The 132,379-nt window shown below is 47.9% G+C and overlaps 7 protein-coding genes, 1 long non-coding RNA gene and 1 pseudogene across 40 annotated transcripts in view, besides 26 other annotated features; 7 read left to right on the top strand and 2 right to left on the bottom strand.

Moving 5' to 3' along the window:
* Positions 1-10,555, top strand: part of STAT6 (signal transducer and activator of transcription 6) — a 15,955-nt gene extending 5,400 nt beyond the window's left edge. For 9 of the 11 annotated variants that reach the window (NR_033659.2, NM_001178081.2, NM_001178080.2 and 6 more), the window contains 15 exons: positions 364-495; positions 624-812; positions 1,150-1,237; positions 1,377-1,499; positions 3,042-3,134; positions 3,467-3,673; positions 5,873-5,967; positions 6,060-6,196; positions 6,523-6,669; positions 6,885-6,948; positions 7,061-7,171; positions 7,366-7,458; positions 8,830-8,895; positions 8,985-9,113; positions 9,202-10,555. Coding sequence is in view for 10 of the 11 variants with exons in the window: in NM_001178081.2 (NP_001171552.1) it covers positions 364-495; positions 624-812; positions 1,150-1,237; positions 1,377-1,499; positions 3,042-3,134; positions 3,467-3,673; positions 5,873-5,967; positions 6,060-6,196; positions 6,523-6,669; positions 6,885-6,948; positions 7,061-7,171; positions 7,366-7,458; positions 8,830-8,895; positions 8,985-9,113; positions 9,202-9,391 (1,864 nt within the window). In the remaining variant the exon portion in view is untranslated. Of the gene's footprint in view, positions 1-363; positions 496-623; positions 813-1,149; positions 1,238-1,371; positions 1,637-3,041; positions 3,135-3,466; positions 3,674-5,063; positions 5,968-6,059; positions 6,197-6,522; positions 6,670-6,884; positions 6,949-7,060; positions 7,172-7,365; positions 7,459-8,829; positions 8,896-8,984; positions 9,114-9,201 lie in introns of those variants that run through there. The other 2 variants (XM_047429477.1, XM_047429476.1) reach the window with 2 other exon arrangements.
* Positions 3,137-3,637: an enhancer, noted in NCBI's record as "H3K4me1 hESC enhancer chr12:57496109-57496609 (GRCh37/hg19 assembly coordinates)". NCBI's record gives its function as "activates a minimal SCP1, AML or CMV promoter by ChIP-STARR-seq in primed H9 embryonic stem cells {active_cell/tissue: H9 hESC(primed)}" and the evidence as "EXISTENCE:reporter gene assay evidence [ECO:0000049][PMID:30033119]".
* Positions 3,638-4,138: an enhancer, noted in NCBI's record as "H3K4me1 hESC enhancer chr12:57495608-57496108 (GRCh37/hg19 assembly coordinates)". NCBI's record gives its function as "activates a minimal SCP1, AML or CMV promoter by ChIP-STARR-seq in naive H9 embryonic stem cells {active_cell/tissue: H9 hESC(naive)}" and the evidence as "EXISTENCE:reporter gene assay evidence [ECO:0000049][PMID:30033119]".
* Positions 5,421-5,943: an enhancer, noted in NCBI's record as "H3K4me1 hESC enhancer chr12:57493803-57494325 (GRCh37/hg19 assembly coordinates)". NCBI's record gives its function as "activates a minimal SCP1, AML or CMV promoter by ChIP-STARR-seq in naive H9 embryonic stem cells {active_cell/tissue: H9 hESC(naive)}" and the evidence as "EXISTENCE:reporter gene assay evidence [ECO:0000049][PMID:30033119]".
* Positions 9,320-10,156: an enhancer, noted in NCBI's record as "H3K4me1 hESC enhancer chr12:57489590-57490426 (GRCh37/hg19 assembly coordinates)". NCBI's record gives its function as "activates a minimal SCP1, AML or CMV promoter by ChIP-STARR-seq in naive H9 embryonic stem cells {active_cell/tissue: H9 hESC(naive)}" and the evidence as "EXISTENCE:reporter gene assay evidence [ECO:0000049][PMID:30033119]".
* Positions 9,523-9,642: an enhancer, noted in NCBI's record as "active region_6526". NCBI's record gives its function as "activates an Ori minimal core promoter by ATAC-STARR-seq in GM12878 lymphoblastoid cells {active_cell/tissue: GM12878}" and the evidence as "EXISTENCE:reporter gene assay evidence [ECO:0000049][PMID:35858748]".
* On the bottom strand, positions 10,487-16,849 carry NAB2 (NGFI-A binding protein 2). Of its 2 annotated transcripts, NM_005967.4 has the most exons (7): positions 16,609-16,849; positions 13,965-14,838; positions 13,382-13,515; positions 12,995-13,046; positions 12,768-12,900; positions 12,365-12,556; positions 10,487-11,351 (listed from the first exon to the last, which is right to left on the bottom strand). In NM_005967.4, the coding sequence occupies exons 1-7, from the start codon at positions 16,689-16,691 to the stop codon at positions 11,242-11,244; spliced, it is 1,578 nt and encodes a 525-aa protein (NP_005958.1). In that variant the 5' UTR covers positions 16,692-16,849; the 3' UTR covers positions 10,487-11,241. The 2 variants fall into 2 exon arrangements, with proteins under 2 accessions (NP_005958.1, NP_001317234.1); NM_001330305.2 differs by lacking the exon at positions 12,365-12,556.
* Positions 10,701-11,231: an enhancer, noted in NCBI's record as "H3K27ac-H3K4me1 hESC enhancer chr12:57488515-57489045 (GRCh37/hg19 assembly coordinates)". NCBI's record gives its function as "activates a minimal SCP1, AML or CMV promoter by ChIP-STARR-seq in primed H9 embryonic stem cells {active_cell/tissue: H9 hESC(primed)}" and the evidence as "EXISTENCE:reporter gene assay evidence [ECO:0000049][PMID:30033119]".
* Positions 11,658-11,727: a silencer, noted in NCBI's record as "silent region_4573". NCBI's record gives its function as "represses an Ori minimal core promoter by ATAC-STARR-seq in GM12878 lymphoblastoid cells {active_cell/tissue: GM12878}" and the evidence as "EXISTENCE:reporter gene assay evidence [ECO:0000049][PMID:35858748]".
* Positions 11,723-12,017: an enhancer, noted in NCBI's record as "tiled region #4597; HepG2 Activating non-DNase unmatched - State 17:Gen3', and K562 Activating DNase matched - State 5:Enh". NCBI's record gives its function as "activates a minimal TATA promoter and a strong SV40 promoter by Sharpr-MPRA in HepG2 and K562 cells {active_cell/tissue: HepG2 | K562}" and the evidence as "EXISTENCE:reporter gene assay evidence [ECO:0000049][PMID:27701403]".
* Positions 11,723-12,295: a biological region, named in NCBI's record as "Sharpr-MPRA regulatory region 4597".
* Positions 11,764-12,295: an enhancer, noted in NCBI's record as "H3K4me1 hESC enhancer chr12:57487451-57487982 (GRCh37/hg19 assembly coordinates)". NCBI's record gives its function as "activates a minimal SCP1, AML or CMV promoter by ChIP-STARR-seq in naive H9 embryonic stem cells {active_cell/tissue: H9 hESC(naive)}" and the evidence as "EXISTENCE:reporter gene assay evidence [ECO:0000049][PMID:30033119]".
* Positions 12,568-12,617: a silencer, noted in NCBI's record as "silent region_4572". NCBI's record gives its function as "represses an Ori minimal core promoter by ATAC-STARR-seq in GM12878 lymphoblastoid cells {active_cell/tissue: GM12878}" and the evidence as "EXISTENCE:reporter gene assay evidence [ECO:0000049][PMID:35858748]".
* Positions 13,965-14,245: a silencer, noted in NCBI's record as "fragment chr12:57485501-57485781 (GRCh37/hg19 assembly coordinates)". NCBI's record gives its function as "represses an EF-1alpha promoter that drives an FKBP-Casp9 reporter gene in an ReSE screen in HepG2 liver carcinoma cells {active_cell/tissue: HepG2}" and the evidence as "EXISTENCE:reporter gene assay evidence [ECO:0000049][PMID:32094911]".
* Positions 16,638-17,257: a silencer, noted in NCBI's record as "silent region_4571". NCBI's record gives its function as "represses an Ori minimal core promoter by ATAC-STARR-seq in GM12878 lymphoblastoid cells {active_cell/tissue: GM12878}" and the evidence as "EXISTENCE:reporter gene assay evidence [ECO:0000049][PMID:35858748]".
* Positions 17,336-50,320, top strand: NEMP1 (nuclear envelope integral membrane protein 1). Of its 9 annotated transcripts, XM_024448900.1 has the most exons (10): positions 18,651-18,741; positions 19,169-19,414; positions 33,051-33,175; positions 35,070-35,289; positions 36,657-36,729; positions 41,224-41,317; positions 41,778-41,892; positions 42,619-42,844; positions 45,018-45,191; positions 45,904-50,320. In XM_024448900.1, exons 2-10 carry the CDS (start codon positions 19,264-19,266, stop codon positions 46,082-46,084), a joined length of 1,359 nt encoding a protein of 452 aa, XP_024304668.1. In that variant the 5' UTR covers positions 18,651-18,741; positions 19,169-19,263; the 3' UTR covers positions 46,085-50,320. The 9 variants fall into 9 exon arrangements, with proteins under 9 accessions (XP_011536358.1, XP_011536360.1, XP_011536362.1 ...); XM_011538056.3 differs by lacking the exons at positions 18,651-18,741; positions 19,169-19,414 and adding an exon at positions 17,336-18,149; XM_047428587.1 differs by having other exon boundaries at positions 18,718-19,414.
* Positions 17,528-17,577: an enhancer, noted in NCBI's record as "active region_6525". NCBI's record gives its function as "activates an Ori minimal core promoter by ATAC-STARR-seq in GM12878 lymphoblastoid cells {active_cell/tissue: GM12878}" and the evidence as "EXISTENCE:reporter gene assay evidence [ECO:0000049][PMID:35858748]".
* Positions 18,258-18,317: a silencer, noted in NCBI's record as "silent region_4570". NCBI's record gives its function as "represses an Ori minimal core promoter by ATAC-STARR-seq in GM12878 lymphoblastoid cells {active_cell/tissue: GM12878}" and the evidence as "EXISTENCE:reporter gene assay evidence [ECO:0000049][PMID:35858748]".
* Positions 18,498-18,647: a silencer, noted in NCBI's record as "silent region_4569". NCBI's record gives its function as "represses an Ori minimal core promoter by ATAC-STARR-seq in GM12878 lymphoblastoid cells {active_cell/tissue: GM12878}" and the evidence as "EXISTENCE:reporter gene assay evidence [ECO:0000049][PMID:35858748]".
* Positions 27,198-27,247: an enhancer, noted in NCBI's record as "active region_6524". NCBI's record gives its function as "activates an Ori minimal core promoter by ATAC-STARR-seq in GM12878 lymphoblastoid cells {active_cell/tissue: GM12878}" and the evidence as "EXISTENCE:reporter gene assay evidence [ECO:0000049][PMID:35858748]".
* Positions 27,368-27,617: an enhancer, noted in NCBI's record as "active region_6523". NCBI's record gives its function as "activates an Ori minimal core promoter by ATAC-STARR-seq in GM12878 lymphoblastoid cells {active_cell/tissue: GM12878}" and the evidence as "EXISTENCE:reporter gene assay evidence [ECO:0000049][PMID:35858748]".
* Positions 36,013-36,082: an enhancer, noted in NCBI's record as "active region_6522". NCBI's record gives its function as "activates an Ori minimal core promoter by ATAC-STARR-seq in GM12878 lymphoblastoid cells {active_cell/tissue: GM12878}" and the evidence as "EXISTENCE:reporter gene assay evidence [ECO:0000049][PMID:35858748]".
* Positions 54,765-77,446, top strand: MYO1A (myosin IA). 4 transcript variants are annotated; one of them, XM_047428876.1, is made up of 29 exons: positions 54,765-54,818; positions 55,857-56,076; positions 57,620-57,753; positions 57,859-57,974; positions 58,242-58,336; positions 58,556-58,660; positions 58,856-58,902; positions 59,037-59,100; positions 59,313-59,411; positions 61,754-61,857; positions 61,960-62,107; positions 62,605-62,723; positions 62,805-62,891; positions 64,466-64,531; positions 64,675-64,779; positions 66,689-66,751; positions 66,954-67,154; positions 67,325-67,551; positions 67,894-68,094; positions 68,322-68,415; positions 68,872-69,021; positions 69,123-69,191; positions 69,582-69,656; positions 74,789-74,923; positions 75,647-75,753; positions 76,091-76,223; positions 76,376-76,528; positions 76,704-76,831; positions 77,082-77,446. In XM_047428876.1, the coding sequence occupies exons 3-29, from the start codon at positions 57,640-57,642 to the stop codon at positions 77,206-77,208; spliced, it is 3,132 nt and encodes a 1,043-aa protein (XP_047284832.1). In that variant the 5' UTR covers positions 54,765-54,818; positions 55,857-56,076; positions 57,620-57,639; the 3' UTR covers positions 77,209-77,446. The 4 variants fall into 4 exon arrangements, with proteins under 4 accessions (XP_047284832.1, NP_001242970.1, NP_005370.1 ...); NM_001256041.2 differs by having other exon boundaries at positions 54,765-55,245; NM_005379.4 differs by lacking the exon at positions 54,765-54,818 and having other exon boundaries at positions 55,834-56,076.
* Positions 57,913-59,112: an enhancer, noted in NCBI's record as "BRD4-independent group 4 enhancer chr12:57440635-57441834 (GRCh37/hg19 assembly coordinates)". NCBI's record gives its function as "activates an origin of replication core promoter dependent on BRD2, P300/CBP, MED14 and CDK7 cofactors, and independent of BRD4, by STARR-seq in HCT116 cells {active_cell/tissue: HCT116}" and the evidence as "EXISTENCE:reporter gene assay evidence [ECO:0000049][PMID:35650434]".
* Positions 74,317-74,496: an enhancer, noted in NCBI's record as "active region_6521". NCBI's record gives its function as "activates an Ori minimal core promoter by ATAC-STARR-seq in GM12878 lymphoblastoid cells {active_cell/tissue: GM12878}" and the evidence as "EXISTENCE:reporter gene assay evidence [ECO:0000049][PMID:35858748]".
* Positions 74,557-74,646: an enhancer, noted in NCBI's record as "active region_6520". NCBI's record gives its function as "activates an Ori minimal core promoter by ATAC-STARR-seq in GM12878 lymphoblastoid cells {active_cell/tissue: GM12878}" and the evidence as "EXISTENCE:reporter gene assay evidence [ECO:0000049][PMID:35858748]".
* Positions 75,688-76,525: an enhancer, noted in NCBI's record as "H3K4me1 hESC enhancer chr12:57423222-57424059 (GRCh37/hg19 assembly coordinates)". NCBI's record gives its function as "activates a minimal SCP1, AML or CMV promoter by ChIP-STARR-seq in naive H9 embryonic stem cells {active_cell/tissue: H9 hESC(naive)}" and the evidence as "EXISTENCE:reporter gene assay evidence [ECO:0000049][PMID:30033119]".
* Positions 89,434-95,963, top strand: TAC3 (tachykinin precursor 3). Of its 6 annotated transcripts, NR_135164.2 has the most exons (9): positions 89,434-89,576; positions 90,161-90,279; positions 92,292-92,385; positions 92,575-92,604; positions 93,088-93,141; positions 93,226-93,342; positions 93,511-93,585; positions 93,672-93,829; positions 95,675-95,963. NR_135164.2 is itself a non-coding variant. In NM_013251.4 (7 exons), exons 2-6 carry the CDS (start codon positions 90,166-90,168, stop codon positions 93,582-93,584), a joined length of 366 nt encoding a protein of 121 aa, NP_037383.1. In that variant the 5' UTR covers positions 89,434-89,576; positions 90,161-90,165; the 3' UTR covers position 93,585; positions 95,675-95,963. The 6 variants fall into 6 exon arrangements, 2 of the variants coding, with proteins under 2 accessions (NP_037383.1, NP_001171525.1); NR_135165.2 differs by lacking the exon at positions 93,226-93,342; NR_033654.2 differs by lacking the exon at positions 93,672-93,829.
* Positions 99,219-99,578: a silencer, noted in NCBI's record as "silent region_4568". NCBI's record gives its function as "represses an Ori minimal core promoter by ATAC-STARR-seq in GM12878 lymphoblastoid cells {active_cell/tissue: GM12878}" and the evidence as "EXISTENCE:reporter gene assay evidence [ECO:0000049][PMID:35858748]".
* ZBTB39 (zinc finger and BTB domain containing 39) lies at positions 99,417-107,127 on the top strand. The gene is made up of 2 exons (NM_014830.3): positions 99,417-99,558; positions 101,002-107,127. Exon 2 carries the CDS (start codon positions 101,046-101,048, stop codon positions 103,182-103,184), a length of 2,139 nt encoding a protein of 712 aa, NP_055645.1. The 5' UTR covers positions 99,417-99,558; positions 101,002-101,045; the 3' UTR covers positions 103,185-107,127.
* Positions 99,599-99,748: a silencer, noted in NCBI's record as "silent region_4567". NCBI's record gives its function as "represses an Ori minimal core promoter by ATAC-STARR-seq in GM12878 lymphoblastoid cells {active_cell/tissue: GM12878}" and the evidence as "EXISTENCE:reporter gene assay evidence [ECO:0000049][PMID:35858748]".
* On the bottom strand, positions 107,086-111,471 carry ACKR5 (atypical chemokine receptor 5). Of its 5 annotated transcripts, none has more exons than XM_047428198.1 (3): positions 111,315-111,471; positions 109,497-110,769; positions 107,086-107,295 (listed from the first exon to the last, which is right to left on the bottom strand). In XM_047428198.1, the coding sequence occupies exon 2, from the start codon at positions 110,751-110,753 to the stop codon at positions 109,539-109,541; it is 1,215 nt and encodes a 404-aa protein (XP_047284154.1). In that variant the 5' UTR covers positions 110,754-110,769; positions 111,315-111,471; the 3' UTR covers positions 107,086-107,295; positions 109,497-109,538. The 5 variants fall into 5 exon arrangements, with proteins under 5 accessions (XP_047284154.1, XP_011536129.1, XP_011536126.1 ...); XM_011537827.4 differs by lacking the exon at positions 107,086-107,295 and adding an exon at positions 107,516-108,689; XM_011537824.4 differs by lacking the exon at positions 107,086-107,295 and adding an exon at positions 107,516-108,466.
* On the top strand, positions 110,569-128,878 carry LOC124902945 (uncharacterized). 2 transcript variants are annotated; one of them, XR_007063333.1, is made up of 4 exons: positions 110,569-110,694; positions 112,409-112,574; positions 124,536-124,768; positions 125,831-128,878. It is a non-coding gene; the product is annotated as an uncharacterized LOC124902945 (long non-coding RNA). The 2 variants fall into 2 exon arrangements; XR_007063332.1 differs by lacking the exons at positions 110,569-110,694; positions 112,409-112,574 and adding an exon at positions 116,107-117,441 and having other exon boundaries at positions 124,536-128,878.
* Positions 113,995-114,809: a transcriptional cis regulatory region, noted in NCBI's record as "candidate enhancer chr12.2240 targeted for multiplex CRISPR interference". NCBI's record gives its function as "positively regulates TAC3 gene expression in K562 cells {active_cell/tissue: K562}" and the evidence as "EXISTENCE:mutant phenotype evidence [ECO:0000015][PMID:30612741]".
* Positions 119,805-124,830, top strand: LOC390332 (retinol dehydrogenase 16 (all-trans) pseudogene; annotated as a pseudogene).
* Positions 128,879-132,379: the final 3,501 nt, after the last annotated feature.

Below are 132,379 nucleotides of genomic sequence, written 5' to 3'. Positions count from 1 at the left end.
CTCCTCAAGCCCCATGCCTAGAGGAATAGGAGGGCTTTTCCATTTGGTTTATTGGGTGGGAACACTTTCCAATTTGCCACAAAGCACTGTAAGTGGTGGCAGTTGTCCTGGGTGCAAGAGCCGTCGGGGGAGAGGCAGCTGGGTTTCCACAGGGGGTGTAGGCACTGAGAATGAACCTCCCACCCAGACCCTAGGCCAACAGATCACAGAACCCCCTTCAGCCCAGGTGCCTTGCAGCCACACCCACTACCCACCCCACTTCTCCACACATGATAGCCTTTCTCCCTGGGTATAGGGGAAGGGGGTCTGGGCCGGAGCAAGCAGCCTTAATCCTGTGCCCCCTGACCACTGTCCTGGCCCCAGGTGTGAAAGCCTGGTGGACATTTATTCCCAGCTACAGCAGGAGGTAGGGGCGGCTGGTGGGGAGCTTGAGCCCAAGACCCGGGCATCGCTGACTGGCCGGCTGGATGAAGTCCTGAGAACCCTCGTCACCAGGTATTCCCCGGGAGCTCCCAGTCTGGCCTAGAACAGACCTCGGGAAGAAAAGAAGGGGGCTAGAGCTGTGGGGAGGGCACCAGCAGGGACCTAGCCCCCAACTCCCCTTGTGTCCTCCTCACTCCCAGTTGCTTCCTGGTGGAGAAGCAGCCCCCCCAGGTACTGAAGACTCAGACCAAGTTCCAGGCTGGAGTTCGATTCCTGTTGGGCTTGAGGTTCCTGGGGGCCCCAGCCAAGCCTCCGCTGGTCAGGGCCGACATGGTGACAGAGAAGCAGGCGCGGGAGCTGAGTGTGCCTCAGGGTCCTGGGGCTGGAGCGTAAGCTGGGATTGGACCTGGGGTTGGAGAAGGGCTGTTAGGGTGATGGAGGCAGCCTGGAGGGCTGGCACTGAAAAGAGCAAGGGATGGGGAGGGAGGGCCATGGGATGTGGAGACCCTGAATGGTCAAGGCAGAGGAAAGGGAGGGACCCATTTAGGGCTGGAATGGGGTGGGGGCATCATGATTTGGCCAAGATGGGGACTCCTCCCTTAAGAACCCAAACAGAGACATGGAGATTTAGGGCTGGTGACAGTGGGTAGTCTACACTCACCCATGCACTCGCCACACCTGACGACAGTGAGATGAGCTCGTTCACACTCTGACCTCCCCTGGCAGAGAAAGCACTGGAGAAATCATCAACAACACTGTGCCCTTGGAGAACAGCATTCCTGGGAACTGCTGCTCTGCCCTGTTCAAGAACCTGGTGAGGGGCTTTGGGGTGCAGTGAGGGGGGCACCACTAGGAGACTGTGGGACTCTCCTTGGAGAGGATGTCAGGAAGCCCAGGAGGAGCGGTCTCTGTCCTCATGACCTCGCCCTTGCTCTCCCTCACCCCACCCACAGCTTCTCAAGAAGATCAAGCGGTGTGAGCGGAAGGGCACTGAGTCTGTCACAGAGGAGAAGTGCGCTGTGCTCTTCTCTGCCAGCTTCACACTTGGCCCCGGCAAACTCCCCATCCAGCTCCAGGTGAACCGTGGCCCAGCCCTGCCCCAATCTGGGACCCCGAGTCCTCCTCCAATGCCACACACAAGGGCCCTGGACCCTCACCTCTTGTGACTGCCCCATACCCCATGTGTCTGGGATTCATGCACACTGGGGCCCGGGTGAGTGGGGGTGAGCAAGAGCATGGAGTGCACAGGGCAGGGAATGGTAGTGGATAGCAGCAAACACTTCGGAAGCACTTCCTATAGACCAGGGCACTCTATTAAATGATACATACGCACATGCGTGCCAGCACACACACGTCTGGTTTTCACAATAACATTATGAGGTAGGCAGTATTATCAGCCTCATTTTATAGATAAGGACATTGAGACAGAGAGTTTAAGTAGTTTGTCCCAGTCACACAGCTAAGTGTTGGAGCTGGTATTTGAAACCTGGAGGTCTGGTTCCATAGCGATGACTAATAACCACTTCTCTACGGTGAGGCCCTGATTGAGCTTCAGAACGCATTTAATAACATGGCATGAGCTTTTTGATTATGATGTGTGAGTCCAATAACTTCTCTGAGTGCTCAGAGCCAGTCCCCTGAGGAAACTTCTTGCTTCACTAAGAAACCCCTGTCCGGCTGGGCATGGTGGCTCAAGCCTGTAATCCCAGCACTTTGGGAGGCCGAGGTGGGTAGATCACAAGGTCAGGAGTTCAAGACCAGCCTGGCCAATATGGTGAAACCCCGTCTCCACTAAAAATACAAAAATTAGCTGGGCGTGGTGGTGCAGGCCTGTAGTCCCAGCTGCTCGGGAGGCTAAGCAGGAGAATCGCTTGAACCCAGGAGGCGGAGGTTGCAGTGAGCCAAGATTGCGCCACTGCCCTTCAGCCTGGGCGACAGAGCAAGACTATGTCTCAAAAACAAAACAAAACAACTCAGCACTTTGGGAGGCCAAGGTAGGAGGATCGCTTGAGCCTGCAAGTTTAAGACCAGCCTGGGCTACATAGGGAGATCCAATCTCTACAAAAAATAAAAAATTGGCCGGGCATGGTGGCTCACGCCTGTAATCCCAGCACTTTGGGAGGCCAAGGCGGGCGGATCATGAGGTCAGGAAATCGAGACCATCCTGGCTAACACGGTGAAACCTCGTATCTACTAAAAATACAAAAAATTAGCCAGGCATGGTGGCGGGCGCCTGAGTCCCAGCTACTCGGGAGGCTGAAGCAGGAGAATGGCGTGAACCTGGGAGGGAGAGCTTGCAGTGAGCCAAGATCGCGCCACTGCACTCCAGCCTGAGTGACAGAGCGAGACTCTGTCTCAAAAATAAATAAATAAATAATTAGCTGGATTAGGTGGTACATTTCTGTAGTTCCAGCTATTCAGGAGGCTGAGGTGGAAGGATCACTTGAGCCCTGAAGGCTGAGGCTGCAGTGAGCTGAGATTGCACTACTGCACTCCAGCCTGGGCAACAGAGTGAGATACTATCTAAAAAAAAAAAAAAAAAAAAAAAAAAAAAAAAAAAAAAAAAAAAAAAAAGGAAAGAAAGAAAGAAAAGAAACCCCTGTCCTCACCCTCTTCAGGCCCTGTCTCTGCCCCTGGTGGTCATCGTCCATGGCAACCAAGACAACAATGCCAAAGCCACTATCCTGTGGGACAATGCCTTCTCTGAGATGGTGAGGAAAGTCCTGGAGTTGGAGGGAACAGGGGCAGGGTGGGTTCTAACATGGGCAGTGGTGCAGGCCTGCTGATGGGGTGGTGGGCATGTTTAAATGGGTGTGACCTTAACACTTTCTCATGGGCCTGCTTTCGTGCTTCTGACCTCTTTTCACCCCAGTCTTAACAACTATCAGGCCACAGCACTGTAACCTAGAAAAAACAGCATGTTTGTGAGCGATATCAGGGGCTGTGGAGGGGTAGGCCACAGGCAGGTGGGAGGGATGAAGGCCGGCCCGAGGAATAACAAGACGGTAGCCTGCAGTGCTCTCTTCTTCCCCCTTCTCCCCAGGACCGCGTGCCCTTTGTGGTGGCTGAGCGGGTGCCCTGGGAGAAGATGTGTGAAACTCTGAACCTGAAGTTCATGGCTGAGGTGGGGACCAACCGGGGGCTGCTCCCAGAGCACTTCCTCTTCCTGGCCCAGAAGATCTTCAATGACAACAGCCTCAGTATGGAGGCCTTCCAGCACCGTTCTGTGTCCTGGTCGCAGTTCAACAAGGTCATTCTCCTGCCCTTTGGACCTCCCACCCCCAAGCTCTTCATCCCTGGGGCACTCAGGGCCTGCTCAGCCTCCATGCAGGGACCTTCCACTGGATTCTCCACAGTGCCCCCTCAGGTCCTTTAGGAAGGCCTGTCATGGACCAGGGAGGAAAAACCCCAGGCCTGGGGGTTGGCTCTGGAGATGCGTTCTCTGACATCCCTGAGGTTTTGGTCTGGGGGCCATCTGTCCTTCCTCTTTACCAGTGACTTGCATGACTCACCCAGGTTGTGTGTAAACAGAGCTCTGATTCAAAGTGACTTTGACCTGTTGGAAAAATAGTTCCTGGCCGGGCACAGCGGCTCATGCCTGTAATCCCAGTCTTTGACATGCCGGGGTGGGTGGATCACCTGAGGTCAGGAGTTTGAGACCAGCCTGGCCAACATGGTGAAACTCCATCTCTACTAAAAATACAAAAATTAGCCAGTTGCGGTGGCACATGCCTGTAATCCCAGCTACATGGGAGGCTGACGCAGGAGAATTGCTTGAACCCAGGAGGTGGAGGTTGCAGTGAGCTGAGATCATACCACTGCACTCAAGCCTGGGTGACAGAGCAAGACTCTGTCTCAAAAAAAAAAAAAAAAAAAGGCCAGGCATGGTGGTTCATGCCTGTAATCCCAGCACTTTGGGAGGCCGAGACGGATAGATCACCTGAGGTCAGGAGTTCGAGACCAGCCTGGCCAACATGGCAAAACCCCGTCTCTACTAAAAACAAAAAAATAGCCAGGAGTGGTCGTTTGCGTCTGTAATCCCAGCTACTCGGCTGAGGCAGGAGGTGAACCCAGGAGGTAGAGGCTGCAGGGAAGATGAAACCATTGCACTCCAGCCTGGGCAAGACTCTGTATCAAAAAAAAAAAAAAAAAAGGCTAGGTGTGGTGGCTCACACCTGTAATCCCAGCACTTTGGGAGGCTGAGGCGGGCGGATCACAAGGTCAAGAGATCGAGACCATCCTGACCAACATGGTGAAACCCCGTCTCTACTAAAAATACAAAAATTACCTGGGCATGGTGGCGCATGCCTGTAGTCCCAACTACTCGGGAGGCTGAGGCAGGAGAATCACTTGAACCTGGGAGGCAGAGGTTGCAGCGAGCCAAGATTGTGCCACTGCACTCCAGCCTGCCAACAGAATGAGATTCTGTCTAAAAAAAAAAAGAAAGAAAGAAAGAAAGAAAAAGAATTCCTGTTGCAAAAACTGAACAAAATCCCACAGGGACATGTGCAGTAATACCAGCTACCACGTGTTGACAGCTTATATGCCAGGCGCTGTGCTTAACACCTTATGTATGTTATCTCACTTAATCCTCCCAACATCTCTTTGAGGTAGATACTATTATTATCCCCATTTTACAGATGAGGAATCTGATGCTCAGAGGGTTATGTAGTTTGTTCAAGTTCCCAAAGCAGGTGAGTGCCATGGCTAGGAGAGAACCACATATTTCTGACTCTTGCTCTTTTATTTTATGTTATATTATGTTATTTTATGTTTTGGTTTTTTTTTCTTTTCTTTCTTTCTTTCTTTCTTTCTTTCTTTCTTTCTTTCTTTCTTTCTCTTTCTTTCTTTCTTTCTTTCTTTCTTTCTTTCTTTCTTTCTTTCTTTCTTTCTTTCTTTCTCTTTCTCTTTCTCTCTTTTTCTTTCTTTTGTGTGAGACAGAATCTTTAAAGAGAAGAAAGAAATGCTCATGTGACCAGAGGGTGTGTTAGCTAAAGGGAGCAAGACAGTCACACCCAGCAGGTTACCTTCCTTTGGGCGTCACCTCTGCCACACCTCCTTAGGGAGAGGGTGTAGCATAGTAGTTAAGAGGGGCTCCAGGGCCAGAATGCCTGGGTTTAAATCCTAGCTCTGCCTCTTACCAGCTATGTAGACCTGGGCAAGTCATTCGACGTTTTTGGACTTCCATTTCTTCATCTGTAAGATGGAATTATTATAATCCCTACTTCCATAGCCTGGTAAAGAGCAAATAAATATATGGAAAGGCTTGAAATAGTGGCTGGCACGTGTAAGCATTAGGATTGGTCGTTGTCATTGATGGAGTCTCAGGTTCGGTCTGATCCTCAGCCCTGTGATTCTGTCGTGAGGGCACTCACAGCTCACTGCCTGCCCTAAACAGGCTCCAGCTCTGGCCCTCCCTCGGCTCACACCTTTCCCCCTCTCCCCCTAGGAGATCCTGCTGGGCCGTGGCTTCACCTTTTGGCAGTGGTTTGATGGTGTCCTGGACCTCACCAAACGCTGTCTCCGGAGCTACTGGTCTGACCGGTGAGTCCCCACCCTGGGTAGTCTGAGCAGCCATACACCAGTCACCTCCATACTCACTGCCCATGCCCCATCCTCTCCTTCATCCCGGCCAGGCTGATCATTGGCTTCATCAGCAAACAGTACGTTACTAGCCTTCTTCTCAATGAGCCCGACGGAACCTTTCTCCTCCGCTTCAGCGACTCAGAGATTGGGGGCATCACCATTGCCCATGTCATCCGGGGCCAGGATGGTGAGGCCACCCCAGCCAGTCCTCTGTCTCTGTGCCTGTGCCCTCTGGGGTTTCTTCTGGGAATGAAATGTCCTGACCTTCCTGATGCCGATCCTGATCTTCAGGAAGTTCTTCCAGCTTCTCTTCTTCCTTCTGTGGTCTAAATGTTCACCTTCTCACTGTGAGCTCTGTGGGAACGGAGACTAGTGGGTCTCTCTCCCTCAGGAGCCCCACCCTAGGTCCTCTCTCCCTTGCCTTGGTGGAGTGAGAACAGGTCTTATGGTAGGGGTTGGGGAAGGGGAAGAAAGTCCGGACAGAGGGATCTCAGGGTCTCCTTCCTACCATAGGCTCTCCACAGATAGAGAACATCCAGCCATTCTCTGCCAAAGACCTGTCCATTCGCTCACTGGGGGACCGAATCCGGGATCTTGCTCAGCTCAAAAATCTCTATCCCAAGAAGCCCAAGGATGAGGCTTTCCGGAGCCACTACAAGCGTGAGCTGGAACTGGCAGCTCTGATTCCTTCCTGTCACCCACTTCCTCCCTGCTCCCCGCTGCCCTCCTCTCCCTGCCCGCGTGTCATCCTGATGTCACTCCCTATTTCATAGCTGTGCTTCTCTTACTTCCCCATGATCCATGCCCACCTTTTCCACCTCCCTTCCTCCCTAACCCCAGAGCACTCCATGGCTGTCTTTTCCTTCTCACAACAGCTGAACAGATGGGTAAGGATGGCAGGGGTTATGTCCCAGCTACCATCAAGATGACCGTGGAAAGGTGAGTGTGGTGGTATGGACAGTGGGTAGGTCAGGGGCTTAGTGCTTATCTGCAGGAAGGAGGGGTGGCATCAACCCTTGGTCAGTCACATGTACCTCCTTCCCTCCTCCAGGGACCAACCACTTCCTACCCCAGAGCTCCAGATGCCTACCATGGTGCCTTCTTATGACCTTGGAATGGCCCCTGATTCCTCCATGAGCATGCAGCTTGGCCCAGATATGGTGTAAGGAGCTGGAAAGACAGGAATGGGAGTGGTCTGTGCAGATGGGCTAATCTTAGCATGGGCAGCTGGGAGAGCTGGCACTGGGGGCTGAACAGGGAATCTTCCTTTCCATGAGAGGGACACCTGTTCAAAAGCAGGGTGTGGTGGTGTCCAGGAGAAGGGCTGGCATCAGGGGGTCTGTTTTCTTTCCCCAGGCCCCAGGTGTACCCACCACACTCTCACTCCATCCCCCCGTATCAAGGCCTCTCCCCAGAAGAATCAGTCAACGTGTTGTCAGCCTTCCAGGAGTAAGTGAAAAACCTCATGGGGATACCATCCCACTCTAAGGGGGTGGGCATTTGAATTGTTAGAAGAGGCTCTTCTGTGAGAAAGGAGCAGCAAATGCTAACAGCCTGTCTTCTTCTCTTCTGTCCACTCTAATGAGGGGGTAGTAGTTAAGATCTGGACTGCCTAGGTTTGAATTCTAGCTCCACCACTTACTGGTTTGGGGCAAATTACTTAGCCTTTGGTGCCTTATCTGCACAATGGGGGATAATAATGCTAATAATAATAACCTACCTCACTGCATTATTGTGGAGATTAAATGAGTTCATAACACTTAAAAAGCTGAGCATAGTGCATGGCTCATAGCAAAAGCTGTGTAAGTCCAGTCGTGGATCACTTAATGAAGGAGCATTTTCTGTCTTTGGCAGTTTCATAATTATGCGAATACCATTGAGTATAATTACACAAACCTAGATGGTATAGACTACTATACACTGAGGCTATATTGTGTAGCCTATTGATCCTAGCTTTAAACCCGAGCAGCATGATACTGTTCTGAATAGTATAAGGAAATAGTAACATAATGGTAAATATTTGTGTGATAGGAATTTTCAGCTTGATTATAATTTTTTTTTTTTGAGACAGGGTCTCACTCACTGGAGTGCAGTGGTGCGATCTTAGCTCCCTGCAACCTCCGCCTCTTGGGCTCGAGCAATCCTCCTGCTGTAGTGCACCACGACACTCGGCTAATTCTTTTTTAAGATTTTTCTGCAGACAAGGTCTCACTTACTGCCCAAGCTGGTCTCAAACTCCTGGGCTTAAGTGATCCTCCCACCTCGGCCTCCCAAAGCGTTAGGATTACAGGCGTGAGTCACTCTGCCTGGCCTTGATTATAATCTTATGGGACCACTGTGGTCTGTAGTTGACAGAAATGTCGTTAATGTGGTGCATGACTGTTATTATTATTTTCTGTCCTGCCCCTGAGAGCCACTGTCACTTCTCTGCTGTATTGGTTTTTGTTTACTCATCTGTTTTGGCCTTGAAATGGCCTAGACATTTTTCTTCCCGAAGTATGACACTCGGGTGCTTATTAACTTAGTCAAGACACAACATCTCCCTTCCCAGAAGGTGAGGCGGGAGTGAGGACTTGGGGACTTAAGAACTACCAAAGTTCAGAGTCCAAAGAAACATTAGAAATTGGCTAATCCACCCCCATAACACGCACATTTTACAGATGAGAAGACTGAGCTCAGAGCATAGAAATAGCTTGCCCAGGCCATGACTAAGTCAGGATAAGGAGCTGGAGCTTGTTTCCTCACTCAGTGGTCCTGACTTTGCACCACTCTGCATTTGCCTAGCCTGCCTTCCTCTAACTGTGCTCTCCCTACTTCCAGGCCTCACCTGCAGATGCCCCCCAGCCTGGGCCAGATGAGCCTGCCCTTTGACCAGCCTCACCCCCAGTGAGTGACAAAGCCCCTCCTGACCCCATGTGCCTCTTCTTTCCTGGCCTTGCCCCGCTCTCCTTATTTCCATTGCTGGTTCCTGGCAGGGGCCTGCTGCCGTGCCAGCCTCAGGAGCATGCTGTGTCCAGCCCTGACCCCCTGCTCTGCTCAGATGTGACCATGGTGGAAGACAGCTGCCTGAGCCAGCCAGTGACAGCGTTTCCTCAGGGCACTTGGTGAGTGGCAGCTTGGGAGTGGAGGCTGGGTGGCATCTAGGGGAGTGGGCGCCATGCCTACTCCACTGCTTCTCCCATCTCCTTGCAGGATTGGTGAAGACATATTCCCTCCTCTGCTGCCTCCCACTGAACAGGACCTCACTAAGCTTCTCCTGGAGGGGCAAGGGGAGTCGGGGGGAGGGTCCTTGGGGGCACAGCCCCTCCTGCAGCCCTCCCACTATGGGCAATCTGGGATCTCAATGTCCCACATGGACCTAAGGGCCAACCCCAGTTGGTGATCCCAGCTGGAGGGAGAACCCAAAGAGACAGCTCTTCTACTACCCCCACAGACCTGCTCTGGACACTTGCTCATGCCCTGCCAAGCAGCAGATGGGGAGGGTGCCCTCCTATCCCCACCTACTCCTGGGTCAGGAGGAAAAGACTAACAGGAGAATGCACAGTGGGTGGAGCCAATCCACTCCTTCCTTTCTATCATTCCCCTGCCCACCTCCTTCCAGCACTGACTGGAAGGGAAGTTCAGGCTCTGAGACACACCCCAACATGCCTGCACCTGCAGCGCGCACACGCACGCACACACACATACAGAGCTCTCTGAGGGTGATGGGGCTGAGCAGGAGGGGGGCTGGGTAAGAGCACAGGTTAGGGCATGGAAGGCTTCTCCGCCCATTCTGACCCAGGGCCTAGGACGGATAGGCAGGAACATACAGACACATTTACACTAGAGGCCAGGGATAGAGGATATTGGGTCTCAGCCCTAGGGGAATGGGAAGCAGCTCAAGGGACCCTGGGTGGGAGCATAGGAGGGGTCTGGACATGTGGTTACTAGTACAGGTTTTGCCCTGATTAAAAAATCTCCCAAAGCCCCAAATTCCTGTTAGCCAGGTGGAGGCTTCTGATACGTGTATGAGACTATGCAAAAGTACAAGGGCTGAGATTCTTCGTGTATAGCTGTGTGAACGTGTATGTACCTAGGATATGTTAAATGTATAGCTGGCACCTTAGTTGCATGACCACATAGAACATGTGTCTATCTGCTTTTGCCTACGTGACAACACAAATTTGGGAGGGTGAGACACTGCACAGAAGACAGCAGCAAGTGTGCTGGCCTCTCTGACATATGCTAACCCCCAAATACTCTGAATTTGGAGTCTGACTGTGCCCAAGTGGGTCCAAGTGGCTGTGACATCTACGTATGGCTCCACACCTCCAATGCTGCCTGGGAGCCAGGGTGAGAGTCTGGGTCCAGGCCTGGCCATGTGGCCCTCCAGTGTATGAGAGGGCCCTGCCTGCTGCATCTTTTCTGTTGCCCCATCCACCGCCAGCTTCCCTTCACTCCCCTATCCCATTCTCCCTCTCAAGGCAGGGGTCATAGATCCTAAGCCATAAAATAAATTTTATTCCAAAATAACAAAATAAATAATCTACTGTACACAATCTGAAAAGAAAGACGCTCTAACTGCTCAGATAGGTGCTGCGGTCCAGCCCCCAGCTGGAGGAGACCCTGAGTCCAACCCAGGCCTCCCGAGGGGGCCAGTGAAGGGATCCCACACCCACCGCCCCTATGTAGGGCAGGGAAGAAATTGCAAAGGACTTGGGGGATAGATGGGAATGGGAGGGCAAACTGCAGCACTTGTTAAATTAATTAAAGAAACAAACCAGAAGCACAAAAACGGGGAAGGAGAGGGGAGAAGGAGCAGGTCCAGTGTTCCCAGGCCCCCAATTCTGGGGGCAAATGTTGCCACTTTTAGCTGGACCTTCCCAGGGAAGTCCCCCTTTCCCCCTTGTCCAAACTGAGTCCAACTGCTCACACCACTGGTGCAAACCTAAAGAGAATGGGAGTGTGTTGTGTGAGGGAGGGGAAAACCCCAGATGCCCTGGAGGCAGAGTCCTTGCCCCCTCGCTCTGGGCAGGGGTGAGGGCACCACGCACCCTCCTTGTGTCCTCTCTCCAGGCCTCTGCTTGTTATTGCTTGAAGCCCCACAGTCTTATGCCCATGGAGCAGGTGGGGAGGCAGGAGAAGGGCAGAGGAAGGATCCAGGGTTGTGACTAGATTCCGGGGATGGAGAGCGTGGGGGTCTGTGTGAGCCAGAAGTCTGAGGTCCTGGGTCTGAAGACACCAGTCCAACCCTCACTGCCGGCTGGCCTCAGCCTCCACTTTCACGCTGCTCCTGCGACCCTCCACCAGCGCGGGATGGGGTCCTGGGGCAGGACATCTGTCCAGCAGCCCTTCCTCGAACTCTGCAGGGAAAAGGGGGCAGTTAGGAGACTGCAGGGTGACTGGCTGCAGACAGAGGTGGTTGGGAACAGAAGCAGGGGCAAAGAAAGCTGTGAAGATGGGCTCAGTTTAGGTTTATTGAATTACTGCCTCCTGCCCACTGCATGTGTATGGGGGGTTCCATTCCCATGTGTGTGAGCCCCCTCCCCTCCCTGGCTGTGCGTAGCTCTGTCTCTGTCTGTCTCTCTCTCTTTCTCTCCCGCCTCCTCGGTTGCGCTGGAATTTCTGGTTCTGTCAGGAGCTGCGGGGGTGGTTTGGCTCTGACCTCTCCCCTCCCCCCTTCCCAAGCTCTGCCACCCCCACTCATCCCTGGCCCCCTCCCAGGCCCCTCCCAGGCCACTCTACCATGGCCCCCCAAGTTTTTTGGTAGCCAAATCAGAGGGAGAACAGGAAGCCAGCCTCCGAGCTCCTCCCTCAAGAAGAGCCCCCCTTCCAGTCCCCGCCCCCACTTCCCACCCACGCACAGTTTAAAAATACCAAGCCAGGGTTGGTGGCTTTGTCTGCTGCGTCACTCTCAGCCCAGCGGCTGCCCGGCCCTCCGCCTGCCCACTCCCTCTTCCCCCTTCCACACACAAAGCATCACTGCTTTGGGCTCCTCTGCTTCCAAGCTGGGCATCCCCATCCCCATACCCACAACTCCTAGCCTGCTCCCCACTCCTGGGTTGGTGGAAGTGCCATCTGAGCTTCCCTTATTGATGCTCCTCCTTCCTGCTCCTTCATCCTCTTTTCTCTGTCCCCCCATTCCCCAGTTCCCCTTTCACAGATCTACACTAGGACCAGACTTTCCATGGTGGGAGCAGCTCGGCAGGGTCTGCCTCTCTGCACCCCAAGGCCTGGCTGGCTGGAGCCCAGCCATCCTACTGCCCTCTCTGACGACTATATCCCTCTTCCTCCCACCTGGCCCCAGGACACCAGAATTGCTGTGTGGGGCCTGAGTGGCCGGGGTGCTTGGGGACAGCACTGCTGGCTGCCTCACCTGCGAGAGGTGGCTTCGCAGGCACACAGGGGCTGAGGCGGCCCACGCGGTCGTGGGAGACGAGGCGGGCGAGCCGCAGCCCCTCGTCCATCAGTGTCTGCTGCAGGATGTGTCGGCTCCATAGCCCATGGGCTGGCAATGCCAGAGGCAGGTCAGCAGGGGGCGGCGTCAGCCTTGGACATGACCCCACAGCTGTGGGCATGGGCACTGGTCAGGTAAGGGGCTGCAGCCAATGGAACCCCCACCCTCAACCACATAGCCAGCCCACAGGCCCTTCTGCCCCCCCTCCAGCCAGGTCTCCCAACCCTGTTTCAGGCACTGCCTCCTGGCTCACTCCTCCCCCAACCCCCTCCCCTACTCCCCCACCCTCAATGAAGAGAAAAGTGTTCTGAGGCACACTCACCCTGCAAATGTCCATCCAGACTCTCCCCAGACAGGCTGGCGCTGTCCTCCTCCAGGCTGGGGCGGTATGGGGGTACATAGGACTCAGGGCCTGGGGGAGGCTGCTGGATTTCAGGGTGACTCTGTTCTCCAACCTGTGGATGCCCAACATGGGGAAATGAAGACCTGCCAAGGGAGGGGATTGGGGAAGGCTGCCCAGTGCCCCTATATGCACCCCGGAAAACATACCTCTTGTTTCAGCTTCTTCAGTGGAGGGCCTCCCAGTTCTTCAGGGTGAAGCCTGAAAAGATGGGTAAGAATAAAGTGGATGAGGCTGACGAGGGCCACTCGACTGGCAGAGCACAGAACCCAGCCAGAGGCATGTGTTATTTAAAACCTTTGCCAAGAAGCTGGCCGAGAAAGAGTCTCTAGTTCAAGCACTATTGTTGTAGGGGGTTGGGGGGACCCGACATGGATGGGAGGAGAGACCAGACCTGAGACAAGCTGACTTGGCCAAAAGCAGGACATCCAGGTGGGCGGGAAGCAGGCCTAGAGCTGCCTGAGCTGAAGGTTAGGACATGATCTAACTCCATAGCAGGATTCCAGTCCAGGAAGGACCTGGGGAAGGGGTCTCACCTGGAGCCCTTCAAGGAGGACAAGTAGGTGCTCTCTCGGGCTACTTGGCGGGACAAAGAGAAGAGCTCCACTCTCCGTAATAAGAGCGTGTTGTCCCTCATGCAGAACTGGGCAGCAGCCTCGTTGATGGTGAGCTGTGGAGGGAGGGCAGCCAGGAGAGTCAGAATTCGAACTTCCCCGCTGCCTCACCAGACCTCCTCACACCCCTTCACCATTGGACAAATGAGGCCCATCCATCAGACGCTTGCTTTGGTTTTGACACTACATGGGAGCTTTCTGAGGTGGGAAGACAGAGGTCAGCACCCACAGCTTCCTAGGAATGCCCGGGGCCTCCTCCTCTCCTGTGGGGTCCTGAGTGACAAGGAGCTGAACAGCTCGGTGCTGCCTGTATCTCTGCTTCCCCCTCAGCTGAGGATGGAAGCACTGCGGCCGCTGGGGTAGGGGCCTGTTGGGGAGGGGATCAGGGCCTGGGGTCCTGGTCAAGAGATAATGAAAGATAGTCGGAGACTGTAGAAACTCGCAGAGGTAAGCGGCTGGAGACCTGGAAGTCAAGGGCAATCCTAGGAGGCCTGGGGGTTCTCACCTCGTGCAGGCTGAGCTGCTTGCCCTCCCGCCGCTTAGAGTCGAAACGGCCATAGATGATGCTGTATTTGCGGATCTCCTCTTCCTTCTGGCTGTCATTATCATCCATCTCAAAGATGTGCCCAACGCTCCGTGCCAGCTTCTTATTCAGCTTTAGCAGGGATGTGACCTCCCCAGCATCCCCCCTTGGGAAGCTCCGGAAGATCCTCTCCACACTTTCCACCACCATGCGTACCATCTCTGGCTCCAGTCGGTCTGGACCACCCCCAGTCCCACCTGCTGCCAGCCCCCCAGCCCCAGTCCCCTCAGGGACTCCTCCCCCTGCAGGGGGGGAGAAGGGGGGCGAGCCAGCCTCCTCTTCTCCTCCTGCCCCAACGTCCGACTCTGGAGTGCTCCGGCCTGGCCAGATCCGGGGGTCCCCTGCCCCAGGTCCCCCAGGCAGTGGTGATAGCTTCTCTCCAAGTTCAAGGGGGCTCTTGGGGCTAAAACTGCGGGCACTGCCTGCCTTTTCCCCTGGGCTGCCATGCCCATTGCTCATGCTCCCTTTCCGGGTACCCGCAGTCTCAGAGATCTTGAAGAGCGGGATGCTGGAGACGGGAACAGCAGGCACTGGTTGACTGAAGAGCCCTGGATTGGTGGCCCACTCTCTCAGTGCCTTCTGCAGGCGCCGGACATGGAGGGGCTTGGTGGCCATGCCCACAAGTGCCATGATCTCCAGAAACTCCTCCTCACCCGCCTCACACAGCTGCTGCACGTCGTCCCCTCCCTGCTGGATGAAGGTCTCATAGTAGGAAAGGAGGTTGGCGCGCTGCAGGACCCGGTACAGCTGCAGCTCCCCCAGCGTCCGAGGCAGTGCCATGGCTCGGGCACTGGGCCTGAGAAGGAGGGGCACAAGAGAGAGGCAGTCGGTGCAAGTCCCCCTACTGGGTACCAACCCACACTAACAATTGTTCCCTCTTTCCTGCCTGCTTTTCTTCCCCTCCCTCATTTGGATGCTATCCTGCCCAGTGCCCAGGTCTGAGTACAGACTCTCAGAATCAGGCACTGCTCAGAGGCATGGACAAGCCAGTGCCGTCCTAGACTGGCCCGAAGCCCCAAAAGTCAGTGGCCTGTGTCTGTAGGAGTCGAAGCGTCTTACAACCTTATCTTCAGCTTTTATCTTTTTGGTCTGGGGCAAGAAGAACTTGAGCGCTGAGGCTGACCAGCACCGACCTGGGATGGCTGGACCTCCCTCTCCCCCAAAACACAATCCTCACCTTCCCCTCTAAACACTCAGCAGTCTCAACACTGAAGTGAAGTCACCCATACTAAAGTGAATGTAGGAGCCCAGTCTCCCCCACAGTGGACGCTGCTGGCCAGCTTCATTCCCTGTGAAGGGGCCACAGCCCCAGGTGGCTAAAAGGGAGGGTGTGGCACCTTCCCTGGCTTTCCCACTCAGTGAGCCAGGTGGTGCCTTACTCTTCTCCGCTCAGCTTTTCCCAGGGGTTAAGCATTTATTTATTTATTTATTTATTTATTTATTTGAGACGGAGTCTCGCTCTGTCACCCAGGCTGGAGTGCAGTGGCGCTGTCACTGCAACCTCCGCCTCCCGGGTTCAAGCGATTCTCCTGCCTCAGCCTCCTGAGTAGCTGAGATTACAGGCGCCCGCCACCATGCCCGGCTAATTTTTGTATTTTTAGTAGAAACGGGGTTTCACCATGTTGGTCAGGCTGGGCTCGAATTCCTGACCTCGTGATCCACCCGCCTCAGCCTCCCAAAGTGCTGGGATTACAGGCCTGAGCCACCGGGCCCGCCCGGCCTGGTTAAGCATTCTTAACGCACGCTTCCTCTCTCCCCTCAGAACCTCTCCACCCTTCCAGGCTGCCCAGTGCTCCTCAGTGGCCCCTCTCCTAGCAGTGACACTCCCCACTTCCTCGGTCAGCCTTTTCCTTCAGCTCAGGGGCCGTGGCAGGGGGAGGGGCGCAATTGTTCTGCTCCGGGGCCGTTCCGCCCACACACACTCCCACAGTGGTAGCGTCTGTAGGCGAAAACCGCCCAGGGGCTCCCGCCTACTCTCCTCTCCCATATTTTCCACCCGCATCTTCAAGTGGAGTGGGGGAGCGGCTCAAGGCCTCTTGATGAAGGGGCTGCACACTGAAACTCCCCTCCCCGCTCTGTGAATAAAGGGACAGATATGGGAAGGAACGCCTAAGGCCTCCCTGCCTCCCTCGTCACCCCCCCTTTCCCCCGCTGATGCTCCTTTAACTCAAAGGCACCGGGGGCCCGCGCGCTCCGTGCCAACGAGGGACTGAGGCAACTGAGCGTCCCCCCACCTTCCGCACTGATGCCAGCTCGAGCTCCAGGGCATCCCCTGGTGCTTGGAGGCTCCCACATTCTTTGCAGGGGGCTCTTAGGCCAGATGGAGCCCACAGAGTAAACCAGGAATGGAGATTTGGGTACTACTCTTTCATATCCAGCTTCATCAGATGCTTGCCTGCTCCCAGGGCCCCCTAATTCGAAGACGCACCCCCTTTTCCATCAGTCTCCACCCCCCACCCCCGTCCTGCTTCCCCACGTCCTCCCCTCGACCTCCGCCCTCTGGACCCCATTCCCAAGTCCAGCTCCACCCATCTCCACTCCCCGCTGCCTCCCTTTGCCCACTAACTTGAGTCTGGGCTGCAGGGTCCGGCGGGCGCTGTCCCCTCCGCCCGGCGGCTGCTCGGCTGTGGGGGAAGGCGCTCTGTGCATGGACGGCCGGAGATCACCCGGGCTGCCCTTCTCGGTGCCCGGCGCTCGGCGCCTGCTGCGTGCTGCCCTCTTCCCCGCGCACGATGCCGTGTCCACCGCTGTCCAGGCTCTGTCCCTCCCTCCACGTCTTCTCTCTCCGAGCCTCCGCGCCTCTGTCTGTGCCTCTGCCCCCCCACCCTCCCCGGCTGCGCTTGCCGCCTCTCCGCGCCTCCGCCCCCGCAGGACGCACAGGGAGCGAGGCCCGGAGCTGCGCTGGCTGCCGGGCTGGCGGGCGGAGGGCGTGGGCAGAGCCGGGGGCGGGGGTGGGGGCGGGGGCCGGGGAGGCGGGCGCTGGGGCCTCTCGGCCGCGGAGACGCCGCGGCTTAGAGACTGGGAGAGGCGGAGACGGGGGGGGAGGGGGTGTGGAGCAGGAGGCGGGGGCGGGGATTCAGAGCCGGGGCGCCGAATTGGGGACCGAGGTGACCGAGGCCCGGCTGTGCAGGGCGGGCTTGGGGACCCAGCGGGCGGGGCGAGGTCGTTCTGTGCCGCCCACGCCGGATGCACAGCCGGCCCTCTTGGCGCCCACGTACCCACGTGAGCGCCCCGCCGGCGACATTCCTTCTCTCCCCCACCCCTCCGAGCTGAGAGAGGAGTTTCACAACCACGCACAAGTACACAAAGACACAGAAGCGCACGGACGTGCACACGCGCCTAAACAACTACGGGGACGCCCGTTGCCCATACTCAGGCCTTGTGGTGCTGGACGTGTGAATGTTAGCAGTGAGCCGGGAAAAGTTAGCGAAGGCTGGGCTGTGCGGCTTCTCCTGTGCGTGCATCTGACTCCCGTATAGTGTGCACTTAAGGCGGGCCTGAGAGCGTGGGGCTCTGCAGGGATCTCCTAGATATCCCCGCGCCCCTCCTCAGCCCCAATGGAATAATCTGAGGGGGTCGCTCTCAGAAACCCAGGCCTCCATGCTAGCCTGGAAAGTTTGGGAAACAGGAATGGGAGGGTTATGCTGCACGCCACCACTTAGGTGCGCGTGTTGATTAGACGCGTCGGCTTTTGTCAGCGCGTAGGTCAGGCAGGGATTCCTCCACTTGTCCTCTGTTTGCTGAGGATGAGGCCCTGCCTGGGAATTTTGTGTGACAAAGACGATACCCTTCCTGGGGCCGTCTATTAGGGACCTCGCCCGAGAGTCTAGTGGAAGATGAGTAAGAGGTCGGGAGCCTACGACGTGACTTCCTGCGGCGGAGCTGGAAGGAGGAGCGCCTTGAAGGAGCTTAGCCCCCGCCTCTGCAACCCACCACCGTCTCCCCCTTTGGTTTCTCCTAGCCCCATCTGGTTCGCATTGCACTCCCGCCCACGGCTGGGAGGGCTGTTGGGGGAGGCGGGGGCTCTAAGGGCCCGGCCCATAGACTCTAAGCCCCAGGGAAAGGAGGGGGGGTGGGGGCCGGGGAAAGCGAGCGGACTGGCCACAGGTGAGGTTTCCCCTAGTCCGGAATCTCAGCCCCGCCCCGCCTCTCTGTCCGCACTTCTGAGGGGCTGGGGTGGGGCATGGCGGGGCGTGGAGGCCGTGGACCGGGGCTGGTTTTACAATGTGGCCTAGCGAGGAGACCTTTCCGCCTTGTGGGGTCCGGGGAGAAGGAGCGCGTTGTTGGTGGGAGGATTTCAGTTGCTCAGGTCCTCTTCTCCAACCTATTAAGCGCCAAACACAGTGGGGGTGGTGGGAACGAGCAGAGTCCCGTCTCCCAGTCCCCCGCCCCGCAACTGGAGGGTGCGGCTAGACGGGCTCCCCTGGGGACGCTCCCGACCCCGTACGGGGTGTGGGCGACCCCTCCCCCCCCACCTCAGGTTATTTTGGATCCCGGGCTGCCAGCCGCTGGCCCCGGGTTTCCACGTGCCCCCTCCCTCCCCCAGCCCACGCTCCCCGTGACGCACATCCTCCGCCCACGCAGCCTCTGCTCGAGGCGCCCCCCTCCCTCCCACCCCGGCCCCCTTGGGGCGGCGCTGAGCCTTAGGATCTGGAGGGAGACGCCCGCCCAAGGAGGAGGCGGAGTAGGGCGTGAGCAAGTGAGCGGCAACCTACTGGGCGCGGGGCGCCCGGGTCCCGGTCCTGATCCGGGAAAGAGGGGGAGGGAGGAGCCGATTTTGAGCTCTCCGCTCCCGGGTCCTGGGAGAGGGGGTGCTCGGCCAGAGAGGGACGAGGGAAGAGAAATTCCGCAGAAGGGGCCTGCCCACTCCCCTAGGGGAGCCAGCGGGGGTCCGGGTGCGAACCCGTGTGTGAGAGTGAAACTACCGGGTGTTTGTGTCTTTGTGCCCTTGTTTCTCAAGATTGTCGTGAGATTCGGATGAGAGAATGTACGGGAAAACTCTCTAAATTGTAGAATGCTAAGCATATTTAAGACGCTACTGCCAGTTTGTGTCTCTGTACCCGAGATTATGTATTTATATGTTTCTTTATATCCACTTGTATATCTGTGTTCCTCTCTCTCTCTAGGTTTGTGTATGAGCCCCTATTTAAAAAATCATTGACTTGTCAGGGCCCGCCAGAGGCCCAGAGCGCCCCCGCAGCCCGCAGCCAGAGCTGCCGAGATGTCTGTTCTTCCCGCCCACTCCTGCCACCCCCAACTCCCCTCCTACTCCCTTCCGTTGAGAACAAGGAATTTCCAGCCTGTAGCAAAGGGAAAGAGGCAAAGACAAAGACGGAGACCATGGGAAACTATAGAAAAACATAAAGAGACAGGTGTGTGTGTGGGGGGGGGGGAGTGGTGACAAAAAGGGAGTGGGGACAAATACAAAAATTTTCATTTGTTTCCTGCATGGGACCTGTTCTCCCCTGTGTCCCCTTGGCTCACTCAAAGAAGGACCACTTCTGTGCCTGACTCACCTGCTCTCCCCATCCCCAGTGCTCTCAAAGACAGACCAGAGGAACTGATCTCGTGATAAAAAGGATTAATATTCTTTTATCTGTGCTGGTCTCCTCCGTGAAGGGAAACAGTATCCTCAGTCCTAGTTTTCCAAGAAAAGGGGAAACGATTGCGAGGAAAGGGAGGAAAGTGGGCGGAAGAGGAGTGCAGAGACTGTCGTCCCTACGCGCACGTGTAGATTTTCATCTAGCAGATTGCTCTGCTCACTCCTCCCCCAACGTCTCCACTGGGCCAGATCCGACTCACTCAGCAAGGTTTGGCTCACCCTCTCCTTCCTGGACCCCTTCCACTCCTCCAGGCAGAATTAATTCCTCCCACCCCTCGGTGGCCTCCTCATTGCTCTTTGTACACATTTCCAATTATAGTTGCTTGTTTCAGCCGAAATCCAGGACCTCTCCAGGATAGGCCTGTTATCTGGTGGACCCTCTGAAATGAATAAATTGATCCTATTCACAGGCCTGTGCAACTTTGAAAGGGCACATGACACAGATTTTACTCCCAAAGGGGCTGAGCCTGGGCAAAACTGTTTAAGTGAAGACATTTGTTTTCCATATCTCTTTCCCTTGTAAAGTTTCCAGTGAGTCCCACAAATCTGGCTCCTTGGCCTTCTAAAATGTCCACCATTCTGGTAAATTAATTCACACTCAGATGCTAAAGGTAGTAGGCCGAAGTCCTGGCTGGTAATAGAAAAGTATAAAGTAATGATCCCTTTTTTCTCTTTCAGTAACATGGCAGAATTTATCATCTAAGGAATGTTGTCCTTCAAGTTAGTTATTTTACAAGAAATGTTTCACTCCTGAAAGACAGATAATCCTAACCACTGCCTTTAAGGAGCTCACAGACTAATAGGGGAAATAGACCTATAAACGAATAATTACAACATAGTGCAATAATATGGGTACAACAATGACAGAAGTATAAGAGGGTGAGTGATCTGTTCTGCTTGGAGTTGTGAGGGGCCTTGGTTTAGACAGGCATCCAAAGGAGGTGATGATGCAGTCAGTATGAGATTTCCAGGAGTGGCCAGGGCGGTGGCTCACACCTGTAATCATAGCACTTCAGGAGGCTGAGGTGGGAGGAACATTTGAGCCCAGAAGTTGAAGGCTGCAGTGAGCCTTGATGGCGCCACTGCATCCCTGCACCACAGAGCAAAAAGTGAGTCTCAAAAACAAAAAACAAAAACAAAAACAAAAATTCTAGGAGGAAGGGAAGTCAAGTCAGAGAGGCCAGAAAGTGCATTTCCATGGAGGTGGAGGTATGAAACAGAGTGATATGTTTCAGAAACTATAAAAGGTTGTTCATTATTGCTGGGTGGTGGGTGGAGCTGGTTAGAAACGAGCCTAGGGAGGTGTACAGGTACATTACATTAAAAATATTTTGGACCAGTGCTTTTCAAAGTATGGTTAAGGACCAATTTTTAAAACATTTCCAATCTATTATTGTCCACTACTTTTGTAGAATGCACTAAAAATGAATTATTCAAAAAACAAAATAAACTACCATTTTGTTAGATTCAATAAATATAAAATTTCTCTGTCAAATTCCTATAAAACTTTCTAAATGCTTACACTTAATTTCTGAAATTGTTTCATTACAGATTGGTGACAAACATTGAATAACATTATTATAGTTATTTGTGTCTTTGCCTCTGAGTTTTAGATCATACTAAGGATGTTGGACTTCATCCTGTGGTGTTACTGGAACCATAAAGACTCTGGAAACAAAGACTCATGGCATGGTCAGATCTGCACTTAGGAGCAGAGTGGAGGAAGGATTTATGGCTGCAAAAACAGTAGGAAGGTCAGCTTGAAAAATACTGAAGGACCCTCTCAGTTGAAAGATGGCAAGGCACTGGCATGGGGGGAAAGAACAGATTCAAAATATAGAAAATAAGATCGACAGGACTTGATTGATTGGCTGAGGGGTTGAGAGGAGAGAATGAGGGTTTAGGGTGACTCTCAGGCTCCTAGCTTGGGTGACTGAGTATGTGGAATGGAGTGTTCCTTCTCAAAACTCTGGAATAGCCTTCATCAAATATTCGTGGCCTGCAAATCCTTTATCCACAATTCCTAAATTTAAAAAAATTATGAAAACCAAAAGCTTGACCGGGTACTGTGGTTTATGCCCTTAATCTCAGCACTTTGGGAGGCTGAGGTGGGTGGATCACCTGAGGTCAGGAGTCCAAGACAAGCCGGCCAACATAGCGAAACCCCGTCTCTACTAAAAATACAAAAATTACCTGGGCGTGGTGGCGCATGCCTGTAATCCCAGCTACTCGGGAGGTGGAGGCACGAGAATCGCTTGAACCTGGGAAGCAGAAGTTGCAGTGAGCCGAGATCGCGCCATCGCACTCCAGCCTGGGTGACAGAGTGAGACTCGGTCTCAAAACAAAACAAAACAAAACAAAACAGAAGAAAACAAAAATTAACTGGGCGTGGTGGCGGGCGCCTGTAATCCCAGCTACTCGGGAGGTGGAGGCATGAGAATCGCTTGAACCTGGGAAGCAGAAGTTGCAGCAAGCTGAGATCACGCCATTGCACTCTGGCCTGGGCGATAAAAGCAAAACTCCGTCTCAAAAACAAAAACAAAATCTTTTTCATAACATATTTGACAATAAAACCTAATCTGAACTGAATTTATTTTGTGGCAGAACCTGACCTAAACTTACATAAGGTTATTTATAGTTTTCACTTTTCCATCTTTCACTTACCACAGTATGAAGTCATATGTGTCATTCCAGAAATATTAATTTGTTTGATTACTGGGTGCTGTCCTGATGCATTGGGATTGTTGCTTTATATTTTGTATATGCACCATACTATCTTTCAAAAATCCAAAAAATTTTGAAACACATTAACCATCCAGATTTCCCACCCCATTTACTCATCAGTGTTGGCCTGAGTTCTTTTGGCTATTTGCATAAATCCAATCCACCTGCAGATAATGAATATTCATTGCATTGTGTGTTATAGACTCTGAAGGAGATTCTTGTTGTTTTGAGCAGTGTCCTCATTAAAACAAAGCTAAAAGCTTCTTGAATGACTATCTTGAAATGACAGCACTCATTTGGATGATAAGTTGTAATGTGTTTATGGACAGCCAGTCTCATTACCATACACTTCATTTATATATTTTAATAGTCAGTGGTCAGTGATCTTCTGAAATTAGTTCCCCTGGATTTGCTTTAGTGAAAACCAAAGAGCAAGCTCTGAATGATGAGAATGGGGCCTGATAAAAAAAAATGAAGTATGTGTATATATATGTGTATATATACCTACACATAAAAAAATACATATACATATCTATACATATATATTAGCCTTTATTTTATTTTATTTATTTATTTTGAGACAGGGTCTCACTCTGTCACCTAGGCTGCACAGTGGTGCAATCACAGCTCATTGCAGTCTTGACTTCCCAGGCTCAGGTGATTCTCCCACGTCAACCTCCCAAGTAGCTGGGACCACAGGTGCATGCCACCACACCTGGCTAATTTTTTTTTTTTTTGTATTCTTTGTAGAGACGGGGTTTCACTATGTTGCCCAGGCTGGTCTCAAACTCCTAGGCTCAAGTGATCCACCTGCCTCGGCCTCCCAAGACATTGGGATTACAGGCATGAGCCACTGCACCTGCCCAATTTATTCATTTTTTTAGCAACAAGGTCTTACTCTGTCACCCAGGGTGGAGTGCAGAGGCATGATCATGGCTCACTGCAGGCTCAACCTCCCAGACTCAAGTGATCGTCCCATCTCAGCCTCCTGAGCAGCTGGGACTACAGGCACGTGCCAACACACTTGGCTAATTTTTGTATTTTTGTAAAGACAGAGTCCTACTATGTTGCCCAGGCTGGTCTTGAATTCCTGGGCTCAAGCCATCCTCAGACCCGGTCTCCTAAAGTGCTGGGATCACAGGTGTGAACCACTGAGGCTAGCCAACTTTATTTTTAGAAACATTACATGTACAGAAAAATTGAAAAGATAATATGGTGAATTCCTATATACCCTACATTCAATTTCCTCAATTATTATCTGACATTAGTATGGTACATTTAGCACCATTAATGAAACAGTATTGAAACATTATTATTAACTAAAGTCTACAGTTTATTCAGATTTCCTTTGAGTTTTTGTTGTTGTTGTTGTTGTTTAGACTGAGTCTTACTCTGTCACCGGGCTGGAGTGCAGTGGCACTGATCTTGGCTCACTGCTGCAACCTCCGCCTCCCAGGTTCAAGTGATTCTCCTGCCTCAGCCTCCTGAGTAGCTGGGTTTACAGGTGCCCGCCATACGCCCAGCTAATTTTTGTATTTTTAGTAGAGACGGGGTTTCACTATGGTGGCCAGGCTGGTCTTGAACTCCTGATCTCGTGATTCGCCCGCCTTGGCCTCCCAAAGTGCTGGGATTACAGGCGTGAGCCACCATGCTCAGCCTCCGTGTTTTTTTTTGTTTTCTTATTTTTTGAGACGGAGTCTTGCTCTGTCGCCCAGGCTGGAGTGCAGTGGAGCGATCTCAGCTCACTGCAAGTTCCGCCTCCCAGGTTCACACCACTCTCCTGCCTCAGCCTCCTGAGTAGCTGGGACTACAGGTACCTGCCACCACGCCCGACTAATTTTTTTTATTTTTAGTAGAGACGGGGTTTCACCATGTTAGCCAGGATGGTCTCCATCTCCTGACCTCATGATCCGCCCGCCTCAGCCTCCCAAAGTGCTGGGATTACAGGCATGAGCCACCGTGCCCAGCCTCGTTTTTTTAAACTAATGTGTTTTTCTGTTCCAGGATCCCATCTAGACCACCACATTATGTTTAGTTCTCAAAAACATAATGGGCTGGGCATGGTGGCTCATGCCTGTAATCCCAGCACTTCGGGAGGCCGAGGCGGGCAAATCACCTGAGGTCGGGAGTTCAAGACCAGCTTGACCAACATGGAGAAACCCCATCTCTACTAAAAATATGAAATTAGCTGGGCGGGGTGGCACACACCTGTAATCCCAGCTACTTGGGAGGCTGAGGCAGGAGAATCGCTTGAACCTGGGAGGGGGAGGTTGCGGTGAGCCAAGTTTGTGCCATTGCACTCCAGCCTGCTCAACAAGAGTGAAACTCTGTCTCAAAAAACAAAAACAAAAAAGCCCATAATGATGTTTGGATGACTTTGACAGCTTTGAGGAGTACTGGTCAGGTATTTTGTAGGATGCCTCTATTGGAATTTGTCTAATGTTTTTCTCAAGATTAGAGTGGTGTTATGGGTTTTGGGAAGGAAAACCACAGAGTTAAAATGCCATTTTCATCTCATGTTATCAAGGGTACATAGTATCAACATGATTGATGCTGACTTCCCTAGGTCAGCTGAGGGAGTGTGTGTGTGAAATACAGGATGACCATATCAGCACTGTTGGCCTAGACTTTTCCTTCTGAGAATGAAATCTCTTCTCTTGCCCATAGCTCAGCCCCATTTTGACTTTTTTTTTTTTTTTTTGAGACAAGAGAGGCTCGCTCTGTCACCCAGGCTGGAGTGAAGTGGCATGATCTCGGCTCACTGCAACCTCTGCCTCCTGGGCTCAAGCAATTCTTCTGTCTCAGACTCCTAAGTAGCTGGGATTACAGGAACCTGCCACCATGCTGGGCTAATTTTTGTATTTTTATTAGAGATAGGGTTTTGCTGTGTTGGCCAGGCTGGTCTCGAACTTCTGGCCTCAAGTGATCCTCCCACCTCAACCTCCCAAAAGTGCTGGGATTACAGGCATGAGCCACCATGCCCAGCCCATTTTGACTTTTTTTTTTTTTCTCTTTTGAGACAGAGTCTTGCTCTGTCACCCAGTCTGGAGTGCAATGGGGCGATCTTGGCTCACTGCAGCCTCCGCCTCCTGGGTTCAAGGGATTCTCCTGCCTCAGCCTCCTGAGTAGCTGGGCTTACAGCCACCTACCACCATGCCTGGCTAATTTTTGTATTTTTAGTAGAGACGGGGTTTTGCCATGTTGGCCAGGCTGGTCTCGAACTCCTGACCTCAGTTGATCCACCCGCCTCGGACTCCCAAAGTGTTAGGATTACAGACCTGAGCCACCATGCCCGGCCCATTTTGACTTTTAAAAAGGTCCTTGTTTTAGACCAGGTGCAGTAGCTTACTCCTGTAATTTCAGTAATTTGGGAGGCCAAGGTGGGATAATCACTTGAGGCCAGGAGTTTGAGGTCAGCCTGGGCAACATAGCAAGATATTGTCTCTACAAAAAGTAATTAAAAAAAATTAAGCCAGACATAGTGGCTCATGCCTGTAGTCCCAGCTACTTGGGAGATTGAAGTGGGAGGATCATTTGATCCTGGGAGTTCGAGGCTGCAGTGAGCTGTGGTTACACCACTGCATTCCAGAAGGGTTACAGAAGGAGACCTTGTCTCAATAACAACAACAACAACAACAACAACAATGAAACAAACAAATAGCTGGGCATGGTGGTGCATCCCTGTAGCCCAACCTATCTAGGAAGCTGAGGTGGGAAGATGGTTTAAGTCCAGGAATTCAAGGTTACACTGAGCTGTGATGGTGCTGTTGCACTCCAGCTTGGGTGTCAGAGAATGACCCTGTCTCTAAAAACATTAAAAAAAAAAATTCTTGTTTTGAAAGCTTGAACCTTCCCCAGGAGATGCCCCCTTCCTTGAATTCCTCAATTCATTTGGCTCTATCATCTGTAGTTTTCCTACCCATCACCATCAGATCCTCTTAAAAAAAAAGTTTCAATTTCTACTAACAGTTTCTGAACACCTGGATCTCTGCTGGGCCCTGTGTTAAATCATTGAATGGGAAGCAGCTAATCCATATAAATAACTCCGGCTTTGGAGTCAGTAGGATTTAGGTTGGGATCACAGACCAGATGAACTATGAAATCTTGGGCAGGTTCCTGTGGCTGTCTTGGCTTTGGCTTCTTAAATGGAGAGAATTATATTTGTCTCACAAGATGATAAGAGGAATAAATGAATCTTTCTTAATCCTAACATTAATTTTACTTCCAAAAATAAAAATCCTATGAATACATTTTTAAAAGCTAATGTTTATGCTTATAAAATATTGACACACACTTTTTTGTGACTTCTATTTTAAATCCTTTAGGACTTTGGAGAACCACACTTTTGTCAGTCGACTTTAAAAATCGTCCTATCAGGGTCCTACTCATAAAGCGATCTCAATTGTAGGCGTCTCATAACAGAAAGGTCGTGATAAAAAGTAACCGAAAGAAAACGGAAGGAACTTCAGACAGCTTCTATGGAAATACCGAGTTTGGTCAAGGAGGCCTCTCCCATTCCGATTTTCTATTGGTTAAACTTACCATCAATCACACCAGTTGTAAATAAACTGAAGACGGAAGCATGTTGTTAGCGGGGTGGGATCTTCCTGTCGCCACTGCTAGGGTGAGAACCCATTTTCCAATAGGCTGAAAGCTGCTTTTCCCGCCCTCTCTCTTCAGTTGCTAAGGGGCGGGACTCATAGGGCCCTTGGAGGGCTGGGTGCTCGAAGCCCTGCCCATCCCATTGGTTGATAGGGGCGGGTTTCGTAGAGGATAGGCTGCTGTCGTTGCCCGTTCGGAGTTAGTTGCTGGGGTAAGGCACGTGAGGAGGAGGTGGCTTGAGGCAACCATGGCGGGAGGAATGAAAGTGGCGGTCTCGCCGGCAGTTGGTCCCGGGCCCTGGGGCTCGGGAGTCGGGGGCGGTGGGACAGTGCGGCTACTCTTGATCCTCTCCGGCTGCTTGGTCTACGGCACAGGTACCGCCCGGGCAGCAGCTGCCAAGGGGGCAGGTGCCGAGGGGGTTATTTTTGGAAAAGGGATTGTCCCGAGGGCGCGGGCCGTTACTCTGCAGAAGGGCGGTGGCTCTACCGAGGGCCGCCGGCGTAGTGTGGTGGAAGAAACTTGGCAGGCTAGTGGGCGTCGGGACTGAGGGTCTGGGCCCTGAAGCGGGCTGGGGCAGCTTCCAGAGTGGGGAGGAGCCTGAAGCCTTTTGGCGGAGACAGGAAGGGAGGCCTAGACTGGTTGAGAAGCAGTCCTGGGGGCTGTGTCTCGTTGCAGAAGCCTTGAGTTTCTTGGTTAAAAGCGAGAAAACCTGGGGACCATTCTGGGCAGGCAGAGCAGCCGCGGGAAAGGGACCATCTCATTCATTCGGCAAATCAGCAAACACCATCTGAGCGTATGCTCTGTCAGGACGCAGGGCACGGGTGGCAGAACGGATGTAGTTGACAGAAATGCAGTGATCTCTACTATCTTCTGCTCTTGTAAAACCTTGATTCCTTACCGCCCCCGGCCCGCGAGATGGAGTCTAGCTCTGTCACTCAGGCTGGAGTGCAGTGGTGCGATCTCGCTCACTGCAACCTCCGCCTCCTGGGTTCAAGCAATTCTCCTGCTTCAGCCTCCGGAGTAGCTGGGATTACAGGCACCCGCCACCGCGCCCGGCTAATTTTTGTATTTTTAGTAGAAATGGGGTTTCACTATGTTGGCCAGGGTGGTCTCGAACTCCTGACCTCGTGATCCATCCGCCTTGGCCCTCCCAAAGTGCTGGGATTACAGGTGTGAGCCACCGTGACCGGCCAAATAATGCATGTTTATTTTAGATGATTTGGCAAGGTACAATTAAGTATAAAGAAGCAGGCAGAAACCACACTGTTAATCCATTCAGAAGCAATCTATTTTAGCACACTTTCTTCTGATCTTTTTCCACATATTTTTAATTTTTTATGAATTGATAATTTGTATCCAGTTAGTACTCTAGTTCTCTTCCCTGGAGGCTGCCAGTCGTTACCAGAGATAGTTTTCTCGTTTGATTTTGTAGTACAATAATTTTCCCAAGTAATTTAAAATTCTTTTTTTGTTTTTTTGTTTGTTTGTTTGTTTGAGATGGAGTTTTGCTCTTGTTGCCCAGGCTGGAGTGCAGTGGTGCAATCTCAGCTCACTGCAACCTCCGCCTCCTGGGTTTAAATGATTCTCCTGCCTCAGCCTCCTGAGTAGCTGGGATTACACTTGCCCGCCACCACGCCCGGCTAATTTTTTTTTTTTTTTTTTAAACAGAGTCTCCCTCTTTCGCGCAGGCTGGAGTGCAGTGGCCAGATCTCGGCTCACTGCAAGCTCCGCCTCCCAGGTTCACGCCATTCTCCTGCCTCAGCCTCCCGAGTAGCTGGGACTACAGGCGCCCACCACCACGCCCGGCTAATTTTTTGTATTTTTAGTAGAGAGGGGGTTTCACCGTGTTAGCCAGGATGGTCTTGATCTCCTGACCTCGTGATCCGCCCGCCTCGGCCTCCCAAAGTGCTGGGATTACAGGCATGAGCCTCCACACCCGGCCTTAAAATTCTTTGTAAATGTTGTCTTACTTGTATTACATTCCAATGTATGTGCAGATGTTCATTTAATTTTTTTTCTCCACCCCCCGCCCGCCCCGCCCCGCAGAATGTAGTCTTGCTGTCTGGCCCAGGCTGGAGTGCAGTGGTGCAATCTCGGTTCCTGTTTCAAGCCATTCTCCCATCTCAGCCTCCCAAGTAGCTGGGACTACAGGCATGTGCCACCACACTCGGCTAATTTTTTTTTTTTTGAGACAGAGTTTCGCCCTCGTTGCCTAGGCTGGAGTGCAATGGCACTATCTAGGCTCACTGCAACCTCAGCCTCCAGAGTTCAAGCACTTCTCCCTCTGCCTCCCGAGTAGCTGGGATTATAGGCGCATGCCACCATGCCTGGCTAACTTTTTGTATTTTTTGTACAGACGGGGTTTCACCAGGCTGGCCAGGCTGGTCTCAAACTCCTGACCTCGTGATCTGCCCACCTCAGCCTCCCAAAGTGCTGGGATTACAGGCGTGAGCCACCACGCCCAGCCACACTCAGCTAATTTTGTATTTTTAGTAGAGATGGGGTTTCACCATGTTGGCTAGGTTGGTCTCGAACTCCTGACCTCAGGTGTTCCGCCCGCCTCAGCCTACCAAAGTACTGGGATTACAGGCGTGAGCCACCATGCCTGGCCTTCATTTATTATTTTTTAGTGACGTGGTTTTGCTGTGACACCCAGGCTAGAGTGCAGTGCACAATCATAGCTCACTGTAACTTCCCACCTCGGTCTCCCCAAGTAGCTGGGACTACAGGCACGTGCCATCTGCCTGGTAAAAATCATTATTAATGTTGTGGATTAAACATTTGGTTGGATATTGGTGGTTTGTACTGTTGGTTGGATATTTGTGGTATTTCTAGTTTTTCATTGTTGTAAGTTTGTGAACATCTTTGTGTATACATTTTTATTTATTTATTTATTTATTTTTTTGAGATGGAGTCTTGCTCTGTTGCCCAGGCTGGAGTGCAGTGGTGCCATCTCGGCCACCTAGGTTCAAGCGATTCTCCTACCTCACCCTCCCGAGTAGCTGGGATTACAGGTGTGTGCCACCATGCCCGGGTAATTTTTTTGTATTTTTAGTAGAGTGGGATTTCGCCATGTTGGCCAGGCTGGTCTCAAACTCCTGACCTCAAGTGATCTGCCCGCCTCAGCCTCCCAAAGTGCTGGGATTACAGGTGTGTGCCACCATGCCCGGGTAATTTTTTTGTATTTTTAGTAGAGTGGGATTTCGCCATGTTGGCCAGGCTGGTCTCAAACTCCTGACCTCAAATGATCTGCCCGCCTCAGCCTCCCAAAGTGCTGGGATTACAGGTGTGAGCCACCGTGCCTGGCCTTATTTTTTTTTCTTTTTTTTTTTGTAGAGATGGGGTTTCATCATGTTGGCCAGGCTGGTCTCAAACTCCTGAGGTCAGGCAATCCCCTCACCTTGGCTTCCCAAAGTCCTGGGACTACAGGCGTGAGCCACCACGCCTGGGCCCAACTATTTATTTATTTATTTATTTATTTATTTATTTATTGATATTGAGATGGAGTCTTGCTCTGTCGCCCAGGCCGGAGTGCAGTGGTGTGATCTTGGCTCCCAACTATTTATTTATTTATTTATTTATTTATTTATTTATTTATTTATATTGAAATGGAGTCTTGCTCTGTCGCCCAGGCTGGAGTGCAGTGGTGTGATCTTGGCTCACTGCAAGCTCCACTTCCCGGGTTCATGCCATTCTCCTGCCTCAGCCTCCCAAGTAGCTGGGACTACAGGCGCCCGCCACCGTACCCAGCTAATTTTTTTTGTGCTTTTAGTAGAGATGGGGTTTCACCTTGTTAGCCAGGATGGTTTCAATCTGCTGACCTGGTGATCCACCTGCCTCGGCCTCCCAAAGTGGTGGGATTACAGGTGTGAGCCACGGCGCCCAGCCCCTTATTTATTTTTTTGAGACGTAGTCTTGCTCTGTCACCCAGGCTGGAGTGCAGAGGCGCGATCTCGGCTCACTGCAGTCTCCCCTCCCAGGTTCAAGCGATTCTTCTGCCTCAGCCTCCCAAGAAGCTGCGATTACAGGTGCCCGCCACCATGCCCAGCTGATTTTTTTGTATTTGTAGTAGAGACGGGGTTTCACCATGTTGGCCAGGCTGGTTTTGAACTCCTGACCTCAAGTGATCCGTCTGCCTTGGCCTCCCCAAGTGCTGGGATTTCAGGTGTGAGCCACCATGCCCGGCTGGACAGTGGTCACTTTTAAATCTTGAATTAGCTGATATTAAATACAAATTGAGAGGAGAATCTTCTGTTTTGGTAAATCAGAGGGACTGCATGTAATCATTGCCTGCTGTTAAAATTTGAAGTGACACAAAACAGCTGGAAGGAAACAACCTTGAAATCTTTTAGTATCCTCCAAAAGTACTATATATTAAAAATATTGCTGGCTGGGCGTGGTGGCTTACGCCTGTAATCCCAGCACTTTGGGAGGCTGAGGTGGGTGGATCAGTTGAGGCCAGGAGTTCTAGATCAGTCTGGCCAACATGGTGAAACCCCATCTCTACTACAAAAATACACACACACAAAAAAAGTTAGCCAATTGAGTTGGCTCATGCCTGTAATGCCAGCTACTCAGGAGGCTGAGGTGGGAGAATCGCTGGAACCTGGGAGGCAGAGGTTGCAGTGAGCCAAGATCGCACCACTGTATTCCAGCCTGGGTGACAGAGTGAGACCCTGTCTGAAAAAAAAAAAAAAAAATGCTGGCTGGGCATGGTGGCAGATCTGTAATCCCAGTGCTTTGGGAGGTCAGCGTGGGTGCTTTGGGAGGCCAATGTGGGAGGATTGCTTTAGGCCAGGAGTTCAAGACCAGCCTGGGCAACATAGTAAGACCTTGTCTCTTTAAAAAAAAAAAAAACTAGCTGGGTGTGGTGGTGTATACCTGTAGTCCTGGCTACTTGGGAGGCTGAAGTGGGAGGATTGTTTGAGCCCAAGAGTTTGAGGCTGCAATGAGCTATGATCACATTACTGTACTCCAGCCTGAGCAGCAGAGCCAGACCCTGTCTCAAAAAAAAAATAAAAAAATAAAATAAAAAACCTGCCAATTCTGTTCTACTCAGGAAAGGGATAGAGAAAATCAACAGATGGAGTAGTTTAGCTTACTTTATTCCTTTATAGGACAGGAAGTATATCTAGTGTTTAAGACCATAGTCAGACCTGGGGGTGAATCTCAGATAGGCTATTTACTATTTGTGTGATTTTGGAGCAAATTACTTAATCTTTCTTAAACATCAGTTCCTCATTTATAAAATAGGGATTATGAGAGTGCTTACCTCATAGCATTGTTGGGAGCATTAAATGAGACAGCATACTGTCTCTTTTATTTATGTATTTATTTTTTATTTTTTTGAGACAGAGTTTTGCTCTTTTTGCCCAGGCTGGGGTGCAATGGCGTGATCTCGGCTCACCTCAACCTCCGCCTCCCAAGTTCAAGTGATTCTCCTGCCTCAGCCTCTCGAGTAGCTGGGATTACAGGCATGTGCCACCACGCCTGGCTAATGTTTTTGTATTTTAGTAGAGACGGGGGGGTTTCTCCATATTGGTCAGGCTGATCTCAAACTTCTGACCTCAGGTCATCCGCCCACCTCAGCCTCCCAAAGTGCTGGGATTACAGGCATGAGCCACCGCGCCTGGCAGCATACTGTCTTAATAGATACTTAATACAAAAAAAAAAATTAGCCGGGCACGGTGGCGGGCGCCTGTAGTCCCAGCTACAGGCTGAGGCAGGAGAATGGCGTGAACCCAGGGGGCGGAGCTTGCAGTGAACCAAGATAGCCCCACTGCAGTCCGGCCTGGGCAAAAGAGCGAGACTGTCTCAAAAAAAAAAAAAAATAGATACTTAATAGTAGTTTTTATTATTACTTTTCTGACTGAATGACTGTGTAATATTTAAATAATTAAACGACAGAAATAAGATTCTGCCTTAGTTCTTCCTTCTTCTCAGTTTTTTTTCTTATTTCTCAGTCTGGCTAATGTTTTAACCCAAAGTTTAGGAAAATGGTTAGTTTAATCTTTTTCATGAAATGAGTTATAGTTATTAGCTTGTTATGTTTAATTCTTGTTTCCTTTCTTTGCATAAAGCTGAAACTGATGTAAATGTGGTCATGCTTCAGGAATCCCAAGTTTGTGAAAAGCGTGCCAGCCAACAATTCTGTTACACAAATGTGCTTATCCCAAAATGGCATGATATATGGACACGGATACAGGTAATAACTTGGAATCCTCTGGCAGTGGCAGCTTCTGTAAATTTCTGTTGGTGATTAGTGAGTATTTTGACACTTTCTTCCCCTTCACATGCTTAAAAAAAATGTTGTTAACAATCTTGTTAGGGTTGAGATTATCCTGAGTTGTGTTTTCATCAATAAGCATTTATGCCTACTTTGTATTCCTCTCTGCTCCCTCAAGTAGATTACGGTATTCTAAGGTAAACTTCTTTCCTCCTCCCTCCTTTTCCCAAAGAAACTGCTTTGTTTTCTTGTCCTTCATTTTGCAGTATGTGTGTGTGCACGCACACATACCCCTCTTTCTTTTTTTATTTTTATTTTTTATTTTTTGAGGCAGAGTCTCCCTCTGTCGCCCAGGCTGGAGTGCAGTGGCACCATCTTGGCTCACTGCAATCTCTGCCTCCCGGGTTCAAGCGATTCTCCTGCCTCAGCCTCCCAAGTAGCTGGGATTACAGGCATACGCCACCACACCTGACCAATTTTTTTGTATTTTTTGTAGAGATGGGGTTTCATCATGTTGGCCAGGCTGGTCTGAAACTCCTGCCCTCAGGTGATCTGCCCACCTTGGCCTCCCAAGGTGTTGGGATTATAGGCATGAGCTATCGCACCCAGCCCCCTTCTTTCTTTTTAAAGGCCTTATGCCTTCTTTGGGCTGGAAACTGTTATGTGCCTGTGAGGATGTAAACTCTTTTGCCCCACTGTTCCTATTCTGATTCTATATGAGATATTTCATAAACCCCCGAGCTGAAGAATTACTTTGGTCTCATTTATTTCATAACACTGTTAAGTCACCTGGCAAACAGGAATGTCTGGCTGTAACAGTGATTGTACAAAATAGGTCCTTTCAGAAATGTCGTAGTTGTTATAAGCATAGTTACTGATAAGGACATTTGTTGTTCACATCAAAAACATAAGGGTGGACTTGTGGATTTGTTTTTTTTTTTTGAGACGGAGTCTCGCTCAGTCACCCAGGCTGGAGTGCAGTGGCACGACCTCGGCTCCCTGCAACCTCTGCCTCTTGAGTAGCTGGGGGCCATGCCCAGCCAACTTGTGGATTTTTAAAAAAAATTCTTTAAAAAAAATGTCTGACAAGCCGGGCGCAGTGGCTCATGCCTGTAATCTCAGCACTTTGGGAGGCTGAGGCGGGCAAATCACTTGAGGTCAGGAGTTCGAGACCAGCCTGGCCAATATGGTGAAACCCCGTCTCTACTAAAAATACAAAAATTAACTGGGCATGGTGGCGCACACCCTGTAGTCCCAGCTACTCAGGAGGCTGAGGCAGAAGAATCGCTTGAATCCAGGAGGTGGCGGTTGCAGTGAGCTGAAGTCATGTCACTGCACTCCAGCTTGGGCGACAGAGCGAGACTCCATCTCAAAAAAAAAAATTATCTGATAAAAAAGTGATACTCCATCTGGGGCACATTATAACCAACATTTACTCATAATCAGTGGCTTGTGACAATGGATTGAACTCAGCCTGTCATTACGGAAAACATTTTTAGTTTTCTGGGGCAGTTTATGCCTGGCAATTTTCTTAATATTATAGACCTTTGCTTTGTGTGATCTCTAATAAATAGCTGTATTGATAACTCTTTCAGTTTGGAAGTCTTTTTTCCCTCTATGTTCTGCCCTAATAGTAGATTCAGATCATGTTAACAAGAAGGTATTCTAACAGCTGTCTCTCTGTAACATGTGCAGTGTTATTTGCCCAATTATGTTTTAGCCACTGTATTTCTATATTTCTGATAAGCTTTGTGGAAAACTGGCACCATTACTGATTTGGTTGTTAGTCTGAGGGTTTTTTAAAAAATTGTATTTGTGAAAAATTAAAATTCCTACTTCCTTTTTTCTCATCCTGATTTTATTTGTGTTACAGATCCGAGTAAATAGTTCCAGATTGGTTCGAGTCACCCAGGTGGAGAATGAGGAGAAACTGAAGGAGCTAGAGCAGTTTAGTATCTGGAACTTTTTTTCCTCCTTTTTAAAAGAGAAATTGAATGACACCTATGTTAACGTGGGTCTATACAGCACAAAAACCTGCCTCAAAGTTGAGATTATAGAGAAGGACACCAAGTACAGTGTCATTGTGATCCGGAGTAAGTCTCACCTCTGTTTTTCTGATGGATTCTGTAGTGATAAGGACTGAGTTCTGAAGGGTATAATTAGTGAGACTGAGAAGTCAGCCTAAGACAGCTCCAGTTGGGTTCTGATTATAACCCTGAGTATACCACTGCTCTAAACAGTTCATGGAGACTTCACCCCTATCAGACAGGCCTAGAATTGAAACTCCACCTCAGGAAATTCTGAGTACCTCCTTACCTGGAACTGTGAAGACTTTTATTCTTTTATTCCCAATTACATTGTGCTGCTAATGTCCCTGAGCATATATGCCAAATACTCTTAGAGTAAATCAGATAGACGTGTTCTACCTTCTGGACACTTCTAGACAAAGGTAACTGTCTGATGTGTACATGCCTACATTTAAAGACGTGAATGGTTAATAAAAATTGAAGAAAGGTAAAATTGAAAATCATTCACAAGTAAAAAGAGTATTCATGGAACCATAAATAAAGATGAAGACCACTGCAGTTTAAAACTTATTCAGTGGAACTGGGAGAAGTTTTCTCTTTTCTGAAGATGACTGAGAAAGTTTCAGGGGAGATGGATCCTGTTGAATTCTCTCTGACTTTGTTTCCCCTTGGTTACTACACAGGGTCCTGGGATGTTGTAAGTAGTAGAAATGTTTCTAGGTTTAGTATGAAATAGGTTGTGCCCTTCCATTTGTCCTAGGGTTCTTTGGTTACGTAGGGTTGGCTTGTTTTTTGACGTTCCTTCTACAGTTACTGATTCCTTCTGCTCCTGTTCTGTTTGTGGGCCTCCCGTAGAACTCTTGAATGTGAAAGCTGTGGGAGTATCTGGTATGCCACTAAGGGGCCTTTGCTAGGGCCCCCTGGTCCTGAGTGAGAGGTATTTGCGTGTAGGCTTTTCCAGCACAGTGTTCTGTAGCAAAGGGAAGTAGGTGGTATTGTTGGGCAAGAAAAGCAGCCAGTTAGAGAACAACACAAGGCCCTGACCCACAGTTCTGGGCAAATCTGCTGAGTTCCATGACTGTGAGTGACTTAAAGCTTGAAAGCCAGAGTGATAGAGACCCCTTGTGGGTGATTGCATGAATTGCTGATGGTACTGTGTCTAGCTTTGTCCAAAACGAAGCTTGAGTTTCTTTTAACCTTAGCATAGGTAGCCTAAGTAAAAGTAAGATCTTCAGGCAAATACAGGTTAGACAGAGACCTAATTATACATTGGAAGGGTGCCCAGGCTTTAGGTGAAATTTAAATGCTTTTTAGGTGGGCTGTTTGCATTTATTTTTACTGTAGCTGACCAATAGTGCCAACGTTGTCTTTTATTCTATAATACCTTAAGCAGTTTTGTTCCCTTATTAAGCAAAAATCTTTATTTATTTCAGGATTTGATCCCAAACTCTTTCTTGTTTTCCTTCTTGGACTTATGCTATTTTTTTGTGGAGACTTGCTGAGCAGGTAGGTTCCAAGGCTAGTGTGCAGAATGAAACGGCTCATACCTATCCTGCCTGCGTTTTATAGTAACTATTAAGTACTGCCATTCCCATTTCCAGGACCTTTATGGCTTGGCCGTTGCCTGCTTGGATATTTAAAAAAATACTTTAATGTGTATTATGATTTTTGTTTTTTCTTATTTGAACAATGTTGACAATAGTGAAATTCCCACATTAGGTTGGCCCATCATTAGGTTGATAGGAGTTAGCCAATACAATGAAATGGAACATCATCACCCTTTCTATTGCTAGAAGTAATGTGTTAAGGTGTCATCTTTACAGGTCCATGGGTTGATGAGTTTCATTTTGTTCAGACGTAAAGAAACAAATAGCTTCTGGGTACGGTGGCTCACGCCTGTAATCACAGCACTTTGGGAGGCCAAGGCTGGCGGATCATGAGGTCAGGAGATCGAGACCATCCTGGCTAACACGGTGAAACCCCATCTCTACTGAAAATGCAAAAAAATTAGCCAGGCGTGGTGGCGGGCGCCTGTAGTCCCAGCTACTTGTGAGGCTGAGGCAGGAGAATGGCGTGAACCCAGGAGGTGGAGCTTGCAGTGAGCCGAGATCGTGCCACTGTGCTCCAGCCTGGGCAACAGAGCAAGACTCCATCTCAAAAAAAAGGAAACAAATATCACAGCTCAGCCTGGGCAACATGGCAAAACCCTGTCTATACAAAAATTAGCTGGACGTGGTGGTATGTGCCTGTGATCCCAGTTACTCGAGAGGCTAAGGCACGAGAACCGCTTGAGCCTGGAGGCGGAGGTTGCGGTGAGCCAAGATCACACCACTGTACTTCAACCTGGGCCACAGAGGGAGACCCTGTTTAAAAAAAAAAAAAAAAATCAAGTGTTTATTCATTTTTTCCTTTAGGAACCTACTAGTTAAGACAGGTGAGACTGACATGTACAAATATGAAGAAAATATATAGGTAACTAAATAAACATTGAATGAAGGTAAAATCAACATTAAGTTTGTATACAAGTAAAAAGTATTTGTGGAGTAGTGAATGCAAGATTAACAATTGGAGTTTGAAGTTGGGCTGGAGTGGGGTTGCTGGAAGTTGTTATTTTGGTGATGCTGAGAGAAACAGGGAGGAATAACTGGTAGAAAAAATCTGGAATGGGGGGCTGGTTGTGGTGGCTCACCCCTGTAATCCTAGCACTTTGGGAGGCTGAAGGGGGAGGATAACTTGAGCCCAAGAGTTTGAGACCAGCCTAGGTAACATAGTGAGACCCTGCCTCTACAAAAAAATACAAAAATTAGCCAGGCATGGTTGTGCATGCCAGTAGTCCCAGCTACTTGGGAGTCTGAGGTAGGAGGATCACTTGAGCCCAGGAGGTTGAGGCTGCAGTGATCCGTGATTGCACCACTGCACTCCAGCCTGGGTGACAAAATAATAATATTCAGGTCGGGAGAGATGATGGGGATGTGAATAGGACATTACGTAAAGGCTGATTATTGGGAAATACATGAGGGAAGACCTTTAATCCTAATCTTCATAATCTGGCAGTAACTACATAGCATCAGTCTCTACAGTTCTCTGACCTCAAGTTTTGGGCAAATATAGTCACACATCACTTTATTGTACTTCACTTTTTTGTGGTTCACAGATAGTGCATTTCTTTCCAAATTGAAGGTTCGTGGCAACCCTGGGTCAAGCAAATCTATCACACCGTTTTCCCAACAGCATGTGCTCACTTGGGGTCTGTGTGTCACATTTTAGTAATTATAATATTTCAAACTTTTTCATATGATTATAACTGTTATGGTGATCCATAATCAGTGATCTTTGATGCTGCTGTTGCAATTATTTTGGGGCACCACATGTCCATGTAAGACAGTATATTAGTTCATTTTCTTTTTTTTTTTTTTGAGACAGAGTCTCGCTCTGTCGCCCAGGCTGGAGTGTAGTGACGCGATCTCGGCTCACTGCAAGCTCCACCTTCCGGGTTCATGCCATTCTCCTGCCTCAGCCTCCCGAGTAGCTGGGACTACAGGCACCTGCCACCACGTGCAGCTAATTTTTTGTATTTTTAGTAGAGACGGGTTTCACCGTGTTAGCCAGGATGGTCTCGATCTCCTGACCTCATGATCTGCCTGCCTCAGCCTCCCAAAGTGCTGGGATTACAGGCGTGAGCCACTGCGCCCAGCCTATTAGTTCATTTTCATACTGTTGATAAAGATACCCAAGACTGGATAATTTATAAAGAAAAAGAAGTTTAATGGACTCACAGTTCCTGGTGGCTGGGGAGGCCTCATAATCATGGCAGAATGCAAAAGGCACATCTTACATGGCAGCAGGCAAGAGAGAATGAGAACCAAGTGAAAGTGGAAACCCCTTATAAAACCATCAGATCTCATGAGACTTATTCACTACCATGAGAACAGTATGAGGGCAACTGCCCCCATGATTCAATTATCTCCCACCAGTTCCCTCCTACAACACGTGGGAATGATGGGAGCTACAATTCAAGATGAGATTTGGGTGGGGACACAGCCAAACCATATTAGACAGTGAACTTCATCGATAAATGTCATGGGTGTTCTAACAACTCAACCAATTGGTTATTCCCGTCTCCCTTCTTCTTGGGCCTCCCTATTCCCTGAGAAACAGCAATATTGAAACTAGGCCAATTAATAACCCTAGAGTAGATTGTGAGTCTTCAACTGAAAGGAAGAGTCATACATCTCTCTGATTATGCTTAGTGAGAACAGCAAAAGCCAAGACAGACCGAAAGCTAGACCTCTTGTCCTGAGCAGTTAGCCAAGTTGTGAGTGCAAAGGGAAAGTTCTTGAAGGAAATTAAAAGTGCTACTCCAGGGAACACACAAGTGATAAGAAAGTGAAACAGCCTTATTGCTGATATGGAGAGAGTTTTAGTTGGCTGTTGAGAAGATTAAACCAGATACAACTCTTTTTTTGTTTGTTTGTTTGTTTTTTTGAGACAGAGTCTTGCTCTCTTGCCCAGGCTGGAGTGCAGTGGCGTGATCTCGGCTCACTGCAAGCTCCGCCTCCCAGGTTCATGCCATTCTCCTGCCTCAGCCTCCCTAGTAGCTGGGACTATAGGCGCCTGCCACCACACCCAGCTAATTTTTTTGTATTTTTAGTAGAGACAGGGTTTCACCGTGTTAACCAGGATGGTCTCGATCTCCGGACCTCGTGATCCTCCCATCTCAGCCTCCCAAAGTGCTGGGATTACAGGCTTGAGCCACCATGCCCGGCCAGATACAACTTTTTTAAAGCTAAAGGCTGATCCAGAGCAAGACCCTAACTGTCTTCAATTCTGTGAAGGGTGAGAGGTGAGGAAGCCTCAGAAGAAAAGTTTACAGCTAGTGAAGGTTCTTGGTTCATGAGATTTAAGGAAAGAAGCTGTCTTATTACATAAGTGCAAGGTAGGCTAGGCGTGGTGGCTCAGGCCTGTAGTCCCAGCACTTTGGGAGGCTGAGGCGGGCAGATCACTTGAGCCCAGGGAGTTCGAGACCAGCCTGAGCAACATGGTGAAACCCTGCCTTTACAAAAAATACAAAAAAGTCATGGTACCAGCTACTCGGGAGGCTGAGGTGGGAGAATCACCTGGGCCCAGTAGATCAAGGCTGCAGTGAGCCATGATGACGCCATCGCACCCCAGCTTGGGCAACAGAGTGAGACTTTGTCTCAAAAAAAAAAAAAAAAAAGATGAACCAAGCACTGATATAGAAGCTGTAGCAAGTTATTCAGAAGATCTAGCTAACATCATTGTTGAAAGTGGCTACAATTAAAGAGCTCCTCAGTGTAGACAAAATAGCCTTATACTAGAAGAAGATGCCATTGAGGACTTTGATAGCGAGAGAGAAGTCAGTGCCTAGCTTCAAAGGAGGGGTGATCCTCTTGTTAAGGGTTAATGCTGTTGGAGGATTGACTCCAGTTTTGAAAGAAGTTGTGGTAAAATGCTATCAGACAGTATTGCATGCTTTAGAGAAATCTTCATTGAAAGGATGAGTCAATGCAGCAAACTTCATTATATTTTAAGAAATTGCCACAGCCACTCCAGCCTTCAGAAACCACTGCCTTCATCAGTCAACAGCCATCAACATGGAAGTGAGACCCTCCACCAGCAAAAAAAATGATGACTCACTGAAGGCGTAGATGATCTTTAGCAGGTTTTAGCAAAGTATTTTTAATTAAGGAATATATATTTTTAAGACATAATGCTGTTGTACACTTAATATACTATAATATAGTGTAAACAATTTTTATATGCAGTGGGAAACCAAAAAATTTGTGTGACTTACTTACTGCAATTGCAATATTTGGTTTATTGCAGTGGTCTGGAACCAAATTTGAAATGTCTCTGATGCTTGTACTGCTCTAATCTTGTACCTTTTAAAATCTTTCGGCTGGGTTAGTTGTCCTAGTTTCAACAGTGCTATGTATGAAATATATACATATGGTCATGAAATACATTTTTTTCCTGCAGAAGTCAAATTTTCTACTACTCTACTGGGATGACTGTGGGAATTGTGGCCTCTCTGCTAATCATCATTTTTATACTATCTAAGTTTATGCCTAAGGTAAGTATCAGAATCTTCATGTGCAGCTAGAATGAATTTGGATAGCTGAAGGACTGTTTTCCTGGGTAATCTTAGAAAACTGAAAATGTGTATTGATGGCTGATGAGTCAATATCCTACTCTCCTTGATTCAGAAAGGTACTTTCCACGATGAAACTTGGAGCCTGATTACAAATTCTTTCTTTTTATATAAAATCCTGTGCTCAGAGGGGGATTAAAGTCTGCTTCCTGTTTTTTAATTATATAGCCAGGCTTTTAAGTTATTTAGCATTTCATCTTCCCAGTGTTCGTTGCAGACTGTACCATTTTAAGTATAAAGGACATCTTTTTAAGAGAAGTGTTTTTTGTGCATTTTGAGTAGGTTGAATTTTTTAAAAAAAAAATCATAGTTCCATTTTGCTTCTTTTATGTATGGAAAGCCTGTTGTAACTTTTTGCTTTCACTTCTACTCTCTGTCTTAGAAAAGTCCCATTTACGTCATCCTGGTGGGAGGCTGGTCTTTTTCTCTGTACCTCATTCAACTAGTTTTTAAAAATTTACAAGAGATCTGGAGGTGTTACTGGCAGTATCTTTTAAGTAAGTGTTGTCGGTTTTGCTTTCCTTTTGTACGTTTATAGGCTGTTTCAGTTAATTTGATCATGAAAAGATTTTGCCTGCTTATGGGATTTAATAGTTCATGTCATTTTTTTAAACTTTTAAAAATCATAGTTTTTCACTTATTTCTAATCCCTCTACAATTATCACCTTCTCTTAAATTAGAATGGTGCTGTTAAGGCGAAGATGTTCATTTATTGGTATTTATAAATATACCTTTCTTTACACAATAAACATCTTTCTGAAAAGCTGTAAGTTGACTTTATTAATGGAATCATATTTTAAATATACTTGGGGACCTTAAGTAAAAGACTCCGCAGTTAATTTTTTTCTCCTTCATTTCTGAATGAACTGCTGTAGATTTTATTTACAAAGTAAAAATCCTTGGTCATATAGATAGTAACCTTTGAGTTATCCTTTGAAGGGTGATTAATCTGGATTTCTGTATATTGGTTTTTTAAAATAGTCTATTTCAGGGTTGTTCAACATGTACCTTTAATGTTCTGTTTGAACCAAATAAATTTGGGACAGCAGAAAGGATAGAAACTTAGAGAAATATATTCTAAGAAAAAAGTGTGAAAAATTAAGTAAAAATCTGATTTCCTAGTTCAATTGGTGCTATATAGTAAATTAACTACTGCTTCCCACACAAATTATTTTTACCAAGTATAGATGAAAAAGAATGTCTTCTGATAACTCTTCTCATAGGTTATGTCCTCACAGTTGGATTCATGAGTTTTGCAGTATGTTACAAGTATGGGCCCTTGGAGAATGAACGAAGTATCAACCTGCTGACCTGGACCTTGCAGCTGATGGGCCTGTGTTTCATGTATTCTGGCATCCAGATACCACATATTGCCCTTGCCATTATCATCATTGCTCTTTGTACTAAGAACCTGGAACACCCTATTCAGTGGCTGTACATCACCTGCAGGTGACTGAAAGGCAATGTAACTTAATATTGACAGGTACATTGTGGGATGCAGTTGCAGCAAGAGGATACAGAGGTGTTGACCTGGGAGCTTCTTTGTTAATGAAAAGTCATTGTATTGTACTTCCACTTTTGTTCCTTCCCGAGTCTATTTTTTTTTTTTTACTTTCTATAGGAATTTTTATATTTTTATTCTAGTCATTTTATATAAAATGTCTAGTAAAATGTCATGTGTTCCTGTTACCACAAGGTGGTGCAAATTCTATCACTGTTTTTTTGAGATGGAGTCTCGCTCTGTCGCCCAGGCTGGAGTGCAGTGGCGTGATCTCGGCTCACTGCAACCTCCACCTCCCGGGTTCAAACGATTCTTCTGCCTCAGCCTCCTGAGTAGCTGGGATTACAGGCATGCGCCACCACATTCAGCTAATTTTTATATTTTTAGTAGGGTTCCCCATGTTGACCAGGCTGGTCTTGAACTCCTGACCTCAAATGTCAGGAGTTCATAAAGTGCTGAGGAGCTCCCAAAGTGCTTGGATTACAAAGTGCTGGGATTACAGACATGAGCCACTGCGCCCCGCCACAAATTGTATCGCTTTTATACCGTATGCTCATTGAGGTCTCCTGGGTTCAGATTTTTTTTTTGAGACAGAGTCTCTCTCTGTCACCCAGGCTGGAGCACAATGGCGTGATCTCGGCTCACTGCAGCCTCCACCTCCCGGGTTCAAGTGATTCTTCTGCCTCAGCCTCCCGAATAGTTGGGACTACGGGTGGGCGCCACTATGCCTGGCTAATTTTTGTATTTTTAATAGAGATGTGGTTTCACCATGTTGGCCAGGGTGGTCTCAAACTCCTGACCTCAGGTGATTTGCCCACCTCAGCCCCACAAAGTGCTAGGATTATAGGCGTGAGCCACCTCACCCAGCCCATTTCAGACTATTTCTCAGTGGCTTTCAGATTGCTCTGGAGGTCTTAGTCTTATTTTAAGATGTAATTCATAGCATGTTTTGTCACCTTGCATAATAAATATGGAATGTTACTAGGTCCTGAAGTTGTCTATTATAGATAGTCAAGGTGATGCTTTCAGTTTGGGAAACCAAGTTACTGGACCACAATCTTTTTTTTTTGAGATGGAGTCTTGCTCTGTCACCAGGCTGGAGTGCAGTGGTGCTATCTCAGCTCACCGCAACCTCTGCCTCCTGGGTTTAAGCGATTCTCCTGCCTCAGCCTCCTGAGTAGCTGGGGTTACAGGTACATGCCACCATGCCCAGCTAATTTTTGCATTTTTATAGTAGAGATGGCGTTTCACTATGTTGGCCAGGATAGTCTCAATCTTGACCTTGTGATCTGCCCACCTTGGCCTCCCAAAGTGCTGGGATTACAGGTGTGAGCCACCTTGCCCGGCGTTTTTTTTTGTTTTTTTTTTTTTTTGAGATGGAGTTTTGCTCTTGTTGCCCAGGCTGGAGTGCAATGGCATGATCTCGGCTCACTGCAACCTCCGCCTCCCTGGTTCAAGCGATTGTCCTGCCTCAGCCTCCCGAATAGCTGGGATTACAGGTATGCACCACCATGCCTGGCTAATTTTGTATTTTTAGTAGAGATGGGGTTCCTCTGTGTTGGTCAGGTTGATCTCCAACTCCTGACCTCAGGTGATCTGCCTGCCTTGGCCTCCCAAAGTGCTGGGATTATAGGCGTGAGCCACTGTGCCTGGCTAGAACCACAGTCTTATACCATGATTTTCTGTTATTTTCCCATCTACTAGAAAATAAGTAAGTATTTTATCATTTATTGGAAAATAAAGTGAGTTTGTTCACATTAGTGAATAATATTGACTATAATTTTTTACTTTCTATAGGCATTTTTATATTTTTATTCTAGTCATTTTATATAAAATAAAAAGGTCTAGTAAAATGTCATGTGTTCCTGTTACCACAAGGTGGTGCAAATTATATCACTTTTTTTTTGAGATGGAGTCTCGCTCTGTCGCCTATGAATTGTCACTCATAGTCTAATGTATCAGGAGTTCATTATAACTAAAGATGTCCATGGAATTTTTAGGAGTGATGACTCTTAATGTTCAGGCTGTCTGCTGTATTCTTGGCCCACTGAAGGGAGCTAGAAGTAAGGATGGATATAGATTACTGATTAATGATTCATAATGTTATTTTGGTGAGCACAGAAAGGTGTGTAAGGGAGCAGAAAAGCCTGTTCCCCCTCGTCTCCTGACAGAAGAAGAATATCGGATACAAGGAGAGGTAGAAACCCGAAAGGCTTTAGAGGAGCTCCGAGAATTTTGTAACAGTCCAGACTGCTCTGCTTGGAAGACTGTTTCTCGAATCCAGTCTCCAAAAAGGTAAACTCGGCCAGATATACCAAGCATCTATCAGGGTAATTGTGACCTTGAGTTCTACCAGAGATCATACTTCTAGAGAATCGTGCACTTGTGACCTTTGTTTTCCTGTTAATCTTCAAGTAGTCAAGAGAAGGGTGGATATATAATCACACATTAAGCAGTAACCTGTTTCCTCAGGGAACTATCTACTCTAGCTTTGATTGTAGCATTAAGATGGGAAGACTCCAGTACCATATTAAGTTTCCCTTCTGAAAGTTTTGCATTGCTGTCTGAGTTGGTAGGGTTCCCCCCTACCCACTTTTTAGTTGGGGGCAAATGTACCAATGAGTATGTGAAGCTTCAATTTGGAATCATGATGGCATAAAGTTTACAGGGCCATAAACGTGAATAACTGTAATGCCCCTTAATCTTCTCTTATCAGGATTACAGATGACTAAAGGAACCTTGGCACTTTCATAATTAGAAAGGATAGGCAAGTGCTTATTAAGCAGGATGGAGTTGCAGGGGTATTAGCCTATGATCCCAGCTTTCCTTTTCTCCTTAACTTCATGCTTTAGTCTACTTACCTGCCAGAGTAAGGACAAGGATGTTGGCTAGACTTAATATAATTTGAGTTGCGAGCATATCGAGGGCTTTAATTTGTTCTTATTTTGAAAGAAGACCAGAAAGGACAGAAGGATATTTCTAACGAGTATTATCTTCTCTTTTCCAGATTTGCTGACTTTGTGGAAGGCTCTTCCCACCTCACGCCAAATGAAGTTTCTGTCCATGAGCAGGAGTATGGATTAGGGAGCATTATTGCCCAGGATGAAATCTATGAGGAAGCATCCTCTGAGGAGGAGGACTCATATTCTCGGTGTCCTGCTATCACACAGAACAACTTTCTAACCTAGGTAGTGGTCAGTTATCTTTACGTGGACTGGCTTGGTGCCTTGGTCCATGTTGCATGTGTTGTGCAATTGCTTTCAACCCTTTGAAACAGAGTGAGATAGATAGGGTAGAAATTCTCCTACTGAAATAAGAGGCCTAAAAAGGCCTCCCTTTGGAAATGGGAGGTCTCTATGGGATCCCTGAGGAAGGAGAGTGGATAAAGTAGTGAATGCTGGGTAGTTCACTTCCCATTGGTTAAGCTAACAGCCCACTTTTATGTTTCCAGAGAAATTGGATGGCCACAGCTAGCATGGCATTCTAGCTCCTTCTTGAAAGTTGATTCAATCATGGCATTTCTGTCACTGGCTGGCTCTCCAAAGTAAGAACTGTTGTTAAGTGCAGGAATGCTTTTAGACTATAGGCTGCAACTTCCAGAGAGAAATCCACAAATCTGAGCCTCCTTCACTCCAGCTTTTATTTCAGTGACTTTAGAATAATTATTGATTTAACTGTTTTGGGAGGAAAATAGATTTTTATTGTTTTGTTTTTTAAATGAATGTCTTTTAAAAAACATAACAAACTCATGTTCCAGAACCAGCAAGTGCTCCAGAGTGACACACCCCCTAGGCCCCTACATATTTATTAATATGGATTATCCATTAAAGCCCCAGGAGCTGTTGTTTTAAGCTTTGATTTAGTTCTCATACATATGATAGAAAGTCCTATTTGCCTTTAGGAACATGCCTGTAGGCTCTTCTGCAGGTGAGATGTACTGGGCTTTTTATTATATTCAACTTTCAATTCCATCTTAAAAAACATTTGTATTCTTCTCTTCCCATTCTTCCTTACCCTGCCTTTGCCCTTTCAGGAAGGGTCAGTTCCCTTACCTGTGAACTATGTATGTTCAGAGTAGCATTATTCCTGCTAGCTAGGAGAAGTCATCTTGTTTAGGGGATTTGGATGCTTTTTATACGTTCTCCATTTTCCTGTCATTGGGTCATGTTATCTTTGAGTTGCTATGAAATCAGGAAACTGTCTCCTTTTCCTTTCCCTTCCTTTGTCTACATGCTCTGTCCATTCCTTTCAGCCTTTTCTCACCACCCATACTCCCCCAAATCTGGGTAATTTTTAAGCCTTGAAACTATGTAGTTTCTTGATACACAATTTGTAGTTATGCAGCAGCCACAATTTGCATTGCCAGGAAATAGGCTCCAGGTTATCTTCATGCCTCTGGGTGCTCATTCAGCTGTCAAGTTTCCATGAACTTACACTTATTTATGATTGCGTTTCTGACCTGAGATGTATGCTGCCTGTTATTGCAGTAGCATTAGTTTCAGATTCTTTTGCCATTGCAAAGTACCCCTTATAAACCAGCAATGTCATCTGTGAGGAAGCAAATTCTCAAGTGTCTGTCATTTACTTGGTTCTTTTTCTTTGTGGTCTTCACCCTTATACCCTGGAAAAGTCTGTAATTACCTTAGCCAGGAAGATAGATGGTCATGGCAAGCGCACAGCACCAGACTTACTGGCTCACCAAGATGATGGAAAAAGGCAGATGATTTTTTAAAAAGCCGTAATGACTCCTTTAGACCAGCCATTTAGCGTGGTAATTTTGAAAGGCCTAGCTCCATTGCAGACTTCCAAAGGGTCAGCTCTGAGACTGCCCTCCAGGTGGGCAGTTGATTATTTCCACCAGTGTTTTCCAGAGCCTTAAACTGTCCTAAGTGACAACTACCTCAGTTGGCAGGAAAGAGACATATAGTAGAAAGTGAAAAATGAGCAGTATTTGGGCAGATGCTATGGGTTACAGTTGAAGGGTAAAAGGAACTTTACATTGGGAAACCTTTATACCCTTGTGAATTATGTACATGGTAAAATGTTCTCTCTCTACAAAGAACTATTAAAACTTCTGAAATATACTATTTTTTACCTTATTTATAGAAATTGAGACCTAGCATATTTAAGCATAAGTTTATTTTAAAAAATAATTCAACTCGTGCAAGTGGTCTCAGGATTCTCTGGAGATTTTGGTGCCTCCCCTACTTAGGGAGGTGATAGCTTGCCTATAAGGGTGACTTTTCCTGATCATGTCTTTATTTCAATGAGAAAGCACTGTGAAATTGTGAAAGATTCTCCTCTTTCTCTGTTTAATAAACCCCCATGAAATATAGTTTCCATCTCTAGACCAGTTTTTTTTCCACCGTGTTTAGACTTGAGGTGAATAAAATCAAACTGTTTTTTACTCCCTATCTGGTAGTTGGAGACCTGAGCTGTAGGCAGTGGAGATGGCAATTGGTTCTGCAGCCTGAGAGTTGCTCTCACACAGTGAAGGACGGTGCTGCTCTGGTGTGCTGTGTGTCCTTGCCCTGCCTGCCTGTGGCTCTGCCCAGATGCTTCAGATCCTCTGTGTTCCGGAGATTGCTTGACTTCAACCTTCTTTAGGAGCTGCTCTTGTCTCCCTCTTGGCCACTTAGTTTGCTGGCTCAGTCACTACTTGAAGACCCCATTTAATTTTTCTCTGGCAGTTATAGCTCTTGTGATTTCAGTACAGTCTCATCTCTCAGACCAATCTCATCAAGAAGGATTGAAGGGATAACTATGAGGTAAGCTGGACATTGGAGCCGTGTTTGCTGCCACGTCAGCGTCTTGCTGGGTGAATGTCAAGCCATAAATGGGCTCCAGGGCTCTGGATCTCATCAGCATTGGAAATCTATTGCCTCTCATCAGTCTGACCAAATTATGTAGAGCATTAATGTAGAGACTCCCATTAATGGGAATACAAGAGGCAGCTGGCATAAAACATTTCTTTCACTTTCCTTTCCCACTCAGATTGCTTCAAGAGACCAACAGAACACAGGGATCAAAAACAAGGAAAATTTAGCAACTTCATTACCTTCTAATAAGTAATTCCTGTTAGCCACTGCATCCCACCAAAACTAGTTTATTTTTCCCCTCAAATTCATGATTTTTACGTCTGTTACAAAGGGAATTTTGCTGATAGCTCTTTGGGTCCCACTGTTCCATTTTATGCTAATAGATTCCATTCTAGGGCCCAGCCGTCTCTTGACTGATGGTGTTCCCTTTAACCCTTGGCATGTATAATAGAATTTTGGTGAATGAAAGAACCCAAATAGGCCAGATAGTCCCCCCAGGCCCTGATATCCATAAAAGGCTTGGGAATGCATTATGTAATTGTCCTTAGTCTTTTTGTTGTTTTAGAAAAAAAAAACAAGATGGGCTCAGATGGATGCCTACGTAAAAATGGTTCCTAGCTGTGTACTCATAACTTTTCTTTGAATTGAGTAGTGAAAGGAAGGAGGAGGAAAGGAAATTAAATGTCCTTCTAGTATTCTCTGGACTCAAGTCTGACATATGAGATAATAACCTATATTGAAATGCCAAGAATTGTATCTGAAACAAGAGAACAGTTTGACACATTTATCATGCCTTCATATTACATATTAACTGAAACCAATTAATAAACATATGAAATATCCATTGCACAAGGCAAAGGCACCTAAACCTTTTGTTTCTTTTTCTACATAGCAGAAATTGATTTTTTTTTTATTTTTTTAGGGGAACCTATATAATTATGACCCAGTGATGTCTTTTGGTGACTTAAGCTTATGAATTCAGGTTACAATTGAGTTGATTCTAGATGGTTACTACCTTGAAAAGGATGTTGGTGCCTTATGTGACACGAGCCAGAGCCTGCTGGGAATAAACAAAGCAGATTCATGCCAACACCAACTCGTAGCTTTAGTGGCAGATGGGAGTGGTCACAGACTCCCAAAATGTGGGGCTTTGGATTTCCACACCATCCCACGTGTGTGTCATCTTCCTCTTTCACACTCTTGATGATAATTTGAAAATGGTGAAATCACCTCTGAATTTGCCTATAGCATGAGCACATTCTTATGACAACATAACAAATAGTTCATAATGTGAATATTAGAAACTGTTACAGCCTGCAGTTACCATAATTTTCCATGTTTGTGGAATTGATATTGAAATAGCAGGGCTAAGGAATTACTGGCAAGTTTTAGCCTGTGGGTAATACCTTAGGGTTATTTAAATATTTGTAATTTTATTTAAATGTTCATGAATGTTTGAAAGGAACAAAATTATCAGGGATGGCTCTTTGCCATGGGTCTTATTTTCACCCTCTTTTCTGTAAGAAAAAAGAACAATGTCTTAATGTATTTTTAAAGTTTTTGGTATAGTTTCTAATTCCAATTTTAATAAAAGTTTTATAGATATATTGTGGTCTTTCTTAATGAACATAATATTTTCTTGTTTGGATTTCTTGTTTTCAGGTAATCAGCAATTTACTCCTCAGTTTCATCTTTCTAATGAGATGGTTTTGCATGCCACTGATTTCCCTTTTTTTCTTAGCCACCCCTTCCTGTCCCGAGTCTGTACTGGTCTACTTTCATCCTTGGACTGGATGATTTCCCAGGATGCAAAATCTCTAAGGGGTATTCTTGCAGGAGCAGCAGGTTGTACTACCATGCTGTCTCATAGAAAAGCAAAATACAGGTTATTCTTGGCCCAAGGAACTACTCTGATTATATTTTAGTTCTTTTTTTTTTTTTATGGCATAAAGTATCTCTTTTGTTTGTCCATTGGGATGGGGAGAAGACCTATGGCTCCAGCTATGGGATCCCTACCAAGAGCTCTGTATAGGGTGGAAGAGAGAGTAGGGCTGTAGTGAGCCTTATGTGTATTGAATAAAAACTTAAATTATGTCTAGGCCCAGCTTCTACCATAGGAGTCTGGTACCTTTCATTTTATGTATTGGCTACCTTCTTTGCTCTGGGAATCCTTTGTAATATTCATATTAACTCTGTACCTATGTTTTTTCATCTCATTAATTAATTATTATTATTATTATTTGAGACAGTCTCTTCCTGTTGCCCAGGCTGGAGTGCAGTGGCATGATCTCGGCTCACTGCAATCTCTGCTTCCCGGGTTCAAGTGATTCTCCTGCCTCAGCCTCCCGAGTAGCTGGATTACAGGCACCTGCCACCACACCCTGATAATTTTTGTAGTTTTAGTAGAGATGGGGTTTCACCACGTTGGCCAGGCTGGTCTTGAACTCCTGATCTCAAATGATCTGCCCGCCTTGGCCTCCCAAAGTGCTGGGATTACAGGCATGAGCCACTGCACCCTGCCTATTTATTATCATTATTATTTGTTTTGTTTTGTTTTTTGAGATGGAGTTTCACTCTGTCACCCAGGCTGGAGTGCAGAGGCGGGATCTTGGCTCACTGTAACCTCCGCCTCCTGGGTTAAAGCAATTCTCCCTGCCTCAGTCTCCTTAGTAGCTGGGATTACAGGCCCCCACCACCATGCCCGGCTTTTTGTATTTTTTAAGTAGAGATGGGGTTTCACCATGTTGGCCATGCTGGTCTTGAACTCCTGACCTCAGGTGATCTGCCCACCTCAGCCTCCCAAAGTTCATCTCAGTTATTTGGACTACATGGAAATCCATTGTCTATTTTTTTTAAGACAGAAAGTTGGCAAAGTAGGAAGAAAACAGGATGTAGAACATAAGTAAATTTATGTTAATGTACACTAATGACATCTTTTCTCCTCTTCCTTCCATAACTACCACTAGGTAAATAAGAGACATAGGTGATCGTTAATGGTTGAACTAATAAAAACTTAAAGCATAATTGCTAGATGTACATCATAGAGTTATAGTGAGGATAAAAAAACATGGTAAGTGATGAGCATTTTTTCATGTGTAAGTTTTGGCTGCATAAATGTCTTCTTTTGAGAAGTGTCTGTTCATATCTTTCGCCCACTCTTTGATGGGGTTGTTTGTTTTTTTCTTGTTAATTTGTTGGAGTTCATTGTAGATTCTGGATATTAGCCCTTTGTCAGATGAGTAGATTGCAAGAATTTTCTCCCATTCTGTAGGTTGCCTGTTCACTCGGATGGTAGTTTCTTTTGCTGTGCAGAAGCTCTTTAGTTTTATTCGATCCCATTTGTCAATTTTGGCTTTTGTTGCCATTGCTTTTGGTGTTTTAGACATGAAGTCCTTGCCCATGCCTATGTCCTGAATGGTATTGCCTAGGTTTTATTCTAGGGTTTTTATGGTTTTAGGTCTAACATTTAAGTCTTTAATCCCTCCTGGCCACCAGAGAAATACAAATCAAAACCACAATGAGATACCATCTCACACCAGTTAGAATGGCGATCATTAACAAGTCAGGAAACAGCAGGTGCTGGAGAGGATGTGGAGAAATAGGAACACTTTTACACCGTTGATGGGACTGTAAACTAGTTCAACCATTGTGGAAGTCAGTGTGGCGATTCCTCAGGGATCTAGAACTAGAAATACCATTTGACCCAGCAATCCCATTACTGGGTATATACCCAAAGGATTATAAATCATGCTGCTATAAAGACACATGCACATGTATGTTTATTGCGGCACTATACACAATAGCAAAGACTTGGAATCAACCCAAATGTCCAACAATGATAGACTGGATTAAGAAAATGTGACACATATACACCATGGAATACTATGCAGCCATAAAAAATGATGAGTTTATGTCCTTTGTAGGGACATGGATGAAGCTGGAAACCATCATTCTCAGCGAACGATCGCAAGGACAAAAAACCAAACACTGCATGTTCTCACTGATAGGTGGGAATTGAACAATGAGAACACATGGACACAGGAAGGGGAACATCACACATTGGGGCCTGTTGTGGGATGTGGGGAGGGGGGAGGGATAGCATTTGGAGATATACCTAATGTTAAATGATGAGTTACTGGGTGCACCACACCAACATGGCACATGTATACATATGTAACCTGCATGTTGTGCACATGTACCCTAGAATTTAAAGTATAATTTAAAAAAAAACATGGTAAGTTGGGTAAAGCAGTTCTCCAACTTTAAAGTGCATGGGAATCACCTGGGGATCTTGTTAAAATGCAGATTCTGATTCACTAAATCTTCAGTGGTGCCCAAGAATCTGCATTTATTTTTTTTTTTAAGAGACAGGATCTTGCTCTGTTGCCCAGGCTGGAGTGGAGTGCAGTGGCACACTCATAGCTCAGTGCAGCCTGGAACTCTTGGGTTCAAGCAGACCTCCCAATTCAGCCTTCCAAAGATTCTGGATTTCTGGTAAGCTCCCAGTTGATCAGATGGTGCTGGTCTGTGGACCTCATTTTGAATAGCAATGATGTAAAGCACTTAGCTTGTTGCCTGGCACATCTTAGTCCAGTCTAAGTATGATAAATGTTATTAGTACCAGATAGTTTATGAGAGCCGAGAAGACCCTCTACCACCAAATGTCTTCCTCACCATATCTGAAAATAGCTGCCTTTTTATTGTGTAACATCTTTTTAAAAGTTAGTACCTGTGGGAAGATTAATGAGTGAATTGGCTTAATCAGATTGCTGCCTTCCCAATTTGTCAGAAATCAGCACCAAATGATTTGGAATTTTTTTTTTTTTTTTTTGAGACGGAGTTTTGCTCTTGTTGTCCAGGCTGGAGTACAATGGCGTGATCTCGGCTCACTGCAACCTCCACCACCCGGGTTCAAGCGATTCTCCTGCCTTAGTCTCCTGAGTAGCTGGGATTACAGGCACCCGCCACCATGCCCGGGCTAATCTTTTTTGTATTTTTAGTAGAGACGGGGTTTCACCATGTTGGCCAGGCTGGTTTCGAGCTCTTGGCCTGAAGTGATCGGCCCGGCTCAGCCTCTCAAAGTGTTAGGATTACAGGCGTGAGCCACTGCACCCAGCCTAGAATTTTTTTTTTTTTTTTGCCAGTTTTATTGAAGTACGATTTACATAACAATATAATTTGCCAGTTTTAAGTGTACAAATTTGCTGAGTTTTGACAAATGGAGACAGTTGTATAACCACTACCACAATCAGGATATAGACCATTTCTGTAACCCCAAAAAGTTCCCTCTTGCCCCTTCCATGGTCTAGAAATGTTAATGGGGGAAAAAGGAAGGTGATTTAGGAGTCAAAGTAGAGGAAGACTAATACGCTCTGGTTGCTTCAGTTTTGCCTAGAAAGCAGGAGATTAGAAAATCCCAGCTGACTTGGATGTGTATTTCATATCTTGTTAATTTAGGCTGACCCACTGGCTCCAGTTTGCCTGGGACTTTCCTAGTTTTAACACTCAAATTCCCATGTCCAGAGAACCCCACTGTGTCCCACAGGCGGATCAGTACAGTTGGTTGCCCTAGCTGTGATGTTCATGTCATTGTTCTTACACCTGAGAGTGCCATCTCATTTTAGAGTCACTTTTCTCGTGAGTAAGCACATAGTAGGCACTCAGTTGACTGAATGGGTGGACATGCAGGTAAACCCCAGATGGCTGCAGATTCCTGGCCTAGAGAACATGAGACTTGGGTTTTGGTGCCAGCTCTGCCAGGTTTGCAGTGGTGTGACCCTGGAAAAGTGGTTTTCTCACTCTAGATCTGTTTCCTCCACTGGTAAATAGGTGATATTTGTCACTTCTGCCTCTAGGACATGGATACTGCTCCACCTACACATAGCATTATGTTTTGATGTCACTTCCACTCAGCTTTCTCTCTTTTCCTTGCCCCCCTCCACCTTCAAATATATGTAGTAGATCAATAAATTATGTAAAGGCAGGTTGATAATAGAACTGCTGATGTGCCAGGCTTACGCAGAGTGCTTCTGTGAGAGCCATAGAGTTTGGACCTTGCACCAAGCAGCCATAGCTGAGAGTTGGAGAATCAAGTCTCTCTTCAGTTAAGTGTCTATAATTACCTAATTTGTTCTTTCTGCATGCCTGGGAGAGAGGATGGTAGGCAGAGGGGGCTTGCTGTTTTTAGGAATTTTCCTGGCTGGATGAAGGGGTACTTCTTATCTATCAGAGGGAGCTATTACATTAGCTCAGGGTCTTACTCAGTATCCTAGTGCTGACGAATTAAAATTAGAAACTTCAGAACTTGGGCTGCAACTTTTGGCAAACTTAGGGAGCTGCATTCTGTTCCTGGTTCTGCCATGCACTAGCATGGAACTGTGGGCACATTGTGTAACCTCTCTGAGTCTGGTGTTTGTTCCTAGTTTTCCATTTTAATGGAGTATCTGTATTGCCTTCCTCGGGGTGGTGCTATTCAGTGAGGCAATGCAAGGGGGAGTTCAATGAAACTGGGACATCTATACACATGTGAGGTATTATTACTAATCACTTTAATCTTTGGGTCTCTATGATAGGGTCTGATTCATGGGGGAAGGGAAGTGGAGAAGAATTTGGGGATTTTGTCTGCTTAGCTCTCCAAGTAATCTCATTAACATCCCCTGACTCCCGATAAGATAGGAAGAGTAGGTATGAGGGAGGTACTGTTTTTTTGCTAGGAAGACACTCTTTGTAAAGACGTGTCTCGCCATGTTGCCTAGGCTGGTCTCGAACTCCTGGGCTCAAGTGATCCTCCCGCCTTGGCCTCCCAAAGTGCTGGGAGTATAGGCATGAGCAACCGCACTTGGCCCTACCTGTCCTTGACAAAATTCCTGACTTCTCTTTGGGAAATATTTTCCTTGGCTATAAATTCCATTCTTCCAGCTTTCATTTCCAAATTTGGGAGACAATGGAGCAAGAACCCTCCTTTAGTTAAGCCTCTCAGCTAACGCCAGCCAGATACCCTTTCCTACCTAGAGGGAGCTTGAGTGTCTCCCTCTGGGGCTTCAGGCCTGTGAAGGGTTAAGTGAGCCACACCCTCAGCAGGAACAGTCTGGACTTTGTGCTGATCAGCCATCTCCGGCCTCTCCTGGTTTGACTGGCACAGGGAGCCTGGGCTGGAAGAGGCAGCAAAAGGGAAAATCAGAAGAGTGGACACTGGCAAGAGGAGGGCAGCCTTTTTCCCAGCTTCCTTGCACCATGGACAGCTCCCATTAAGCCACCTCTCCATCCTGGGGCCAGGACTCTTATGCCCCATTCCTGTCAAATTGAGATTTCATCCACCATTCTCCAAGGACAGTGAAGTTATACCCTAGTTCCAGTGTTGGGTGAGTCCTGCCTTGACCTGTCACTGCTTCTCTTTAACACCTTGGGGCGCCCCATCTGGGGCCTCTTGCCTTTTTCCCTTCCCCACCCTCAACCAGTCACATTCCCACTCCCTTCAAATCCAAATCCAAAGAAGATGACTGCTCCCAACCCACCTTCTGCTTCTCACCCTTCCCTGCCAAGTTAGTTAAAAGACTTAGCTTTTTGTAAAATCTAGAAAATACAAAAATAGTATCTACTTCATGGGGATATTGTAAGCACTAAATGAATTAGTGTATGTACAGTGCTTAGAGCCCTGCCCAGTTCGTGGTAAACGCTGCATGATTCCTAGAGACTGCTATTATTGATATTCTTATTGCTTCCTCAGTTGTGTCCTTCTGGTAAGTGACAAGTGCTCTCTTTTCCTAGAGCTTGGGGAAAGCCAAGTGAAGGGAGAAGGAAGCCTGTGCCCCTTCTTGCCCCACTTCCGTTCCTCCTTCCTCCGCTCCTCCACCCGGGTTCAGAGATGCAATAGCATAGGAGGATGTGTCTCTTTCATTCCTGTTCAGGAGTGGCCTTGACCATTGTACTAATAATCCTGTCCTGTGCCTGGCCACTCTGCCTACTCAGTCTCACAGGAAAGACTGAGGAGGGCCAGGTTTCCTCCTTAGGGAACACCTGCCATGTGCCTACTGCATGGGGGCCAAGCCCCACCACCCTCCCTGTAGTTCCAACTGTGCTCCTCCTTGCCCACTCCCGCAAGAAGCTAGGTGTGTCCCTCTGGGGCAAAGTCCATGCCAGAAGTTTACAGGAGTGGGTGTAAAAGCTAGAGATGGAAAAATAGAGACAGACATGTAGCACATCCAGAGGTCCTGACAACTGCCTGTTTGTTGGGGAAGCAAACCCCACTTTCATTTTCTTTGGGAAATTCCAATCTCTTATGGAGGAATCCTGCCTCTATCCTCTATAATTCTGCCTTGTCAAGTTCCCATTTTAAAAATGAAGCTCACTGTAGCAATGACAGGGAAGGAGAGACCTTTGGAAGAACTTCTGAAATGGTTATGGGTAGGTTGGGTGTCTTTAATAGGGGCTGTGAGAGGTAAGGTGTTGAGAAGAAGCACTGGGGGTAGATGGGGAGTCTGGACCCTGGCCAGGGCCCATTGTAGGAGAGAGAGGGCTTTCTGTACCTGGCGGCAGCACAAGTCTTTGCTTACACTTTCCTCCTCAGCCCTCTCTCCTTCAGTCACAACTCTGCTCCCCCAGTTGTAGCCCACTGGGTGCCTGCCTTCCCCTGGTGGTCAGAGGAAGGTGTTCCTGTTCCACCCCTGCCCCACCCCCACCAACTGTAACCCAGGCAGCAGAGGATCTCCCCCACCTCCTGCTGAGAGTTTCAGCCTCCCTATTAGCTTGGGCTGGTCCAGAGGCCTCTCCTAGGTTGGGGGCTCTCTTTAGGGCCAGGGTAGGAAGAGAGGAAGGCTCTTTTGGTCCTTCTGCCATCCTCCCCTCAAACAGTTACTGGCCCCTAAAGCTGAGTGGACATCAGCAAACTGTGCCTCTTATTCCCAGGATCAGTGGCCCCTCTGGACATGCCTCTCCTGGAAGGTTCTGTGGGGGTGGAGGATCTTGTCCTCCTGGAACCCTTGGTGGAGGAGTCACTGCTCAAGAATCTTCAGCTTCGCTATGAAAACAAGGAGATTTATGTGAGTGTCATATGGGTGCCTCTGGCTGTGGATATGTGGCTGGAGAGGTCACAGGCTCCCACCTCACCCTCAAGCTCATTCCCTTCACCTTCTTCCTGGCTCCAGACCTACATTGGGAATGTGGTGATCTCAGTGAATCCCTATCAACAGCTTCCCATCTATGGGCCAGAGTTCATTGCCAAATATCAAGACTATACTTTCTATGAGCTGAAGCCCCATATGTGAGTAGGGGGACCAAGGGAAGGCTGACAGGGCCCCAGCTTCTTGACACTGAGTCATCCTAATTTCCTTTGTCCCTTCCCCTGAAGGGGCTTCTCCAGCTGCCCCTTCCTTCCCTGGCCTTCTGGAGGCCCCTTCCAAGGCCTGTCACATCTTGCCCAGTCTGCTCCAAGTAGAGAGAGTGGATGAACCTGCGTGCTGGAGATTGAGTGAAAGATGGTGTCTTGAACTGGTTTCACAATAGTCATTGCCCACTTCCTCCCCACAAGCTACGCATTGGCAAATGTGGCGTACCAGTCACTGAGGGACAGGGACCGAGACCAGTGTATCCTCATCACAGGCGAGAGTGGATCAGGGAAGACTGGTGAGGCCCCTGGCTGGGGGAACACATGGAGTCACCTCTGGAACTGCTTCCTTGTCTCTTTGCAAGCCAGACCTAGACCTGACCCTCCACCCCACAGAACTTCCTTTCCACTTTTTCTGACTCCAAGGGGTGGTGAGGCACTGGGGTGAAGCAAGTTAAGGAGGTGGGGGGATGGGCTAGTCCTGGGTGGGGACCCATGAGAGCGTTTTGCCTGCACAGAGGCCAGCAAGCTGGTGATGTCTTATGTGGCTGCCGTCTGTGGGAAAGGAGAGCAGGTGAACTCTGTGAAGGAGCAGCTGCTACAGTCTAACCCAGTGCTGGAGGGTGAGAATTCTGCTCTCTGCCCTCTCCACCCTCCATCTAACCCCCAGAATCACTGAGCCCTAGACCCTCTTCCCCAGTGCTGCAAAATCACCTCTCTTGTTCGACCCAGAAAAATCTGAGATTGTCATGAGGACTGGAAGCCCTTCCTCCTTTCCCTTCTCTAGAGTTTCACTTCTCCCCTCCTCATCTCTGTAGCTTTTGGCAATGCCAAGACCATTCGCAACAACAATTCCTCCCGATTTGTGAGTAAATGTCTCCCCACCTGGGAAGAGAGGATGTGGGGGCTTAAGAGGGAGGAATGTGGCACAGACCCCTTCCAGGCAGGGTGGTGAGAAGAGGAAGAAGCTAAGTCTCTCTCTCTGGTCTCTCTCTGAAGGGAAAATACATGGATATTGAATTTGACTTCAAGGGATCCCCCCTCGGTGGTGTCATCACAAACTGTACGTGTCTCCCCAATTCCACTCACCTGTCTTCCACCTGCCTCCCATGGCCCTTTCTGCTAATCTGTTCCTGTAGAAAGGCAGAATGTTAGACGTCAAGGAGACTTCCCAACCACTAGGAATGCCGGCGATGGGGGCATTCTCCAGTAGGGCTGGAGAAGCTACGGCATCTCCCAGGCCCTCAGGATATTATTTTTCTAATTCTCTGCCAGATCTGCTTGAGAAATCCCGATTAGTGAAGCAGCTCAAAGGAGAAAGGAACTTCCACATCTTCTATCAGCTGCTGGCTGGAGCAGATGAACAGCTGCTGAGTATGTGCCTGCATGGGGAAAGTGTCCTCATGAGTGACACATGGCAAAGTCCCCAACCTCCATTCAGTCCCAGAACCCCTGTTCCCTCTGGGCCCCTACAGCCCTCTTCCCTTGAGCCTCCCAGATTTTCCTTGCTGCATTTCCCATTCTCAGCCTCACCCACTCATTGTTGGGAACAAATTCCTTTACCCCTGTGTTCTCTTCCTTTTCTGGGGTTTTATTGCCAGGGATATGCCTTCTTGCCTCTTCACTGTTCTCGTTCCTCTTTCCTGCCTGGGTTCTGCTTTCCCTGAGCTGGCTTCAAATATAAAACACTTATATCCATCTACTTTCCTTCCTACCTTCAACTTAAGGGGATTTAATTAAAGCAGGGAAGCAGGCAGAATGTTGTAAGTGTTCAGGAACTTTCAGTGAACTCTAGTTGAAGCTGTCCTGGGTCTACATCTGCCTTACCTAGGACCCTGTTCCTGATTTTCTTTTCATTCATTCATTCACTCATTCATTTATTCATTCATTCAACATCTCTTGAACACCTATGATCAAATATTATGCTAGCCTCTAGGGATACAGAGTTGAGTAAGACATGACCCTGTCCTCGAAGAACTTATAGTCTTCTAGGGATAAGAGGTGTGTGAGCAGATCCATTGTAATATTGTGTGATCGGGGCCATCAGGCCTGTGCAGCTGGCTATAAGAGCAGAAGACCTAGAGCCCCTTGGCTTGGCCTGGGGAAGGGTCCATCACAGCCTGGATGCTGGACTGGCCTGAAGTGGCTCTGGGTGGGCATCACTGGAGTGTCTGGTGGACTTTAAGCCCTACTGGAGTTTGCCTCCCAATCTCCTCTCTGGCTGTGAGCACCGTGGGTGTCTGGCCCCTAAGAATGTCTCTTTGGTTTCTGGTGATTCTATGATAGACCTGTGCTATCTCCTTTTCCACTCTTGGAGATCTCTGTGATCTTCAGGAACCCCTGCAGATCTCATGCTCTTTCCTGGCTTAATAGTTTTGGTTATGTTCAACTTGTCTGCATCATGGGCATTAGTGTCTTGTTCTGGTTGGTCTGTCATCTATTGGTTTAAATCAACTCTAGATGAGGTCTCCCAGGTATCATCATCCCCAGACATTCTGACTCATTCTCCCTCCAGATACCCTCCTTAGCAGGCCCTTGTTTCAAACTTTGTGTGCTGGGGGAGCTGCCATTAGACTATAGTTTGAGGGATACTCCCTGATTCTCAGATCATTTGCATACCAGATAATTGACATCCCTCAAACTCCATGATTAACCGAATCCCTCCCATCCTAGGGAAACAGCTTTGATCATTCACTTGATTCATTTATTAAAAAGAGAAAATTTCCTGCATGCCAGAAAGGCACACAGAATATGGAGATGAGAAACACAGTCCCAACCCACAAGTTGCTCATTTATGGGAGAGACAGAAAAAAACAAAACCTAGCCCATATGATATGGGCTGGGATATAGATTCACCAGTGGGGAATGCAAGACAGCCATTTGGCTCAGGCCCTCAGCATCAGAGAAAACTTTTCAGAAGAGGTGTCAGGGTCAGGGAACATGCTACCTGCCACTTTATTGGTGTTTGGTGTTCAAACAATGAATGAGCAACCCACGCCAAGAGTTGAGGCTGGGGGCAGGCAGGAGATATGCGCTTACCCTTCTCCCCTTACCTTCACCGTCCAGAGGCACCTGCGTAGGATGGAAGGGTTGCTTGTTTATTTTTATTGTTTAGAACCCTGAGGGTAGGGAGAAGAGTAAAATGAGGGTTTTGTTTCATAAAAGTTGGGGGAAAACCCAATCAATATGAGCATCAAAACCCTAAACACTACTTAAAAGTATACTTAAAAATTTAGTCTGTTAGGCCGAGTGACTCATGCCTGTAATCCCAGCACTTTGAGAGGCCGAGGCGGGTGGATTGCTTGAGTGCAGGAGTCAAGACCAGCCTGGCCAACATAGAGAAACCCCATCTCTACTAAAAATACCAAAATTAGCCAGGCGTGGTGGCATGCACCCATAGTCCCAGCTACACAGGAGGCTGAGGCATGAGAATCACTTGAACCTGGGAGGTGGTGCTTGCAGTGAGCTGAGATCGCACCACTGCCCTCCAGCCTGTGTGACAGAGTGAGACCCTGTCTCAACAACAACAAAAATTAGTCTATCATCACAGGAATTAATGATCCCAAAACAAAGGAGGCAGGGGAAGAACCCAAAACAAAAATGACTCCTTTGGATAAGTGAATGAATCCATTAGGGCAAGGGCTGTGAGGTGTCAAGGCTGGAGGGCTCCAGAGAGCCTGGGTACTAACCATCTTCCCCAACACTGGCCCTCCCAGAGGCCCTGAAGCTTGAGCGGGATACAACTGGCTATGCCTATCTGAATCATGAAGTATCCAGAGTGGATGGCATGGACGACGCCTCCAGCTTCAGGGCTGTACAGGTGGGTGCCCAGGGTGAGGCAGGCTTGGGCCCTTAGGTCATCCTCTATTCGCATTGGACTGGCACCAACAGTTCAGCTTTTGATTTCTGCTTTCTGCCTAAGAGTGCAATGGCAGTGATTGGGTTCTCGGAGGAGGAGATTCGACAAGTGCTAGAGGTGACATCCATGGTGCTAAAGCTGGGGAACGTGTTGGTGGCTGATGAGTTCCAGGCCAGTGGGATACCAGCAAGTGGCATCCGTGATGGGAGAGGTCTGCATCCCAGCCTGCTGGAGCTCCTACCCAGACCCTGAATTTCCTACTACAAGTCGTGTCCTTCTACCATCTCTAGCATAATTGATCTCACCCTGATGCAGTCCCACTCAGCCCACTCCTGAGTTCTCCCCTAAACAGACTCACTGAGAACTCCCGATGAAGCATATTGGAATGAGCTTTTGAAATTTGATATATCTAGGTCTGGAAATTCTCTGAGTCTGAGTTGATTCTTCTGCAGAATGGGGATAATCACACCTAATTCAGGAGATTCTCATATTAAAGTAGATGATACATGCAAAATGCCCAGATCCCCTTTCTTCTGTCCCCCAACTCCCTGAGATTCCTCCAGGGCCATGTTCTGGGTTGGCTGCAATGACTTCTCCAGTGAGACCCCAGGACACCAGTGTCTCAGGCAGTTTCACTTATCAGATTGCACTCCCTCCCCTGAGAGAAAGCTGCCTCTAAGGACATGCTGTACTTTCTCATTATCCCAGGTGTTCGGGAGATTGGGGAGATGGTGGGCTTGAATTCAGAAGAAGTAGAGAGAGCTTTGTGCTCGAGGACCATGGAAACAGCCAAGGAAAAGGTGGTCACTGCACTGAATGTTATGCAGGTAAGGAGCTCACTGGAGTGGAGGGGGCTGTTTCGACCCTGTTCTGTGATGCCACCCTAATCAGCTGTGCCTCACCCACAGGCTCAGTATGCTCGGGACGCCCTGGCTAAGAACATCTACAGCCGCCTCTTTGACTGGATAGTGAATCGAATCAATGAGAGCATCAAGGCAAGTGGCCGCTCTGCTTTCTCCATGCTCTCCTGTCTGCCTCACCTTCCTGCCCTGTCACCAGCCCTATATCTTGGTTTCTGAGATGAGCAGAGTAGGGAGGATGATGGGGAGGGTACAGTTCCTTCTAACAGTGTGTTGTCATGGAAACATCACTGGCTTTTGAGTTAGACAATCTGGATATATCATCTACTTACTTAATTCAAAGTCATGTGGACTTTCAATTAAGTAAAAAGTCATGTGGACTTTCAATTTCACAAAGGTTCTGGGCCTCAGTGTCCTGATTTGGAAATGCCCACTAAGAAACACTAATATGCTGGGTGTGGTGGTCCATGCCTGTAATCCCAGGACTTTGGGAGGCTGAGGTGGGAGGATCACTTGAGCTCAGTAGTTCAAGACCAGTCTGGGCAATATAGTGAGACCCCAACTCTATATTTTATGAAAAAAAATAAGTTAAATAAAAAACTATTTAAGAAACACTAATGCATTCCTACCTGCTTCACAGGGTTTAATAAGGATCAGATAAATTATGTAAATAGTTACCATATGATACCACAATTCCCACTCCTAGGTATATACCCAAGAGAACTGAAATTAGATGTCCTCACTAAAATTTGTGCACAAATGTTCACAGAAGCCTTATTTGTAATAGCCAAAAAGTAGAAACAGCCCAAATGTCCATCAACTGATGAAGAGATAAACAAAATGTGGTATATCTGTACAAAAGAATGTTATTTGTCCATAAAAAGAATGAAGTACTGATACATGCTTCAAGATTGATGAGCCTGGAAAACATTATGCTGAGTGAAAGAAGGTAGTCACAAAAGACCACATTTTGTTTGATTCCATTCATATGAAATGTCCACAATAGGCAAATTCATAGAGATGGGAAGTAGATCAATGAATGCCAAGGGCTGGGGGGAGAGGGGTATGGGGAGTGACTAATAATGGGTATAGGATTTCTTTTGTGGGGTGGTGAAAATGTTCTGAAATTAGATAGTGGTGATGGTTGTACAACCTTTTGAATATACTAAAAAGCCACTGAATTGTACATGGTATGTGAATTATATTCAGTAAAGCTGTTATTAACAAATTATCCACATGGAAGTGCCATCTATTTAGAAGCTATTACTGAAAGGTAGTAGAATAAGAAGGAATTTGAGTCTAGGCTTGGTAAGTACCTATCCTTCTGAAATTTGACTTTGTTATCTGTAAAATGGGAACAATAATACCTTATAAGGTTATGATAAATAAAGACATGGAATCTTTTGTAAAATGCTCTACAAATATAAGAGATGGTTATTGTCCTGAGAGGTTTTATTGTCTTTCTACCTGGTACCATCGGAGCACCATCCTGGAATCTATCTGTATCTTCCTTTTCCTCCTTTCCTCCCTCTTTGCTTGTTCTCTAGTGTGTGGAGGAGGGAGAGTAAAATCACAACAATTCCTTTCCAGTTTGGCAAAGCTCTTGCTAGTTCTGTTTGCCCCCTACTCCAACCCCATCCGCTCCAGAAGGACCTGGCCTGGTGTGCAGAGGGGGCCTGTCCTCAGATTTATCTTTCTCTCCTCTTCAGGTGGGCATCGGGGAAAAGAAGAAGGTAATGGGAGTCCTTGATATCTACGGTTTTGAGATATTAGAGGTGAGAGTGCCTCACCTCAGCACCCTGCTCCCCTAGGATTAGAGGTGGACAGGCTCACAGGGGGGATGTGAGGGAGGGGAGGTAGGACTGAGACGGAGAAACAGTCTTGGAGTGAGCTCTCTAACCTGTGCTCCCTCTCTCAGGATAATAGCTTTGAGCAATTTGTGATCAACTACTGCAATGAGAAGCTGCAGCAGGTGTTCATAGAGATGACCCTGAAAGAAGAGCAAGAGGAATATAAGAGAGAAGTAAACCAAGTCTTTTCTACTTCCCCCTCTTAAACAACTTCTAGGCATATGCCAGAGCTTCCTTTCTCCTTGATCACAATTTCCTCTACATCGTCCCCAGATGTGAACACAGAGGACAAAATGTTTCCCTTGCATAGTAGATCATTCCAGCATTACCAAGTAGCCCTAATCCTCTGCTCTCCATTCTTCATTTCCCTGGCCTCCCAGGGTACATGTGTGGAAAGTCCTGACAAGAGGGAAGTGACAGCTGTGCTTGGCCTATGGCAGACTGTGAGCCAAATATAAAAAGGACATTTCTTCTGGGTTTGGCCCAACCACATCTCTTTCTATGCCCTTCTCTAACATCTCAGAGTCCTTGGTCTCCCCCGGGCCCTAGCTAGAGTTGCTGTCCTTTCTTGTAACACCATGATCCCAGACTTCCTCACCAGAAGTACCCCATGGCTCCAATTTCTATGGCTAAGTGTTAGAAAAGCTCTCTGATTGAGCTCATTACCTTCAAAGTGTGAATGGCTGAGAGTCTCACTCATCAAAACCCTCCCAGGGATGTTCCCTTGTGAGCTCTCAGGAATAGGTTATAACAGAATTTCAGGCAATGTGGTCACAATGTGTGAAAAAGTTTTTTTAGTTGTTTTGTATGTTTTAATTTTAACGATTTAAATGATCAGATACATAATACATTCCCATGCTTCAAAATTCAAAAAGCTTAGAAAGTATATAAGGAAAGTTTCCCTCCTACTTCTGCCCCTAGCCTCCTAGTTCTCCTCCCCACCCAGAGGCAACCAACATGGGCTTCCTTCCAGAAGTCCTTACGCATATGCAAGCAAATTTGTAAATATATTTCCCCACAAAATCTATACAAATGGCAGTAAATACACTCTGTTCTGTACCTTATTGTCATCACGTAACGAGATCTTTCCATGTCAGTATGTAAGGATGCTTTTTTACAGCAACACAGTATTTTAAGAATATCATAATTCCTTTAACTGGTTGGGGAAGGTATTTGGGGGATGAAGTGGGAGGCAACTTAATTTAATTTTGTTTTCTTTAAAGACCTGTGATAGAGGGAGGAAAGAAAGACCTATGCTTCCCAGCCATACCTGAGAATGTCCCAGCCTGGAGCGTCTGACCCTTGGGTGGGATCAGGAGCTATCCTGTCTGTAGGCCTGATGCCCAGCAAGTCCCCAAAGTAGAGAACGATTATCTTTGGGTCTTCTGCTTTTGTACCATTCTTGCTTTTCAAAACATTATATAGTCTCAAAGTCTCATGTAGATAAAGTGGTTCCTAAAGGGTAGTCCTGGACCAGCAGTATCAAAATCACCTGGAAACATGTTGGAAATGCAGATTCCAGGCCCACATCCCAGACCTGTTGAATCAGAAACTTGGGGAGTGGGACCCAGAAATCTGTATTTTAACAGCCCTCCAGGTGGTTGTGCTGCACACTCAAATTTGAGAATCACTGATGTAGATCTTTGAAGATGTATCAAATTAGCCTTGTTGTTTGATGATAAACTCTCACGTGCTGTGGTTTTATAGAGCACAGAGTAGTGTGGCCGCTGTTGCACATACGCATGGATCCTTCCCCACTCCCACACAGGAAATCTCTATCCTAATCTTCACTCAACATGTTACACTTCCCTCTCCACCCTACACCACCTACAGGGATCTCTGCATTGTCTCACCCTCTCTCACAGCTGCTCCAATTCCTTCCGTGTGTCTGTCTACCCACCCCACAAATTCTCCACCAACCTTGGAGGGATGGGGACATAAATAGAAATCATACCAAGGACCCCTGTGAACTATGGGGCTTTCTGATGTCCTTTGTTGGGTGGGTGAAAGGCTAGATCTGGTGAGGTCTCTGGAGGCTTGTCTTGGACGTGTTCCCTGTAATTTGTTGTCTCCCCTGACCAGGGCATACCGTGGACAAAGGTGGACTACTTTGATAATGGCATCATTTGTAAGCTCATTGAGCATGTGAGTTGTCATTCTCTTATCTGTGGGACTTCCCCTTCCAGACTGCCTGAACATCCTTCCCCTGTCTCTCTCCCTGATTCCCCACTTGGTAGGGACAGTAAAGAGGGCAGAAGATAAGAGTGGAGAAAGGGGGCAGCAATGAGAACGTGGACATCTCGGAGGACCAGATTTAGGTTGGGCTTCTTTTGTTCCCCCGGCCCAGAATCAGCGAGGTATCCTGGCCATGTTGGATGAGGAGTGCCTGCGGCCTGGGGTGGTCAGTGACTCCACTTTCCTAGCAAAGCTGAACCAGCTCTTCTCCAAGCATGGCCACTACGAGAGCAAAGTCACCCAGAATGCCCAGCGTCAGTATGACCACACCATGGGCCTCAGCTGCTTCCGCATCTGCCACTATGCGGGCAAGGTGAAATGGCAGGGCTGGAGGGCAGAGATTAGGGCTCAGGCCCAGACTGAAGTCAATGGGGGAGGAACCCGGGGAAGGTGAGAGTCTGGAATACTTCACAATGAGACTGGGAGGGCCAAGTGCTGGGACAAGGTTGTGGGGTCTCCAAACCAATAGCTGCTCCTTTACAGGTGACATACAACGTGACCAGCTTTATTGACAAGAATAATGACCTACTCTTCCGAGACCTGTTGCAGGCCATGTGGAAGGCCCAGCACCCCCTCCTTCGGTCCTTGTTTCCTGAGGGCAATCCTAAGCAGGCATCTCTCAAACGCCCCCCGACTGCTGGGGCCCAGTTCAAGAGTTCTGTGGCCATCCTCATGAAGAATCTGTATTCCAAGAGCCCCAACTACATCAGGTGACATGCTGGCATGCAGGGGAACATGCTACATATGTGATGGCACGTGCAGGGTCCATGCGCTGTAGAACACGTCCATGTGGGGGTGCTTCTGGAATAAGGATGTCAGAGGTCCTTTCCTCACAGAAAACAGTCAGATAAGGAGCTGAGAGTCCCACAGGGGGAGAGCATCAGATTCGATAGGGAATACATAGAAGTGAGTGAAACTGGGGAGGCCAGTGTGTCTACTTTCTTTGAAACTTTTCAGTGAAGTGCACCGTGTGCAGCATAGGGGAATATGATGGGTTACACTGGCAATGATGTCAGCTCCTGAAGGCTGTGCCTTACCCCACCTCCCACCAGGTGCATAAAGCCCAATGAGCATCAGCAGCGAGGTCAGTTCTCTTCAGACCTGGTGGCAACCCAGGCTCGGTACCTGGGACTGCTGGAGAACGTACGGGTGCGACGGGCAGGCTATGCCCACCGCCAGGGTTATGGGCCCTTCCTGGAAAGGTACCGATTGCTGAGCCGGAGCACCTGGCCTCACTGGAATGGGGGAGACCGGTAAGACCCCATGGGGAGACTGGGCATCAGGAAAGGGCAGTGCAGGAAACATCTCTGGGGGAAGAGACCTGGAGGTGCAGTGCACATCTGCTGAAGCTGGGTGAATGGATACTTTGAGAAATGAATTGAATGATCACTTCTTGGAGGCTGAAAGGATTAGGGGAAAGGTGGAAGAGGACTTTCTCCTGAGATACCCCTCTGCAGCTTTCTGTCATTTGCTTCCATAGGGAAGGTGTTGAGAAGGTCCTGGGGGAGCTGAGCATGTCCTCGGGGGAGCTGGCCTTTGGCAAGACAAAGATCTTCATTAGAAGCCCCAAGACTGTGAGTTAGAGAGTGCATTAGCATTTGGTGAGGGTAGAAGGTGGAAGAGCCCACCTGAGAAAGGCTGGAGGGGGAGGGAGCGTGTATAACCTGGAATGGATCACTGTCCAGTGGATGGGAAGCTTCCTGTCTGCAGGAACCGTATCCCTGGGAATTGAACTCTTGGGTTCCTACACTGCCCTGAGCCTGGGGAGCTTGGTGCTGCATGGCTCTAAGTGCCTTTGCCTGAGGCAGAGCCCTTGAGGGTTGGGGTGATCAACTTCTAGCTTACTGCCTGCTACAAAGTTAGAGTTAAGTAGATACTTGTTTACTGAATGAATAAATGAGCAAACTAAGAAGACAAAGGAATGATCAAATAAGGCCTGGCTGGGAAGCCTCAGTACTGTGGGGTATAGGAGAGGACAGCACTGTTCCCCTGAGCCAGTCTCTCTGTCACCCCCTTCCACCTCTCCACAGCTTTTCTACCTCGAAGAACAGAGGCGCCTGAGACTCCAGCAGCTGGCCACACTCATACAGAAGATTTACCGAGGCTGGCGCTGCCGCACCCACTACCAACTGATGCGAAAGAGTCAGATCCTCATCTCCTCTTGGTTTCGGGGAAACATGGTACGGTCATCCCCAAAGTCCCACTCTGTTCACTCTAATAGGGAAGATGGAAGGTGGCTCAGGAGGTGCCATTTTTCTAACAACTCCTATGTTTTCTACAGCAAAAGAAATGCTATGGGAAGATAAAGGCATCCGTGTTATTGATCCAGGCTTTTGTGAGAGGGTGGAAGGTAATGGAGAGTGGAAGAGAGGTTTCCTCACATTGTTTCTCCTGGATTGTGTCACCTGCTGGCTAGAGCAGCAGAGAGCTAGTCCTGCCTGCACCCAGGCCGCACCTCTGTGTATCAGCCGGTCCATGTGTGGGTGGGTGTCTGGGAGTGAGAGGCCTGTAGGGGAGACCTGTAGAGGTGTCTGGGTGGGTAGATGCCTAACTTGGCAGCAGAACTTTGCCTTCTGCTCTAAGTGTCCTCACTGCCAACTTGTCTGATTTTACTTCCAACTTCCAGCTACAGTCTCAGCTCTTTATCTTACTCAGGTCTTTGCGTGGTTGAAAAATAGTACAACCTCTTCTAGAATCTGCCTATCTTCACTTTGGCTCCTTTCTTGTACTTTTCTGCCAGGCCCGAAAGAATTATCGCAAATATTTCCGGTCAGAGGCTGCCCTCACCTTGGCAGATTTCATCTACAAGAGCATGGTAAGTGGTAGGGGTTAGGGTGGATGTTAGGGATGGAGCAGGGAGGCACAGGTTTGGGAGAGGGGTTTGAGAAGAGGCAACCCAAAGCTTTCCCCCAAGAGTTTCCTCAGTCTGCATGTACTTAAGTCCTAGGAGAAGAGGGCAGCTACCTGCAGGGACCAGGCCCCAGTGCCTTGGACTCGGGGGCAGAATCAGATAGCATTTTGGCATGAGTGGACAATCCAGGCAACCTTGTGGCAGGAAGGGGTCTCAGCACACCCACCATCTGGTCTATGGTCAAATAGCCTTGTGAAGATCCTGGGGCTGGATGTTTAACAACTGTTGAAGAGGCTAAGCCTCATTGAAGAGTAGAGTGATCCACACATTAACTAGCTCAACCTCCCAAGATCCATTTTAGGGTTGGGGTGAGAGTAGGCGAATTGTATCTTCCTTCTACTTCCTCTGAAACTATTGTCAGCAAGTCAGAAAGTAAATCTCAGGAAGGACCTATCCTAATTCTGGAGGACGTGGGTCAGGCTGGATGGGAAGACCCACCTGGAAGGCCTACATATTCAAACTTACAGACAGCTCCCAGGGGGAGAAAAACAGGGACAGAGAAGAGTAACTTCTGGAGACTTCAGTCAGATAGCAATAGTGCTTCTGAGAAGTGTCAGGGAGGAAACCAGGGAGGGAGAAGCACTTCCAATGAAACCTTGGGAAAGGCCAGAGAGAAGGAGGAAGAGCATGGGATCTTGGACAGAGGCTGGAGCAAATTGGTAATTGACCTCCGCTGATTGGGTTTTTGACCATAGTTAGGACCCTGACTGTGCTCATTCAGACATAAGACATGTTTGCTTGCAGCCCCTCTTTGTTGTTTGAGAGTCTGGATCCCTCAGCTCAAGAGAGGAATGGGGGCTCTGAAGCTCTGGACCTCTTTTTTGCCTTCCTGAGCCTTCATTTGCTCGTCCTCTTCCCCTTCCCAGGGAAGTTCCATCTTCCAGGTCTCTTCAGTTGCCTGATCACCTCTTGTGCTGGTGCCAGAGTGTCTGCCTTCCCACCATACATGCTTCTTGCTACACACCTGAGACCTGTAATCTGATTTTGCTGTTATCTCCTGACTGCCCTTCTTCTTCCTTTTCTTTCATCTGTGTATTGTCAGGCAGCTACTAATTGTCAACCCAGAAGCTGCTGGGTTTAGACCAGGGTCTCAATAAATCACACCCCCACAGAAGCCTGCGGGCACTGGGCACTGATTCCCCCAGTGTTTCTGAGTATTCCAGTTTGCCACTGCCTTGACTGTAACTAATGCTAGTATCCATTCTCATTTTTTTAATTTTTATTTATTTATTTATTTATTTTTTGAGACAGAGTTTCACTCTTGTCACCCAGGCTGGAGTACAATGGCGCGATCTCAGCTCACTGCAACCTCCGCCTCCCAGGTTCAAGTGATTATCCTGCCTCAGCCTCCTGAGCTGGGATTACAGGCATGCGCCACCATGCCCAGCTAATTTTTGTATTTTTAGTAGAGACAGAGTTTCACCATGTTGGCCAGGCTGGTCTTGAACTCCTGACCTCAAGTGACCCGCCCATCTCGGCCTCCCAAAGTGCTAGGATTACAGGTGTGAGCCACTGCGCCCAGCCTATTTCTTTTTTGAGATGGAATCTTGCTCTCTCGCCCAGGCTGGAATGCAGCAAGCATGATCTCGGCTCACTGCAACCTCCATCTCCCGGGCTCAAGCCATCCTTCAGCCTCGGCCTTCCCAGTAGCTGAGACCACAGGCACATGCCACCACGCCTGGCTAATTTTTTATATTTTTGGTAAAGATGTGGTTTCACCATGTTGCCCAGGCTGGTCTCAAACTCCTGAGCTCAAGTGATTCACTCGCCTTGGCCTCCCAAAGTGCTAGGATTACAGGTGTGAGCCACTGCACCCGGCCTTACCCATTATCTTTTGAACATCTACTATGCATTAAGCTCTTTACATGCATTAACTCTAATACTTTCAATAACCCTGTGAGGTAGGCTCTTTTCTTTCTCCCATTTTGTAGTTAAAAAGCCAAGGCTCAGAGAGGTTAAATAACTTGCCGGGGGTTCCACAGCTGTAAGTGGTAAAGCTGGGTTACAAACTATTTGACTCTAGAGCTTTTAACCACTGCCTAAGACTGCCCCTCATCAATAGAGGCTTGGGCAACCCATGGCCCTAGGCAGACCTGGGGGCAGGAGGGCTGCATAGGAAAGGGCAGAACTTTCTAGTTCTAGAACAAACAATAAAAAGAAGAAAGCCTTCAGAGGCTCCACATTAATTGGAACAAAGGGGATTATGACAGATGCTTAGGCATGTTTGTTGAATTATTAATAAATAAAATCAGACTAGGGACTGGGGACTCCAGTCTTGGAGGCCTTCACAGGCCCAGATCCCAAACCCACCAAACCCACTAGACCTGCAGTGGAAGCTACAATGAGCTTGGATAGTTCCTGCAGTTAACAGCAATATACTATGTATTCTGCCTCTTTCTATTTAAATTTTTTAACCTGATATCTTAGTAAAACTTTTTCATAAAAATTCCAGACATTTGGAAGTGCCAAAAATCAAGTCATTTTTTATATCTTCAGTAATTCTGTGCCATAAACAAACAGGTTGCTAGGTGCTCTATGGGATGTAAAACCTTGGCCAGGCAAGGTGACTCACTCCTGTAATCCTAGCACTTTGGGAGGCTGAGGCGGGAATATTGCTTGAGCCCAGGAATTTGTGACCAGTCTGGGCAACATAGTGAGACCTAGACTCTACAAAAAAAATTTAAAAATTAGGTGGGTGTGGTGGCTCATACCTGTAGTCCCAGCTACTTGGAAGGCTGAGGTGGGAGGATCGCTTGAGCCCAGGAGGCGGGCAAGGCTGCAGTGAGCTGTGATGGTGGCACTGCACTCCAGCCTGGGCGACAGAGCAAAACCCTGTCTCAAAAAAAGAGGCAAAAACAAAAACTTAAGAATCCTTGTTCTAGATTGGGGCAGACTAAAGAGTCAGTTGCCATGGATGAAGCTTGATTGGATCCTGGAAAAGGAAAAATAAAGCTTCAAAGGACATGTTTAGAAGTTTATAAAGGACATGTAGAGAAATCTGAGAGTGGATCGCTGTTGGATTAGTGATGTTGATTTTCTTAGGTGTGGTGATGGAGTTATGATTGTGTAAGAGAATGTTCCAGTTCTTGGGAGAGGCATGCTGACATTTTAGGGTAAAATGTCATGATATCTATAACCTACTTTAGGATGGTAGGGTAGCAAGGATTTGTGTAAATGTGTATATGCATGTATTTATATGCACACATATGTGTGTGTGTCAGAGCACACAGATAGTGCAAGGTGTTAACATTATCAGTTGGTGCATTTAGATGAGGAACATACAGTATACAGATGTTAATTGTATCTTTTTTCAACTTTTCTGTAAGTTAAAAAAACTTTCAAAATAATAAGCTATATTGAATTTTTAAAACATCATATTATGCTATTCTTCTGTATAAATTCTCCAATGGTGTTCCATTTCACTCCTTACCACAGCCTACAAGGCCCATCATGATCTGCCCCGACCTACTCTCTGATCCTCTCTCTTCCTGCTCAAGTGATTCTGGCCACCCTTTTTTTTTCTTCTTTTTTAGACAGTCTTGCTCTGTCACCCAAGCTGGAGTGCAGTGGTGCGATCTTGGCTCACTGCAACCTCCACCTCCCGGGTTCAAGCGATTCTCCTGTCTCAACCTCTAGAGTAGCTGGGATTACAGGCATGCGCCACCATGCCCAGCTAATTTTTGCTCACCCTGGCTTTTTAATGTCTCTGGAATATGCTGCCACTCATTCCTGCCTCAGGGTCTACTTCTTTGCATCACAGCAGATGCCATTATCTGACATCACACTATATATTTATTTGCTTGTGTAGTTGGTCCCCTTCTCCACCCTACAGTAGAATGTAAGTCCAGTGAAAATGAAGACTTTGTTCACTGTTATGTCCCAGTACCTAGAACAGTTCCAGGCACTAAGTAGACACTCAATAAATGTTGACTAGTGAAAAAAAATGTGAGACCTGGGATCCTGCCTTATAAGGACTCAGTGTCTAGAAAAGGGAGCTGTTTTCCATGCAAATAACTGTAGTACAAAGACGAGTGTAGGCAAATTGCTATGGGGCTTCAAAGAAAGGAGAGGCAATCCGGGGCTTGGGGAATCAGGGAGGGCTTTGAGCTGATCTCCCAGGTTGGCAGAGTTGAGTCAAGAGAGCATCGAGAGCTAAGGCACACAGTGATCATGCATGGGCTGGGTAGGGGCATGGGAAAGAGTCCTGTCCGGGTGGTGTGCCCAGGGAATGCAGGGGTCCTGCGACATGAGGCTGGGCTCTTAAGTGTCAGGGAGGAAACCCAGGAGAGAAAAGCACTTCCAGTGAAACCCTGGGAAAGGCCAGAGAGAAGGAGGAAGAGCATGGGATCTTGGACAGAGGCTGGAGCAAATTGTAACTGACCTCCGCTGATTGGATTTTTGACCGTGGTTAGGACCCTGACTATTGCTCATTCAGACATGAGACACATTTGCTTACAGCCTCTCTTTGTTGTTCGAGGGTCTGGATCCCTCAGCTTAAGAGAGGAATGGGGGCTCTGAAGCTCTGGGCCTCTTCATTGTCTCCCTGAATTCATTTGCTCTTTCTCCTTTGCTCCTTTATTTGCTCCTTCTTCCTTTGAATGGAGGCTGACATGTTTGGACTTGACTGATTTGAGAGGAGGGGAAATTTGGTACCTAGCCAACAGCTGACACAGACAGTGGCTGCCACCTGTAGGCAATTGTGAACAGAAGGAATAGAAAGCTACAGGAGCAAAACTTTGAGACCAGCTTTCATATTGGTTCCTCTTACCTCACTGCCCTGGGTAGCAGGTCTTTGGTTGGAACTAATCGTTCTCTCCCTCCAGTCTCCTATTCATGCTCTTACCTCCCGGCCTCAAGCCTGCACCTCTTGCTGAAAAAGATCCAAGAGGTGACTCCCTTCCATCTCTTCAGCTCCACCCCTTGCTTCTCACTGTGGGTTAACTTCCTCCTTTGAAGTGGCAGGATCTGGGTGCCAGTTTGCCTGTCAGGAAGTGTTTCTTATCACTCCACTCCCAATCCCCCTGGTCCCAAACTAGGTACAGAAATTCCTACTGGGGCTGAAGAACAATTTGCCATCCACAAACGTCTTAGACAAGACATGGCCAGCCGCCCCCTACAAGTGCCTCAGCACAGCAAATCAGGAGCTGCAGCAGCTCTTCTACCAGTGGAAGGCAAGTGGAGCCCAGGCACCCCTCCTCTCATTTCGTCTTTTTTTTCCCTCCCCCTGATTTTCCTCTTTTGCCTCCCTCTTCTATTTTTTTCCCATTAAAAAAATTGTGGTAAAATATACATAACATACAATCTACCATTTTAACGGTGTTTAAGTGTATAGTTCAGTGGCATGAGCGACATTCATGTTGTTCTGCAGCCATCACTGCCATCCATCTCCATATGCGTTTTTCATCACCCCAAACTGAAACTCTGTACCCATTAAGCAATAACCCCCTATTCTCCCATTCCCCTAGCCCCTGATATCTTATAATCTACTTTCTGTTTCTATGAATTTCACTTTTCCAAGTGCCTCATATAAGTGGGAATCATATTTGTCCTTTTGTGTCTGGCTTATTTCACTTAGCATAAAGTAATTTGTTCTTTTATTCAGGAAATGCTTATTGAGCACCTGTCTGGGACTAAGCCTTGCCCTGAGAGCTGAGCATAGAGCCCTCCTGGTGCTTTTATTTGATGGTGTCCATTCCCTCCCCTAGCCTCCCTCAGTTCTCGCACTCCTCCTCAATGGTCCTCCAGCCCCGGCCTCTCCCTGAGGTGTCTAGTGCCTGTCCTTTTTCCTCAGTCTCTCTCCTCTCCTAGTGTCTTCTAGTCAATATTTCTCACCTCCCTCCCCAGCCCTGCCCTCCCACTCTATGATTTTAGCTCCTGTCCCTCCTTCCTCACAGTGCAAGAGGTTCCGGGATCAGCTGTCCCCGAAGCAGGTAGAGATCCTGAGGGAAAAGCTCTGTGCCAGTGAACTGTTCAAGGGCAAGAAGGCTTCATATCCCCAGAGGTGAGGGCCTCCCAGACCCTGCACAGCCAGTTCCATCACGCAGCAGTTCTCAAACTTGAGCGTGCCTTAGAATCACCTGGCAGGATTGTCACCCCCAGGTGCTGTGTCCCTCCTCAGAGTCTCTGATCCAGCAGGTCTTGGGGTGAGGACCAAAATTTGCCTTTCTAACAACTCCCCAGGTGGTGCTGATGTCTTGGTCCTGGACTGTGCTCTGTGGACACTGACAGAGGATACGTGGATGTGGGGGAAGGGCCCGGGAGGACTAGGATGGGAACTCTGGGGGTGGGGAAGAGGCCTCTGGGCCTTGTCGCGCTGCACACCTCCCATGTGTTCTCAGTGTCCCCATTCCATTCTGTGGTGACTACATTGGGCTGCAAGGGAACCCCAAGCTGCAGAAGCTGAAAGGCGGGGAGGAGGGGCCTGTTCTGATGGCAGAGGCCGTGAAGAAGGTCAATCGTGGCAATGGCAAGGTAAGGGCCTGCAGGCTGAACTCCTCCCGCAGCTAGTGCAGAGCTGTGGGCTGGCATCTGGAGAGCAGATGGCAGGCTGTGTTTGCGCCCTGCCAGGTGGAGTGGGGGCAATTAATCCTGCCTTTCCTCACCCTTGCCTGTTCCGTCCCTAGACTTCTTCTCGGATTCTCCTCCTGACCAAGGGCCATGTGATTCTCACAGACACCAAGAAGTCCCAGGCCAAAATTGTCATTGGGCTAGACAATGTGGCTGGGGTGTCAGTCACCAGCCTCAAGGATGGGCTCTTTAGCTTGCATCTGAGTGAGGTATCAGAGCTGGGTGGGGCAAGCCTTGGACTGGAGAAGGTGGTATGCATCCCAGGGCTGGGGCAGGCTGGAGGTGATGGGGACCAGACCTTTCGCTCTGGGCCTTTGATGTCCCTCAGGTGCTCCTGAAGAGAAAAAATGAATCCCTTTCCTGCTATTTTTCCCTCTTCCTAAGATGTCATCGGTGGGCTCCAAGGGGGACTTCCTGCTGGTCAGCGAGCATGTGATTGAACTGCTGACCAAAATGTACCGGGCTGTGCTGGATGCCACGCAGAGGCAGCTTACAGTCACCGTGACTGAGAAGTGAGGCCATGAACTGGGGGTGAGGGGCGGCTTACGGTAGATGGCCAGGCTGATGGTCATCGTGACCAGGATCAGAAAGCGAAGCATGTAGGGCAGTGCAGGCCGGGGCTTGGAGGTGTTTCTCAGGCCCCCACCCAGGTTCTCTGGGGCCTCAAGTCCTCTGACTCGCATGATGGGGGGGCCATCATGGAAATGCGGGAGTCGGGGTGAGGGGATGGGCACTAGACTTGGTTTTCTGTTCCCTCTCCAGGTTCTCAGTGAGGTTCAAGGAGAACAGTGTGGCTGTCAAGGTCGTCCAGGGCCCTGCAGGTGGTGACAACAGCAAGCTACGCTACAAAAAAAAGGGGAGTCATTGCTTGGAGGTGACTGTGCAGTGAGGAGGGGGCACCATGCAGAGATGGCAGTTGCTTCCTCCTGAACCAGCACTAATCCCCCTCTGCCCTCCTGTGTGGGAGGATCTCTAACCCCTCTGATCGTGGCGCATGGCTTGGGGATTAAACTACCCTTGAAGAGGACCCTTGTCCCAAACCCTTCTTGTTCTCTCCTCCAAAAGTAGCTTCCTCCAACCCGCAGCCTCTCTGCACACTAATAAAACATGTGGCTTGGAAAGGTTCAGTCAGGGTGGGTGGGTCCTTGTTCCCCCTATCTTTTCACCCAGGTGTACTTAGACCCCTGCCCCCATGCCCTTTTTCCTCCTCAAGCTCCTTGGAGCCAGCTAGTGAGGTAATAAGAAAGGAAAAGAAGGAAAATTGTCTCCGGGCTCCTTGACCGGCTGAGCTCTGGGGGGGTGTTTAGAGAGACTGCGGTGGGTGGAGGGGCTGCGGGGGGAGTTAAGGATGGGGCTCAGGTCGCAGGTGGCCAGTGGACTGATTCATTAAGTGTGTCCCTGGAGGAAAGAAGTGAGCATCCCTGTCTTGGCAGAAACTGGGGTCCTTTGGCGATTTAGCCTGAAAAGCAGCCCAAGGCTGGAGGGCTTATGTATGCTGGGGTGCTGGGGAATGCAGGGTCTCCTGTACTTGGGAACGCCATCACCCCTTCTACTCCCACACACAGCACAGGGCTCCATCACACCAGCCTCCCCGACACCCCCTTCCTTCTCACACACCCGAGATGCCAAACTGCTGCCAACAGTTATCTTGCTCGTCTCTGTCCCACAGCTGGGGCCTGCAGCAGGTGGCACTTCACATCACTCACTTGATGAGGCTCCCTCATCAAGACCCTCCCATCCCTGTAACCTGGCCCTTTCCTCTCCTCTTCCTTTATTTTTCCTGCGTCATTGTCATTATCTTTTTCTCACCCTCCCAACTATCTCACACCATCTCATTGTCCCTGTTTCTGTGAGCTCTGACTAATATCAATATGTAATATTTTGTAAAATGCTTTAAATATTTTCCTACTCCCCCTCATATCTATTTTCTCATAGATTCTGTCTTGTCTGTCTTGTCTCTACCTTCTGTCTGGCCTCTACCTTTGGGGAACAAGCTGCTCATGTAGTCACAGTAAAATTTAGATCTGTGGTCTGTGAGAGCTTAGCAGGGTCTGCCTTTGTTTTTGTCTCTGGCTGTCTCTTCCTCTTCTCAAGATCTCTACCTTGCCTACCTCTTCCCGCTTCCTTCCCTTAACTCACTATGCCTTGGGGCTGGGGTCTCCCTCCACCTGACTTCCATCTGCAGGCAGCTCACGGCCGGCTATCATGCTGGCCAGGGAGAACTGATTAACTTCTCTTCCTGCCTGCAGATTAATCTGCTGTCTGAGCACAAGCCACGTGCTTCTGGCACACCCTGCTTTGAGCTGAGATAGAACCTGGGGAATCATCTGTTTTCAGGCGGGTGAGGGGCTAGAGCCTGCCTTGTTTGGGAGGAGGGTGGCTCTGTTCAGAATAGGGGTAGCTCAGGCTCTGGCCAGCCTTCTCCCGCCCCCAACAGCTCCCCCCATCCTTGACTTCTCAGAATCAGGCCGAGAAGAGCCTATCTGGCCGAGAGTGGGGTGGTGACCTGCGCCTCATCGCCCCCGCTCTCCATCTCATCTCCTGCTCCCAGGGCCCAAATTGTCGTCACTTTCCCAGTGAAGTGTCTGGTCATTTTCAGAAGCAATTTCAGGAGAACATGCAGCTGCCGCTCCCTATCCTGCATTTCCCTTCACAGGGCTGAAGGCACTGTCAGCTCCCTGGGCTGGGGGTGATGGGAGAGGGGAAGGGCTAGGGCCCTCACCCCTGTCCTCACTGTGCCCATCATGTAGATGGACTGGAGTTCAAGGAAGGGCAGGCACTCCCCTCCTCCTTTACTCTTCTGTCACTCTCTTCCTCCTCTTCTTTCCTGTCTCTGCCTCTCTTTTCTGGAGCCTAGGAGTGTGTGTTTTCATCCCCTGAAACAAATAGGGACTCAGTTTCCCCACCTGTGTTACAGGGTTGGAATTGGCTCCATCACTGTGGGAGAAGCTGGAGTTCTGCTACCAGTCCTCCCCTCCCCAGCCCTGCCTCTTCTCTCCCAGCCCTCTCCCTTCAGCCAGTTCAGCGCTCTGAGAGTCTGGGTTGTTTCAGCCTCTGAGGGGCACAAGCCATCCTGGATTCCCCTAACCCCATGAGGAGCCATTCTAGCATCTCACAGCTTAAACCAGCTCTAGCTCAGTCCTCCTGGCTTAGTCCATTTTTCTTCCTCAGGCTCTGAGGGCCTCTTGTTCCTTGCTCTGTGGGGTTTTCTCCAGTTGTCTCCTGGCTGCAGGACATGGCAGGACATAGAATGCTGTCATCCTTCCACTCTTCATTGGCATCTCCACCCAGTGTCACATATGACCCTAGCCCTGCTCTCCCCTTGCCAGTACCCCTCTGGGATTTTGCGAGAGTCCACAAGTTGTGCATGTGGTGGATATATTCAGGCCATCTTGTGTGTACAAGCTAGAGGGTCTGCTTCCACCTCTGGCCCTCAGTGAATTGCTGACTAACCTGTCTCAACACAGCACAACTGTACACACCTTTTCCTGGCCTCATCCCTAACCCATCATAGCAGCAAAGAGGGGAAGTTGCAGGGGAGGAGCTGCTAAGGACCCTGGACTCCAAGTACCCTGCTCCTCTAGGCCAGGGACATCATCTGAGATGTGGCTCAAATAAAGGGTGGGTGTTCAAGAAAAAACACTTGGGGACTCTATAGCTGCAACACCCACTTTACATGTCATTTCCATATGATTTGTAGGCAAAATGAAGCCCAGGCTGTCCTAGCCCTCCAATACCTCCCTCTCTCATCACCTCTCCAACATAGCCTAGCATTAGCTCTTTCAAGTCTTTGCTAATCCCAGAGATCAAGGGGTGATCAACTCTCCCTGCCATCCCCTTGTTCCCCGCACCCCCCGCCCCGGCTCCCCCACCATCCTTGGCTCCTGCCATCCTCTTTGAGATGCTGCATCATCAAAGGACATTATTTATGGTGTACCTTTGCTGAAGCCCTGCTTCCCTGGTGCCAGGGCTTGGGAGCAGGGATGGGTGGGTTGGTGGGGGAGAGGGGTGGATGCAGAGATTGGACCCAGGAGGCTTTTAGTCCTCAGCTCTTGGCTTAACACCTCCTCCTCTTACACACCCAACTCCCTCCAGCCTGCCCAGCTTGGGCCTTCAGCTCCAGATTGGTGGGGTTAGGAGAGGAGGAGGAGGGAGATGGATGGAACCAATTAGGAACAGCACCTGGGCTCCTCACAGGAATGAACCAGTCATGCCATTTGCATGTAAACAGCTTCCCACTTCTCTCCTCATCCTACCAAATGCTCCCAACCCTGGGTTCTGGCCCATGTTCTTTGCCCACACAGCCCTGTAATTAGCTGGGTAATGAGAAGCTTTTAATGAGTCCCATTAGCATCTCGTGTAATAAAGAGGCCTTGAGACCCAGCTGCTGTCCTCACTTTGGGATGAACACGGGTCCCTGTGTAGCCAGTGACTTCTGTCAGTACAGTCTAAGTTCTCGGATGGGGTGGGAGACAAACATTTCAGGACCCCAGCAGCACTTGAGAGGTTCCATGGTGGATCCATGTTTTTGACTGTGATACAAGAAACTTGGCTCTGGCTTCCTTGTTCATTTTGTAAATAACATTTTTTCTTCTTTTAAGAGACAGAGTCTTACTTTGTTGCCCAGGCTGGAGTGTAGCAATGCAATTATAGCTCACTGCAGCCTCAACCTCCTGGGCTCAAGTGATCCTCCTGCCTCAGCCTCTGGGATAGCTGGGGCCACAGGCATGCACCACCATGCCTGGCTAATTTTTAAAAATGTTTTTGTAGAGATGGGGTCTTACTTGCTATGTTGCTCAGACTGGTCTCGAACTTCTGGCTTCAAGCAATTCTCCCACCTCGCCCTCCTAAAGTGCTGGGAGTATGGGCATGAGCCACCATGTCCAGCCTTGTAAATACATTTTTATTGAGCACCTATTATATGTCAAACATTATAAAGTGAGGGATACAGTAGCAAACAAAACAGACAAAAATTTTTGCCATCATGACACTTATATTCCTGGGTGGGAGTGGTGATAGAAAGACAATAAGTAAAATACTTAGCATAGTGGATGTAATAAGTTCATGAAGGGAAAAATGGGAGTGAGGTATATGGAATTTTGGGGTGGTGATAATTTTAAATAGGGTGATTGGGGAATGCTTTGTTGCACAGATTGTTTTTGTAGTAAATATGAGATAAAGATACGGTTCTCTCCCAAACTCAAAATGTAGAAGAGTAGAAGGTCCCAAATCTTCAAGTCTCTTGGAGAGGGGGGCCACCCATTCCGTCTGGGACAGTTAACTGTTCCCTCACAGGTCAAAGTTTATGCCAGTGCAGTAAAAAGAGTGGGAGACCTGGGGTGAGACAAACCTGGATTTGAGGCTGTTCTTCACTGATTAGTAGCCATATGTACTGGAGCAAGTGACTGAACCTTCTGAGCCTGTTTTCTCATCTGGAAAATCAGAATATTTCCTACTTACATGGTCATGGTGATGAAAACCAGATGGACTGCTCCATGCCAAAGCACCCTGCAAACATTCAAACCCTGCACCCATTACAAATACTGGGCTGACGGATGGCTCTGGCTTTGCTTTTGCATCTCCGCTGTCTCATTCAGCAGCAGCATCTGGCTCTGGCTCTCGGCTCTGATCCTGGTTCTGACTCTCCCCTGGAGCTCTCTCCCTTGGGTGAGAAATAAGCAGATAATCTCCCTCATCTGTGTGTGGTGTGAACAAGAGGCTTGAAAGGTCAGAGAAGAAGATGCCTGAACTGCAGGGAGACAGATTAGAGTGGGGAAAATGTAACTCTGAGGAAAAAGGGAAGCAATTAAGAGATCAAGGCCAGGGGCAGTGGCTCATGCCTGTAATCCCAACACTTTGGGAGGCTGAGGCGGGCAGACCATGAGGTCAGGAGTTCGAGACCAGTCTGGCCAACATAGTGAAACCCCGTCTCTACTAAAAATACAAAAAAATTAGCCAGGTATGGTGGTGTGCACCTGTAATCCCAGCTACTTGGGAGGCTGAGGCAGAAGAATTGCATGAACCCGGGAGGCAGAGGTTGCGGTGAGCCGAGATTGAACCATTGCACTCCAACCTGGGCAACAGTGTGAGACTCTGTCTCCAAAAAAAAAAAAAAAAAAAAAAATCAAGGCCGGGGAGGGGGCAGGGGTGGCACAGCTATCGAGTTCTGTTCATCCTCTGTGAGATTACATCAGGAGGTGTAAAAGAACTCTAGAAGAATGAAGCTAAGTCCAGCTGATTCAGGGTTCAAGAAGGATTGAGGTGGGAGAGGCATCATGACCACTGGTGAGGAGTGGAGGAAGGCCGACACTGGAGCTTTCTTTGCCCAAGCAGAGGAGGGGTGTGACACTCTTGAGGACCAATGTAATGGCGCAGCTCCCTCTGGGAGGGGGAAAGGAGAGGACTGGAGGGGATGCTAAACTGACCTTCTAACCTTCAGGGGCCTGAGTCTGGTTGTCCTGGGTGGGGAGGGGCGCCTGCCTGAAACTGTTTTAGCCCAGAAGTCAGGCCTGAAGGTTAAAGGGCAAGGAGCTGGTGGATGAACAAGGTGGGGAAAGAGGCCCAGGGTCCACATCTACTGAGCTGGACTCAGGCATGGGAATTGGTGTTGTGAGGGCCAAGACACTTGGCCTCCTAAAAGTTTGCTGAAAATCACTGACATGAGAGTAATTGATTTATAGGAGAAAAGGTAGATAAATTTATTTAATATGTATATATGAGCACCTTTAGAATGAAGACCCAAAGATATAGGGGAAATTGCCAGTTATTTATTTATTTTTTTTGGAGATGGAGTCTCACTGTGTCTGCCAGGCTAGAGTGCAGTGGCATGATCTCGGCTCACTGCAACCTCCGCCTGCTGGGTTCAAGCAATTCTCCTGCCTCATCCTCCTGAGCAGCTGTGACTACAGGCACGCACCACCATGCCCGGCTAATTTTTTGTATTTTTTAGTAGAGACAGGGTTTCACCATGCTGGCCAGGCTGGTCTGGAACTCCTGACCTTGTGATCCGCCCGCCTTGGCCTCCCAGAGTGCTGGGATTATAGGCATGAGCCACCGCCCCCAGCCTGAAATCGCCAATTTTATGTTTATGTTTTACAAAGTATGGACAGCTGTGTAGAAATATGACTGGACAGAAGGGCATGCTCTAATGTTAACAGACTGAGTGGGGAAACCCAGGAAGGCCTGTTGAGATTCCTCCTGGCCTCTCTCATTCCTTCCTTCTGGGTATGGGGCAGGACCCTCTCTGGAATGGGGAGATCTTAGGACCTAAGTTAAATAAGGTAGGTCAGATAATTTTTTATGGCCAGTTTTTACATACAGTAATTTTAGGTTTTATGGCTGGCTTTGGGGAAAAGAGGTCCTGGTTTTTATAGCTGGCCTTGGGGGAGAATGGGACCCAGCAACAGGAGGACAGGAGAGGGTCAGAGAAAAACTTCTGCTTCTGAGGCTGCTACTGAGGCCTTCATTTTAGGGTATTGTCTTCTGAGCCCCAGCATTCCTCGGTGTGAAAAATTTTAAAGAAATTTTATAGTCCAGAAATTGAGTTGGTGAATTGTCTTATAAGCCATGGAACTAGTCTCTTAGTCCTGAGAATAGGCCAGTCTAGTTAAATAGTTATTAGTTGTGTCTAATTTTAGGCAGTGTGTTGCAGATGGGCTTCCACCAAAGCCAGGCCTCTATATGATATGAGTAATCAGTTATTTAGTAAGAGGCATTTTTGTCTCAAAAAATAAATAAATAAAAATATATGAATAAATGAATGTATGTTTCTTATCAGACTACGTCTGTTCTATCATTAATTCCAGAAGGGAGGAGGGTCTGGTTCCCCCTTCCCATCATGGCCTGACCTAGTTTTCAGGTTAATTTTAGAACACCCTTGGCTGTGAGGAGTGGTCCATTCGGATGGTTAGGGAGCTTTAGGATTTTACTTTTGGTTTACAAAGTAATGTGAATTAAACAGACATTTGAGTTAAAGTTTTTATTTTTTAATAAAATATTTGATTTAAGCATTTTTTTAACTGAATTAATTAGAGCTCTTTTATATATTTTGATAATGGAACATTACATACACAGGCACATATAAATATATAGACACATAAACAGAAGTAGAGCTTATAGATTTATACTTTTTTTTTTTTTTTTTTTTTTAATGAGACAGGTTCTCCTTCTGTCATCTAGGCTGGAGTGCAGTGGTGCCATCACAGCTCACTGCAGCCTTGACCTCCAAGGCTCAAGCAATCCTTCTACCTGACTGGCTAGCTGGGACTACAGGCGCGTGCCACCATGCCTGGCTAATTCGTGTATTTTTTGTAGATATGGGGAGTTTTACCATCTTGCCCAGGCTGGTCTTGAACTCCTGGGCTCAAGAAATTTTCCTAACTTGACCTCCCAAAGTGTTGGAATTACAGGCATGAGGCACTACGCCAGACCAGATTTTTTATTTGTCAGTTTCTAGGTAGTTTTCCCCAACTTCAGACTATCAATTTTTAAATTATCTGTTTTATGTCTTAATTATTAACTAGGCAACTCTAAACTTGTATCTCTAAGACATGACTTTTAGATGAAATAAGGTAGAAAATGTATATTTCAAAGGCATAGAATTTAGATCTAAATAAAGGTAAAGTTATCTAAATTTTAAGCCATTGTCTTTTCTATTCTAAAAGGTTTTGGAGGTTTGGGTGTAGAGAGGGAGATGCCTTTACAAATGGAATTTTTGTTGTTGTTTTTGTTTTGAGACGGAGTCTTGCTCTGTCACCCAGAGTCTCGCTCTGTCGCCCAGGCTGGAGTGCAGTGGCACGATCTCCGCTCACTGCAACCTCTGCCTCCCGGCTTCAAGTGATTCTCCCACCTCAACCTCCTGAGTAGTGGGGATTACAGCTGTGTGCCACCACGCCCAGCTAATTTTTGTATTTTTAGTAGAGACCGAGTTTCACCATGCTGGCCAGGCTGATCTCGAACTCCCAACCTCAGGTGATCCGCTCGCCTTGGCCTCCCAAAGTGCTGGGATAACAGGCATGAGCCACTGCACCTGGCCTTTTCTGAGTTTTTTAAGGAGTCTGAGTCATTAGAAGTCTTTTCTAGATTTTTTAAAAATGTGGTATTGAAGATGGCAAAGAGGAAGGAGGAATAGGGTGGAGTAAAAGTAAATGGGAGGATAGTTTTTAAGAAAGGAAGTGAATAGAGACATCAAACACATTTTAAAAAAAAGATTTTAGTCTACTGAACAAAATTTTTTAAAATAGGATTTAAAGAGAAAACACAGAAGGCTTTAAAAATATACACATAGCTTGAATATTAGCTTTTAATTAAGCTGACTTCTAACCATGGAGCTCTTTAACAAAAATTCTTTTAAATTTGTCTCTCTCCTCCTTTAAAACTTTTTGTAGAGATGGGGTTTCGCCCTGTTACCCAGGCTGGTCTCAAGTCCGGGCAACTTCTGGGCTAAAGTGATCTGCCTGTCTCGGCCTCCCAAGTGATAGGATTACAGGTGTGAGCCACTGCGACTCACCTTAAATCTCTTGTTACCAGATTTTAGTTGGGACAAATGCTGATATTTTAAAAGTCACATAAATATTAAGCCGAAAAGGACTGATTTCTGATTAGGAAGGAAACCCTAAGCCACGGTGGGAATTTTAATTATTAAACTGTAAAATGGAGCAGCCTCCATTGTTAATTTTGTATGGAATCCAAAGTGGCAGTTTGAGTGTAATTGTTTTAGGTCAGGTTTTTGTGCTTTAATTTAATCAAGACAATTGTTAAGGATAGCTGTGACACTATTATGTGTCCTTTTAATTTGATCTATCAATTCTTTAGAACAAGTAATTTTTTTAAATTTAGGAATTTTAGTCTAAAGGATTTATCTTTTGGCCATTGACAATTAGAATTTTTAATGGGGTATTTAATTCCAATAGCAACTTAATCCAAAGTTTTCTTTATGTCAAAGAAAACAGAAGCCCAGGAGGGATGAGACCTTGTAAGACAAAACTCCCCTAGGAGCTTGGAATGTTTGAAAATACATGTGTTGGGCTCCCAATCTTTTCATACTGGCTGTGATGTTACCTGAAAAATCACATCCTTTGGATGGTGGAGACCAAGCGGGAATATCCCCATCTAGTCACGTCATGCTCTCAAGGACATGAGACAAGAGGGAAACCTCTCACCCTGTTTTTATTTCAGGGACTGGCAGCAAAGTTTGTCATAACAGAAGTCAGCATAACCAGAACCACGAAACTGACCAGTTTGCAGGGCCAGTTCAAACAGTGGGTTGCAGGCCTGTTCTACCCTAGGGTACCCCTCCTTATGACAGAACACCAAAAGACAAGACAAAAACGAAGGAAAACGGCAACAACAAAAAAGCTATTTCTGAAAGGAAAATGGCAACAACAACAACAAAAGCTATTTCTGAAGGGAATGGGGTCAAACTATGAATACTTATACCACAAAGTACTAAAAAATATATCAGACTCACTATACCAAGGTTAGTCACACACAAAACCTGTTCTCTCATTAATCTTACATTTGGAAAGGAAAAGGGAAACAATGATTTTTACTGTCCACTCATCCAGAGTCCACAGAGAGAGGAAAACTGGAAAACTGGGAGTCTGGCAGGAAATTCTCACTCCTCTGCTGGCTTGCCAGGTTCCTGTATTTCCTTCTCTGTGGCTTCCAGAAAAGCACAATAGCTTTGGTGGTCTTATTTGTGATGCCAAACTGTGGTCTTGGCCCCCTAAAGTTTCAGTGAAAATCACTGACATGAAGCAGATTAATAGGGAAAAAGGCATACAAATTTATTAAATACGAATGGGAGCCTTTAGAATGAAGCCTTGAAGCTATAGGGGAAATTGTCTATTTTTATGTTTAGGTTTAACAAAGTATGGACAGCTGTGTAGAAATATGACTGGACAGAAAGGGCACGATCTAATGTTAACAGACTGAGTGGGGAAACCCAGCAAGGCCTGTCTGTTGAGATTCCTCCTAGCCTCTCTCATTCCTTCCTTCTGGTGTGGGGCAGGACCCTCTCTGGAATGGAGGTTTTATGACCTAAGTCAAATAACGTAGGTCAGATTTTTTTTTTTTTTTTTTTTTTTTTTTTTGAGCTGGAGTCTCTCTGTCAACAGGCTGGAGTGCAGTGGCGTGACCTTGGCTCACTGAAACCTCCGCCCCCTGGGTTCAAGCCATTCTCCTGCCTTAGCCTCCTGAGTAGCTGGGATTACAGGGGTGTGCCACCACGCCCAGCTAATTTTTGTATTTTTAGTACAGACAGGGTTTCACCTTGTTGGTCAGGCTGGTCTCAAATTCCTGACCTTGTGATCCACCTGCCTCGGCCTCCCAAAGTGCTAGGATTACAGGCGTGAGCCACTGTGCCCGGCCTTTTTTTTTTTTTTTTTTTTTTAGGAAGTTGTATTTTGGGCTTTTTAACTAGCTTGTTTTTTAATTAGATTATTGCCTTTAGGGTGGAGCCCTTTAATAAAAAGGGGGAAGAAAACATAGGTTTTAGGGCCTCATATTTAAATGGGTAAAGCAGGCATAGCTGGAAGGCAGAATACAGAACCCCCCTAATCAAGGATCTCATTTTTATATTGAATCCTAGGCCCCCCAAAAGAGGGAAATGTCATGGGACGAGATGTGTGGCATTTTTATCGAGTGCCCCACTGTAAAGATGCTCCCCCAAGGCTGGCAGGCAGCCCAGTGCCGATTAGCCCACTCTGTGCTTAGTCTTTTTTTTTTTTTTTTTTTTGAGGTGGAGTCTTGCTCTGTTGCCCAGGCTGGAGTGCAATGGCGTGATCTCGGCTCAATGCAATCTCTGTCTCGTGGGTTCAAGCGATTCTCCTGCCTCAGCCTCCCAAGTAGCTGAGATTACAGGCACCAGCCACTATGCTCAGCTAATTTTTTGTATTTTTAGTAGAGATGGGGTTTCAACATGTTGGCCAGGCTGGTCTCGAACTTCTGACCCCAAGTGATCCGCCCGCCTCGGCCTCCCAAAGTGCTGGGATTACAGGCGTGAGCCACCATGCCTGGCGTGCTTAGCCTATTTTTAATGGGAGTTTCATCCTCAATGGTGAGTGCTTTCATTGTCTTTAGGTGCCCCAGACCATGTTTTTAAAAATTTAAATGCACGAAGAAATAAGTAGCCCTGTATAGTAGTAATACTTTGTTGTGAATAACTGTCATAAGTCATCTCTAAAACTGTATTTTTTATCTAGTTATTATATATGACTAGCTATATGTCTAGTTTTTTAAATAATACAAAGTAATTTATTTTTGGCATCCTCAAAAACCAAAGAGATTAGGTAATGTAGTGTAGAAGAGAGCAGAGCTTTAGACCTGAGAAGAATCTGCCCATGACTCGTGAAACTCCACAACGAAAGTAGGAGACCCCAAAAAAGGGGTGAGTGTCATCTTTTCTGAATTTTTTTTTTTTTTTAGATGGAGTCTTGCTCTGCCACCAGGCTGGAGTGCAGTGGTGCAATCTCGGCTCAGCCTCCCGAGTAGCTAGGATTACAGGCACGCGCCACCATGACCAGCTAATTTTTGTATTTTTAGTAGAGACAGCGTTTCACCATGTTGGCCAGGATGGTCTCGATCTCTTGACCTCGTGATCCGCCCGCCTCGGCCTCCCAAAGTGCTGGGATTACAAGCGTGAGCCACTGCACTCGGCCGGTCAGATAATTTTTTTGGCCAGTTTTTACATAGAGTAATTTTAGGTTTTATGGCTGGCTTTGGGGCAAAGGGGTTCTGGTTTTTATAGCTGGTCTTGGGGGAGAATGGAACCGAGTGACAAGAGGACAAGAGAGGGTCAGAGAAAAACTTCTGCTTCTGAGGCGGCTATTGAGGCCTTCATTTTGGAGTATTGTCCTCTAAGCCCCAGCAGTGTCAAACTGTACACAAACCATACACAGCAGCCAGCTCGGGTGCTGTTAGGAAATGGTCTCACTGCTGGGTCTGTGGGGTATGTGTGTGTCTGGGTGTGTGGCTACTGTCTGCATCCTCCTCCCCCCTACAGCCTCCCCGCCTCCCCTCCAGCCACCCTGGGATTGGTGACTCTCAGCCCCTCCCCTCAGCTCCCCTAGACCCTCCCAGAGCCTTTATCAGGGAGCTGGGACTGAGTGACTGCAGCCTTCCTAGATCCCCTCCACTCGGTTTCTCTCTTTGCAGGAGCACCGGCAGCACCAGTGTGTGAGGGGAGCAGGCAGCGGTCCTAGCCAGTTCCTTGATCCTGCCAGACCACCCAGCCCCCGGCACAGAGCTGCTCCACAGGTAGGCAAGTGGGAGAATGCTGGATGGACCAGAGCTGGCACCAGGGGACAGGAGCCAGCGTCAGGAGGGAATAAAGCAGATGGCAGCCTCTGATAGGGGAGCAGGGGACTGGGAAGGTGAGCACAAAGCACCTGTAGGGCCGAGAGCTGGTTGGTGTTTGGAGCCTGTGGCTACAGACTCATTCTTTCATACCAGAAAGTTTTTGCCTAAGTCTTGGGATTATCTAGTACTGGAAAATAGCATCCAGGATCCCTCCTCCAGCTGACTGAGGAAACAGACCAGTCCATGTCCTACAAATCTATCATCTTTCTTGGGAGCTAGAGTCCTCCTGGCACCACTATAGCATTGCACATCTCCTGGGGAGATATCTGATGGGGTAGCAGGGAAACTAAGCCCAAGGGCTGTACCCCCTTCTCAGAAATACTTTCCACCCTCTCTCCAGACCAGGGCTTGGACAGTGGAGTTGGGGGCTGGGGAAGCAGGGTCAAGCCAAGCTGCTGGTAATGAATGTCTCTTGTGTCTTCACCCATGCTGTATCTTCCTCTTCTCTCCTTTACCTGAGTCCTGTCCCTTTGCTCTCCCAGGCACCATGAGGATCATGCTGCTATTCACAGCCATCCTGGCCTTCAGCCTAGCTCAGAGCTTTGGGGCTGTCTGTAAGGAGCCACAGGAGGAGGTGGTTCCTGGCGGGGGCCGCAGCAAGGTAAGTCTCCCCTGGCAGAGTACTGGGGACATCACGGGAACTTGGGACTCTGCCTGTCTGGACAGCTGTAGTGAGGAAACTGGGGTGGGGGGGTTGTCCGTCAGAGGGCATTTTGCCTCCCTTTGGATTTCTTTGTTTCTCTGGTCCTTTCATGTTCCCACTGTCTCCAGGTGTGTTTGTGTCTCTGTATCTCTGCATGTCTTTGACACCTTGTACATAAAAGGTGCCCTACAAATATGTTGTTTGGTGGGTTGATTGATGGGAGACTTGGTGATTGGATGGTACTGTGAGGGGTGAGCTAGGGTGGTCTAAGGCTCTCTATAGTCTACCTCAGGTCCCTTTGCAAGGGACAGATCTCTTCTATTTCCTGGATGGTATGAAACAGTCAGAATTTCTTTCCCAAATGGTTATTTGTGTGCTATTTTACCTATCAGTTATGTGTATTGTTTTATTTTCAAAATGCAAATAAATTCCCTTATCTTTTGCTCATCCACCCCCAGTAACCTCAGGTGCTTCTAAGATCCCAACCCCTTCCTTCTTCTCTTTTCTCCCTTGCCCGCCTCTATCCTCTGCTTAGTCAGGATAGGAAAACAACAACAGCAAAAAAACCAGATTGAGCCTCGATTTCCACAGTTCCTTTACGAAAAAGAATAGGAATTGTCAGGGTAGGGGTACAGGGGGAGGATAGGGAGGAAGTCTTTTCAAGGTTTTGAAATGACAGCAATTACATCGGTACAAATGCTTTTAAGATGATTGCGGGTGGGACTTATTACAAATTCAATGTGTGAAGTTTAACTGCCTCTTCAGCTCAAATCTGTTCAGCATCTCATTATAGGAGGTGGGCAGAGTATTCAACAATTTGGGAAAAGTGGCTGCCTGAACACCACATGCTGGGCCAAGGGAGTTATCACCAGGGCAGCCTTGCAGGTGGCAGCAGTTGTGCCATATCCAAAAGGCCAGAACCGTTAAAAAAAAAAACACCCAGGGGAGTGCCAAGTATGGGCTGGACACCGTTTGGAGCCACAAAGTTCCAGCCCAGGATAGTTAGAGTATCTGAGTTCTTCTGAGACAAACTTGTTTCAAGACCTTGGCCAATGAGATGTCCCCTCTGCCCCTCTTGGTCAATGAATGAGAGGGATTGCCATCCTACCCCTTCTCCTTGAGAGTCTGTGAGGATGAGGGAAATTGGGGCAGGAAGAGGGTAGTACATAGGTGTGCCTAGGCAACTGGGTTGGTATGTGTGGGGGTGTGTTCTGTGTAAATGCACTTCTGTGTGTGCACAACAGCCGAAGGATGCCTGGGTTCTGGAAAGAGAGGCGCTGCTGAGACTTGAGATTTGAGATGAAAATCTCCAGCCATGATCATTGTTATTGTCTCTCTGCAGCTGCAATTAACTGGCTGTGTGGTGTGTGCCCACCACCCTGCTGTACGCAAGTTGCTAAAAAAAAAAAAAAAATCACAGGGACAATCAAGAGCCCGTGCTGGGCAACAGCTCTAGAACTTGGGATTCAGTTGTGGAGAGAAGAAGACGTGCCTTCTGAGCATGTTGCCTTCCTGGAATTCTAGACCTAGGGCCAAAAGGGAGAGGGAGAGAAAACTAGAGGCGGAAAGCCATGGAGAATAGAGAAAGAGGTGGTGGAAAACAGGGAGAGAAACATCCATGGACATCGTGCAGAGTGGGGGAATCACAGGTGCAGATGTGTGCCTCCAATCTCACCATGCATGTGAATCACCTGGGGGGCTGCTTAAAATGCAGATTCTGTCTCAGGAGGTCTGGGGTAGGAACAAGAGTCTGCATTTCTAACAGGCTCTGTGTAGTGCTGGTGTTGCTGTTGGTCCACAGGTCACTCCTGGAGCACCTACTTCTCGTCCAGTGTGAACCAGAGGAAACTCTGAAAGAAATAGGGTGTCGGATTCAGGATGGGCTCAGGAAGAGGCTGTTTCTTGTGGGAAAAGGATGAGTGGATCCGGGTGGGAGCCTCCTGCCTCACCCCTCTTTGTTTCTTCCCTAGAGGGATCCAGATCTCTACCAGCTGCTCCAGAGACTCTTCAAAAGCCACTCATCTCTGGAGGGATTGCTCAAAGCCCTGAGCCAGGCTAGCACAGGTAGGAGGCGGCCCTAGGGGAGAGGGGAATGAGGGGCAGGATTCTGAAGATAAGAGGCCTGGGAGATCCTTTCAGATGGGAGAGAGATGGGGGATAGCTTAGTGAATCGGTGAGGGTTGTGATCTGAACCCCGCTCTCATCACTTTCCAACTTCACTCCCCATTTAGACATCTGTTCTTGGTTTCACAGATCCTAAGGAATCAACATCTCCCGAGAAACGTAAGTACCCTCTTCTCCCTCCCTATCTCTTGCCACTTGCCCAGAGCTCTGTGGGGCATTGGGCCCAGGGGCCATTTTGTCCAGCCCCTTCTCACCTGGTACAAACAATATGCCAGCTCCCACTGCTCAGCCAACCTTTCCTGAAAGGGAGAGGCCATCCAGAACTAGGAGGAAGCTGGTGTGAGGGGCATGGTGGGCTCTCCCTCTGCTGGCTGGTCCTTGGAAAACAAGGGGATCTCTTCGTGGCCCTGAAAATTCCAAATCAGGCACCTGCTAGAGCAGAAAATTCTTGAAATGTGGAGGAAGGAAAGGTGAGCAGAGAGAGTGGGTTTAGGGGAGGCACTTGCTAACTGTGAGGAGTCATGCTTTGACAAGAAAAAGGAACAGAGACCAGAAACCCAGTCTCAGAAGTGTTGACCCATGTCTGGGGAGATGCTTCACTTTCTCATCATCACTGCTGACAATGTTGGCCCTTTTCTGCAGGTGACATGCATGACTTCTTTGTGGGACTTATGGGCAAGAGGAGCGTCCAGCCAGGTAGGAGTGTGTGGAGGTACAGTGGAAGGGCTTAGGGTACTGGCAGAGTATGACAGAAGTCACGTGCCTCATATTTGTCACCAGAGGGAAAGACAGGACCTTTCTTACCTTCAGTGAGGGTTCCTCGGCCCCTTCATCCCAATCAGCTTGGATCCACAGGAAAGTCTTCCCTGGGAACAGAGGAGCAGAGACCTTTATAAGGTAGTCCTGTTGCAGCTGGGAGGAAGGATAGGGAGACTCTGCTTCCACCCCAGTCTCCCAACTCTGTCTTTGAACACTGCCCGTCATAGCCAGCCCTTTGCTGTTGGATCAGGGTGTAGTTCACATTCAGAAAGATCCCTCTTACTTACACTGTTCGCTTTACCCTAGACTCTCCTACGGATGTGAATCAAGAGAACGTCCCCAGCTTTGGCATCCTCAAGTATCCCCCGAGAGCAGAATAGGGTAAGGATTGTTCATTAGAGAGGGGAGAGGGGACTGGGGAGGGGGCTGTGGGGGTTGCCAGCTGTGCATTTCCTCCCATGCTACAGGTATTAAAGCTCATAGATTTGCCCTGAAATACACTGCCAATGCCCAGCACACTGTCGGCCAAACACAAAGACACTTAGAGGCACGTGTGTTTGTACACATCCCCCGTCTTTCATCTCTTTCCTCTGGATCATGGACGGCAGCTGACTATTGAGCAGGAGTGAGTGTTGGGAGATGAGGAGAGAGGGGCTTCCCCGATGGGCAATTTCTGTTGTTTGGACTTCATTCTTTTGTAATCTATGCAAAAAGATGGAGAAATTATTATCTGATAATTACAAATACCACAACCAATTCACAGGCAAGCATTTGCCTCCCAGGCAGGCTGAGCCTTTCAAATCACTCAGAATCCTGGGTTACGGGGCCCAGAAGGTAGTCATACACAAGGATGATTCAGGAAGAAATGCAAGGAACTCTGAAATCTAATGGGGATTAGCAGGAAACCATATCTGAATCTCTCTTTAGCATAATGAATAAGAACAATGGCCTGAATGTGAATCCTGGATCTGCCACTCTATCTGTATCTTTTTGGCCAAGGTACATATCCTCCTGTGCTTCAGTTTCCTCATCTGAAAAATGAAAGTGATAATAGTATCTCACAGGGTTGTGGTTTTGAGGATTGAGTATAGGTAAAGTGTTCAGAACAGTGCCGGGTGCACAGTGCTGTGTGCCAATTTTATGATAATTGTCCCAGTTTGGGAGGTATGGGGGATGTCCTAATGTTTCCCCTGACTGGCTCTGTCTGGACCCCAGGCCTGAGTGGGCTGACAAATTCCTCACTTGGTATGCGAGTGTAAGAGTCCCCCAGGGAAGTGTCTAGTCAAAACACGAACCTTCCGCCTTGACACTGTCTTCCCACACACAGCAAGAGCAGCTCCACCAATGGCTTTCTTTTCACTAGCTTCCAAAGAATTGGGGTGGAGGGAGTGAAAAGGAGAGGGAGAGAGATTGGGAAGGCTCGTAATCATGGAGAGCCTCCTGCTTTTCTCTCTGTGTCCCTGTTACCCATACTCACTGGTCTCAAGGTGGCACGCCCAAGACCCAAGGAGCTGGTGCTTGATGATGCTGCCTGTGCATGAATTCCTGGGACCAGAGACTGAGTCTGGCCCCCCATTTAGTGTTGGGTGAGAGGGCACAAAGAGCTATAATAACTGTAACTTGCTGATTACATGGTAGTTACTGTATCATTTTGCTCTCATTAGATGGTTATTTCAGTCCTGCCGACGGCCAGATAATTATACGAGCAGCTATATCTGGATGACATACTCTGCTCCAGCGTTATGCACTGGCCATAAAGATAATTACAGTGCAATTTTGCTATAGTATTTTATACAAATGGCAAAAACAAGTGCATTGTGGAAATCTACTTTTAATGCTTGTTTGTGCATCCAGGCTCTTTCAGAGGGACCCATAATTGCAGCTTTCATAATCTTACCATTGAGGGAGCATTCCCAACCTGTTAGGTGTCAGGCAGAATAGGACATAAGGTTTCTGGGAGCTGGCATTTAAAGATTAGATGAGATGGATCAACACAGATCATTGTGTCATCTGATTTCATTCATGTGAAACTGTAAGTAATCCCTGGGCCTGTGCTTCCTCTGGGAGGTTTCTGGGAAGAGGAGGAACTGGATAAGGCAGGGGGAGCATTCATAGTAGGGCACCTTGGGCAGGGCTGTGTGTGTGTCTGGCTCATGGTGGTGCTAGGATGGCATGAACTTGGTTCCTACATCTTTGGTCCACATGGGCCCCACTGGCCATGCACACAGGTGTGTAGAGTAATGTAAATATGGCAGCTGGGAAGGTGCAAGTACCTGCGGCTAGGAGAGTTCCATCCTCAGGCCCAAAGCCTGGAGGGCAGGCTGAGGGTCAAGACTTGTTCTTTCCTCTCTCACAGACGCCTCTCCCCTTCTCTCCTGCTGCCACAGCAGGTTTTCAGTGGGACTTTTTTACAGGATATAAGATGTGATTTCAGTGTTTTTTTTTGTTTTGTTTTGTTTTTTGTCCTCAGTACTCCACTTCCGGACTCCTGGACTGCATTAGGAAGACCTCTTTCCCTGTCCCAATCCCCAGGTGCGCACGCTCCTGTTACCCTTTCTCTTCCCTGTTCTTGTAACATTCTTGTGCTTTGACTCCTTCTCCATCTTTTCTACCTGACCCTGGTGTGGAAACTGCATAGTGAATATCCCCAACCCCAATGGGCATTGACTGTAGAATACCCTAGAGTTCCTGTAGTGTCCTACATTAAAAATATAATGTCTCTCTCTATTCCTCAACAATAAAGGATTTTTGCATATGAATGATGTGGTGTGTGTGTTTACTTGTTTGGTTGGTGGGTTTTTCTGTTCCTTGACTCCTCCAGCTACATGGTAAATACACACATACTTATGATACACACACTTCATATTTAAATGTAAATAACTTTACATATCTTTTTGTATATATCTATTTCCTGAACAGTGCCTTACACAGTGCTTTGCACGATGAGTATCAGATTTATTTAGTGATTAAAATAAATACACGAATTTGGAAGATGGTTTCTAACACACAAAGATTTTTACAGACCAGTTTTAGATAAAGAAAAAACAGGCCGGGCCCGGTGGCTCACGCCTGTAATCCCAGCACTTTGGGAGGCCGAGGCGGGTGGATCACGAGGTCAGGAGGTCGAGACCAGCCTGACCAACATGGTGAAACCCCTTCTCTACTAAAAATACAAAAATTAGCCAGGCATGGTGGCGCATGCCTGTAATTCCAGCTACTTGGGAGGCTGAGGCAGGAGAATCGTTTGAACCCAGGAGGCAGGGGTTGCAGTGAGCCGAGATCACGCCACTGCACTCCAGCCTGGGCAACAAGAGCAAAAAACTCCGTCTCAAAACAAAACAAACAAACAAAAAAAACAATAAAAAAAGAAAAAGAAAAAGAAAAAAAATATTCAGAATGACTTGTATTACTAGGATGGGTCTGGGAGATATTCATTCCTGAATCTGACCCTACTTAATTAGAGAAGGAGGTGGGGATCAAGGCTGTCCGGAGACCCAGCCACAGAGGAGGACAAATCTATGACCCTATACAATTTTTTTGTCTCCAAATGCTGAGCCTGGGTTCTGTGACAGATCCTGGGGATGAAATGATGACTCATACACAGAGTTTACAGTTTAGCAGGGCTGTGGACAAGCAAACAGAACTTGATCCAGCTAGGATGGGATGTGGACAGGGAAGTTACTACCGAGGCCAAGAAAGAGAGGAGCAGATATCTTCACCGTTAACTGGCTGCCTTAGTTATTATAAAGGGAAAACATTTATCTCCCACTCCTCTCTAAAGTGCCTGTTACCAGCTCCTGCAGCTCTGACTTAACAGTCCCCAGAATGTGTAAGGCACTTACATGTGGTATGCATGGGTATGGATGTCTTTTACTAATCTATGATGTCAACTATCACCCGCCATCCTAAGGGGGGTTCTGTACCCTAATGGAACAGCCAGTGAAATCCTCAGGCTCCTTATCTTAGCGTGGTACAGGGGCCTTTGTTATGCCCCTGAATTGCACTGATAAAACATCAACACATAGATTTCCCAAGGCAGTGTAAGGACAGGGCCACAGAGCCAGAGGCCACTTCCTGCAGTCCTTTCATTCTAGTGAAAATTCTATCTTCCTACAGCCTGACTTGGGGCCACTTTGGAATGACAGCTGTATAGTGGGGGGCGGGGAAAGGAGGGAATACTCACCCTAGTATTACTTATGTCAGCTTTATAGCCAGAGGTCAAAGAATGCCCCCACCCCAGAGCCTAGACCCTTTTTCCAGTGAGTCATCTCTTTGACTTTTCAAAATTATCTATCTATAGGGCTTAAAACTGGGGACACTTTTGCAGAGTCTAGGGGCTTTCTCTGGGTCATGAAAGCTACAAGAGTTGGTTCTGCTCAGACTTGGTGGGAGTTAGGCTTATAGGCTGAGATGAGACAATTGCTTTGCAAGTAGGAACATTAAGTGCAGAAAGATTGCTCTCTAGTGGGACTGACAAAAATTGCAGTACTGGGGACTCCAGAAAAAAATGAAGACAAATGTTAAGTTAGATTCCTGTGTTTGTACTTGAAGAATGTGTGAAGGGATCCTGACCCTCCCTTTCCTGTTGTAAAACAGTTGATGCCTAAAGAGATCTGGTCCACAAGACCTTGACTAAATTCCTGGCCCTTTCTTCTCCATTTAACTTTGTATATGTTTGTTATTGTGACTATATGGTGATTTACTTTAAAAAGACTTCAGTATAAGTGGTATATACTTTCACCTGCGTCTTTTGGATGATTTGTTTTCATGTGAAGTTTATTGGGGTCAACCCTCCAGAGATGGCTGGGGCAGTTGGTTAGAAAGACTGTATAGGCCCAGGCCCTTGCAAGCCCAGCAGCCCTCTGTCTCCAGAGTCATGCTGGAGGTCTGGACCTGCTGGCTGTGTGATATTCCACTTTAGGGAGACTCAGTCACCTTGCACAACTGTGAGAGCTGGGCCTGCCACTGAAACATTGTGTCAACCTCTAAGTGACCCTTTCACTAGATGGTAAAGTGAGATGCCTCATCCCCAAACTATAAGAACAGTTCTATGGCTGTTTTTGTATCTCCTGGCTAACAAATGTTACATGTTTGGCAGCATTTGGTATAGTGCTTGCTTTCAGTATAGTCTGCCACCAGTTAATGAGGTTGTGGAAAGGAGGACACACAATCTCCCAAATTCATCAAGAGAATGGACAATTGCTGAATGGCCAAACTGGCTTAGATCTGTTGGCAACATTCAGTGTGTCCCTTCCTTTCCACTTATCCATCAAGGAATTACTGAATCCTACCATGCGCCTGTCCTGGGAGTTTGTCCTTGGCTGCAAGCTATTTTCAGGCAGTGACTGGGATGGGATGGGAGAGAGGATGAAACTGAAGGGTCTTGGAGCCTAAGAGCTTCCTCTGTACTGAGGGAGGGAGGGCGACATGACGAAGACTTCTAATGTCTTTGGTGGTGGTGGGTGGGGCAGGCAGTGTAGGTGGTTTTCGTTTGATGACAATTCTTGGGCAGAAGCATTTGAAAAGATGATTTGGGAGAAGGGTGGGGAGGAAGAGTGATCGAGTTCTACACAGAGTTGGGGAGGGCAGGCTTCAGGAAGCAGGCCTGGGGTGCCAAAGTACAGTGAGATCCGGTGACTTTCTTCATTTGGCCACCTAGATGGAAGGAGGGACAGCAGTGGATTATCAGAAGGGTCCAGTAGTAGCGGTCTAGCCCTCAAGTGCTCCTTCATTCATTCAAGCAGGCTTAATGTATTAAGCACTTATTGTGCCAGGAAGTGTGGTAAGGGTCAGTGTGGACCTGCGGCCGTGTGCAAAGCCACAGATCCCTGCCTTCAGGAAGCCCACAGCCTAGTGGAGGAGATATATAGTAATCAAACAATCTTACAACATTTTGTAAAATGCCCATAGTAGATGTTCTGAGGAGAAGCTTTTGGAACTGTGAGCGTAGAACAGGGGAGGTGAAGAGAGTTTGGATAGGGTTTTTCACTCTTCAGGCACCAAGTCCCGCGCACAGTGGATGGGCGCTTAGAAAAAGCCAGCCTGGGGACTTGGAAGCCCCTGCACCCCTCGCGCAGGTCCTGGACCCGGCCCCGCCGTGGGGGGGCGCTGCCTCCTCCCGGGCGGCGGGGGGCGCTGCGGCCGGGCGGCGGGGGGCGCTGCCTCCTCCGGGACGGCGGGGGGCGCTGCGGGCCGGGCGGCGGGGGCGGCCCGGGCCGTCGCGGCGAGCCGCGCGGCGGATGGAGAGTCTGGCCGCGGCCGGCGGCGCCGCCTCCTCGTCGGGCCGGGCACGGCGGGCCGGGGCCTTTGTGTGAAGCGGCGGCGGCGATGGTGCTCGGGGCGCCGCAGAGCCGGGTAAGCGCGGCCAGGCCGAGGGCTGCCCCTGGCCGAAGCCCGACCTTCGGCCCGGCATTTATCTCGCTCTTGCTGGGGTCCCTCTTGCCCGCTCCCTTCGGCCGGACCCATCCTCCCCGCCCGCGCGCCGACCCCGGCCGGCCCCGCCGCCCCTCGCTTGGCCCCTTATTCAGCCCCATGCCCCCAACAGGCTCACCCGGGTGAGCCCCGCGCTGTTTGTGGAGGGACTGAGGCGCTCGTTGCCTCCAGAGGGAGCGCCCCAGCCGATGCAGCGCCCTTCCCTCCCAGATGCGACTCCGGAGGGGAGACCGCGGCGCCCGGGGATTGTTGGGGTGTCCTTGGAAGTTCCCAGCTTCCCCCTCTCCCACCCTCTCCTCTGGCTGCCCAGTGCTCCGACCCGCCCATCGTTCAGGGGTGGCCACCAGGGCCCGGGAGATGCTTGGCCGGTACCCCACAATACTTAGACGCTTCCTGGGCCCCAGAAAAAGTTGGGAGTTGTTAGAATCTGGAGAGATGGAGAAAGGGGCTGTGTTGGGCAGAGTTGTGAGACTGAACAGGGATGCAAGTAGCTCTTCTTCCTTAGTCGTGCAGGAGTCAGAAAGGGCAGAAAGTGGTAGTGAACAAGCCTCTAGGAGTCTTACCTGTATAATTAGAAGTCTTTCTTGCGGCATCAAGTAAATCTGTTAGTGCAGGGACAACAAAATATAAACCCCGAAAAGGGTGGCGAAAAAGAATACAACATATTAAAGTAATATTAAATACTACCACAGTTGTGTTCTACTTTTCTTACTGTGCATTCTGAGTGTTTTAACTTCACAGAATACAGGGACTGTGATAAAGCAATATCTGGAGGGGCTCTGGGTTATCGAAAGGCCAGAGAGCGGGTATGTAGTATAGGCAGAGAGAGATGGGGATTCAAGAACGTGAGATTTATTTGGAGATTATTGAGAGGTTGAAGACACAGCAATGACAAAGCTAAAAAACGGAACCACCTTATATGTTCCTCAGTAGCTAGTGGAGCTTTGATAGTTGTGTTCAAGCATGTGCATGGTATTTGGCATCATGAGGGAAAAGAATATGCTCAATGAATTAGGAAAGCTTGTATTTGGGAGGAAATTAATAGGAGAAAAATTTGATCCAGTGGCTCTGGTAATGAAGTATAAGATTGTGTCCAAGGGAATGCCTCTGGTTCGTCTCTAGGCACCAGCTTAAAACCAAGCTATCAGATTGTCATCAGTCGTTTTGGTTTTTGTCATAACTCTTTGAGTATATACAGGGGGAGATGTCATTGCCTTGTCATAATGGAGGAACTCTCCATGCCAGTTTACTCCTGATCCCTACCTGGGGCTTGGAAGCATTCAGAGTGATGGTATTTTCTCCTGCATAGCCCCTCTTTTGCACGGATGTGTTTGGCCATCCATCTTTTTCTCTTGCTATCCACAGATTAACTGTGCTGATAAGGAGGTAATTTCATAGGAGCTGCTAAGATGGGCATGAGGATCAAACTGCAAAGCACCAACCACCCCAACAACCTGCTGAAGGAACTCAACAAGTGCCGGCTCTCAGAGACCATGTGCGACGTCACCATTGTGGTGGGGAGCCGCTCCTTCCCGGCCCACAAGGCTGTGCTGGCCTGTGCAGCTGGCTACTTCCAGAACCTCTTCCTGAATACTGGGCTTGATGCTGCCAGGACCTATGTGGTGGACTTCATCACCCCTGCCAACTTTGAGAAGGTTCTGAGCTTTGTCTACACTTCAGAACTCTTCACAGACCTGATCAATGTTGGGGTCATCTACGAGGTAGCTGAGCGTCTGGGTATGGAGGACCTCCTCCAGGCCTGTCACTCTACCTTTCCTGATCTGGAGAGCACTGCCAGGGCCAAGCCCCTGACCAGCACCAGTGAGAGCCACTCTGGTACCCTGAGTTGTCCTTCGGCAGAACCTGCCCATCCCCTTGGAGAACTCCGAGGTGGTGGGGACTACCTTGGTGCTGATAGAAACTATGTGTTGCCCAGTGATGCTGGAGGGAGCTATAAAGAGGAAGAGAAGAATGTTGCCAGTGACGCTAACCATAGCCTGCATCTGCCGCAACCGCCCCCACCACCGCCAAAGACAGAAGACCATGACACCCCTGCTCCCTTCACGTCCATTCCTAGCATGATGACCCAGCCACTCCTAGGCACTGTCAGCACGGGCATCCAGACCAGCACGAGCTCCTGCCAGCCATACAAAGTTCAAAGCAATGGAGACTTCAGTAAAAACAGCTTCCTCACCCCTGACAATGCAGTAGACATTACCACTGGGACCAACTCCTGTCTGAGCAATAGTGAGCACTCCAAAGATCCTGGCTTTGGGCAGATGGATGAGCTCCAGCTCGAGGACCTGGGGGATGATGACTTGCAGTTTGAAGACCCTGCTGAGGATATAGGCACAACTGAGGAGGTGATTGAGCTGAGTGATGACAGTGAGGATGAGTTGGCTTTTGGAGAGAATGACAATCGGGAGAATAAGGCCATGCCCTGCCAGGTGTGCAAGAAAGTTCTAGAGCCCAACATTCAACTGATCCGGCAGCATGCTCGGGACCATGTGGACCTGCTGACGGGCAACTGCAAGGTCTGCGAGACCCACTTCCAGGACCGAAACTCCCGGGTAACTCATGTCCTGTCCCACATTGGTATTTTCCTTTTCTCCTGCGACATGTGTGAAACTAAGTTCTTTACCCAGTGGCAGCTGACCCTTCACCGACGGGATGGAATATTTGAGAACAACATCATTGTCCACCCCAACGATCCCCTGCCAGGGAAGCTGGGTCTCTTTTCAGGGGCAGCCTCCCCAGAGCTGAAATGCGCTGCCTGTGGGAAAGTATTGGCCAAAGATTTCCATGTGGTCCGGGGCCACATCCTTGACCATCTAAACTTGAAGGGCCAGGCCTGCAGTGTCTGCGACCAGCGTCACCTTAACCTCTGCAGCCTCATGTGGCACACGCTGTCCCATCTCGGCATCTCAGTCTTCTCCTGTTCTGTCTGTGCGAACAGCTTTGTGGACTGGCATCTTCTAGAGAAGCACATGGCTGTGCACCAAAGTCTGGAAGACGCCCTCTTCCACTGCCGCTTGTGCAGCCAGAGCTTCAAGTCAGAGGCTGCCTATCGCTACCACGTCAGCCAGCACAAATGCAACAGTGGCCTTGATGCACGGCCTGGTTTTGGGCTGCAGCACCCAGCTCTCCAGAAGCGGAAGCTGCCAGCAGAGGAGTTTCTGGGTGAAGAGCTGGCGCTGCAGGGCCAACCTGGGAACAGCAAGTATAGCTGCAAGGTCTGTGGCAAAAGATTTGCCCACACAAGCGAATTCAACTACCACCGGCGGATCCACACGGGGGAGAAGCCATACCAATGTAAGGTGTGCCACAAGTTCTTTCGAGGCCGCTCGACCATCAAGTGCCACCTAAAGACACACTCGGGGGCCCTCATGTACCGCTGCACAGTCTGTGGGCACTACAGTTCCACCCTTAACCTCATGAGCAAACATGTTGGTGTGCACAAAGGCAGCCTCCCCCCTGACTTCACCATCGAGCAGACCTTCATGTACATCATCCATTCCAAAGAGGCGGATAAGAACCCGGACAGTTGACTGGGTCCCGGCAGAGCCACGGGGAGCTCCCAAGCAGCAGCCAGGATGCTGATATCTAAGAGGTGTTGGTCCCTCCCCAGCTGAAGTTATAATTTTGCCTTGGTAGGAATTCTGTTCTGTGTTGTGTTTAAAGAAGAAAAGAAGAAGAAATAGCACATAAGCTGTTACTGTTGTTGAGAAGCAACAGCCCTATCACATTTACCTCCATACCTGTTCTTGCCCATGCAGGGCTATGTTTTTCATTCTTTTGAGGCTGGTTTTGGGATCTAGTCAAGCAGTTGGTGTCCACTAGACCCCCTTCCCCAGCCTCTCTAGTTTTAGTTTACTGATAGGTTTTATGCTGCTAAGAATCCAACCAACAGCCTCACTTAACAGAGGAGGTAAAGGGAGGTTTTCACTGTGGGTGTTACTGCAGGCCTCCAACTGGGATGACCAGCAATGAGAAAGATTTTGGGAATGTGATCATTCAGAAAAGACAGGTCAGCAGGGCAGTCCCCTCAGGTTCCAGCCCTCAGCAGGGACAAGACATCAGGGATGTTGGTGTCTGCTTATCTACAGCCCTAATCTGCTGATTGAACAGTGAAAATCTTTTGGCAGCTAGATCCATACTAGGCACAGAGCTTTCTATTTAGGTCAGAAAGCTTTGGGATGAACCCCTGCCAGCCAGAAGGGGTGTCCTGCAGTGCCACCAGAAGTGGCAGCCTGGATGGACAGGAGAGGTTTCTCTTTTCTCCTCATTTCCAAAGAAACAGGATTTTATGGAGTGATGGCCCGGGACGTCCGGCCTTCTGTGGGGCAGAGAGGATAGGGAACCACTTTGATATAGTCATCTGTTTTGGCCACTTCTGTTGGCCATGAGTGTCTTGGTGGAGAGGTGGGGATGTATCTGACAGCAGCAGCCTTGCCTTAATTTATATCTGGTCTCCCGTCCAGAAGTGTTTGGCCCGTGGTGTAGATGAGCTGACTCCATGAAGTGGTGGAGTGGCAGACCGCGAGCCCTTCAGGATTAAAGGGACCTGAGTAACTGGTGGTGTGTAGCAGGGTGTGCGTTCTGACTGTCTGTCCTAGTCGGGTAACCTGTTTACTTTGTGCTAACAGTGCCGGAGCTTTGTCAGCTCACCTTTGACCTGCTGGAATTTATCCTGATCTGTCGTTGCCATCACCTCCAGGGGGCGCTATTGGATGGCAGCTGGTTCAGGCCCTCCGTGGGTGGCTGCAGAGTGTGCCGGCACAGCCCACGCAGCTGGTTAGCTCCACTCTTACTTGGTTTTCTAAGGGGCTTTGCCCAAAGAAGTCTTGAGGGATAGGGCCCTCGATCTTGCATACTTGTGAGGTGCCACCTCAGTAGCTCATACTACCTCACCCTGCTCAGGTGAGCTCTGGGAGTCCCTGGCCTCAGCCCTGGCACTGCCCCTGGTGGGATTCAGCAACACCCCGGGCTGTTTCACAAGCAAGTGGTTTTCATTAACTCACAAAGCCTTTTTGGACATTAATATTTATTTATTTTTGTTTTTGTATACACATTACCCAGCATCTCTTTTGTATAAGAGACTTTAGGAAAATGAGTTTCTCCCCAGCAAGTAGCCATATTCCAGAGAACAGCCTTGACCAGAGATGTGGAGAACCAGGGGTATAACTAAGGGAAGACATGTCAAGCCCTTAAGCAAATTCTTCTTCTCCAGATTGTCTCTAGCATAATAAACCCAGGGAACACTTTAGGCCATGGGTGTATGTTCTATAAAGTTCGGGACAGTTAAATTCCAGGCCTTTCATCCCCCTTCCTTCCTGTGATGGAGTAGATTGGGGACAGGGTTGAGGGGAACAAGTGACATGAATGACCTATTTGCACAGTTTGGAAGCCTCCTGTCTTTATTTATATTGAGATGTCAGACAAACCAAAGCTCCATCCTTGTTGGACCTGCTGCTTCTCCCCAGCCCTGAACTGATAAAGCCTCAGAGTTGGAGTGCCTGGCTCTCTGGTGGGGTGACCATTAGATGAAGGGACTTGTACAGTGGCCAGTTTAAAGGTCCACCTTTGACCATCTAAACCCACCTTGTTCAGTGTCCTCTGAGGACATCCTCATCAGGAAAGCAGTGTTGAGACTCTTCATTGCTGACTGGCTTCTCCCTTTCTTACTCACACTGACCATTAGAATTTAAGAAGGAAATGTGTAACAGACTACAGTCAAGTGTCTGCTACATTTTCAAGCATGAGCAATCCCTCCCAGACTGTTGGTGAGGACTGATTTTTGAAATGCTGGTGTGAGAGAGGTGGTAATTACAGGAACCAGCCGAGTGGCTGAGAGCAGATAAATGTGCTGGAGAAACCTTTTTCCTTAACAGAGGGCATCATGGATGCTGGGTGGTCTGTGTACTTAACCTGAAACTGTGAAGTTTTCCCTTTTTGCCAGTAAACCAAAAAGCAGATCCTTGAAACTTGGCCCTTGAAACACGAAACAGAAAACTGCATCCCCTGATCCCCCGGGGGCTGATCAGATTGATCAGGGTGGCTCAGTTGGTCCCAGTCAGATACGTCATAGGATCAGTAGCTCATGAGATTTGTTGACCAAACCCTCTCCCTGTTGGTGACCCCTGTATTCACACCTGAACTTCCCGTTTCCCCCCACCCCACCAAAGTCATGTCTGCTTCCTCTGCCTCCAGCTCACCCTCTTCTGAATGGTTTTGCTTGAAACACTATATTGTGGCAGAGGGCACCCTGGGATACCTGGTAGAAGGTATTCATTTTATTTTGCATTTTTAATTGTTTTGACTTTCTGTTCATTTGATTTTGTTGCTCCCTCTCTCCTGGAACCTAGTTTACTACTCTCTTCTGTGTTACTCTGAAGTTCTGTTTAAGCCTTGAACATCCTCTTCTCCCATTTTCTTGGTATGTACTCAGGACCAGCTACATCATTTGTGGAGCCCTCTTATTCATAAATTATTAAAAATTTCAAGGTGGTGGTCATAGAGCATTAAACCAAATATGAGGCCATTCCCAACTTGTTTTCCGAGGGGAAAATGGTAATACTTGTGTGGCACCCGGGGTTAAACAGCAGAGGCTCCATGTGGCCAGAGGCAGAGATTAGTATCCTGGCACTCCAGTGACCCACTGGGTGACTCACTGATGCCACAGCACCCGCTAGGAAGCTCTGCTGAACCTTAGTATTTGGTCCTAAATTTTATGACTCCATGGAGTTCCCGTAGTCCATGGCTAGTTAGGAAGAAAGGAGGTGGGATAAGGGTCAGGCCCAGGTGACCCCTAAGAACCAGGAGATGGGTAAAAGTTTTTTTTTATATTCTGCTTTTCTGATCTGTGAGTACCTGTTTGTCTCCAGGCCAAACCTTTGGGCTTAAATATCTTTTTCCTAGACAGGTTTTTGCTAGTGTTGAATTTTCTTCTTCCTCTGGCCTCCTTCTGTGCCCCTTTCCCCAAGCCCAAGACTGCTTAACTTCCAAAGCAAATTCTAGATAGACACTGTATTTATTGGTATGGGAGTGGGCTCTATGGGGTGGTCTGCACCCATCTGGGACTCTTTTCCCTAAATCCTGCACCAAATGAGTCAGGAGGCAGGGTGCACAGCATTAGTTTCAATGTGGTTATGCATCATAAGCTTAACATCAGAATGAAAATGAAACTCGATTTTGATGTTTCTTTAAAACCCTTCCCCTGTCCAATCCACTCGCCGCCCCCACCTTGAATAGCTAAAGTCTCTTATGAAACAGAGAAGAGTTGTTGACGTCTAACTCCTTCCATTAAATTAATAAGTACTGACCTCCTAATATTTAAGTGTTTACTATCTATTGCTGTAAAGTTTTGTATATTTTGTAAACTTTTTTCCCCAAATAGTAGATGTCTAAAATCATTGTACATCTGATTCTTTTATATTCCATTGTTCAGCACAAAGTGTGGTTTTTATTTAGAATAAAAAAAGAAATTTGAAATGAGAGTTCTCTTCCTACCTACTATGAATATGCTCATACCTGGAGTTCAGAATATCTGGGCTCATCACCCTTTCAGCAGCACATTTCTGCCCAGCAGATGCCAGAATTCTTTCAGGTAGCACATTTTCCTTTCCTGTAGCTGGAATTCCCCAGGATTAACTTGTTGACCTGTTTTTAGTGGGAAATTAAGTCAAAGACTCAAACTTTTCAGGGGGTATCCCTGAGAGGATCCTCCGTCAGCCCAGAGAGAGTGGTGGGTCCCTGCCCGTGTCTAGTTGGACTAACGTTACTAAGTGAGAGATTTGGCTACAGTTTGTCTTGCCAATGCCATTTGATTTGCGGGGACATGGTGTGTCTTTGAGTGGAGCGAGGCAGATTGAAACAGGGAGGAGGCAAAAGTTTGGCATAGTTTAATGAGGTTGATACATGCGTGAATCCACAGAGGAGACAGACCTCAAGAAGTTAGGGAGTGATGTCCATTTGGCCCCACAGCACATGGCCCAGGCAGGGCTCCCATCAGTGCTCAGTAGATGCTGAGTGTAACAGCTGGTTCCCACTCTTCCCCTCCATGGATGGGAGGCCTTAGGGAAGTATTCATACTGCCAGGGTGATAACTAATCTTGGGAGCGTGGCCTCTAAGGTGATCTGGAATGTGACAGAGATGTAAAATTTGGTTTCCTTCAGGAAACTCCTGTAGCCCAAGTCAGAGGAGGCAGTGATATGGGCATCAGATCTTGGCTTGCTTTTTTGTGTTGGGACAAGAGAGGAAAGTCTTTTTCAATGTGAATTCTGCATTGATAGGCTAAGCCCTTACTGCGACCCAAGCCACAACCCAGACTCCTGGTTCAAAAAGCCTTCAGCTCTGTGCTACTGAGAAGCTGTCTGCAGCTTAAGACCCTTTCAGGTTTGGGCCCAGTAAACAGGGAGATGCAGGTTTCCTTCCATGCTCCTGACAAACCTGGGTGCATATGCAGTTGGAGCACGCTGTCAGTGCATCCACAGAACAGTTCTGATTTCTCAAAGTAGAACAGGTGGTCTCCAAGTCAGTGAGTAGTTACTCCAAGTTAAACATTCCAGACACATGGAGCACTTAAGCAGGACAGAGGAGATGGTGAAGAGGCTATCAGTGATTCCATCCAGTCCCCTTACCACGGGCAGGATTAAGAGGCAAAGGACGTGGAATTGGAAGGCGGAAACTAGATCCTGTTCTTAGGCCTTTACTTCAGAGTTCTTCATGGACAGGGTCCTAGTCTCCCAAACATAAGTGATCCTTTTCCAGAAGGTCTACTTGTTAACAGAGGACTTTTTTGTTTCATCTGTAGAACAAGTGTTAAGGAACCTAAGTTGTGGGACAGGAAAATTAGGAAAAGACATGGCCAGGGAGAACTGACTTATAACAGTGTCAGAGCTCTGCCCTGTGACGGAATTGAGAAGTTTCCACTGTGGCCTTCCCCATCTGGTGCCGGGGACAGAGGGTGAAGGACAGAGCATCTGCCAGCACCTGCTGCTGGCTGTCCCAAGGGCTGCTCCCGGAATGACATCCCTTGATACTTTCCTATGATCTGGAGAGAAAGAGATGGGGGTGGGTTGGGCTTTCTGGTAGCTCTGTGTCTCCCTAGAAGTCTGGAAGTTTCCTAGATCCGAAGCTGGTAAGAGGTCAGCTATGAGGAGCTGACTCTGGGACAACTCCTCTTGCTTGTGGGGAGGGAGCAGGATGGACAACGGGGAGGGGAGGGTGTCAGCAAGGAAATGGAGCTGTGTTTCCTGGATGGCCGCGGGTGGAGATACCATCCTGCTGACCCAGCTGCAGGGTGCAGGTCTCAGACCTTGGCTTCGCCCCCACCCCTGCCATCCCCATCCGCCTTCACTTATCATGGCTGTGCATAGGATGCACAGCTAGGGAACGTCCTGCTGGGGCCGCCTGGTTCCTTGGCCTCTGGCCTCTTGTCCCCATAACCTGCATAGTGAGCTGGAAGATCAACAAGCTCACAAACGCAAAAGGAGTTTTGTGAGGTTCCTGCAGAGTTCACTGTTTCCAGCCAGAGTGATTTATGAAATGAATGTGTCTAGTTTCCTCTGCCGAGCACCTCTTTAGCCTCAGCTCCCTTCCCAATCCCAGCTGGAAGTGCAGATTTTTAAAAGATCCAGAGTCCATGGCTATCTCTTCCATTTATTTCACCTTTTTTTCTGCATTGCTCCTTAGACACAAGGACCGAGACAAATAGTACAACACTGAGGGCCTGCTCTCTATCGCTCCTGATCCTGTCTCTCTCTCCACACCTCAGTATTTTAAGATAGATTCAAAATTGACCACGAGTGCTTTGACCCTCCCCTCTACATCCCCCCAAATCTCCCACCTATACTCTCACCTGTGCCTTTTCCTTCACTGTTGGAGGAGTCTGGCCTCTACCTCAGCTGGGTGTAAGAGGCTGAGTGGGAGAGATGGGGGAAGTATTTGGAAGCAAATGGTGTGCCTGAAAGCTCAGGCTTGGCTCAGGGTGGGGGGCTGCTGCAGCAGGCTGGCTATCACCCTTGGTGATGATGATGGAATGCTGGGTGGAACAGGAGGAAGAGGAGGCGCATGTGCCCGCCTTGGTCTGGTCCTTAGGAAGGTAATGGACTACAGCATTCAGGAGCCGGCCCCGGAAGTGTGGGCTGAGAAAGTTGTAAAGGATGGGGTTGATGACACAGTGCAGCATGGAGAAGCAGTCAATGACATCATAGAAGAAGTAGAGCAGGTGGACCAGGTGGCAGTGGAGGGAGATGTGGGTCCCATGCAGTGTGAGCAGCAGCAGGGTCACATGATAGGGCAGCCAGCACATGACAAAGACGGCCACGTAGGCGCACAGCAGCAGGCAGTGGCGCCGGCTCTTGGGTTGTCCTGGCTGCCGCAGCCGGCAGGCTGTCAGCACATTGAAGACTGTGATGAGAGGGAAGGGCAGCAGGAAGCCCAGGATGGTGGTGGACAGGGCCACCGCCAGGGCCCAGGTGCTGTACGTTTCAAAAGGTGCCATGAAGAGGCACATGGGCTCAGGGCCCTCCACCAGCTGGATGTGGACCACCTCAGGCAGCGGGATGATGGCCGAGAGGACCCAGATGCCTGCACACATGGCCCGCCGCACTCGGTGCTGGTAACGCTGCCAGGAGGGGGAGGCGCTGGTGAGGGTGACATAGCGGTCGACACTGAGGCACACCAGGAAGAAGATGCTGCTATACATGTTGACAAAGTAGAAGTAGTGAGTGAAGCGGCAGGAGAAGCTGCCCCAGAGCCAGGTGTAGTCCAGCGTGACCTCCAGCATCCACACGGGCAGAGACAGGACAATGCCCAGGTCCGCGATGGCCATGTTGAGGATGTAGAGGTTCATCAGCCCTGCCCGGCCTGAGCCGCGCCAGTTGACGCATATCACCAGGAGGTTCTCCACCAGCCCAACCACAAACATGGCCAGGTAGAGGGCAAAGAGGACCACGCGCTTGGTGCTCTGGCTGAGCTCCACGTGGCACTCAGACAAAGTGTGGTTGAAGAGGTCAAGCAGCTCGGTCCAGTTGTGGATCTCTCCAAGGTCACTGGTAGGCACTGCGGTGACCCCCTCCGAGGGGCCAGGCCCCCAGCTGGGTTTCACTGACATTGGGACCAGCACACGCCTATTGGGATGAAGGGAGGGTTGGAAGGGAAAGCAGACCTCGAGAGCCTTGTGTCCTCAAGGTAGAGGCCAGAGGGAGTCGGGGGCTTTGGGGAAAGATTCTGGGGCTAAGGCAAGAAAGGGAAGTTTAGCTTTCAAACTGTGAATAAATAATACACAACTCACTTGCTAGCTCTGACCCAAGAGCAGAGATACTTTCTTAAGGGGTTTCAGCTGGAAGAGGCCAGGACTGTTGGTGTCCACCAACATTTCTCCCCACCCCCAGCCAGTTCCCCCTCAACAACCCCCTCAATCCCCCCACACCCACCATTCCTAGGTGGTCTCCAACCTCCACCTCTCTCCTGGCACTTCATTCCTCAGCCCTTTTGCACAGATCTTTATTGCTCTTTTTCTGTCTTGTTATTTGGACCGTGAGTGTGGAACACACACACACACACGCACACCACACAATCTGATTCATCCCTAGGAAAACCTGTGGATCATGCAGGATAGCCAGTTGTCTCCAAGCCCTGATTCCCATCTTCCCTGGGAGAGGGCGACACTCACCTGAGTTTCCCTTGGGAGCCCCTCGGTCCTGGAGGGAGGGCCGGCAGGTCCAGGCTATGGGGAGCTGTGAGGAGGCTGGGGGGCCCTTGGCTGTGGGGCTGGCTTCCCTGCTGGCTTCACGGCCGCCCTTCTCATCCGGGAAGTAGCTGTCACTGCTGAGGCTCTGTAGGGAGGGATGGGGTTTTTCCTGCATTCCCCCAATCCGGTTACAGGGGATGTCCCAGCAAAAGACCCGGTGTGCCAGTGGCGGGGAGGTCATACTGCCAGCATTAAAATCCCAGCTCCTCCCTCACCCGCTGAATGAATTTACCTCTTTCCTCAGCCTCAGTGCTCTCCTCTGCAAAGTGGGGTCTATTATCTACTAAAAGGGATGCTTTGAGAATTAAAGGAGCTGTTGAGGGAGGGAAAGTGCTTAGCTCAGGTGGGGCCTGTGGCAAATGCTTTACGTATGTATGTATTTTCCTCTCCCTAAGTCAGCTTGGAATCCCTCTCTCCCCTGTCTTGATTCCTACTAGAGTGAAATTGGATGTGGGGGTATAGGGGAGGGTCAAAATAAATCTGAACATCAGTTGGGCTTTTAATAACTCTGGCCCACCCCTGCCATTCTCCCCAGCCCCTCACAGGGCTGTGAGCTCCCTGCCTTCATCTTGTGATTGGAGGTGAGAATCTGGGAAAGAAAAGATTGAATGGCTGGGCATGGTGGCTCACGCCTGTAATTCCAGCATTTTGAGAGGCTGAGGCAGGAGAATCGCTTGAGCCCAGGAGGCGGAGGTTGCAGTGAGCTGAGATCAGGTCACTGCACTCCAGCCTAGGTGACAGAGTTAATAAAAAAAAATAAAAATAAGATTGAATGCGGGGTGTCAAGGGGGCTTTGTCAAAGCTTCAGGGAGATTCCTGAGTAGGGAGGGAGAGAGAGAATGGCGCCCTCCCCCTGTGGCTCTATACTTCTCTGCGTGAAGGGTGTGGTGGGTGGCTGGCAGGGGATGAGCAGGGGATGGGGCGTGGGGTAGGGAGAGCAGACTTCTCTCTCCCGCCAAGCTAGAGGGTAAGGGACTCTAAGCCACGTGTTATGGGTAAACATTTTGTGTCAGCAGAGCTTCCTGCCCTTCAGAGCGCTTTCACCTCACTTCATCTCGTTGGATTCTGGAGATACCCCTGTGGGGAGGATGGATTTCTTCACCCTCTTTGAGGCCCAGAGAAGTTGTCTGTTACACAAGCCACACTTGGCAGATGGCAGAGTGGCCTAGGCCTGAGCCAAAGGTGTGTCGGCTGGACGGGATTGAGTATATATTAAGTCGAGGTGAAATTCCCATAGCATAAAATTAACCATTTTAAAATGTGTGATTTAATGGCATTTAGACATGCACATTGTGCAAACACCACCTCTGTCTACGTGCTAAACATCTTCATTACCCGCAAAGAAAACCCCATAACCATTAAGCAGTCAATCCTATTCCCCCCACCACCAACCTTCTGCTTCCTGTCCCTGTGGATTTACCTATTCTGGATACTTAATAGAAAGGGAACCATATCATATGTGACATTCAGTGTCTGTGTTTTTTTTTTTCCACTTAGCATGTTTTCAAGGTTCATTCACTTTGGAGCATGCATCCGTACTTCATTTCCTTTCATGGCTGAGTAATATTCCCATATATATATATATATATATACACACACACACACCACATTTTCTTTATCCACTCAAAGAGAACATTTTTTAAAAGTTTGCTCACTGATTCTTTTATTATGGTAAAATATATGTAAGGTTTACCACGTTAACCATTTTTAAGTGTACAATTCAGTGGCGCTAAGTGCATTTACACTGCTGTGCAACCATCAGCACCATTTATCTCCATGGAAGGGAATATTTTTCATTTTGTAGTTTTGTAGTTTTCTTAAACCTTCCACTTACATATCAGATCACTCCAAGATCACAAAATCTATCATGGCCGGTGCAGTAGCTCACACCAGTAATCCCAGCATTTTGGGAGGCCGAAGTGGGAAGACTGCTTGAGCCCAGGAGTTTGAGACCAGCCTGGGCAACAAGATGAGACCCCCATCTCTACAAAAAATAAAATAGCCAGTTGTGGTGGTACAGTCTGTATTTGGGAGGCCGAGGTGGGAGGATCGCTTGAGACTAGGAATTCAAGGCTGCAGTGAGCCATGATCACCCTGCTGCACTGAAGCCTGGGTGATGGGATCTAGAGAGCTAGATCCCATCTCCTAAAAAAAAAAAAAAAAAAAAAAAATAATGGGCTAGGCTAGGTGGCTCATGCTTGTAATCTTGGCACTTTGGGAGGCTGAGACAGGTGTATCACCTGAGGTCAGGAATTCGAGACCAGCCTGGCCAACATGGTAAAACCTTGTCTCTACTAAAAATGCAAAAATTCCAGGCGTGGTGGTGCATGCCTGTAATCCCAGCTACACAGTAGGCTTAGGCAGGAGAATCTCTTGAACCCAGGAGGCGGAGGTTGCAGTGAGCTGAGATCACGCCACTGCACTCCAGCCTGGGCCGTGGAGTGAGACTCTGTCTCAAAAAAACAAAACAAAACAAAAACAAAAAACCATCATGATGAACCATGACAGTGTGAAATGTGGCTTACTTCGATTTTTCAGTTAGTTTTGCTCTTATTCTCTCCCTTTAGGGTCTTAGTTTCTATCCCATTGATATTTTTCTTCAGTAAGGAGCCTTCTGAGAATTTCCCCTTCCCACTACATGCTTTTGACCCATGCAAATGAAGCCTGTCCTAGATCAAGCACCCTCCAAGGAAGGCCCTGGTCTGGTCTTTGTCCTCTCCAGATGGCCACATCTGTGACCACTTCCGTTCCTCACAAGACTGCCCTTTAGTGGCTCCTGTCTCCTGGGTCTCTGAATTGTCCTTCCCATATGGAGACATCCCCCCTGCAGCCTCACCTCTACCTGCTGCCTTCTCCCACCTATTCCTGTCACCCAATGTGTATTTGTAGAAAGAGGAAGTGATGGTGGTTCCTTCTGGCAGAGGCTCAGAGGGAAAGCTCCTCCCTCAGGAAGAAATAAGTGATAGCTCTGCAGTTTTCATGTGGGGCTTTTTAGGGGGTGGGGTGCAGCTGGAAAGAGAGAGACTGGGAGGAAGAGAAAGAGGGAGGAGCAGGAGGCCAGGCTCCTCGCCAACCTGGGCAAAAGGAGCAGGCCAGCAGCTTTGCCCTATGCAGCAGAAACAGCAGCAGTGAAACAATTCCTGGAAATTTACTCTTTTTCCTCCCCGCCCCACTTTTTTTCCCCAAAAAAGTGTAGACAAGATTTTGCGATCAACAATCAGAAAGGAAGGAAGGTACCAGGGAGGAGGTATTGGGAGGCAGAGATAAAGGCAGACGACTTTCCAGGGTCAGGTTAGGCAAAGGGCTGTGCTTGGACCCTGGCAGAAGGGGTGAGGCAGGCTGTCCCAGGGATCAACCCACGTGCCTGGCTTATGGGGTGGAGGCAGGTGCTTTGTGGACAGGTTAAGGCTGAGGGATTTGGCAGTAATTGCACTCGCGTCCACAGTGTGAACTTCCAGAAGGCCACTGAGTCAGGAAGCCAAGTCTAGTCGTGGAGGTTGTTCTGCCCTCCTGCCACCAGCTTCCCCAAGCTAGAGAGGAATCTGGTTTGCCCAGAAGTACCAGATTAGGAGCTTTCCAGGCTCCTCAAAGCCTGTGCCCCACTACCCTGTCCTTGGCTCTCTCTGCTCAGTTCTTCCCTCTTCACCGGCCCTTCACGAGACACTGTGGAGATAACACCAGTTTTTGAGTCAGACCTGTTTTTGACACTTTTTTCCACCACTTGGTAGCTGTGTGATCTTGGGCAGGTCACTTAACCTTTCTGAATCTCAGTTTCTTTTCTTTTGTTTTTTGTTTTTAAATATTTATTTGTACAGATTGATGTGGTACATGTGCAGTTTTGTTACATGAATAGGTTGCATGTTGGTCAAGCCAGGGCTTTTAGGGTATCCACCACAAGCATAACATGCATTGTACCCATTGACTAATTTCTCATCATCCACTCCTCTCCCATTCCCTCTTCCTTCCAAGTTTTCACTGTTTACCATTTCACTCTCCACATCCATGTGTACACATCTTTTAGCACTCACATTATGAGTGAGAACATGCAATATTTGATTTTCTGTGCCTCGATTGTTTTACTTAAAATAATGATCTCCAGTTCCATCCACATTGCTGCAAAAGACATAATTTCATTCCTTTTTATGGCCAAATAGTATTCCATTGTGTATATATACCACATTTTCTTTATCCTTTTATTCGTTGATGGACACTTAGGTTGATTCCATGTCTTTGCTATTGTGAATAGGGCTGTGATAAACATACTAGTGCAGGTGTCTTTTTAATGTACTGATTTCTTCCCCTTTGAGTAAATACCCAGTAGTGGGATTGCTGGGTCGAATGGCAGTTCTACTTTTAGTTTTTTGAAAAATCTGCATACTGTTTTCCATAGAAGTTGTACTAGTTCACATTCCCACCAGCAATGTCTAAGAGTTCTCTGTGCTCCACATTCTTGCCAACATCTGTTTTTTTTTTTATCTTTTTAATAATAGCCATTCTGACTGGGGTACGATGATATCGCGTCATGGTTTTTATTTGCATTCCTCTGATGATTAGTGATGTTGAGCATTTTTTCATATATCTGTTGGCCATTTGAAAAATGTCTTTTGAAAAATGTCTTCTTTTGAAAAATGTCTATTCATGTCATTTGCCCACATTTTAGTGGGATTATTTGTGGGGTTTTTTTTTTTCTTGCTCGAGTTCTTTGTATATTTTGGATATCTCCCCTGTCAGATGAATAGTTTACAAATATTTTCTCCAGTTCTGCGGGTTGTTCATTCTGTTGCTTATTTCTTTTGTTGTGCAGAGCTTTTTAGTTTAGTTAAGTCCCAGTTGTTTATTTTTGTTTTTGTTGCCTGTGCTTCTGAGATCTTAGTCATAAATTCTTTGCCTAGTCCAATGTCCAGGAGACTTTTCCTTATACTAGATAGTAGATTTTTCCTGCAATACTAGATTTTCTTCTAATAATTTAATAATAGTTTTGGGTCTTATATGTAAGTCTTTAATCCATCTTGAGTTGATTTTTGTGTCTGGTGAGAGATAGGAGTTTAATGTCAGTTTCTTAATATGTAAAGTGAGGATAATGATGCTTCCCTTACAGGTTATTATATGGGATACATGAGATAATATATACAAGCATGCTCCTTTTCCACTTCATGGGGATAAGGAAAAAGGAATCCCATCTTGTGGAATTGACACTGAGAGACCTCTCTAGTCCTATTACCACCAGCCATTTTTTTCCTCTCTGAATTAGATCAACATGAGCCTCCTCTTTTATTTGGCTGTCTTGGGTTGTGTTTTTTACATAGAAGGGTGGGAACATTCCCAAATGTCACTATGAATTACCACAGAGAAATGTAGTAATAGTAACAGCTGATGTTTATTGAATACGCACCATTGGCTAGACACAGTTGTAAGGGGCTTTATCCATATCACCTCATTTAATCCTCATAACAACTTCATGGAGTGGGTACTACCATCGACAAGGAAACTGAAGCACAGAAACTTTAAATAACTTGCCCCAGTCACACAGCTAGTAGGTCAATAAGCCCATATTACAAGGATTCTTGAGCTGGATTCCATGCAGCTAATGGTTTTAGGTGTGAACTGTATGAAAAGTATAAGCAAGTTTTTGATTGTTGTGTTATGTGGGGGGCTTATAACCTTCCTTAGATTCTCGAAGGGGCCCATGATGTCCAAAAGCTTTAAAAAAAAATGACCCTTGGAGAGCTTCTGCTAGACTGGGGTCAGGATAAAAACAGCAATGTTGGGTATCCACTTGTGTGGAGCTGACTCAGCCCTGGGAATTCTAGGAAATTTCTTGCATGAGGAAGGAGGTGTCTCCTTCATGAAGGCTGAGGGATTTGTAGGATGATCTCGGAGGGATTTGAAAAGGGGAAAGTGAATGTCTTTGCTTCCCATTCCCTATCTTTCACTAGATGAAGGACAACTGTTTCCTCTGTGATTTCCCAAGTGTGAGAAGGGAGGGTGTGACATCAGTCTAAGGAAGAGGAAGCTTGAAAAGACTGATAAGAGACTGGAAGGGCCCCAGGTACTATTAATATCCCTCTGCCGCCTACAGCACTAGCAGCCTCCCCGCATGCCGCCACCCTTCCCCCTTCCTTTGGTCTCCTATCTCTCCCAGCTTCTGTTTCTCCCTCACTCTCCCATCTCCTGATCTGCACCCCTCCCCCAGCCTCTCTGTAGATGTGGTAAGTCTCTTGTTGGTTCCAGATTTCTTCCGTTTCTGTTAACTTTTGTTGAGCACCTAATGTATGCTGGTCAGAAATTCTCCAGTGCTTCCCAAGACCCCATCTTTCTAAGTTTTCACCATTTTAATAAAGGCATATGGATTCTTAGACTCCCTGAAATTGGAGATGGGAGGACTTGACAAAGTCATCTTGATTCTCCTCCCTCGTTATAAAGATGAGAAAAATGGAGGCTTTAGGAAATCTCATATTGTCGCATGATGTAAGAAATAGTGATGAAAATGGAAAGCGAAGCCAGATGTTGCAGTGTCAGCTACCTCAACATTCCTTCATCTCTGCTAGAAGCTAGCACTGCCGGGGCTGGAAATACAAAAATGACTGGACTCAGTCTCGGAGCCCTCAAGGGGCTCCGAGTCTGTCAAACCTCTAGTATGCAGCACACTCAAGGCACCATCCATGTTGCTTAATTAACAGTAGTCCAGTCTCTTACCAGCCAGCAGTCTTGCTGTTTCCCTCCTTCTTGGAGGATCCGTGCAGGGAGATATGGGGGCTCCCCGATGCTGGAGAGAGTGGCCATTGGGATGAGCTGAAGAGCCTTGGCTGATCCCAGGCCGATGCCCACGTCGTGACTGCAGGGCTAGAGAAGAACCACCAGGGGGCGCGCGGCTCTTTGCTAGCCTCTGGTTTCTGCAGGAAACCTCTCCTTCCCCCTCCCAGTCCATCTCCACTTCTTCCTTCAATTAGGGGACAGAAATTGGGCAAACATGGACAGTGGGAGAGAGGCCCAGTGCAAATAAACCCTGGATTATTCTGTCCCACACCTACTCCCCCAGCTCCCTGCCCCTCTACATCCTGCCCACCAGTTATGAAATAGTTTCCTCGACCTCACACCGAGGGACCCTCCATGGACAGCAGAGGTCCAGTCTGTACCCCTTTCTGTAGTCTCCTGAGAAGGAGATCCCTCCTGTCCATCAACACCCTGATACAAACTGAAGTAATACCTTTACAGTTACTAGGGTTCATATCCTTCCCTGCTTGGGCAAGGTTTTGGACCACCATCCTCATTGTCCTTGTTCAAATGAGCAATGTTTTTAGCCTCTCAGTGTCTGAGGGGTCCAGATCCTGGATGTGGGCCCTGACAGGGGAGGGCAGAGGGCAGTGGAGCCAGCACCCAGGGCATATCAGGAGGTGAGCAGGTGAGCCCTGTGACACCTGCATAAGTCATTCCATTCCCCTTCCCAGCAGCCCTGGGTACTTCCTTCCTGTGGGTTCCAAGGCTCCATTCCCTTCTTTCCCCTTTCTTTACCTGTGAGGTTGGACTCTCCCTGTGGGTGTTCCACATCTTTCTGCCCCAGAAAACTACTGTAGCAGGAGGGGACTTGCTCTTGTTCACTTTTTTGCCTTCTCCTTCTCATCCTAGAGAGCCTGATCGTGCCCTACTTTTCTGGGGAGTGATTGATTCTGGATGCTGGGTGGGATGAGGAAACTCAGGCTCAGAGCAGGATTTCCACTGAATGTGCCTGGAAACCATGTGTAGCTTCCCAGTAAAGTCTGTTTTCTGGGAGACCATGGTCCAGGAGTGTTGGTATACAATGTGTGTTAGGCCGTTCTTGTGTTGCTATAATAAATACCTGAGACTGGGTAATTTATAAAGAAAACAGGTTTAATTGGCTCATGGTTCTGCAGGCTGTACAAGCATGCATCTGCTTGGCTCCTGGTGAGGCATCAGGAAGCTTATAATCACTGCAGAAGTCAAAGGGGGAGCTGATTTGTCACATGGCAAGTGGGAGCAAGAAAGAGAGAGCTGGGGAGGTGCCACACTTTTAAACAACCAGATCCCATCACAACTCATTCCAGTGTCTCCAGGACAGCACCAAGCCATGAGGGATCCACTACCATGACCCAACACCTCCCACCAGCTCCTGCCTCCAATATTGGGGAACGCATTTCAACATGCAATTTTGGTGGCACAAATATCCAAACCATATCACAAGATATGTAGAGACAAGTTCTGACCCTTGTTTGTAGATCAGAGTGGTGTGTTTCATGGTGTGTGTGTGTGGGCCCCTGTGTGGACACCTGAGTAGGCACAGCAAGGCAGAGAGGCATTGGTGGACTAGGGAAGCATTGCTGAGTAGTGATAACTACTCACTGGGCAGAGCTTGGGGTTTGCAGTTGCATGCATGAACACCTGCAAAGGCAGTTGAAAGAGCAGAGAGATGAAGCCAGGATAAAAAATGGTGCAGAAAGACAGTGATCAGAGAGGAAAGTGAGGACTTTCTGCCAAAATGCCTGAGGGCTTCCCTGCCTACCTCAGCCCTCTGTGTTCTTAAGTCCTCCTGTCTGAACAGAGGCCAGACTCTCACTTCACCCCAGCCCGTCTGGGTCTGTCCTCTGCAAAGCCATGTGGCTCTACCTGGCGGTCCTCCTGGGCCTATACTACCTTCTGCACTGGTACTGGGAGAGGCAGGTGGTGAGTCACCTGAGAGACAAGTACGTGTTCATCATGAGCTGTGACTCACGCTTCAGGAAGCTACTGGCCAGACAACTGAATGCACAGGCTTGCGGGAGCTGCATGTAGGACAGAGAAGGGGACCAAGCAGCTGAGGGGCCAGACTTCAGACAGGCTGGAGACGGTGACCATGGACATCACCAAGACAGAGAGCATTGCTGCAGCTGCCCAGTGGGTGAAGGAGTGTGTGGGGGACAGAGGGACCACCTCAATCCCTCCTAGTGCCTGTTTGTTTCTCTTCTCTCTGTGTCACTAGGGGAGACCTAGTGTCTGCTAACTGGGAACATTTCCAGGACTTTTATTTTCGGGGGCTTGAGCTTTCTGTTTTCCAAAGCAGAAGTCCTAGAGTGGTTGTGGCTGGGCCCAGGGTTAGAGGAGTCCAGGCTGTGGTTAGAGCCCAGTCTCTGGATAACGTTGGGTCCTGACGGTTGGCATGAGACCATCGGGGATGGGGCTGGGCAGGATCCAGGCTTCTGATCTCAGCATTCTCTTACTGGTTCCTTCACACTTGTCCCTGTTGAGGGCTTTAAGATGATCTCCGCTTGATTCACGAGGACACTGGGGCTTGGAGAGCTGAAGGGACTTCACATCAAACACCGAGTGATGAATCCTGTTCCTTTTGGGGAAAGGGAGATCATTGATTGCTTTGTTCTGATTGTAAATGGAAAACATGAAGAAATTATAGAAGAGGATAAGATTGGATAGATAGGAGGATAAGATAGGATTTCTCATTGGAGAAATCATAGAAGAGGATGAGAGTGAAACAACATTCCCCCTAATCCCAGCCTCCAGGGTTAATTTCCCTCTACTTTACACATTCTGGGGTCAGCATTTTCATCATCAAGTTTCTTCCCCAACATAACAATCAAGGTCTCCATATTCCAGCATGTGGAGAGGCCATAATTTGTTAAAGGGATTCTATATTGTTGAATGCCGAAGTTTGTTACCCACTTTTCCTGGCATAAATAACATCTCAGTAGCGATTCTCTACCAAGGTTTGTTGACAGGCTTAGCAGTGCTATTCAAGAAAAGTACAACTATTGAATCAAAGAATCCTCATTCCTTCAAGTCCAGGAAAGGTTTCTGAGTAGGGGAAGGGCCACCATTGCAGGCCTTATTGTTTTTCCAATATTCCTAGGGTCAGTCTCCGTCTCCTGTACCCCCCAGCCCTCACCCACTCACACCCCTGCCCCTGCTGGCCTGGAGTCCGTAGTTCTGTAGCTCTGACTACTCCAGATCTTTCATGCTATTAGTTTGCTCCCCTATGTCTTCTGTAGAGTCTTCCCCAAAGCTTGCTGGACCCTATGGGGATAGGGCAGAGGTGGCCTTATGAGATGGTGGGAGGAAAAGGTGGTACTTCCTGGGGCAGAGAGTGCAGTCTGGACACCTGTGTGGCATGAGACCTCTTTCCCTCCTCCCCTCCTGCTCTGGCCATTCAGTCCACAGTGAGCTTTGGGATTCCCAGGTACACAAGGTGACCTTTTCTTCCAGGACAGATATTGCCTTGACATTGATGCAGGTTGTAGCACAGCTTGTCCCCTGATGCCCAGTGCAGGCCTGCTCTCTAACTTCCCCTAGTCTTAGGATTTAAGTGTATCTCTCCTAAACAGGATGCAGAAAGTAATTACTCATGTGTTTTTCTTATTCTTTCCTTTTTCTTTTTCTCTTCTGTCCTTTCCCCTTGGTTTCTCTGTCTTAGCCCATTCCTGTCTTCCTATTTCCTGTCTCTGTCTCTCTCCCCTGGAGAGATATTTGTTGGACCCTCATTCTGTTTTCTCAAGTTCTGTCCATGCACTTCACAGCATTGGCTTTACTGCATGCTGGGTGCCAGGCACTAGGAGCAGAGATGGGAAGGACCACCCCTCACCCCCCAATACCTTGAAATGGGTGCAAACCTTGAAACTCTGAAGCCTCCCCATCCTTGTTTCCTCTCCTCCACTCCTTTCCCTTATTCCATGTAGCACACTTGTTGACTCAATAAATACATTGAACTAGAAAATGAACTTGCACCCTAACTGTGTCCACCTGCACAAACACAAGAGTGATGCTCTCATCTTCTGGCCATCCCAGGACTCTGGGGCCTGGTGAATAACTCTGGCATCTGCCTGCCCTCCAGCTGCAATGAGTAGTTGATGGAACAGGACTTTGTGACCTGTTGGTCACAAAGTGACCAACTTTGTGATGGAACTGGACATGAACCTGTTGGGGATGATTGATGTGACTCTGATCCTGCTGCCCTAATGAGGAAGGCCAGGGGCTGCATGGTCAACCTCTCCAGCATCGCAGGCCGGGTTTCACTTTTTGGTGCAGGCTACTGCATCTCCAAGTACAGCGTGGAGGCCTTCTCCGACTCCCTCTGGTATTGGCCTGGGACAGGGCCCTCCCTCATCCTCCTGCACCTGTTCTTCTGTGGGAACCATTTGCAGTAGTTTTATGTAATTGTAGCCTTAGAGGCCCCTTATTGAGATCCCTCTCTCTCATCCTGTGTGTGCTGTTGCCCTTATGGATTTAGCCAGCCACTTCTTGGGAACAGCTTCTCCATGTTCTGGGGAGGGAGGGGCCCCAGACCAAACAGTTCCTGTAACTCACCTTTGACCCTATTGAGGGGGTCCCATAGGCAGAAAATGTCTGAGGCAGACTGGAACTGACATGTTTGGCTCCAGAGCCCAGAATGAAGCCACTGTGACATGCAGTTGCAGGGAGCCTAGGAGACATGGGGTGAGCATCTTAGTCCATACAACAGACTTTTTAGGCCCTTGGATGAGTGCCCAATAAACTCAGCCCAGGACAGCAACAGGGTTTTGGCCCTGACCTAAAAGCTCTGACACCTGAGAGAGGAGCAAGAGAGCCAGAACCATTGTTGCCAGTTCTCAAAGGGGTTGTGACCCAGTCAGCCCTGGTGGCCATGGCAGCCTCCTGGATTGGGGAAGCTCCTGGAGATGGGGTCTGAGCTGGAGATTGAGGATCCCCACCTGGCAGCCTTGGACAGAAATGGGGGAATGACTTTTGTCTTCAGCCCAGGCCTAGGGGGAGCCTCAGCTGCCTGCCTGTGCTGTGGGGTCCTCATGAGGTGAAGCACAGGGCCAGGCCTGTGGAGGAGGCTGGGCAGGTGGGCGCATATGGGCTCGTGGAGGCCCTGGACAGGAGCTGTGCCTCATACTGTTGGCAGTGGAACCCCCAAAAAAGGGATTTGCTCAGGGGAGCTCTTTGGTCTAATCGGCTTCTAGACACCCACTTACTGCAGGGAGCCCAGTGGCTGTGAGTGTGGGGAGCCAGACTGAAGGCAGAGGGACGCTCCTTAGAGGACAGCTGCCATCACCCAGCTCAGAGGCCAGGGAGATTCCTGGGGCAGGAGAAGAAGGGAGGGGACTGAGGACTGCAGAGGAGGTAGAATGTGGGAATTCTGGTGATCCATTGGATGTGAGGGGCATAGGAGGTGATAGCACTGAGATGCTGCCTTGCTCTTGAACTGGTAGGACTTAGGGCTAGTAAGCTTTGGTATGTAAAATATGGAAACCCCAGAGAGAGGCAAGGCCACCATCATAACTTTTATCTGCTATCTGCTGCCCTTCCCAACTCTCCAAGCTTTCTTGCATCTCCCACTGTCGTTGCATGCTGGGTTTGTATTGGGTTTCTTTGTTTTTTGTATTTTGCCTCCCAAAATTTCTTAAGTCCTTGCCCTTCTGCATGTCTGCCATGCAGGAGGGAGCTCTCCCACTTTGGAGTGAAGGTGTCTGTGATTGAACCTGGTCACTTCAGGACCAGTATGGCCGGCTCTGAGAGGCATTTACAGAACCTCAAGGAGCTGTCGGACTAGGCCAGCCCCGAGGTCAAGGAGACGTATGGGGAGAAGTTTCTGATATCCCGTGAGTGAGCTGTGGACAGTGGGGAGATAAAGAAATCCTTGTCTAGAAGTCTGGGTCCATCATTAGTGCCTCCAACAGTATGAGAATCTGTCCTCCAAACTCTGCCTCCCCAACAAAGTGAGGACATTTAGTCCATTTAGCTGTGTGGTCAACTGGTCACCTAAAAGAAGAATTGAAGCTCCTATAATTGAAACCACTGGCTAATCTGAACCTCTCGTTATTTTGAAGAGGAAACTAAAGCCAGAGAGGGTGGACACCTGTGGGCTCATGGGCAGCTGGGTTTAGAGACAGCTGATTTTCATGTTCTTAGGCTGTTAGTAGAGACCTTCAATTTATGCAGTCCAGATATCTCAGGAAGAGAGGCAGAGGGGGCTTAGTGTGGAACAGGTTTTGCTGCAGTGAGGGTTGGGGCACTCCCTGGGGAATATGGGTGGATTAGACTTGAGGCATATCATTGAGGGGCCCAGGGATTCTTAGACACTCTCCTTCCAATTCAGAGCTCTAAATGGGAGGGGAGGGATGTGCTAGTACATTAAGGATGTTTTCTCATTCTGAACAGGCCTCAGAAAAGCACCTAGGAGCCTTTGGTCAAAATGCAATACAAATCTATCATTGGTGACTGACTGCATGGAGCATGTGCTGACCGCCTGCCACCCCTGCACTTGCTACACAGCTGGCTGGGACACCAAGCTTCTCTACCTCCCCATGACCTACATGTCTACCTTCCTGGCGGATGCCATGCTCCACTAGGTTCTCCAAGGCTGGCCAAGGGCCTGTGAAGCCAAGACTCAGGTGCATGTTTTCATGGATTTGGGGTATGCCATAAGGGGCGATGTATCATGGGGAGAGAAATAGGTTACCCCTGTCACAGAAATAGACCTAAGGACAAGCCAGCAAGGAGATGTCAATAAGGCACTGGCAGGCCCCAGGTCCCTTCCCTGGGGCAACTGAAGCCTCCTCCCCTCACCTGTGCCCTCTCTGTGGCCCTCAGTGACCGGCCCTTACTTTAAAGTCATTGCACTTTCCCTGTTGCCATCCCTCAAGGTCCCCCACCATATCCCAACACACCCCCTCCTCCAGTGGCAGGGAGTGAAAGTCACGTCTGGACTCATCTTTCTTGTTTTCCCTCCCTTTGTTGAGCCCCTGCTGTGTGCTGGAGAGAAATTATCTTGAATTACCTAGTCCTCATCCTCAGTGTCTTCGGTGTTCTGATGATGTTGCAAGTGTGAACTCAACAGAGAAAGCATTAGGAGAAAGGGGTACAGATTCCTGGGCTCAGTACAAATTGTAGTTACAGGGTACCGTCTCTGGTTTCTCATTTTACTGATTTCAGGTTAAAAGTCCAGGATATGGAGCCTTTAGAGAGCCCTGTGTCATTGAACAAATCATGTTCAGTGTAAAAACAGGTAGTGAGGTCAGATGTTGCAGGGCCACCGAATTTAAAACACGTAATGAGGCTGGGTGTGGTAGCTGACACCTGTAATCCTAGCACTTTGGTAGGCCAAAGCGGGTGAATTATCTGAGCTCGGGCATTCAAGACCAGCCTGGGCAACATGGCGAAACCCAAACTCTATCAGAAATGCAAAAATTAGCTGGGCATGTTGGTGCATGCCTGTAGTTCAGCTACTCAAAAGGTTGAGGTAGGAAGATCACTTGAGCCTGGGAGGCAGAGGTTGCAGTAAGCCAAGATGGCGCCACTGCACTCTAGCCTGGGTGGCAGAATGATACTCTGTCTCAAAAACAAACGAAGAAAAAAACCCCAAACAAACAAAAGACATGCAATGAGGAGAGGATGGAGAAAGATGGTGGAATAGAAGGCTTCACAAATCCTTCTCCACTCCCCACCCCTACCAGGACAACAAGTTAACAACTATCTACACAGAAAAGAACACCTTCATAGAACGAACAATCAGGTGAGCACTCATTTTACCTGGTTTTAATTTCATATTGCTAAAAGAGGCACTGAAGAGATAGAAAAAAACAGTCATGAGTCACAGACACTGTCCCTCCCCAAACCCTGGCTGCAGAGGCATGGTGCTGAGAGTGCCTCTGAGTGCTGGGGGAGGGAGAACACAGTAATTGTGAGGCACTGACCTCAGGGCTGTCCTGTTAGAGCAGAGAGGAAAACCACACCAAACTCAGCTGATGCCTGCCTGGGGAGGGAGCATTTAAACCACCCCTAGCCACAGGGGAATCGCTGATCCCAGCAGTCCTAACTTGAGTGCCCATGAACCTCGCCACCAAGGGCTACAACATTCTGTGTCTCCAAGTAAACCTGAAAGGCAGTCTATGTCATAAGGACCGCAACTCCTAGGTGAGGCCTAGTGCAGAACTAGGCCCAGAGACAGTGGATTAGGGGGACATGTGACATACTGAGACACCAGCTGGGGCAGCCAAGGGAATGTCGGCATCACCCCTCCCCTAACTCCAGTCTGCACAACCTGAGGCTCCAAAGGAGACCCCTTTTTTCTACTTGAGCAGAGGAGAGGGAAGAGTGGGAAGGGTTTTGTCTTGCATCTTGGATACCAGCTCAGCTACAGCAAGATAGGGCAATGATCAGAGTCATGAGGCCCCTGTTTCAAGTCCTAGCTCCCATATGACATTACTAGACAGACCCTGGGCCAGAAGGGAAAGGACCCAATGCTAACAGCATTCATCACCTGCTATCTGAAGAGAACTTGGGCCCTGAATAACCAGTAATTCCTAGGTGCTAATCAAAGGCCTTGGGTGAGCCTCTGAACCTTGATGGCTTCAGGTGAGACTCGGGACATTGCCAGCTATGTTGGCTATGGAGAGAGACTCCTGCTTGAGTAAAGCAGAGAGAAAAGTAAAGGGACTTTGTCTTACACCTTAGGTGCCAGCAAGACCACAGTGGGGTAGAGCACCAAGTGGGCTATTGTGGTTCCTGATTCTGGGACTTGACTCTTGGATGACATTTTCTGGACATACCCTGGGCCATTGGGAAGCCTGCTGACCTGCAGGGTGAGTTCCAGGCCAGGCAGCATTCACCACAAGCTGATTGAAGAGATGTTGGGCCTTAAGGGAACATCGATAGTTGTCTGGCAGTACTCCCTGTGGCCTGGGGTGGTGGTGGCTGCAGGTTGAGGCTCCTCTGCCTTTGGAAAAGGAAGGGAAGAGTGGGAAGGACTGTGTCTTGTGGTTTGAGTGCCCACTCAGCTACAATTTAGTAGAATATCAGGTACACTTCTAAGGTTTTTGACTCTAGTCCTTGACTCCTGCACAGCACTTCTGGACCCATATGGGGTATGGGGTACCTCACCATCCTGAAGGGAAGGGCACAGGCCTAACTGACTTTGCTACTTGCTGACTGCAGAGCCCTAGGGCCTTGAGCAAACACAGGTAGTAGCCAGGGACCGGGTACAGCAGGCCTTGGGCGAGACCCAGCACTGTGCTGGCTTCAAGTCTGATGCAATGCAGTCATAGTGGTGGTGACACAGGGGTGCTTGTGTCACTCCACCCCCAGCTTTAGATGGCTCAGAACAGAGAGAGAGATTCTGTATGTTTGGGAGAAAGTCAGGGAAGAGAATGAGACTGGTATTCCAGAGAATTCTCTCAGATCTTGTCCAAGACTATCAAGGTGGTACCTCTACCAGTCTGCAAGAACCATAGCATTACTAGGCGTGGGGTGTCCCCTAAAGCAGATACAACTTGGATCACAACACCTAAGTATTTTCAAATATTTGGTAAGCCTTCCCAAGAATGACAGTTACAAATAAGCCCAGACAGTGAAGACTACAATAAATACCTAAGTCTTCAATTCCCAGACACTGAAGAACATCTACTAACATCAACACCATGAAGGAAAACTTGACCTCACCAAATGAACTAAATAAGGGACCAGGGACCAATCCTGGAGAAACAGATATGTGACCTTTCAGACAAAGAATTCAAAATACCTGTGTTGAGGAAACTCAAAGAAATTCAAGATAACACAGAGAAGAAATTTAGAATTCTATCAGATAAATTTAATAAAAAGATTGAAATAATTAAAAAGAGTCAAGCAGAAATTCTGGAGCTGAAAAATGCAATTGGCATATTCAAGAATGCAGCAGAGTTCTTTTTTTATTTTTATTTTTTATTTTGCTTTAAGTTCTGGGATGTGTGTGAATAATGTGCAGGCTTGTTACATAGGTATACACGTGCCATGGTGGTTTGCTGCACGCATCAACCCATCATCTAGGTTTTAAGCCCCACATGCATGAGGTATTGTCCTAATGCTACGCCTCCCCTAGCCCCCCACCCCCTGACAGGCCATGATGTGTGATGTTTCCCTCCCTGTGTCCATGTGTTCTCATTGTTCAACTCCCACTTATGAGTGAGAATATGTGGTGTTTGGTTTTCTGTTCCCGTGTTAGTTTGCTGAGAATGATAGTTTCTAGTGTCATCCATGTCCCTGCAAAGGACATTAACTCATTCTTTTTTATGGCTGTATAGTATTCCATGGTGTATATGTGCCACATTTTCTTTTCTTTTTTTTTTCTTTTCTTTTTTTTTTGTGACAGAATCTGGCTCTGTCGCCCAGGCTGGAGTACAGTGGCATGATCTCAGCTCACTGCAAGCTCTGCCTCCTGGGTTCATGCCATTCTCCTGCCTCAGCCTTCCGAATAGCTGGGACTACAGGCGCCCACCACCACGCCCAGCTAATTTTTTGTATTTTTAGTAGAGACGGGGTTTCACTGTGTTAGCCAGGATGGTCTCGATCTCCTGACCTCGTAATCCGCCCACCTCAGCCTCCCAAAGTGTTGGGTTTACAGGCAGGAGCCACTGTGCCCAGCCATGTGCCACGTTTTCTTTATCCAGTCTATCATTGATGGACATTTGGGTTGGTTCCAAGTCTTTGCTATTGTAAATAGTGCAGTAATAAACATACGTGTGCATGTGTCTTTATAGTAGACTGATTTATAATCCTTTGGGTATATACCCAGTAATGGGATTGCAGGTTCAAATGTTATTTTTCATTCCAGACCCTTGAGGAATTGCCACACTGTCTTTTACAATGGTTGAACTAATTTACATTCCCACAAACAGTGTAAAAGCATTCCTATTTCTCCACATCCTCTCCAGCATCTGTTGTTTCCTTACTTTTTAATGATCGCCTTTCTAACTGGCCTGAGATGGTATCTTATTGTGGTTTAGATTTGCATTTCTCTAATGACCAGTGATGATGAGCTTTTTTTCATATGTTTATTGGCTGCATAAATGTCTTCTTTTGAGAAGTGTCTGTTCACATCAGAGTTCCTTAACAGCAGAATTGATCAGTCAGAAGAATTAGTGAGCTTGAAGACAGGCCAGTTGAAAACATATAGAGGAAATAAAAAAAAACACACACACAAAACAATGAAGCATGCCCTCAGGATCTAGAAAATAAACTTAGAAGGGCAAATCTAAGAGTTATTGGCCTTAATGAGAAGGTAGAGAAAGGGATAGGGGTAGAAGGTTTATTCAAAGGGATAATAGCAGAGGACTTCCCAAACCTAGAGAAAGATATTAATATCCAAGTACAAGAAGGTAATGGAACACCAAGCAGATTTAACCCAAAGAAGACCACCTGAAGGCATTTAATAATCAAACTCCTAAAGGTCAAGCATAAAGAAAGGACCCTAAAAGCAGCAAGAGGAAAGAAATAAATGATGTACAATGGAGCTCCAATATGTCTGGCAGCAGACTTTCCAGTGAAAACCTTACAGGCCAGGGGAGAGTGGCCTGATATATTTAAAGTGCTAAAGGAAAAAACTTTTACCCGATAATAGTATATCTGGTGAAAATATCCTTCAAGCATAAAGGAAAAAGACTTTCCCAGACAAACAGAAGCTGCGGGATTTCATCAAGACCAGAACTGCTGTACCAGAAATGCTAAAGGGAGTACTTCAGTCAGAAAGAAAAGGACATTAATTAGCAATACATAATACCTGAAGGTACAGACCTCACCAGTAATTGTAAGTACATAGAAAAACACAGAATATTGTAACATTGTAACTGTTCTGTGTAAACTACTCTTATCCTAATTAGAAAAACTAAATGATGAAATGATCAAAAAAAAAACTACAACTTTTTAAGACATAGTACAATATGATATAAATAGAAACAATAAAAAGTTTAAAAGTCAGAGAATGAAGTTAAGGTGCAGAGTTTTTATTTTCTTTGTGCTTGTTTGTTTATTCAAATAGTGTTAAATTGTTATCAGGTTAAAATAATAAGTTATAAGATAGTATTTGCAAGCCTCATGGTTACCTCAAACCAAAAAACATACAATGGATACACAAAAAGTAAAAAGCAAGAAACTAAATCACATCTCTAGAGAAAATCACCTTCACTAGAGGAAGACTAGAAGGAAAGAAAGAAGGTAAAGAAGATCATAAAACACCCAGAAGATAAATAGCAAGATGGCAGGAGTAAGTCCTTACTTATCAATAATGATATTGAATGTAAACTAAACTCTCCAATCAAAAGACATAGACTGACTGAATGGATGAAAAAACAAGAGCCATTGATCCGTTGCCTACAAAAGACACACTTCACCTATAAAGACATACACGGACTGAAAATAAGGGATGGAAAAAGATACTTCATGCCAATGGAAACCAAAAAGGAGCAAAAGTTCTATCACAGATAAAATAGATTTCAAAACAAAAACGATAAGAAGAAAAGGTTTTCTTTCCAAGAAGGTCACTATATAATGGTAAATGGGGTCAATTCAGCAAGAGGATATAGTAACCACTTTAAATATGTAATGTATGCTCCCAACACAGGAGCACCCATATATATATAAAGAGAATATTATTAGAGCTAAAGAGAGAGATAGGCCTCAATGCAATAATAGTTGGAGACTTCTGCACTCCACTTTCAGCATTGGACAGATCTTTCAGACAAAAAAATCAACAAAGAAACATCAGACTTAATCTTCACAGTAGACCAAGTGAATCTAGTAGATATTTACAGAACATTTCATCCAATGGCTGCAGAATACACATTCTTTTCCTCAGCACATGGATCATTCTCAGTGTTAGATCACATGTTAGATCATAATACAAATCTTAAAATATTCAAAAAATTGAAATACTATCAAGCATCTTCTCTGACCACAATAGAATAAAACTAGAAATGACAAGAATTTGGGAAACTAAACAAATACATAAAAATTTTTAAATATGCTTCTGAATGATCAGTGGGTCAATGAAGAAATTAAGAAGAAAATTGAATTTTTTTTTTTTATTATACTTGAAGTACTAGGGTACATGTGCACAACATGCAGGCTTGTTACATATGTATACATGAGCCATGTTGGTATGCTGCACCCATTAACTCGTCATTTACATTAGGTATATCTCCTAACGCTATCCCTCCCCCCTCCCCCAACCCCACGACAGGCCCTGGTGTGTGATGTTCCCCATCCTGTGTCCAAGTGTTCTCATTGTTCAATTACCACCTATGAGTGAGAACATGCAGTGGTTGGTTTTCTGTCCTTGCAATAGTTTGCTCAGAATGATGGTTTCCATCTTCATCCATGTCCCTATACAGGACATGAACTCATCCTTTTTTATGGCCGCATAGTGTTCCATGGTGTATATGTGCCACATTTTCTTAATCCAGTCTATCATTGGTGGACATTTGGGTTGGTTCCAAGTCTTTGCTATTGTGAATAGTGCCACAATAAACATACGTGTGCATGTATCTTTATAGCAGCATGATTTGTAATCCATTGGGTATATACCCAGTAATGGGATGGCTGGGTCAAATAGTATTTCTAGTTCTAGATCCTTGAGGAATTGCCACACTGTCTTCCATAATGGTTGAACTAGTTTACAGTCCCACCAACAGTGTAAAAGTGTTCCTATTTCTCCACATCCTCTTCAGCACCTGTTGTTTCCTGACTTTTTAATGATTGCCATTCTTTTCTTTTTTTTTTTTTTTTGAGATGGAGTCTCGCTCTGTCACCCAGGTTGGAGTGCAGTGGCACGATCTCAGCTCACTGCAAGCTCCGCCTCCCGGGTTCACGCCATTCTCCTGCCTCAGCCTCTTGAGTAGCTGGGACTACAGGGGCCCGCCACTGTGCCCGGCTAATTTTTTGTGTTTTTAGTAGAGATGGGGTTTCACCGTGTTAGCCAGGATGGTCTCAATCTCCTGACCTCGTGATCCACCTGCCTTGGCCTCCCAAAGGGCTGGGATTACAGGCTTGAGCCACCGTGCCTGGCCTTAATGATTGCCATTCTAACTGGTGTGAGATGGTATCTCCTTGTGGTTTGATTTACATTTCTCTGATGGCCAGTGATGAGCATTTTTTCATGTGTCTGTTGGCTGCATAAATGTCTTCTTTTGAGAAGTGTCTGTTCATATCTTTTGCCCACTTTTTGATGGGGTTGTTTGATTTTTTCTTGTAAATTT

Source organism: Homo sapiens, chromosome 12 (genome assembly GCF_000001405.40).
Source record: "Homo sapiens chromosome 12, GRCh38.p14 Primary Assembly".
NCBI lineage: Eukaryota > Metazoa > Chordata > Mammalia > Primates > Hominidae > Homo > Homo sapiens.
This window is presented reverse-complemented; position numbering and strand designations above follow the sequence as displayed.

Coding starts and splice junctions, on each gene's coding strand:
- NAB2 (NM_005967.4), bottom strand. CDS start 16,691: ATGCACAGAGCGCCTTCCCCCACAGCCGAGCAGCCGCCGGGCGGAGGG. Junction 14,839..16,608: donor ACCCTGCAGCCCAGACTCAA/GTTAGTGGGCAA, acceptor CCTCCTTCTCAG/GCCCAGTGCCCGAGCCATGG. Junction 11,352..12,364: donor TGCGAAGCCACCTCTCGCAG/GTGAGGCAGCCA, acceptor TTTTCCCTGCAG/AGTTCGAGGAAGGGCTGCTG.
- NEMP1 (XM_011538056.3), top strand. CDS start 17,879: ATGAGTAAGAGGTCGGGAGCCTACGACGTGACTTCCTGCGGCGGAGCT. Junction 41,318..41,777: donor TATCTAAGTTTATGCCTAAG/GTAAGTATCAGA, acceptor TCTCTGTCTTAG/AAAAGTCCCATTTACGTCAT. Junction 42,845..45,017: donor TGGCTGTACATCACCTGCAG/GTGACTGAAAGG, acceptor TGGTGAGCACAG/AAAGGTGTGTAAGGGAGCAG.
- MYO1A (XM_047428876.1), top strand. CDS start 57,640: ATGCCTCTCCTGGAAGGTTCTGTGGGGGTGGAGGATCTTGTCCTCCTG. Junction 59,101..59,312: donor CGGTGGTGTCATCACAAACT/GTACGTGTCTCC, acceptor ATTCTCTGCCAG/ATCTGCTTGAGAAATCCCGA. Junction 69,657..74,788: donor ATTTCATCTACAAGAGCATG/GTAAGTGGTAGG, acceptor GTCCCAAACTAG/GTACAGAAATTCCTACTGGG.
- TAC3 (NM_013251.4), top strand. CDS start 90,166: ATGAGGATCATGCTGCTATTCACAGCCATCCTGGCCTTCAGCCTAGCT. Junction 92,386..92,574: donor CCTGAGCCAGGCTAGCACAG/GTAGGAGGCGGC, acceptor TTGGTTTCACAG/ATCCTAAGGAATCAACATCT. Junction 93,142..93,510: donor CAAGAGGAGCGTCCAGCCAG/GTAGGAGTGTGT, acceptor GCTTTACCCTAG/ACTCTCCTACGGATGTGAAT.
- ZBTB39 (NM_014830.3), top strand. CDS start 101,046: ATGGGCATGAGGATCAAACTGCAAAGCACCAACCACCCCAACAACCTG.
- ACKR5 (XM_047428198.1), bottom strand. CDS start 110,753: ATGTCAGTGAAACCCAGCTGGGGGCCTGGCCCCTCGGAGGGGGTCACC.